The sequence below is a fragment of the Scleropages formosus genome, chromosome 2 (genome assembly GCF_900964775.1).
Source record: "Scleropages formosus chromosome 2, fSclFor1.1, whole genome shotgun sequence".
Taxonomy (NCBI): Eukaryota; Metazoa; Chordata; class Actinopteri; order Osteoglossiformes; family Osteoglossidae; genus Scleropages; species Scleropages formosus.
The window spans coordinates 19,958,240-20,102,418 of NC_041807.1; the positions used below are offsets into that span (position 1 = coordinate 19,958,240).

At 47.0% G+C, this 144,179-nt stretch overlaps 3 protein-coding genes across 4 annotated transcripts; 1 reads left to right on the forward strand and 2 right to left on the reverse strand.

Moving 5' to 3' along the window:
- The first annotated feature begins 27,126 nt into the window (after window positions 1–27,126).
- On the forward strand, window positions 27,127–89,803 carry LOC108931430 (cGMP-inhibited 3',5'-cyclic phosphodiesterase A-like). Of its 2 annotated transcripts, none has more exons than XM_029249713.1 (16): window positions 27,127–28,704; window positions 61,244–61,294; window positions 69,481–69,744; window positions 70,415–70,572; window positions 70,934–71,055; window positions 72,447–72,660; window positions 72,858–72,955; window positions 73,923–74,104; window positions 75,293–75,430; window positions 75,773–75,884; window positions 76,148–76,258; window positions 76,494–76,693; window positions 77,395–77,598; window positions 77,898–78,059; window positions 80,670–80,910; window positions 85,740–89,803. In XM_029249713.1, the coding sequence occupies exons 1-16, from the start codon at window positions 27,736–27,738 to the stop codon at window positions 86,045–86,047; spliced, it is 3,534 nt and encodes a 1,177-aa protein (XP_029105546.1). In that variant the 5' UTR covers window positions 27,127–27,735; the 3' UTR covers window positions 86,048–89,803. The 2 variants fall into 2 exon arrangements, with proteins under 2 accessions (XP_029105546.1, XP_029105547.1); XM_029249714.1 differs by having other exon boundaries at window positions 72,882–72,955.
- A 1,125-nt stretch (window positions 89,804–90,928) lies between these two features.
- LOC108931475 (B-cell receptor-associated protein 29-like) lies at window positions 90,929–95,825 on the reverse strand. The gene is made up of 7 exons (XM_018747236.2): window positions 95,719–95,825; window positions 95,480–95,580; window positions 95,127–95,274; window positions 94,525–94,660; window positions 93,248–93,350; window positions 92,457–92,548; window positions 90,929–92,100 (listed from the first exon to the last, which is right to left on the reverse strand). The coding sequence occupies exons 1-7, from the start codon at window positions 95,808–95,810 to the stop codon at window positions 92,059–92,061; spliced, it is 714 nt and encodes a 237-aa protein (XP_018602752.1). The 5' UTR covers window positions 95,811–95,825; the 3' UTR covers window positions 90,929–92,058.
- An 11,449-nt stretch (window positions 95,826–107,274) lies between these two features.
- On the reverse strand, window positions 107,275–110,234 carry LOC108931506 (G-protein coupled receptor 22-like). Its single transcript, XM_018747273.2, has 2 exons — window positions 110,160–110,234; window positions 107,275–108,628 (listed from the first exon to the last, which is right to left on the reverse strand). The coding sequence occupies exon 2, from the start codon at window positions 108,622–108,624 to the stop codon at window positions 107,332–107,334; it is 1,293 nt and encodes a 430-aa protein (XP_018602789.1). The 5' UTR covers window positions 108,625–108,628; window positions 110,160–110,234; the 3' UTR covers window positions 107,275–107,331.
- Between the last annotated feature and the right edge of the window lie 33,945 nt (window positions 110,235–144,179).

Genomic DNA, 144,179 nt, shown 5'->3' on the forward strand with positions numbered 1-144,179 from the left:
AGAATCGTAGTTTGAAAAAAGAGGAGACAAAGTATTTGTGTGCACTGATGCTGCTCGCCCAGCTCTGCACCACAGATACCCAACAACTGGGCACCCGGTCCGGCCACCATGACTACTCTGACATTGAATGACTCCCAACAATGCCGCCACTATGCCAACAGTTTGGGGTGCGTGTTGCCTAGGCAACACGACTATTCTGCTTGTTTTATCCCATGCAAGCTGTAACCATGTGATATGAGTAAATTTTTCCATTCTGAGTGATGTGGCATAAAATGGGCAGAATAATGTTTTCTGTACATGAAGTAGCACATTTGTGTTTTTTGATTCAAAGCACGTTTCCCAAAGCCAGGATATGATTATTTTTGATGGAAAATTTTTCTATTCTGAATGAAAAGTCATGCTAGTGTCACATCCAGAAGTGATGAACATGTACAGGAATGTCTGTTTTGTTCTTATGTTTCTGCCTAGTGGAAGCCAAGCAACCCATGCCAAGGCTTCAAAAGCAAAATTGTGCCCAAAGTTTTACTTGAATATGTGTGAAGTGAACTCGTCTGAGATCAGCAGCCCACTTCACTGGCTCAGAACGTGCAACCAGCACATAAACTTGTATTTCTGGTGTTAGGTGGCTTTGCGATTTCCTATGAGAGGAACCATGAGGGCCAAAGCTAAGTGTTTCTCATGAAGATGTGTACCATATTTTTGGCTTCCTGTTAATGCTTTTCTCACTCTGATTTGGTTGTTTGTTGCAGTGATATTGCTAAAAGGGAACAGCAAGTCATAAAAGAGGCTGACCAGTGCTATTGGTCCTCGGATTTAGGCCCATGGGACAGGCGTGGTTACCTGGAATGCATTACAGACCCCGGTTTCACAGGGGTTGGTTCTCTTACTTCAACGGTGCCAACGAGGTCATGGGTTTGTAATGAAGGCTGAATTCTGGAATGAACGATAAACTTCTGTATTTGACATTTATTGCCTGATGACATAATGCAGCTGTGACGTAATGAAGATCTGATGCCTTATCTGTCTACGGTGAATTATTTCTTTGATGGCAACAACAGCACCACAGCAGAAGGAGCCAACAGTTGTATATCACATACCATTTCCATTTATCAGCGGCCTGACACAACAGGAGTAGGATGGGACTGTGCTACAAATCACAAAAGGATTAGTTCAGGAAAAAGGGACACGTGTTATGTAAGCCACGCTAGATTCAAAAGCCATTCCTCATCTTCCTTTACTTTTTCTCCTATTTCATTGCCAGTGGGAAGGCAGAAAAATTTTAGCGTACTCCAAAGCTCTATGTATGGAAGCTCTGATAGGAATGTATACTTTGTAGACTGGTGTCACTGTTTTTTTAATGCAAGCTCACTTACAATTCTTACAATAGAATTCTGGTAGACCCTCATACTGGATCTGGAGTGTGAAGGCTTTTCAGTCGACCCCACTGGGTCAAAAGAGCCTGTCTTGGTCCAAAGAAGCAGGGGAGGCCTGCAATAGATGGAGTGTGAAGGCTTTTCAGTCCAGGATCAAAGGCTGCAGCAGACTGTGAGGAACTGATGTTCCTTCAGCAGGGCTAGAAACCTGGGTGCTCTCATCTGACAGAAACTGCGGACCATCCTCCCTTTCCTTTTTCACGCTCTCTGTCATGGAGAATTTGTGTTTAGTTTCCTCTGATTTTCACTTCTGCCGTCTGTCACAGAAATTTTCCTGACGCGTGCATTGCACTGGCGAAACATGCTGCCTTACATTACATCTAGCTGCTGAAGAACTGGAAAGTTGCTTGAGTGAGCTCTAGAAAGACTTTACGTCTTGTAGCATTATGAGGAGAAATGTGTGTTTTGGGGAAAAAGAAAACAACCAGGAATATTGATTAGTATTTGTACTAACAAATAGAATGAATATTATACTTTTGTGACAGAGCGATTAAAGCCAGACTAAAAACCCATTTCCATTTCTTTAATCTGGTGTTTCAGTACCTGATCCCAACATACTGTCACACCCCTGGGAACGAGCAAAGCAGAGACACCTGCGCCCACTCAAGAAGACCAGGGATAAAAGAGGTTCCGCGTCCACCATCCCGGGCACGGATTCTTGCAATTGCGCTGTGCCTTTGCAGTTTCAGCGTCTCTCCTCAGCATCTGTTCCTTGCCTGCCCTTGTGTCTTGACCCTGACTCGACCACCGAGTTTTGGATTGCCTGTATTGCCACGTTCGTCCCTGGATTGACCCACGCCTGTTCTTGACTCTGACCTTGCCTTGTCCCTTGAACCTGTCTTACGAGATTAAAGTCCAACCCGCAATTGGGTCCACAAACTTACGTGCATCCAGTCCTCGTCCCTGACACATACGTACTCATGAGCAGTTTTCTTTTTTTTTTTTTTTTTTAAATCCCTGAGGAGTCTTGGTGCACGGGGTGCAGTGGCGCAGCAGGCTTGGCTGGGTCCTGCTCTCTGGTAGATATGGGGTTTGAGTCCTGCTTGGGGTGCCTCACGACGGACTGGCATCCCCTCCTGGGCGTGTCCCTTCAACCTTGTGCCCTGTGTTGCCGGGTTAAGCTCCAGTTGGCCGCGACCCCGCCTGGGACAAGCGGTTGTAGACACGTGTGTGTGTGTGTGTGTGTGTGTGTGTGTGTGTGTGAGTCTTGGTGCTACCAGAACACCAGCCCCCACTCAGACCCTCAGTGACACTAGTGTAGTGCTGTCCTCCAGACTGGGGACCTGTTTCGAGCCATCAACAGCTGCCTGCAACAAGCATGTGGTCCTGCACAGAGAAACTGATAGCTGCTTACCTTCACTGCACAGACTCGATCATCTGCCTTCCCTTTTACTGACTATATACAGTAGTCTCTATGGGACTATATCTACAGTGACAGCTGCTAGCATTATAGTTTGAGCTGCTGCCTTTGGACCTGAAAGTTGTAATTTCAAATCCAGCTTACTACTGTAATACCCTTGAGCTAAAGTATTTGCCCTAAAACTGCTCCATAGTATTTCCCAGCTCTAGAAATGGGTACATAATTTTTGGAGCTAGTTTGGAAAAGAGTGTCAGATAGATTAGTAAATGCAAATCTCTCTCTGATAGACTGGTAGATCCTTTGCTCTAGACTTACACACACACACACACACACTTATCCTTGTCCCTGTCACCATAGTAGAATTCCCAAGAGGGGTGGGCTGCCACTGGTGCTTTAACCGCAGAGGTCTTGTTTTCTCCTATTCTTAGCAGTGGATGTTTTTTGTTTTCCTTTCCTCGGCTGCCAGCTGGTTTATCCTATAGTTAGCTCTAACTTCTGGTACTCTGCTCTTTGTTGCCTTGTATCTTTGTATTGTATTTTGTGTTGTATCCTGAACTTTGTTCAGCCTTGTTTCACCTTGGTGAGAAGAGTGATTTATAAAAATAAACATAATTGAATTGAACCGTTACATGGAGTTTCGTATTCCTCTTGGAATGCTTTCAGTAGACAGCAGCGTGAATCGCTGAAAATAGTGAGGGACTGGTGAGTTGCTGCCTAAAGGGAGCGCTGACCTAACGGGACACTGTGAAAACCATAGCGATGCAATCTTCTCATTTTGCGTGTCCTGTTGTCATCAGCTAGCCGTCATGGTATGGGTCAGCGTTCCTGCCCTTTTATTTCATAATGTGATTTGAAGAGAAGAGAAATATTTTGGGTCCAGCTGGTATGCCAGCTCATCTGGAAAATTCAGTGCCCTTTTATATGGTCTTCATTTAGAAATATTTTGCAGGAGCTGTAGGATGTTTACAACTTGAAATTCGTTTTTGAAAGAATGTTATTTGGTGTGGTGGGGGGTCCTATGGATGTTGCTGCGCCAGGGTGAAACATCAGCTCATTTATTTGTTTTTTTCCTTGAGCAGCTGGATGTTTTGAAGTAATTATGGCCACTTGGGTTTTTACTGATTTATGGTCCCATCTTTTGAAGAAGCGGATGAAAACATATGGCTCAGTGGTGTCCTGCGGGAAAGTGAAAGGTATTGGAGGGAACCAGCCATGCTGAAATAAAATAAAAGGTAAAACACTGACTGGGGTTAGCCCAGGACGAAAGCAGCTGGAAACTTGTGCACACTTGGCTTTTCTTAAGACACCACACTACAAGAAGGCTTTTGCTCATCTGGTAAAAAATTAAACTAAAGTTATTCTTTGTTAGGAATTTTTCTATGATTTTCCCAAATTGATACAGCATTTGCATAATGCTCTTCTGTAAAGTGACTTACAATTATTTACCCATTTACTCAGCTAGGTAATTTTACTTGAGCAGTATAGGGTAAATGCCTTCCTCAAAGGTACTAAAGCAGTATGTGAAATTCAAAACGATAACTTTGGACCCAACGGCAACAGCTGTGTTCTTCAACTACCAGTCTTCAACAGCTTTAGATGCTAGTGTCCCTTGATGCAGAATAAGACTTTTGAGACTGGTAGCATTTCACAGAAGGAAGTAATGGTGGCACAATGAAAAAATTCCCAGCTGTCTATGTTAGTAAAAAATTCTAAGTAGCTTACTATAGAAGTAGGGGCAGCCGCTAGCATAGCAGTAAGTGCTACTACCGTGGGGCCCAAAGCTTGCAGGTTCCATTCCCACCTCTGGCTGTAGTACCCTTGAGCAAGGTATTTACTCTAACTTGCTCCTGGGAAAAAGTACCCAGCTGTGTAAATGGGTAAATAACTCAAGTACCTTAACACTGTAAGTTGCTTTGGAGAGAAGTGTCAGCTAAATGCACAAACCTAGCATCAGCTGGTGTGGACAAAGACATGAGGCAAATAAATGTTAAGAATAAAATAATATTTGCATAGGGGGCACAGTGGTGCAGTGGGTTGGGCCGGGTCCTGCTCTCCAGTGGATCTGGGGTTCAAGTCCTGCTTGGGGTGCCTTCCGATGGACTGACGTCCCCTCCCCCTCCAGCCTTTCGCCCTGTGTTGCCGGGTTAGGCTCCGGCTCCCCGCAACCCCGTATGGGACAAGTGGTTTCAGATGATGTGTGTTTGGGTAATATTTGCATTTATATAGCAGACACTTTTCTCCAAAGCAACTTCTCTGTGTAGTGTTACTAACCCACACACCATATTCACCAAGGTGACTTACACTGCTAGATACACTACTTACACTGGGTCATTCATCCATGCATCAGTGGAACTCACTCCCTCTGTGTCACTCACACACTATGGGGAACCTGAACAGCATGTCATTGGACTCTGGGGGGAACATGCAAACTCCACAAAGGCTGAACAGGGATCGAACCCATGTCCGCTCACACAACCCAGGCGCTGTGAGATAGCAACGCTACTTGCTGTGCCACCGTGCCACCCAATAGCTGTATTATTGAGTATATGCCTTAGATAAAAGAAAAAAATCCGTGACATCTGGTGACAGTTACACTTCCTCTGAGTGTGACAAGTTTGTTATAACTTGCTCACCACCCTTTGGTCTTTTGCTGGAAGTCACTGTCGTGTTGAATGTTGCTGTGCTAACAAGTGGCCCAAATAACATTGCTGTTAAATCTCTCTGGAGTTCTGCATGGATTTCTGGAACAAATTATTAATGCACCGCAGCTAATTTCCCTGCCAATCAATTTTACAGCTGCCTTTCGGCTTGTGGTGCGATGAACGGATTAAAGGGCGCAAATTGGGCCCAATTAATTATGTCATTAATTATCTCATGAGCCACTTTGTCTGTCACCTTGGAATCACGGTAATTTATGTGGAATACTAGCATATTATGGTGTCTCCTGATAGTGAGAAAACACTAATCGTTCACTAGTGATGCCCTGAGGAGCTTCTTAGTCATCATGTTGTAAATATCAAGTGCCAGGTCTATAAACATACAGAGGGAGACATTAGTGTGATGAGCATAATGGAGTATTTTGGCTCTTCTCCTGCCATGTTGTTCTTGGGGCAGAGTCAACCCACGTGGAGATTCCAGTCAGAGGAGGAAAACAGCTTTTCTCTGATATACTGCAAGATCAGTGAACTGCTGTTTTATGTCTTTCATTCCGCACGCTGTTCTCCCATGGCACAAGTGGGGATGAGACGATTAAGGCTTGGTGGGCATTATAGTGCCGAGGCAACTTAATCCAGAAGCGCTCCATCCTCCAAGCTGTGCGCTTCAGGTCTGCTTTGCTGGGGTGAGCAGTTTAAAATTCAGCTTCTTCATTCCTTCAGTTGGGAAACGCCATATGGCAGTTTGACAGCAGATGTAAAAAAACAAGCCAGTTGTTAATACTTGTTCTGATCTGTTCGGTTTAACGGACCCCGATGAGACATCACATGTGTTAAGACAAATGAGTGTGACTGCTTCAGGTTACTTGATGTAGTCAGTGTTTCTCCAGCTTTGACATGTTTTTATCCACATGGCCTCAAAGTGACATTGCAATCCGGAATCTGTGGCGCTATGAAAAATTCCTTGACGGGATTTTGTCCTTTATTGAGGATCATGCCAAGTGGTGTCTGCAATTTGTTTTCTAATGGATTTGGCTGCATTTGGTGGAAAATGGCTATCGGCGGAGCAAGCTGATATTGAGTCGTTCTGCTTGAAGACGGGTTGGTGCTTTCAGAGGTCTTGATATACAACATTTCCATTTTTATGATTTTGTCAGCAATAACTTCTCTTAATGACTGATAGTCTTTTAAGGAGGGAAAAAAAAACACCTTTACATTCTTAGTTTTATGGCTTTATAGCAAGAACTTTGTCTTGTTTTGTCTTGGCAGTTTTAATCCTTACTAACCCACTACTTTAATTTTCGGGATATTTTAACTTGTACCCACACTACTATGTGAGCATTCCTGCTCTTGTAAACTAGTGATTTCTAGGGCTTTTCCAAACATGAAGGATCCACGAAGGGAAGATGCTCTGTGTGTATCAAATCAAGTGTTTATCATATGGGTTTGAGGCATTTTTAAACTGAGTGCATTTCAACATCATTGGGAAAAGCACTGTATTGTACAGGATTATTTCTCCCCAGCTGTCAGTATTAAGGTAGCGTAACGGATACTGCAGCAGAGCTGAAATCAGGTTCTGCTCTAAACTATATTTGTTTTTTTTTTTCAGTTTGATTTTTTTTTCTGCATCATGGCTGACATGCTCAACTCTTACAATAATGTTCCCCCATCGTATAATATATAATTCTTCAGTCTCAGTCTCCAGTCTCAACTTTTGTTTTGTAGTATGAACTAGGAATGGCATCAACTGGACACGGCGACACTTACCACTCAGAAGATTACCCCCTGGAGAGAGGTAATTCCAAAACAATGACCCTGTACCTTGATTTTCACTGCTCAAAAACTCATAGCAGCTCTGTGTTCTGAGCTCATAGTACATGATGCTACTGGAACAACTTGCCCCTTGCTTAACAGTAGAGTTAACCAGACAGGCCAGAAATAATGCTTTGGTGGGTGGTAGATAGATAATAAGATCGATAACAGAGTTAAATGCATATCATAGCGTGACCAGTAAAATGAGAAGAAAGAATACTGAGGTAGGGTCAGATGCGGTTGTTGCAACCTTAACAGTTACAGTAAATAGTCAAGAACCAGCCACACTCATGGACGTGTGAAATGCCTGTGTGCTGTTTCATTTGGCTTGCTTGACATCCTTTGAGCTACTGCCAGCGATCGAGAAACAGCTGGGAACTCTGTTGAGTATCACATTACCCATCATTTCTTCCTTACTGTAGTTCAACCCCCTAGTGCTTTCGTCCCCTGATGCTGTGTAACGTGCAGCCATTCATCACAATTATTAGCTCCTTGTAATGTTCTCCTACATCCTGCTCTGCTATGTGCTTCTCTATTTCTCGGGTGCCCCATTAGCAGTGCTCATCAAAGTCTGTTCAGAGGAAATGGCACTTACTGCAAGTCTGCTGTCTCTTATGCATTTTTCAGCGTATGATGTTTCTTATTTGTCGCATCGTTGCACAATGTTTCATCACGCTGTGACTGGGATCGTTTTGCAACTTTGTAGAAATGGAATTTACTGTGCAGTGCGACGTCCATCCATCAGCCTTGTGATTGCGTTCAAACCTGCACTTTTGGTGAAAACGGAGACTAGCCAACCTTTGGAAGTCCTTTTGGAAGTCCTTCATCACCTTTTTCATGTACTGGCTCCTTGAAAGGAACTCTGGTACTCTGGATAGATTTTGTTGTGTGTCATTTATTACCTAAAGCCACTTCGCAGTGGATTATCAAACTACTGCCACTTTGTCTATGAGCTGAAGCTGGAGCTCAGCTGGGTCATGGAGAAAGACAATAATGCCAAACATAACACCAAGTCAATATTAGAACAGCTAAAAAACACAGAAGTTATGGAATGGTCTGGTCAAAGATCTGACCTAAACTTGAATGGGATGTTGTGGCAACATCTGCAAAAAGAAAACCTTCAGATGGTGCAGAGCTAAAACAGTTCCACATGGAAAAGTGAGCCAGAATTCCCCCTCACTGATGTGAGACCCTGGTCAAATGGCTACTAGGAAGAGTTTAGGTGCAGTCATTGCAGGTAAATGTACTACAACCAGCTACTGACCTTGGGAACACCTGAGCTATCTGGAAATCTCTTAGATACACCAGCATTCTGGTGCCCTCAGAATGACCACTTGATGACCAACTGCTCACCACACCCATAACATCAGTCACCTGGACCTGGATCTCAATCACAGGTACAGTCTAGGCTGCATTTTGCTCCTGTATCTTACGTTCAATTTTAAACTTCATATCACGAATTGACATTTTTCTTAGAACTTTTTAAAAAAAACTTGTATGGAATAAATCATTTGTGTTATTCTCGTAAAGATGAGTAAAAATAGGCATGATGTTTTTCAGCTGAAGCCAGAGCCCAGTTAGCAACGCCTTTTGACGTGTTTTGTTTTGATGGCAGTGCAACGTAATTCCAGTTGGCTGTACTGTTTTTCTCCCCTCTGTATTAAGCTGTCTAATCTAAAGTCATCATTTACTAACAACTTCTTTCTTGTTGAGTACTGTTTTCCTATGATAAGACCTTACCGGCACCCGAAGCTGACTGAAGCTGATGACCGCCTGCCATGATGGACGAGACGTGCCTATGTGAACTGGGACATCAGCTTAACCCTCAGCTATTGTTTCTATTAGTTATATATCTCCTCTCTATTAATTGGATATCTCCATCTCTTTCCCTGCCCCAGTCAGTCTAACCCATAATGATGTCAGAATTAGATTTCCTTGCTGAGCTCAGCTTCACTTTGGATAGAAGAAGAGCGTTAACAGGCTTGGACATGCTCTCCCCGTGAGACCAGGGCAGAACTGGCGCTGGACTGATCTGACACTCCAGTAAATCCGTTCGCAAACCTGGGGGCTGCTGTCCCTCACCAGACACGTCCCCCGTGGACAGACCTGCTTGTCCTTGGGGTGAGACGGAGATCCTGCAGCTGTGGAATGCGGTACACTTTGCTGTGGGAGGCATTTCCCTTCTGATATCTCCAGTCTCAGCATGTTTAGTCCCACTGGGGTAGAAACTCTTCCCTTTTCTTTATTATTCCACATTTTGCTGCTCTCGTGCCCAGTGCAGCGTGTTCAGACTTCCTGAAAGCAAAAGCTAGAAGCAGAGGCTGATATTGTGCAAAAAACGTGACCCTGCGAGGGGGTTCTGCATAACTGGCCTGCACTGTTTTTTTTTTTGTCCTATACCTCTCTATGTGTGTAGAACACAGTGGTGGATTTTCCAAAGGGAGCACCTCAGCACTCAATACTGGATCGGTTTGATTTAATTCCTCACGATTCTCCAGTGAACACTGATGGAGCAGCAAGTCCTAAAATCATTTACAGGACCTTGTTCTTCTTCAAAAAAAAAACTTTTATCTGTGCTTTGTATCTTTCTATGCTTATTTTTTTGGGTTTTTTTTCCCCCCCAAAAGCAAAGCAACCTGGATATTTCACCCATTCATACTGTTGTGCATTGTTACCAGACCAATTCAGGTGAAGCACCTCGCTCAAGGATGGTGCCCCACGGCCTTTACTGGTCTTTGCAATGGCTACCAGCTACAAGTGGGTTATCATTAACTGCTGTACTCCCTGTGACTTTTGTCATAGAATTCCAGAAATACAGGTTGGGGTGTCATGTGGTTTACTGTGAAATTTGGAATTTAACCGTTGGATTTGGGGAAATTAAAAAAAAAAACACCTACACTGTCCTGCCCACCGCATGTTAAACAGGTAATTAAATCTGCATAATGTTCAGAGCCACTGTTTATGCAAACGCTGAGTGGAACTCTCCAAGACAAACACCAATGCCTGAGAGCTGAATTCCATTTGTCCCCTTTCCTTTTCATTTCCAGGGTCCACTTATGTCCCTCATTTCGAATTCGCTGCTTAGGGGACGTGAATTAGCGCAACTGCCACCCTCACCTTTCGAATTCGCTGCTTAGGGGACGTGAATTAGCGCAACTGCCAACCGCAGTACAACTTCCATCCTACAGGAGGCGCTACAGACAGTAAGGGTGAAGGTCCGATGTGCGGTACCACATTCAGTCCTGAGTGGAACCGTGTCTGTGTCCTTCTCCTGCAAAAAACGTACACAGCGTGTGTATAGAATTAGTGCAGTGCACTTTAATTTGAGTTTGGACCCAGCTGGTTTACTTTAAATGAGGTCATGTTGTGGTGTTTTTGAGCCCGATTGTGGTCAAGGGAACACATGCTCTCTGCAGAATGTTACTCCATCGCCAATCACAGCGTGTTCTGCTAGAATGCATGCAGCTTAAGTCAGTAGCACTGCAGTTTGTTGAACTGATCTCTAAATCAGTTGTTTATTAGTACAGAATAACCTATACACTATAGTAATGGGGTTTTTCCTTCTCATGCTTGCTGGTGGATGAAGACCAGCGTTTTTTTTGTACTGTACAAAATATAGGTCCTTTGCTTTTAATTTCTTTAAACAAAAAGACTTAAGTTAAATCAAAATACAGCTCATTTGTACAATCAATAAGCTAAACTGACAGGAAGAGAAATGGAATATGAGCAAAATAAAATGCAGTGTAGAACAATCAAACCCAGTACAGTAGGACAGTACAACAGACTAAAATAAAAAGGTACTGATCTGTCTTAAAACTCAAATACCTACCCACAATATGTAATTTATACATATATTATATTCCATACAATAATTTATAATTAATGGGGGGTGCGGTGGCGCAGTGGGCTGGACCGGGTGCTGCTCTCAGGTGGGTCTGGGGTTCGAGTCCCGCTTGGGGTGCCTTGCGATGGACTGGCGTCCCGTCCTGGATGTGTCCCCTCCAGCCCTACGCCCTGAGTTGCCAGGTTAGGCTCTGGTTCCCTGCGACCCCATATGGGACAAGCGGTTCAGAAAGTGAGTGTGTGTGAAATTTATAATTATTTACCATAAAAAACAAATATAACAGGCTTTGTTTATAAAACGAACGACTTACATAAATGACTTACATTAACAGAGCAAAGTACACACGGCATTTCATACCAACAAATGGAGTGTGCCCGTCTTCCAGAACACTGTCTGCATGTGACTGTTTCATAGAGTTGATGTGCGCACTCTTAAAGGGTCAGAGCCCTGAATCAGCCGTAGCAGCACCTCCTTTCAACCAGGAACATTCTTTCTTGCAACATGGACAATTCAGAGCCACCAGTTCACATGAAGCACACATCTTTGAAATGTGAGAGGAAACCAGAGCACCAAGTGGAAAGTCGTGTGAACTCCAACCAGACTGGACAGCGACTGAGGCCATGACCTTTGCACCACGCAGGCACTAAGACACAGCAACACTTCTCACTATACCACCCCAGCTCCTCATACATAGCCCCAAAAACCTGTGTGAGAGACGGGTGGCGTAGCGAATAGCGTTGCTCACTCAGTGGGGCAGTCTGAAAGTTGAACATCCTAGCTCATTTCCTGCATTGAAAGTTCAGTTATTTCTTTCAGGAAAACCCATGATTCAGATTTCTACTCGTGTGTGTTTTTTTCCAGCGTAGACGTCAGCCACCCCAGAGAGGTGCTGAGAGCAGCCTGGTGTCGGTGTACATTAGCTCTCCTGGGTGTCTGAATCAGCATTTAGCCCTTGAGGGGCAAGCCACGGCTACATGTGAACCGCTAAACACGACGTCTCGCACGTAAGTCAACATATTATGCCCTTGCCGTTTGCTGGACTTAATAAGACGCTGTCAGGCTTGATTTATAATCTTACTAAAAGCCACAAGTGCTCCAATTAATCTTGATTAGGCCTCTAATCTAAATGGTACTTAGACCCGACACATTTTGGGTAGCGAACGGCGCAAAGCCAGTTTACCGTGAGTTCCGTGTTCACTTCATCTCTACTTCCCTCCGTCAAATTTCCACAGTCGTATCATTTTATTTTTCCACTGCATGTTCAATAGGCGAGTAGAGTAATAGGTAGTGGAAAGAAAGGATTCCAGTTAAGAACTACTGGCCTGAAAGGCCAAAACGGCGTGTTGCTCATGTTGTGCACGTCGGGTAACGCGAGGTCTGTTTCCTCTTAAACTGTTATCTCTTGCATCACGTGCATACAAAATCTGCAGACGCTATCGATGCTGTAATCTTTCTGAGCTCTATTTCAGTAATATATGGTATATTTGCATTTTTTAAAAAACATTTCCTCTTTGAGACTAGACACCAACTGAACCGAGGCCTAAAAATGGAAATTTTTCAGACAAGTTGAGGCGGTGAACAATGCTCTTCTGCTTGGACTGTGGGCTTATGTTCCAGCTTCACACTCACACAGGCTGGCAGAAGCTGCTCGCCCCAAGCGGGGTCGCGGCGAGTCGGAGCCTAACCCGGCCACGCAGAGCAGAAGGCCGGAGGGGGAGGGGACACACCCAGGACAGGACGCCAGTCCATCGCAAGGCACCCCAAGCGGGACTCAAACCCAGACCCACCAGAGAACGGGATGCAGCCAAACCCACTGTGCTACCGTGCCCTCCTCGGTCCAGCTTCAGCTCATGCAAAATCTTTAGCATTCGCCATCGTTTCACGTGCACTATTCGTTACCATCATCATCACCATCTCCATCATTATCCTCATCATCATCACCACCATGAGCGCCACTTCGTACTAACAGGTCAATAATAAGTTCACAGTAAGCTATCTGCGCAGAGCAGAAATGCTGCTTCGCTCGCACACACACTCGTGTATTGCGACCGCGCCTTGGATCTGTAAAACAAGCGGTGTGTGACACTTAGACGCTTTGCAGATTGCCGAGGACCCGGCTCTGCTCCGATCGCCCTCTCCCACCCGACCGCGGTGCCCGGGACTCGGGAAGCGGCCATAATCGGCTCCTGATAAAAGAGCTTTCAAGCCCGGATTCCTGAAGGGTTAGACACGACCGCTTATCTGTGCGCTGACGCAAGAGAGCGAGTATTTTTCTACGTAGACGCGAGGAATAACACGGTTTTGTTGGATTTCCTGGAGTGCGGATTAGATCGGGGGCCGATGGGAATGCCTGGGACCCGACAAGTCTCTGGCCCGTCGTGGCAGAGCGCGACGAAGCCCGCGCCCTGGGGAGGCCTCCTGCCACCGGGCACGTCGGGAAACGTGTCCCCCGTGCCTAGACGAAGAGGAGCGGGAAGCGACGAGCCGGGCCCTCGGCTCATCTTGCACTTAGGCTGCGCTACTGCAGCAGACAACGCCCCCGGAGCATCTCCTAATTTCCCTGTTCATTTACATAAAGGATTGAAAGATACAACAGCCTTTTAACGTGAAAGTTTGTAATGCAGCGAGTGGGGACAAAGAGACTGCAGATATTTACTTGAAACTAACCGTTTCTCCTTGAACCGACTGGCGGATATACACGTAATTCAAAAAATGATCAAATTGGTAATCATCATAATCCCTATCATCATCAAGTTTTTGCTGCTAAGTACAGTAAAAATCAGAATTTAGAGAGAAAGCTACAACTCTTAATCACGACAAATAACTTACTGTAATAAATAAAACTAATAAATATTCATCAGTATAAGTTAATATAAATAATGAAAAATAAGCGTTGATGTAAATGTAACTTACACATTTTGTAAATAGTTCTGTTTACTTTAGCTTAACCTGCCTAATAATGTTCACCAACAGTATTACAGTCACCGCAGCGCTGGCAGAAGCTCTTATGCTGCTCAGTTCGCTCCTGAAGCTGCCCTGGATTTCAGGCGCCCCAGTGGAAATTTTTAAATTTTGAAGAGTCTGTATTCCAGCGGTTCAATTATTCATGACTCTCGTCAAAGCACGAATAACACTCGCATAATGAAAAGCGCTCGGAAAGGGTGCGGCGCCGCGTATTCCAAGCATTGCTCGGCGGCGATCTTCCGAAAAACTTGCCGCTCCCGCTGAAGAACACCGCAGAGGGTGCGAGACCACTTCTTGGGTCTTGGTCTCACGTGCGATGAAAAGTATGATTTATTGATGACACGTATGGTCTGAAGAAGGTTCATTGTGAAGTAAGGAAGGAAGGAATCTGGCAGGAATTTGAAGTTCTCGTGTGAAAGTGTGACTAGAAGAAGTCAGTAGGTACATCTACATGTACGGAGTGTAGTATAAATACTGCGTAACACGCGGTAAAATGGGAACGGCTTCGGGCGTTTACGCTTTAAATACGCATGGATGCGTTTGTGTGTGTTGCACCCTATAGTGGAGGGGAGAATACGACACACACACACACACAGAGCATCCGTCAACAGTTCATCAGTAATGCAGACCTGTTGTGTTACCAACCGTGCAATTCATGGAATGAAAGACATGGAATTTAGTCCACCAGGAGGTCCTTGCTGCACAACAATAGACGGCAGAAAGGTCCTTCACCATGCAGCCTGTTCTAAGCGCCAACGTCAGTGTTGCTCAACGCTGCGCTCGCACCCCGGAGGGAATATGGTGGCAGTCTGCGTGTGAATGCACGTGTTTTTCATAACGCCTATGTGTTTCGCACATCCCCCGTTAGTGAGCGCGTACATGACTCGATGCATTCGCGCGTAACTCATCCAGCTCCTTCGGTAAGACGTTTCTAAACGCGCGGTACGTGCTCAGTCCATCCGGGCTCATCGCCACGGTCCAAAGTCCCCTCCGAGACTGATATGACCCCGGCGACCCTGTAGCTTCAAGTCATTCGAGGTTGCAGCAAAAAAAAAAACCCAGGAAATAGCAATCTTGCGCTCCACTAAGGCATAAACAAGCCAGGAATCTTATGGAAACAATTAGGAAGAGGCTGACAGTGTGTTAAAGAGCGCTATGAGACAAAGGACTGAGAACAGAACACAGACCCCCCCCCCACCACCACCACCTCCTCCCGTGTGCCTCCCTACTCCCCGAATCAGGCATCTGATACAGCTCGCAGCCCCTCAGGGCAGCTGGCCTGCTGCTGTCGTCCTTGACACGCGTTCAAAGTCCTCGACGTTTCAAAAAAGCTCATATTGAGCTTTTGCACTTCAGGTACATCGTTCCCCCCCGCGAGACGCGTGACGTGCCTCGCACCGCACTGAAGCAGCAGCGTCTGATTTTATTTTATTCCATTTTGTGTTGGTAGAAGTGTCATTTCCTTTTTTCATCTTTTTTTGTAAGATATCTTCTACTTTGGAGGGGGAGGAGTAGTCCTTAGCACTAAGTAGTTTTACAGAAGGAATTTTCACATATTTTTTGGAAGGCAGAATCTGCAACATGTACCACATGCTTCTCAGAAGGGGGGGGGCGCAGTGGGTTAAACGGGGTCCTGCTCTCCGGTGGGTGTGGGGTTCGACTCCCGCTTGGGGTGCCTTGCGGACTGGCATCCCGTCCTGGGTGTCCCCTCCCCCTCCGACCCTACGCCCTGTGTTGCCGGGTGGGCTCCGGTTCCCCGTGACCCCGTATAGGAGAACCGGTTCAGGCAATGTACTACTCAGAAGGGAAACTTGGAAAGTGTTTTAGTTACCAGTTTTCAGAGTTAAATAACACACCGCCCTGTGCTGTTTTTTTTTTTTTTATCTTGTGTCCGTCACCGAAATGATGAACGTGTTTTGAAAGAGCCTAAAGGCCTAAACGCTTCGACTCGCAGGCACGATTTATAGCGGTTTTTCCCTTTACAAATCCATACGATTCCCAAGACGGCCCATGGATTTAATTTTATCCGACTGCAGTTTTATTCGGGGGGAATTTGTCAAAAACAAGGCTAGTATTTTACGATTTCTGGAAACTGAAGTATACAACGTAATTAGCTCGTTAATATGCTGTTATGTTTGCTGCAACAGCGGACACTGTGTTGCGCAACCAGTTACAACTAAAATGAAAGTCTGAATTCACACACTGTGGGCTGTTTGCTAAAAAAGAAAAAAAAAAAAGGAATCCACCCAAAACAGATAATAGATCACCTGAGCAACGTTTAGCAATCAGAAAAAAAGATGAAGCTATTTTGGGCACAAATTGAGCATGATGGAATTTTATTGCTCCATAGAATATTTCCTATCCCGACATTGAGAAATTAAACACACAACACACACACACTTGCACAAGAAGGCAAAAGGAAGCTGTTTGGAGCAAATAGTGGATTGTGCGAGGATTTCTGCAGAGGATGCCAAAGACACACAAATAGGAAAAGGTCATATTCTCGGTCGCTTCTTCAGGTTACCACGCTTACGCTCCCATTGTGAAGTTTGCAAGTGAAGCGCTTGATACGCACCAGTTTGCCATCGTTTTGTAGTCCAGAGCGCTGCTGTTTGCTACGGGAAATAGTGTTAAACTGCCATTCCAGATCGTGACTTGAGCCTCATTCGACAATTCCCCTCGGTTTTTTTCCTTCCGTGTAAACAAATGACTTACAAATTTTGCTGCAGGGGGCAAATATGTGGGCAGCAGGTAAAGTGGTTAAGAACCTGAACAGCTTCCAGTTCAAATCCAACGAGAGAGATAAAGAGCAAATAGTATAGCAACTATGCAGGACCTTTTTACTTATGTATATACGTATATGTATATATATATATATATATATATATTATATAAAAATCTTTGTCTTTTTTTGTTGGTTTCTATTTTTTTCATTACTTCCAGCTGGGTTGGGATGGGCGAAAGGAGTGTTTAAAGAATATAATTACAGCGTATGCTTGTTAATTGAAAACTGCTCATAATACAACTAAATAAAAAAAAAATGTAATGTCAAACCAAGAAGAGGCTTTACTGTGCCCTCTTGACGCACTATAGTTAATCCGGTAATGTCCAACTTCATGGACGGCTGCAGTTCGTGCTGCATTGGCTAAAACATAACAGAAAAATACTTCATAAGCAAGCGCTGATTTGTCATATACTTGCAGCAATCAAAGAAATGATCGCGAAACATGCTGTACGTGCATAACGAATGACTTGGAGCCATTTTGGTGCTTCGCTGCGTTTTCAGTCGGTTGCGTCCTTGAAATATGGAAGGTAAAATGTGTTTTAAACAGACTATTAAAACAAGCAGGACGTCATACATCTGTATGAAACAGCAAGTACGGCGCTGAGAAGCTCCACTTCTGGTTACTTTTATTGTCATGTGTACGCAGCACCGTGAAATTCTTACTGCATGTGTCCCGCAGACTGATAAGCAATAATAAGCGAGTTTACATACTATCAAGCAACATATATGAGAAACAGCCATCAGGTCTCTTCACACAAGCTCAGTTGTGAAATCAGGAATGGATGCTCTCAGTCGAATACAAAGACTTGCTCACAGTAGTAGATACTTTAGGGTTACAGCTGCTGCCTTGAATCTGAAAGTCAGTGGTCTGACCCCCACCTCCAGCTGTAGTACCCTTGAGCAAGGTACTTTACCCTAAATTGCTCCACTAAAATACCCAGCTGTATAAATGGCTAAATAACTGTAGTTTCCTTTGGAGAAAAGCAATAGCACTTGGTTTAACATTGTAAGTGACTTTGGAGAAAGTGTCAGATAAATATGAACTGCTGGACAGGTACAGGTGTAAGGGGAGGTGGGGTAGCTCTTGAGCTGTAGCTGGGAACAAAGTGGTGAAATAACCATGGCCACAGTACTTCCTAGATTTCGATGAGGCTTGATGGAGGATCAGGCTGCCGGGGGTCACCGTCGGGTCTCAAAACACCCTGTGGGGGAAACGAGTTCGGAGCAAGACGTCTTCAGATCACACTCTTCCTCGGACGATGGTTCTCAGCAGGTTAATCCTACATTTGAGACAGAATCCCGGAAAACAACGGCTTGAACGACAGGAGGAGGGGCGGAGAAGAATCCTCTGCGGTCGGTTTTTAAATGCGCAGGACGAGGAGAATGTGCGTGTCACTTCGTAGAAGCACTCCGCCGTCGAAGCTGTGCGCTTGGTGAAAGATGTAATGAATTCCTGGAACCAAATGGGGCGTCACGTTTTCTTTTTCTTAACAGAAGTTGGCACTTTGTGCGTCCATTGATGATCTGGATGTACACTACATCCCCATACTGTGAATGGCTCCGCAAGTGTTTAGTTTACAGCTTTGGGGCTTTTAACACGGACGGCGAGCGTCAGCTGTTTGAGGTTTTAACGGTACCGTTGGTTTACTTAAGCCTCATCTTTTTCCTGTGCGAAGTGACGTCAAGTGGCTTTCGGGAAGACTAAATTAGGCTTTTTGTGTACATCACAGCCTGTCCTGTTTTCACACTGTATTCCCTGGATATATTTAGGAAACTCTGTCTCCAAAGGGAACGTGGGCAGGAGAGTCGTCGTTCTTCTTTATGCAAGAGCGCTTTTTCTTCCCTTAAAAGTCATTGTTTAAAATGTCGCAGCGTAGGTGTTTTCCCATAAAACGTTATTGATAGAACTGCAGGACAAGGAGACAGGGTTCCAGAAGTGTACGCTATAAATGATCCCTTCAGGCTGCCCTTGTGGCCGGAGGCCCCATCATGAACGTCGCTGTCGCCCTGGCAACGGTCCCATGTGACAGCACCGCGTTTGTGGTGGCAACTCGAATAAACGGAGGAGGCGGGGAGGGATATGCCCATCTTAAAGCTTTTCTTCCAAACAAAAGTTACATGACAGAGCCATAGAACGGGATGCGAAAATGGGCCCGTCTCGATTTTAGACAGGCCGACCTGGACCCCGACATTTGGGGGCATGCCACATGAGGTACTTTCAGCCTTTAAGAGCATGACGTGCTAGTGAGGAGGTAACAGGTGAGGTGGAGAGATCCTTTGTTCTCTGCAGATTTAAATCCGAGGTCATATTTTGCAGGATTACTATATTCCTGATGTCCTGAGCAGGATACATCAATGCATTGTCCCAGTGGGGTTGCGGCGAGCCGGAGCCTAACCCAGCAAAACAGGGCATAAGGCTGGAGGGGGAGGGGACACACCCAGGACGGACGCCAGTCCATCACAAGGCACCCGAAGCAGGATTTAACCCCAACCCACCGAAAAGACAAGCACAGGCCAAACCCACTGCGCCCACTGCACCACTGGGTCCCCTCTTGCCCGTAACTGCTTTTCTCTTTTCGGCTCACCATGGTCTGCAGCTTATCCCCAAAACCATGGATGGGATGGTATGAGATGGCAAGTGCACTGTAGGACAGTCACACATACTCATTCAGTCAGACCACGTAACAGGCAATTTAGAGTCAACAGTTCATTCTGAAACAAATGTTCTTGAAGTGTGAGAGGAAACCAGAGCACGCAAAGGGAACACAGGTGAGAACATGGAAGATTGAGCTGGATTTAAAATCAAGGAGAGGAGTCCCCGCCGCCTCACTGTGCACGCGTGTTAAATGGCATAGCTCCAGCAGAACATCTGGCTCTATAATCTTGTATATTTACATTAATTCATTTATCGGACACTTTCTTAAGTAATTAAAAATGTTAAGCAGTTTACAGTTATTTACCCATTGGTAAATCTTACCAAGTTGGTAGATTTGAAAGATTTGGAACATTTCGAGAAAGGTCCACAGTGACCCATGGAGTGCAGGAGGAAGTGCGGACGTTTGCGAACAGGCTGCAAAACCAATGGAAACTAAACCATGTTTTTGAGCTGCAGCTTTCCTTTGGTTGAATTTGCATGTATGATTTAAAAAAAAAAAAAATCCTAACAGTGGCAAAACAAAGCGGGACCTTTATGTAAATTCCCCGGTGCTGTTGATGGTCCCTTGTTCCTGTCCGCCACTGAGCCCCGGGGAGATAAGAGGTCAGAAGAGGTCAAATGATCCAGACCCCGGGCTCATCTCCAGATGCAAAAAAGAGGTAAATCATCTTCTTGGTGAAAACAGCTGGAACAAAGTCATGACGTGTGACACCGTCCTGCTGGCGGATTCCTCCTCCTTGGGCAGAGCGCTCTCTCACAGTGTTCACATTCATTGCCCCCCAACGCCCCTGTGTCATTGGGCGGGACCTCCAGACGGCCGCAGGGTCTTCAGCGCCTCGCCGATCGCCGGCCCCCCTTCCAGAAGCCTCGGACGGGGATCGCAGCGAGACGGCATTTGTTTTCTTTGGCCCAACGAAGAGTCTGTCGCACACCTCCTTGCTCACCCCACAACCGCACGTTCCCTATTTCTACGGTTTTGGGAAAGACAAAGTTGGAGAGGGAGGGCAAGAGAGATAGATTAGACTCTTTGCCTGCCAACCCACTGAATGAGGGAATCTTTACCTGTCTGAGAGAATGAAATTCAGTTTAATTCTAAGTATTTTATAAGCCACTCACCAGACTGACCTAGAGCGCTGAGCAAAGTTAGTGGAGCTGATACAGTGTTACAGAGTGTGATAAACACCAGTTTCATGTATAATTTGGAGACATAACAGATGTAATTAACAACACAGTAAACTAGCTGGTAGCCGGAAGAGAGGAAACAAAAAAACTCCCAACTACAAGGATAAAAATAATCCTCCAATTACCAGTGGGCATTTTAACATGAAAAGCAGGTTGTCTCCAGTGTTTTCCGCATACCGGGCACCTGCACTGCGTGCTGGGATGCGGGTTTGATCTCTAGGTGGAGTTTGCATGTTCTCCCTGTGTTTGTTTCCTCCAAGCGCTCAGCTTTTCTTCCACAATCCAGTATTTATACTATCACCCTTCACACACACACACACCTTCTGAAACCGCTTGTCTCAAGCAGGGTCGCGGCCAAACCAGAGCCTAACCCGGCAACGGAGGGCGCAAGGCTAGAGGAGGAGGGGACACACCCAGGACGGGACACCAGTCCATCGCAGGGCACCCCAAGCGGGACTCGAACCCCAGGCCCACCAGAGAGCAGGACCCAGTCAAACCCACTGCATATTACCCTCATGTTTTAGCAATTACACTTATTTTGAAATAACAGGGCTTTGTTGGAAATCTTCAAGAAGTTAAATGATTTGTCAGGTAGAAAGAGGTTTAAAGGTCCTAAGATGATGTTGGCAACATTTTTTAGTCAATCATTTTGGCTGTGAGCACAAACACTTAGGATTCTCATCGCTGTAACACACGTTTTCTCACCCGGTTCGGATCGAAGCCCGTGGGACGGACCCTAGACGTGCGCCGAATGACTGAATTTGAGGTCCCGCAGAGCCGGTGCTGACCACTGCAGGTGTTTCCACAGTGACCCTAGGAGTTCTGACCCTACATAGATGCACGAATTTCACTAATCCATGTGGTGTTGCAGAGCCCCCCCCCTTCCTCACCCTCTTTCCTTGAGGCTTGGTGGGGGTGTGTTGATGTTAATCCCTTTTGCCCCCCAGGACCAAATGGGCACTGGTGCCGCAGCCGGTCCTTCTACAACACGCCCAGTGTTTCTGATGTCTGAGAGTGGTGGTGCGGTGGCACGGACGGCGAATGTGAGAGCCAGCAGTTGGGCCCCTGGCTCGGCCCTCCTCCGGCCCCCGGTGCCGTGAAAGCAGACTTTTGTGCAAGTCGGACGCCGCGCTGTTTCTCCTGGCCTTCCGTTAGCAAACACAGATGGGTCACTATGTGGTGCCCCCGTGCGCTGGCCTGTGGTACGCAGCTCAGGGCAACGGCCCAACGAGTACGAGTGTGCTCCCTTAAGGGGGGGAGCAAGAGCTTTGCTCCTAAAAGCTGATAATCACGTTAAGCGTTGAGTATCAGGTGGCTGTAAAACCAACAAGCCACGTCCCAGATGTAAAAACCAGGCCTGGTTTCATCTGCACTGCCCTCCAGGTAACTTGTGTTTCCCTAAGTTGTTGGTTTAAACACGAGAAAAAAAAAAAATCCAAATGTGTCTAGTTAAGACTTCATAAAACAAGACCTTGATTCAGGGCAAAAAAGTAATTATAAGGACAAAGAATAATAAATCTGGAAAAAGAAAAGCCTTTAAAAAATCAGACGGTGTTCACTTTTCAAAGAATGGATTTTCGGAAATGCGCTTAAAATCTGCATGAAGCAAAAAGCTACAGTGTGTGTAGTATCTCAAACAGACTCAGTTAAAATAATTCAATGTAACACACAGAAAGTCCTCACCACATACTATTATCACCACCATACCACATAAATGTTATCACAGACATAAATGGAATGGGTATTGATCTGTAAATGGCACCCAGTGACCCCAACGTGTCCGGATGTTCTTTCCAGGAAGTGATCAATAGGTAGTAACCTTCGTAACCTTCCCGAAATGTAACGGTACGGGGATGTTTATGGAACGGAGTGAAGCACGTGTGTATTTCAGGGGCAAAGTTGCATACCTGTCTGAAAGGGCAACAAGCTCAGGATCTGAACTTGCGCCCTTTCCATCACAAACCCAATTAGACCCCCACGCAACAAAGGGTGCTGTACTCATTTGAAAACACCCGCTTTTAAAGGTTGCCAATATTATAAGAGCGTTATTTGGCAGTGGGGGCATGTTGGTGGAGCGGGTTTGGCGGGTCCTGCTCTCCGGGGGGTCTGGGGTTCGAGTCCTGCTTGGGGTGCCTTGTGATGGACTGGCATCCCCTCCTGGGTGTGTCCCCTCCCCTCTAACCTTGTGCCCTGTGTTGCCGGGTGAGGCTCTGGTTTGCCGTGACCCCACTCAGGACAAGTGGTTTCAGCCTGTGTGTGTGTGTGTGTGTGTGTGTGTGTGTGTGTGTGTGTGTGTGTGTGTGTGTGTGTGTGTGTGTGTGTGTTATTTGCCAACACAATGCTCATGGAGGGGACTTACCAGAACAGTGTGGGGCCTCCAGCTGTCACATGTCTGTAGGTCTTGGAGGCCTTATGAATCATGGGAACTTGTGAGTTCATTCGTTAACTGTCATAGGATGAAGAGGCTTTCGAATGTGTGTGATGTTGTAAACAGTGTTACAGTCAGCATAGAAAAATACCCCCCAACTCATTCATTCCTTCAGCACATTCTTTTTCCTAAGTAACTTGTAAATACTTAAATACAGCTGAGTAATTTTTACTAGTGCATTTGAAGGAACGTACCATGCTCACAGTTAGTATAGCATTAGGTGGGATTCAAACCCCTGACCTACAGAACCAACTGCCCACCCCCCAACCTGCCAGCTGTGTAGTGGTTAGAGTTGCTGCCTTTGGACCCAAAAGGTTGCAGGTTTGAATCTCATCTCCAGCTGTAGTACCCTTGAGCAAGGTACTTACACTCAATGGCTTCAGTAAAATTACCCAGCTGTATAGACACAGGTAAATAACTGTAGGTAGATTAATGTTGTAAGTTGCTTTGGAGAAAAGTGTCCTTGCAAACTTCCATGATTCCCTGACATATCATAAAAGGCAGCTCACCTGGTAGCCAGCCATGCTATGTGCTTATTAATTTGTTTGCCATGCGGACACACGTATCCTGGGTAACTGAAGCTTTATTATACATATATACACATATTTGGATAAACTTTTATCCAGCTACTCATGTGATGTACATTGGATTATATGGTGGAAAGTACTAACTGTACTTTAGAATCACGCGTCTGCATCTAAGTCTCTCTTTTTGCTAATGTCTTGCACACATTGTATTTTCTATGAGGTGTAAGTCACATGGGGGCACAAGGGCGTGGTGGTGCAGCAGGCTTGACCGGGTCCTGGTCTCTGGCGGGTCTGGGGTTCGAGTCCCTTTTGGGGTGACTGGCGTCTTTCCCTGGGTGTGTCCCGTGCCCCTCTAGCCTTACACCCTATGTTGCCAAGTTAGGCTCCAGTTTGCTGGGACAAGCAGGTTCGGAGCGTGTGGGTGTGTATGTTGCTTTGAAAAAAAGCATCTGCTAAGTGAATATGTACATTTATTTATTGAGCAGACACTTTACTCCAAAGCAACTTACAACAGATACTATGTAGTGTTATGAGCCCACACACTTTATTCACCGCAGTGACTTACACTGCTAGATACACTACTTACACATCATACATCAGTGGAACACACTCTCTGTGTGTCAGTCACACACTATGGGGAAACCTGAACAGCATGTCTTTGGACTGTGGGAGGAAACCAGAGCACGCAGAGGAAACCCACACAGACACAGGCAGAACATGCAAACTCCACACAGACTGAGCAGGGACTGAACCTATGTCTTCTCGCACCAACCGAGTGCTGTGAGACAGCAGCGCTGCTCGCTGTGCCACCATGCCGCCCCAGCGCATATCCACCGTACTGAATTTATTCAGCTGGGTCTGATTAAAGCATGTTATTTAAAGTACCGCAGATGGGCGCAACAGCAACGCGACTCGTCTCATTTTGGGAATCCGTACGGCCCCTCGCAACCAACATGATGGCAACCGGCGATGGCAGCGGGACTTTGCTGTACATCCCTTGTGGTTTGCAGTCGCTGAAGCTGCGCTCACCATCAGCGCAGGATTGCTGGGTCAGTAGCGAGGGTCCGGTCCAAGCGCGATGGCAACCACTGACCTGTGGTTGAAGTGACTGGGAATCACTGCCGCATGGACAGGCCGAACATCGACCGGTTGTGTTCTGAGAATATGGCTGCGGCGCCACGCGTGACCGCGCGCCCTCGGCAGGGACCGCATCTGGGTGTGTCCCCTCCCCCTCCAGCCTTACGCCCTGAGTTGCCGGGTTAGGCTCCGGTTCCCCGTGACCCCGTATGGGACAAGCGGTTCTGAAAATGTGTGTGTGTGTGTGTGCACTGGGACAACTCAAGCCCTGATGTTCTTTCAACCATGATGCAGCCATGAAACTAAGTTTTATGTCTCTGTTCCATGAGAGATGGTCGGGAGGCGAGCTCACGCAGATGTCAAGTACACCTGGTCCTGGGTGTGATTTTTGGTCTCAAACTCGTATTATAATCATTTTTCTTATTATTCTGACACATTTTTCTTCCTTTCTAAACTGCTTAATGCTCAGTTTTACGAACCTGTGGTAAATGACATCTGTAGTAATTTCGGTTACTTAGCCGTAAACCAGCTGCCAGTTTTCAGCGCTATTTTGAAAAGTATTTACATTACGACCCTTCATGCAAATAAACGTTAATTTTAAAATATATATTTTCGCTACATTTATTTATTTAACAGACACATTTCCAAAGCGACTTTTAATGAACACTATGTAGTATTTAACTGACACCTTGTCACCCAAGATCACTCACGCCAGTAGATACATTAGAGTAAGTCACTCATCTACACACACACACAATGTATACAGAACATATAGAACACCACATAGACTGAATTGAGATCGAACCCACATTCCCTCGCACCACCAGACACTGTGACATCATGTTGCCCCCATTAATGTCACCAATGAAGGAAAACTGCCATGTTATGATAACTAATGTTAACAATTTCCATTAAAAATGTAATTACCGCAGTGCATTAGGTTTCAGCTTTCTACAGCCAGATGGTGACAGTCAATTTTTAAATAACTTTCTACAGCAACCCAAAATTACACTCTCGTTTTGTTAACATTTGTTAAAGTGGTTGTCATAGTTACAAATGAGGTTTAAAGTGTGATTCCTCCATGACGAAGGCTGAAGATGAAGACAAGATGAGTTGATCTTTTATGTTTAATACCTTAAAAATGTCATTGTTTTCTCTGTAACCCCTTTAGCACCATTGGCTCTCATCACTGTAACAGGACCTTACTGGAAATCTTCAGGAAGTTACAATAAAACAGAAAAGTTCTATTTTTATTCTCCCTTAAAGGGCCCAAGATGAACTTTGGCAACACGCTGAATCATCACAACTGGGAGCAGAAACGCTCAGGATTCTCATCGCCGTAACAGATTCTCATCGTCTCACCTGGATGGGTTTGAAGCCCGTGGGACGGACCTGTAATCGGCGATCCGGAGGTTCCTGAACCACAGCATCCTCCAGCCTCTCATTATTTTGAACGGTGATTACTCGAGATGTCCCTCAAAGACCGCTCGGCCCATGAGCACGTGCCTCGGCTCACACCTCTCAAACAGAACCTCTCCGAGGTCAAAGGGAGCATACGCCAGCATCCTTCAGGGGTCTGGCAAGGGACAGGGACACAATCTCTCTGTCTCCTCTGGATCATTTCCAGATGGTAAACATGAAGGTAAGGAATTAAAAAAAATCAAACTGCGTGAATCTGTAAGAGACGTACCGTTCACTCTGTTGTGCCTGTTCAAGGCACCTTACGCTCTTTGGTTTGTAGAAAACGCTACAACGTTGTTATTATTTATTGACGTTATTATTAAAAGCCACGCAGCAGAAAGCTGTCATGTGCAACACGACTGCGCTGCGTCCAAAAACCGCCCGTCTGCTCTGCTGCAGGTGAGGGGTGGGCGGCACATCCGCCTTTGAAACATACCAGATGTTTGATGGATTTGACTCCATAAAAAGGCTTTTAGACTCATGCCAAGCAGGGCCACGGAGGGAGAGCGGAGCGCCTCTGTGTTCCACCGCACTCAAAGTTCTCACGGGCCACTTGCGATGACCCCCAGACCCATCGGCAGAGACTTTCCGATCCAAATGCCACATGAATTAGTACGCATCATTAGGCCACGTTCTATTTCTGGTTTTTTAAAAAAGAAAAGATATTCTTAACTTCACTGAAAATATTTCAACTATTTGTACAAGTCTAAATTAAACCTTGTAAATTACCAGTCGATTTGTCATCTGGCGGCAGGTTCATTTCAGATTTTACCGAAAGGGATGAAGCAGAGGTTTTGTTCACAGTCAATGTGGGTGCCCCCCCCCCCCCCCCCCCCAACTGTTCTAGCACGTTCTTTCCCCATTATTTGCATATAACCTCACTGAAAAATACTGATTGAATTTTTTGCCCCTCCCCCCCACCCCAATACAGGTAGACCCTGACTTTAAGTATATGGGACTTATGAGAACCTGTATTTACCACAGTCCTCCCAAAAACCTCATGATTTCCGAGTGCAGTCCACCGCGCGGTTAAGGGCCCCCTTCAAGACAAGGGCCCCTGGCGTGACGGAGATAATCCCGGCATATCATCCGACACCCCCCGCAGCGCGCATTGGGTAGTTAGTGCGCAACGCCGCGCCGCTCCTGTTTGCATAGTCGGTGTGCGCCGGACGAAAGTAGGTTACCCGCGCGCGCACGGGCACTTCCACATCCAAAGCGCGCTCCCGTCTGCTTCGTCGTTTCATCCCCATAACCGGCGGGAGCTCGGGATCCGTCCTCCGCCGCAGGTTGATTCGGGATTGCCTCGTCCCGTTCGGGAAAGAGGGAAAGAAGATGCAGAGGCGCGCGAGGAGAGCGCGCGCGGGGACCGGAGGAGTCCCCGCATCACATGTCCTTCTGGAGGGATAAAGGGAACCGAGATCGGTCGTCGTGAAAATGGCCAAAAGGAGGCGAAGCGCGCGCTGCCCGTGAAACTTTCGTCCTTTCGTTGCTTTTATGGATTTTTTTTCTTTTTTTTTTTTTTTTTTTTTTTTTAATATGCCTATAGCGGCGGATGTTTCGTGCATCCGTGACCGATTATTCTCGCACCCAGGAGGTGCTGTGGAAGAATGAACAGACTTTTGTTAATGCGCGCGCCGCGGCAGCGTTAACCCTTTGCAGGATGGCGACGGCCGGAGCCACTGACGCAGCGACCGCCCCCCGTGAAAAAGGGCCCGGGCTCGCGGAGCGCAACGGGTACGTGAGGACGCCCGTGGATGTGATCGCTGTGTCCGCGCACTCGGGCGCCGGCGGGGGGGCGACGCTGCTGCAGTCGTGCGGAGCGCGGGGCTGCGACCGGCGGCTGTCCTGGGCTGGGTGCGCGCTGTCGCTCTCGGTGCTGCTCGCGCTGCTGGCGCGGTGCGCGGACGGGGACGGGGACGGGGAGGAGGCGCGGGGACGCGCTCCCGCTCCTCTGCTCTCCTCTCTACTCACCTTCCTGAGTGCCTTCTTCTGGGTGGGCCTCTACCTGCTCCGCCGGGGGGTCCACCTGGGCGCCGCGCTCCTCCTGCTCACCGCGAGCCACCTGGCCGAGGCGGCGGCGCTCGCGCTGCTCCGGGGCTCCGACGGCGCGCTCCAGACGCTCCCGGCCGCCCTCCTGCTGCTCGCGTGCCTCGCTGGCGGGACGCGCATGCTGCTGAGGCTGGAGCGCGGCGTGTGCGTGCTCGTCCTCGTCAGCGCGGTGCGCACGGGAGCGCTCCTCTCGCTCGGCCCCGCGGGCTCTTTCTGGGGACCCCACCTGGCGTACCTGGTGGCCGCGCTGGGCTTCGTGCTGGCGCGGCATGCGGAGCGCCTGCTGCCGGAGCCGCGCGCACACCTCCGGGAGGGCTGCAGCGCCGTGAGCGCGCACAGGGACCCGAGCCCCGCGTTTGGGGCGCGCAGGAGGAGGTCCGGCTCCGTGGTGTCCTCGGACATGGCCGAGCGAGCGTCCGGCGGCCGGACGCAGAGGAGGACCTCGCTGCCGTGCCTTCAGCGGGACCATCAGGTGCGTCATCCTCATCATCATCCTCCTCATCATTTTTTTTACATTTACATCATGTATTTATTTAGCTGACGCTTTTCTCCAGCCATTTGCAGTGTTAAACTAAAGTACTTACAACTGTTTACCCATAGGTGCTCCGTTCGAATCTCAAGGCATGATTTACCCTGAACTGATAGGGTCAACAAAGCCATGCTGTGTAAATGGGTAAATCATTATAAGTCTGCCTAATGAATCACTTTGCAAGGTGTAAGACGAATAAAGGTCAATAACAACAGCAATAAAAGGGAATTGAATCATGGTGCGATGTAACAAATTAACTGTGCCTGGATGGAATCACACGTCCGCATCTGATCCTCTTTTCTGCTGATGGATGCGATGCACTCATTGTAGTATTGTTCTGTGAGATCATGTACCTCGCTTTGGAGAAAAGCGTCTGGGAAATGAATAAATGAATAAATGTAATAGTAATAATAAGAAGAAATAGATGCATACTAGCAGTAGTGACGATAGATAGGGTGCATTTTGTTGCCCTGGATCATGTGTGTTCTGGACTCTACTGGCATTTATACAATAATTATGAACACTTCACTTTGCTGGCCCATTGGAGCGCTGTGAAAAAGCCCGGGTATCATTTCTGTTTACTTTTCAAGAGTCGTCTCGATGGAGCTCTTCTCCGCAGCTATTAGTGTGGCGGAAAATCTTTACCTTAAGTTTCTGAATGTGAGATCTGCAGCGATAACCGTGCCCAGGTCAGCGGACGGTAGTTTGATCCAAACCCAGATAATTATACTATGGCAATATTTCCGATGACATGCTTTTCTGGATTCACATATATGTATTCGTAATTGGTACTTGCTTGTTTTCCCAACTCATAAAGCACATAATAGTTACAAACACATATCTGTGAATTTGGAGTACTCTTTTGCATGAAACGAAATTTGTTCTAGTTGTTGGACTTATTGAATGTTGCCCTTATTCCCTTTCACAAGGAATGCTGCGTGTGTAAAGTGGTCATTTTCTACTTTCCTGTGGCTTCCCAAAAAGCCCTCTCTGAAGTCGTATCTGGATGTGGTTAGAGGGCAAACATTACTGCACGTACAAGTTGAACGTATTAGAAATAAATCTGTGCACCGCATGCTCGAAACAAATCCCCACTGCTGGCATCTCGGTGGCAAACAGACTGTGGATCATCAGTGATTTTTATGCAACTGTTTGGTTATTTTTTATTATTTTGTGGGGGATGTGGTGGCGCAGCAGGTTTAGCTGGGGCCTGCTCTGTGGTGGGGCTGGGGTTCGAGCCCTGCTTGGGGTGCCTTGTGGTGGACTGGCGTCTCATCCTGGGTGTGTCCCCTCCCCCTCCAGCCTCGCACCCTGTGTTACTGGGTTAGGCTCCGCTTTTGCCGCAACCCTGCTCGGGACAAGCGGTTGTAGATATTGTGTGTGTGTTTTGGTTTTGCCAGGTCGGCGGTCATGGACGGTCCTCCTGAAGCAACTTATGCAATATCAGATCTGTGCACAACTTTGTGTGCATATATTCTTTACTGGAATCTGTTGGTTGGACTTGTAAGCTGTTCTGCACAAAGACACGGAATGATGAACGTTGTTGTCACAAAGCATTTTAGAGCCGGAGGAGAGACTTACATGTGTGCCATCAGGTGAAGACTCTACTGTAAATTATTGCGTTGTCTTTATATATTAAGGCCTTTGGTGTCTTATATCCAGGCAGATGAGTACATAGCAGCCAACTTTGAATTGTCAGTGATTTCCTTTAAAAAATGCATGGTTCATCATTAAAAAAGGGGGGGGGGGGCCAAACTGTCTTTGCTCTGAACCCTTAATGGATGTTACAGAACAGCGGCCTCTAGTGGTCAAAGGCGCAGTACAGTCATTGACTGAATCTGGGATTCGACCTCATTGTGGATCTTTTCTAAAGCTTGTAGTCTGGCTGAGCTTTGTTGCTCTAAAGGTGGTTAACATGCATATGGGTTCTTTCTAATAATTAATTTCATTACCGTTGTGGGCGATGAGTCATGCTGAGAGGAGTATATAAGAAAATCGCAGTTGAATGTGTCGACAGTCCTCTGCTTCTTTCATGAAATGTGTTTTTGCCCTCCTACGTGGAGTCAAAGACAAAGTAAAAGCGACTGTTTAATTTATTTTTGTGTAAAGGATAGTTAGTATTTGTCGTACTGTAGTACCGTCACGTATTGGTGTGGTGCTTCCCTGTGGGTCGAGTCCATAAGTCACCCTCTCAGCTGTACGAGATGGAGATTTTTTTAACAGTGTGATACAGTACATGTTTGAGTAGATTTAAGAAAGAGAGGAAGCGTTAATTTCTGATCGGTTACTTAGTTAGTGTAATCGGTGGCAGCAGGTGGCATAGTGATTAGTGCTGTAGCCTTTCTCTTGAAAGGTTTGACCCCCCCCGCCCTTGATCAAGATACTTATCCTGAATTGATCCAGTAAAAATTACCCATCTCTATAAATGGGTAAAGCAGTGGAAGTTGCTATGGAGAAAAGTGTAAGGAGAATAAAAATTATTATTATTATTATTATTTCATATCTGTCTCTAGGGGGGTGCTGTGGCGCAGTGGGTTGGTCCACAGTCCTGCCTTCCGGTGGGTCTGGGGTTCGAGTCCTGCTTGGGGTGCCTTGCGACGGACTGGCGTCCCGTCCTGGGTGTGTACCCTCCCCCTCCGGTCTTACGCCCTGTGTTGCCGGGTAGGCTCCGGTTCCCCGTGACCCCGTATGGGATGAGCGGTTCTGAAAATGTGTGTGTGTGTGTGTGTGTATCTGTCTCTAAAGCTCAGGGAATTGTACTTTCTGTAGATGCACTAGAAGGAAGACATCCAACTGAAGTAAGATGTACTTTTTAAAATGGATTTAATGTTTTTATTAGATTTTGTTCAGACCTTTTGAGTTTTAAGATTGGCAGAGACATGATATGTAACCGGTCTGTAAAAATACGTCCTTTGCATGGTTCTCCTTTTAATATGTTTCCGTTGAGCTGGGATATAAAGTGGACCATTTATGGAGGCTTTTTTAGGGAAAACTCATGTAAAATGTGATGATGCTACGGGACGTCAGAGGCACGCTGCGCAGGGTTTTGTGGCTGCCCTGTACATGTGACGGTTTTAACTTCAGCCCAGCTCAGTGCTTCTGCTTCCAGAAAGTAGGTCACTCGGGGTTTTGCTCCAGGCAAAACAATAACAGCGTGCGGATCTGTGGCGACGACCGTCTGCGTTCGCCAGCTCGCCGCGGAGTGTCCGTCTCTCTCCTGGCTGTGCCAAGCGCTTTCTTGCGGTCCCGGGTCGGTGCCACGGCGCATGCTGCCATCAAGATGCGGCCCCGCAGGGCCTGGCCTTTCGAAAGCTCACGTCATGGAAGACTTTGCTGGTTCTCGGGCTCCGGGTCGGGATGAGTGCACGATCTGAGGAGGAGGTTGCCCCAGCTAGCTTTGTGCCCTCAACGCCTCGCTGCCAGGTCCCATCATCCCATAGGATGGCTCTCTGCCTAACCCTCCGGCTCGCTTTCTTTATTTACAAGCACAGCAGGCCTGCTGTGGCGCCCAGGGAGCGGCCCTGGAGTCCAGCCTGACTGTACTGCATCTTGCCGGCTTGGTCTTTGGCCTCTTCCTGCCTGCGAGCGTCACTGCAGGAGGTGTGATGGCCACTGAGGTCCAGGCAGGGCTCAGCATTCATTTCTTGCATTTCGTTGTCCACAGAACAGGTACATGTTACCTGTCCCATCAGTTTTGCACCTCTGCAATTTTGCAACATAATCAAAAGACAAAAATAAGTAAATGTCCGAGTTATCGCTTACCCTGGTTGTTCAGATGGACTCTACATCTGCACAGGATAGGTTGCATTGTGTCAGGAGTGACACGCGCGCACACACACACACACACACACACACACACACATTTTCAGAACCGTTTGTCCCCTACGGGGTTGCGGGGAGCCAGAGCCTAACCCAGCAACACAGGGCATAAGGCCAGAGGGGGAGGGGAGACACCCAGGACGGGACGGCAGTCCGTCGCAAGGCACCCCAAGCGGGACTCGAACCCCAGACCCACCGGAGAGCAGGACTGCGCCACCGTACCCCCGGGAGTGACGCATTCCTCTCCAAATGACAGGCGCCCAACACAGGATCAGTTAGTTGGAGGGTTTGACAAATATATTGACATGTATTCCCACTTTTCTTTTTAATTGACCAGTTCTCTGCAGGATGAGTAATAAATGAAGTAGGGGTCCACTGAGCATGTCGCCTTTATTGTGAACAACTGTCTAAAACTGCACACTGGTACTAAAATGTCTTGAAAAACCATCAGCTAAAGTTTTCCTCCTAATTTCTGTCCTGTCTCTGCAGTTATTCATTTAAATAACACACCCAATATGGCCAAAAGACTCTCCTTCATATACTTCCCATAATGAGAAGACAGTGAGATCTGGATGGAGAGTTCTCGATACAAACATGCCAACCACAGCACCTTACAGCACTTCTGCTTCACTGGTGCAACTGGGGACTTTCACATTTTTTTGGACACGATTAGGATAAATTTAAATATACTTTTAAATTTAGATTTTTCTTCTGTAAATTGAAAATTAAGTACCACAGCCAAGACCCATTACCCCAAAATGTAGGATGAAGAGAGTTTGTAAATCAAGGGAACATTGTATTTGAAATACGTGAATATGTCAGGGAAGCGCGTGGTCACAGAACAGGTCACCAGGCCTGGAGCTCTCAGGTTCGGGCTCTGACGGGGTCTTGATCTTGTGCCCTTGAGCGGACAACTTCACTCGATTCCTCCCCGCTCACAGCTCGAAGCCCCCGACTTCTTGTGCTTGAATCAGCAGGATGGGTATGGCGATGACTGAGTCAATTGTACGACATGCAGCTGGTAGCGTTTTCCCGCAGTTATTAGGCTCCTCGGTTGCGTAATTCTGCTTAAATGCACGTGGGCTAAGCACATAATTGGGCTAATTGTATGAAGGTGTTTGGACCTGGAGCCCCGAGCTCACTGGCCCTTTGTGTTTGGTCAATTGCGTGCGAAGCGGGGGGGCGGTGCGACCCGTCTGAGCGGAGCAGAGTCCGACCTGCTCTGTTCCATGGCTGTGTTCCGCGCCAAAATCACAGCTTTCCAGTTGCTGTGGTTGGAACCCTGTGTGTGTGTGTGTGTGTGTGTGTGTGTGTGTGTGCGCGCGCGCGCACGCGCCATGATGTTTGAGAACGTGGTTTGGAGAATTAGGGTCAGCCGCGAAATCGACCCTCCCCCATGACGTGACGGCTCAGCTTCCCGTCCTCATTTCTGGAGCTGCCTGGAAGGGACCGGTGCTCGCGAGACTCCACATCGACAGCTACGTGACTTTGTGGAACAAGTCATTCGCTTAAATGGTCACAGTTGGACAGGTAGAATCGCCCGATGGAGGCGCGCGGTGAATTGAGGTAAAATATTAGGATATAGGATGCAAAATGAGGATCGCTGACGTAACGAAGAAGCCATGTGACGTCACTCACTGCGTCATCTCCATTTTCGGTTGAAAATCATTTTTCCTGATAGAAAGTGCCCGGATTTGTCAGTGCAGCTGTTTCGCTTCATTTATCTTCTTATTCTGGGAAATATATAAAAATTTTATACTGTTTTTGTAACAGTATGTACACACGCAGCCAACAACTCCTTGTCCCAAGTGTGGTCGTGGTGAGCCAGAGCCTAACCCGGCAACACAGGGTGCAATGCCAGGGGGACACGAGCCAGGATGGGACACCAGTCTATCGCAAGCCAACCCAAACAGGGCTTGAACCCTAGACCCACCACACAGCAGGCACCAGCTGAGCCCACTGCACCACTGCACTCCTCTTAGCTTCATGTTACGTGGTTTATTTGTTCAATGTATGAATTTCTCACACTAATAGTTTGGATGCATACGCAGAGTGGTGAAAGTCAAGACCTGGCCGTGCTGTGTGGACTATTATTGTAAGTCGATATTCGACGTAAGTCGATTCGATATTATTAAACATAGTAATTCCCTTCCCAAGAGTGTACAAACACAGTGTTACATTACATTTACATTTACTTTTATTCATTTAGCGGACGCTTTTGTCCAAAGAGACGTACATCTCATAGAAAATACAATGTATGCATTACATTAGGAGAAAGAGACATAGTTGCAGACATGTGAGTCATAAGAAAGCTTAATTGTTTCTTTCCACTTGATGCACTGATGTCCATTGCATGAGAAGGTGCACAAAACTCAGAATAGACTAATCCTGATCACCTTCCTACAATTTTTTTTTTAAGAATTAAAAAAAGGTACACAAACATTTACGTACAATACAGGAGTAGCGGCTGTATAAAGGCTTATCTGGGGATCATCATGAAGTTGCTGCATGAACATTTACATCATACGTGAACTTAAGAGATCTTGGGCGAAGTGAGTCTGGAAAAGGTGTTTTCTCAGACCCTTCTAGAATGTAGACAGAGTTTCAGCAGTTCTGAGTGGAGGGGGAGGTCATTCCACCACAACGGAGCCGGAACCGAGAACCTTCGCGCTTTGCCTTTTGTGCGCGGGACCACCAAGCGAGCAGAAGTAGATGAGCAAAGGGGCCTGGGTGGGGTGTAGCCGTTGATCAAGTCTTGTAAATATCTAGGACTAGATCTATTGATGCATTTGTTGGCCATAACCAGGCTCTTGAATTTGATCCGGGCAGCTATAGGAAGCCACTGCAGAGAAACGAGTAGAGGATATACATGGGAACGCTTCGGCAAGTCAAACACCACTTGTGCAGCAGCATTCTGTATCAGCTGTAGCGGTTTGATGGCAGTAGCGGGAAGGCCACATGGGAGAGTTGCAGTAGTCCAGATGGGATGTCACCATGGCCTGGACAAGTAGTTGGGCAGAGTCAGTTGTGAGGTAAGGACGGATTCTGCGAATATTATGCAGGATGTATGTACAGGTTCAGATTTCGGCTTCGATGTGCTGAGAGAAAGATAGACTTGAGTCAATCGTCACTCCCAGGCTTTTAGCTGAGGAGACGGGCAAAAAGAGTGAGTTGTCCAGTTTGATCGATAGATCGTGACCGGAGGACAGGCCAGCTGGGAGGTAGAGAATCTCTGTTTTGGAGAGGTTGAGTTGGAGGTGGTGATCAGACATCCGTGCAGAGATGTCCGACAGGCCGGTACAAATGCGTGCGGAAATGTCTGATGCTCCAAGGTGAACCTTGATTTAGTTTGTGATAAGTTTCAGAGTGGGAAGGCTTGTGCTTGTTCTGTGTAAGGGTGTGTGTGAACTCTGTGTGTGTGTGTGTGTGTGTGTGTGTGTGTGTGTGTGTGTGTGTGTGTGTGAGAGAGAGAGAGCTGTGGTGTGTGTGTGGGTACCTGTGTACTGTATGTCAGCATCTCGAGGGCTTCTGCACACAGAACGCCGCAGCGGTTAAGGCACCCGGCTGTGCAGCCACTGCCAGCGGTGAGCTGCTCTCGGCCCCGTTGTCCCATTGACGGGCTGTCCAGGCCGAGTCATTAGGAGGTGAGTAAGCGGATGCCTGGTTTGAGGTGGGCCGCGGATAGCGGCGCCGGATCAATGACGGGGAGCAGACAGACCCGCGTTTCCGGAGGAACGGTGACCCTGCAACGCCTGGCGTCTATCGCAAGCCTCGCTGACGTGGTCGAGCATCGAGAGGCCAGAACACCTTTTAAAATATTTGTCCCAATAGCCTGTTGAGGATTTTCCCCCAAGTTCACTTCCGTCTGCCTGGTAATATGTGCACAGACTATTTAGGGCAGAGACACATTCAATAGCTGCATCGACTGACCTTTCAGCAAGACCACAGGACGATGTGGGAAAGGTTCTTTTATTTCTTCATTTTATTAGCTCTTGTTGTAGTTTTGATATGGTTTTATCACATTTGTACCTGGTATTGAAAGGGGTTAACGGCTCCTGATGATCTGTGATCCCCCCCCCCCCCGTATACTGTACTTGTAAGCAAAGGCCAGCTGTTACATTAATAAAACGTTATAATAATAGACAGATTCTGGAATTGTTTAATGTCACTGAAAGGGCCCGATTGGTGCAGAGAAATGGCAAGAACAGGTGATTTTGGGTTTTGATGCTGTTCTTCCATTTGATGCGTAGCAATGGTGGGTTAGTGAAACTGAATGATCTGCACTATAATGAAAGTACAGTAATAATAGTGTCACTGGCCACTTTATTAGGTACAGCCAGTACAACGTATGCGCATCTAATGATACAAATTTTAGCATGAATGAAACCACAGGTGTGAGAAGATCTTCAGCACCTCTTCCTGGGGTTTCACAATGCTGCTGTCCTCTTGGTCCTGAGAAAACGCCACAAGGCAGATGTCAGCATCCGGAGCAGCAACTAACACAGAGCCGTAAGCCTTGGGTCGGCGGGGAAATAGTCAAACCGTGGCCACGTCTCTTGGAGAGTTTTCTCGATGCGGAGGACTACTCTGAATATTCTCTTTCGGTCTGAAATTCATGAGCAGTTGCAGGTTGTGTTACAACGCTGTGGAGTGAGCCACTTCGTGAAGGTGTGCGAATGGAATATGCGGCACATGGTGCTCGCTTTAGTGTGCGTGTGAGCGTGCGCGTGCGCGCTCAGAGGCAGGCAGCCAGGGGACAAGTGTAAGAATCATTGCTGACGATCCCCTTAACCTTCCAAGCTTCTTCGAGCCCACGGTGCAAGTTGTAGCTTTATTTGGTTAACCGTGAGACTGGTAAACGGTAAAGTGGACGGTACGAGAACAGCAGACCGCAGATAACAGCTCAGCCTTGATAATGGAGCGCGTTGAAAGCGTTTTTTTCATACGCTGCATTATGTCTCTGGAATGGAATACCTTCTGCATTATGTGCCCTAGGTGCTGTGAACATGTGTTAATGTAGTATTTGGTGATCACAAAAAAGGGTGTTTATAAAATACAGACAAGGAAAAAACACTCAGTCCAGCCCTGTCGTCACCTGGCTCACTTTTCCAATGTGTTTTGGGTGTCCTATTATTATTATTATTATTATTGTTGTTGTTGTTGTTGTTGTTTAAATTGGTAGCATTTGGGTTACATAATATTTTTAAAAAATTTATCAAGTTCTGTGTTTTTAGATTTTCTTTGTGGGCACTTTGCATGTAACCAGGTCTCTAGATGAGGTGGGCTAATGAGCACCGATCCGATTCCCTACTGTCGGACGCCGCACCGGACTCCATCTGGAGGGTAGCAGAATTTGTGTCGAACGAGATGCCAACGCCATGGAGTGTCGCACGACTTTGCGGATCCGATAAATATTTAGCGCCCAGAGTGCTCGCTTCTAAACCGCTGCCAAGTGTTTGTCATCCCGCGCCAGCAAAGGCTGAAATACGGAGTGCGAGTCTCAGGAGCGAGCTGACGCGGGCCTGGGTTTTGTTTACACGGGGATCTTGCGGAGCGAGATTTTGGAAGTGTTTCATAAACAATTAGTCATGCACCAAGTTGACCTGGTAGTGGCAATATGTGTTTCTGGCTTCGATAATCGCGTCCCTTTCCAAATTTAGTCATTCAGAAACGGAATATTTGCAGAGGACTGGAAACATGGTTGATCCGTTTCAGGTCGCGTATTTAATTATACTTATGTCTGCAAAGTAGATCTTCCAAAATGTATCATATCGGAGAGCTCTATAATCTAATATCCTGCGTCATTAACCAGCGTATCCGGCGTAACCAGAGTATCCTGATAAGTTCGTTCATACGATGCCGAGATGGTGCTGTGGCCCGTTGTCGTGCAGAGGTGTCCGCACGGGCGGGGTTTATGCTCAGGTCAGCAGGTGTTGCCTCTAAAACAGTTAATTCTTCGACAAAAATCAATACCGCGGCTCCTTGTAGGGAGAAAAGACAGCGATAACTAAAGCAGACAGAAGACACAGCCCATCTCAGGGTCCTTTGCAGGGACCCCTTCTGCTCCTTTACTGCGCTCCTCTTCCCAGTCCTCGGACCAGCTGCTTTGCAGTCCTGGTGAAGACCCCCTACAGTGGCAGCAGCTGGTCCTCATCGTTATATTCAGGCATTAAGACAGGGGTGCGGCTTTGGGACCTGTCCATCCGTCAGTCAGATCCCACCTTCTGCCCTGAGCTGCACTATCCATCATCTCACCATATGAACAATTTAAAAAAAAAAAATCCCTAGCAATATATATATATATAGAATATTAATACACACTTTTAACATTTCGGTTTGGTTGCCAGTTCTCATTGGAAATTTTTATCTCCATTTCTCTGCGTTTGAAACTGTAACGTGAGAAGAAAAATTAGTATAAGTAAAAATTTTCTTGTAAACAGAGAGAGTGGAGAAGTGGCACAGGTGTCAACACCTGCAGTATGGACTATGGATTTCGAAGTATGGATTACGGAGGATGTTTGCTCTTGCAGCTCCTTGAAGTCGTGGTGGAACCCCTCTTGAAGTCACGCAGCACATCACAGGCCCATATTTGTGCAGTTTTAGAAAAGTGTTTATTTAATAAATCCTGACGTGTGCGTCGATTTATCGTGACGCGTAAGAGAGCGGTTCCCGGGAATCTGTGCCGCTGGGTGGTCCGTCGCTGGACCCGTTCTGTGGGTGGTTCTGTTGACACGTGCTGGACGGATGCAGTGCGGTGCCTCTTTCTGCCCATTGCCGTTCCTGACTTCGGTTCCTGCGCTTTGATTTCATAGTTAGTGCTTGTTGTTCATTAATAAAAAGGCTAAATCACAGGGGCTGCAGTGGGGCCTGCGGGTGGAATAGATGTTTGCGTCACAGACCCGAAGGCTGGAGGTTCGAGATCCGAGAAGGACCCAGAAGATCGATCACCAAACGATAGTACTTGAATTGTACCTGAATTTAGCCTGAATTGTTCCACTTGAATGCCCATTTTTCAAAATGGGTCACGTTTTAAGTTGCAAGGTTTGGAAATGGTCACATAATGATAATAATAATAATAATAATAATACACACACACATTGTCTGAACCACTTGTCTCATACAGGGTCACGGGGAGCCTGGGCCCAACCCAGCAACACAGGGGGCAAGGCTGGAGGGGGAGGGGACACACCCAGGACGGGACGCCAGTCCATCACAAGGCACCCCAAGCAGGACTTGAACCCCAGACCCACCAGAGAGCAGGACGAGGTCCAACCCACCGCGCCACTGTGCCCCCCCCCAATAAACAACAACAACAACAACAACAACAACAACAACAGATACATTACATGGACCTGTAACGTAAAGAGACCCAGTGTTTCAGAGGGATCCTTCGCTGCTCCTTGCTGTCGTTAATTGGGAGCAGATGTGCTGAGAATGTGCTGCTTCCAGGGGTTCTGTTTTACAGTTGTACCAGTATGTTTAACAGGAGCACACGAGGGCAGCGTACACGACCACAAGTCGCCCAGCGAAGCCAAATTAAGGCCGTTTTTAAAATATTGTTCGCCGGTGCCGTGGTGCGTCTCTAACCGCATTCGGTTGGCAGCAGTAAATCCGTTCCTTAAACAAGCTGTCAGAAGCTGTGCGGCGGGGAGGAGAAGGAGCTCCTTCAGCCTTTCTTTTCAGCTCCACGCTTGCTCTTTAATGCTGTGTGTGTGGAGTCTGGTGACACACGTGCGGGTGAGGTTATACACCCCCCATCCACGCTTTTTCAGCCTGTCGTTCGTGTCATCGCAGGGCTTTGCTCAGCATCCGTTCTGCAGGCTGGAGCGGCGCTGGGGTTCAGCTCTGCATCCCTCCCTCCGAGATCCAGCCCAAGGGGAAGGGGCCGTCTTCCCGGAACTCGTCCCGTTTTGTTTGTGACGCTCTGGTCCCAACGAGAAACTGTTTTACCCGTTAGGTTCTGACAGCCCACGTGTCCAGCTGGAAATCCCGAAAAACAAAATCCTTCCTCCTGCACTGTACTGACCAGCCAGCTAGGAAGGGTCGGTAGGTCTTATAGTGGTTATAGCTGTCGCCTTGCGCTCGGAGAACCTCAATTCAAACCCTACCTCCTTCTGGGGTGCCCTGGATCAAGCCACTTACCATGAATTGATGTGATGACAAATATCCAGCTGTACAAATGGGTAAATGAGTGTAAGTAGCTTAATGCAGTAAGTGAGTCGGATGAGTGAATGTGGATGTGCTGCGCAACCCCGGTACAGATTTGTCACGGGCCAAAAAAGGTGCGCGAGCGAGCAGCGTGGACGTTCTCGGCCGTCTTTCATTTCCGTTCGTAGTTCGTCGTCTTCCGCGTACCCTGGCGCTCATCTCGCTTGCTCGTCCTCCCTCTGCAGCCTTCGTTTAACGTGGACTCGCGGTGCTGAAAGCGCACGGGCAAATAAATGGCCTTGTTAGCGCTGATCTGGGAGACAGACGAGAGACGGTTCCAGGAACGTGACGTCTGTAGAGGCCATTAAGGAGCGTCTGCGGGGGCGCCGGGGTTGGCGGCCCTGCATGTGGCGCTCAGATGCGGGTGGGGGGGCGGCCCGCAGGCAGAACATGTGGTACCCAGACCCCCTGTGAACCCCTCCAGACCTCCTGGGCGCCGATATCTCTGAATCATGTCATTAGTGGGCGTTCCATGTCCCCGTGCCCATCGGTGCCCATCGGTGCCCAATGCTGCTGCGGTTAATGTTAGGGCACCACCATGTAGACCAAGTCATTCCTATCATCGGTCTGACGACCCCCCCTCCCACCACGCGATGGAAACCGCTGGTCCGGACCCCCCAGGGAAGGTCCTTGACCCCCGCCAATCCACCTGTCAGGCTCCTGCAGCATCGTTCACCCTTTTGCTCTTATTAGATTTTGTGGGATCTGGTAGGGAAGGAGCGTGTTGCCGTAATGGGCTGGAGAACGGGTTCGAAAAGCACTTCCAGGAACAGCCCCTTTAAGCTTATTTAGTCGTATTTACCGCAGAAAACACTGCATTTGCGCTCTTGTTGCGTTCACAGAAGCCCCAAAAATATGAAAAAACGCAAGAAGCACCGGAGAAACGGCACGTGAGCGGGTGGTACCTAAGGTATAAAAGACCGTATCCAGCCACATTGACCAAAGTGGACCCGGTCGGACTGGAGGGAAAGAGCTTCCGTGCTTCTCCTTATTTCTGTTCTTTTGAAGTTACATTAAAATTGTTTTTTTTAATCCCCTTTTATTTTGATTCCAGCATGACTGGAACCCCTGCATTTCAGATTCACCAAAGGTCACCATGTCCTTTAGGATGCACTTTTCTCCACAGTGACTGTGGTGCAATGAACGCTGTGTGGTTCTAAACTGGTAACCTTTCTCGCTCAAGGTGAATCACAATGCTAGATACTCACAGAGTGCAGAAAAGATTTTTCATCGATGTACATTATTTGGGATGCAGTAGCACAGCAATTCTAACTATTGTGCCACAGCTAGTAGGGGGTGTGATAGGATGTTGGTTCATTCCCCATACAGATTATATGGTTTTTGCATATTCTGCTTGTGTTTAGTGGGAGTGCAGTGGGTTGGGGATTCGAGTCCCGCGTGGGGTGGCTTGCGATGGACTGACATCCTGTCCTGTCCTGTCCTGGGTGTGTCTCCTCCCCCTCTAGCCTTTCGCCCTGTGTTGCTGGGTTAGGCTCCAGTTCCCCGTGACCCCATATGGGACAAGTGGTTTCAGATGATGTTTGTGTTTACATTTACCTGTTACTTTTCTCCAAGAAACTTACAATTATTTACCTATTTATACAGCTGGGTAATTTTACTGGGACTATTTAGGGTAAGTACCTTGCTCAAGGGTACTGCAGCTGCAAGTGGGACTTGAACCTGTGACCTTTGGTGCGACGGCAACAGCTCTAATCACTGCAGTACTAATTGTGTTATGATACCTAATGTTACCTATTGAAGTAACTGTGTCTACGTTCATGGTATTTGGTGATATTTTGGCATAAACATGGGGCCACTTTTGGGGGTCAGAAACACATAACAGCGTTTACCGTTAAATTAATAGTAATTCTGTCTTTGAACTGTGAGAGTTTGCGTTACGAAGGGTTTTACTGGAACACATTACCTTAGTAAGGTGGTGGAAGGTTGTAGTTGGAAAGACCTCTAACGTATCAGAATAATTTACCTTTTTTAACCTTTAGTGAAACTGGGGCTGTTCAAAAATACCGCATAAAGATTTAAAATGTGCAAATTGCTTTTCCATGTTCCTTAAGAGTGCTTTGCTGTTGAGAAACGTCTGTATTTAAGGGGAATTCTAGGTGTATCTATTTAGAGGTTTCAGGAAAACTTTGAAGTCAAGGCTTTATGTTGCAGAGGGAAAAAAGATGGAAAATTCTCTGAACCTGCAGCATATTTTTCCTGCCACATTCTGAGCGTTGGCCATGTGGTGTGTTTTGGTCATTTAGTTAATGACTGCAGTAGGGTCGAGGGCGAGGGCCCGTCTTCCTCCGCCGTCGTCTGTTCTTTCCATTGGCGGCACCATCCGAGTGTCCGTCAGAGTTCACCCTGGACATCTCCCCAAAGGTGGGTCTCCTGGGGAGACTTCCAGCATGAGACAGGGCCCTTCCAAGACCTGTGGGGTAGTCCAGCGAATGCCGGCAGTGCGTGTGTGTGTGTGCGCGTGTGTGCGCGTGTGTGCATGGTCACACCGGTGAAAAAAGGACTTTGGAAGGACACCATGCTTTGCGAGTGGGCTCATGTGGAGAATCGCAAACGTCAAGGAAATCCCGTGGCGGTGATTGTGCGAAGGGGAATGGTAAGCGGTGCGTCGCTCTCGATCAGCTGCTCTACCAGCTTCCTCATCAGCTGAGCCCGAACGTCAGAGGTCCTGAGTCATGATCTGCAGTTCCGTTTGGTTTCACCCAAGGGCCAGCTGGAGGGAGCGCGCAACGTTCTGTGAGTTTCACTCCGCACGCACGAGGTGGGCTGCAGCTCCACGGACCTGAAGATACGCGGAAGCGGATTCACCCCCAAACGCCATCTCCACGGGCTCATCGAACCCTCTTCCTGACGCAGCCGGACCACGAGGGGGGCGGCGGTGCGGAAAGCCTCCGCTTACATGGCAAAGGAGAGGCGATCATTAAGCCACGTTGCCGTTTCACCCTGCCCGTTCCGTGTTTGTCGGACGCTGTCGGTAGGGTTGCGTGTGTGGAAGTGGACGCGTGCCGCTGAGCGTGCTGTGCTGAGCACGTCGGGGCAGGAGATTGAGTTTTATAATAAAAAGCCAGGTGGGTTGTCCTTTATGGCAAAGTCCTGCAATAACAAAAAATTAAAAAACAACGATATGGGTAGCATCGAGTAACATTTTCAGACGTTCACGTTCGATTACAACTGTAACCTTCCCCACCTTACAGTGGTAGTTTGTTCCTGAAACCCCTCTGTAAGGTGTGTTCTTGTAAGGTTTACCGTTACTTTCAACGGAAGCATTCTTGGGTTTTTGAGTCTGTCAAAAGGAACATTTTTGGTAGAATATTACCAAATCTCATTAAAATGGACACAGTTACTTTAATAAGTAACATTAGTTATAAGACAATGTAACAGTGCAGTTTTACTTCATGAATTACTCTATAATATTTTTGACTGTGTACCTGGCCTCTTTCTGCATTTTCATACCTATTATGTACTGTACACTTAATAAACACTCACAGACAAAAGACACACATATGTGATATCGTGTTTATATTTTAAATCAACATTTAACGGTGAAAAACAAAAGAGTAAAGAAATCAGTGAAAACAGTGTAAATGAATACTCACACATAGGGGCCACAATTACTGTGATTTTAAGGGTGAGAACTGAACGCAGCACAAGACAGAGCATAACTGTGAAGAAGACCACATGGTGTCTCTGGTCCCGTGCCGCTCGGCTGTCAGGAGGCTCTCGAAATCCAAATTTGGTCCTTTTGAACATGAAGAAAGGCCTCGTAAGCCAAGTAGGGATATTAAATGAAAGACCTTGTAAAGCTCAATTCTCATCTTGGGTTATGACTAATTGGTCTGTTCTTTTTTGTAATCTTGGATGACAAGTGTTTTCCTTCAACTCCATCTGCATGATGGTATGACCCACATCGCTAATGGAGAGATCAGGCCGGGCCACAGATGGAGCGCCGAGGGTAACGTCCCTGTGGGTCGCTCAGGAGGAGCGGGCTTTGCGGATAGCTCTACGTATGCTCTGCATTTTTGCCAGGATGCTTATCTGTCTAATAAGACGTTAAGCTGCTGAAGGTATGTTGGGGGGGGGGGGGGTGTTGCCAACGCTGTGACGTTCATGGAACGAGTGCCTGGGGTCGCGGAATGTGATCTGCTGTGACTTTTCAGTAGCCGCAGATGGTGGGCGTTCGCAACGTGCTCCTCTTCGCTCGCTCCGGAGCTCCTTATGCACCAGCGAGACTAACGTGGTTTCCAGCAACGGCAGGAGAGGCGTTCTGAAACGACGGAGGGCCCTTGTTCTTTGCTTCCTCCCCGCTCTCGCTCTTGCAGACGATAAAGTCAGTTGAGTTCAGCTGCGTTGCCCTCTGAGGATCTGCCGCCAATTTAAAGCTCTCTTTCTTCCAGGGGGTCATTCTGATCATTCTCTTATTTCTCACCTGCATTTCTTGTCGCCTTCCCGTCCATTGGTAACGTCAGCATAGGTGTTGCGATAGAACAATAACAAAATGAAAAAATACTGCAAAAAAAGTGATTGCTGAAAAAGTAACATTCTTCCGCGGGACGGCTGAAGAAAGTTCACGTTAAGTTTGCTTCGATTCTGAGGTCTCTGATTTAATGCCTCTCGTCTCCAGCAAATTGCGAGGTCTTTTGGGAGGTCAACCGGAGTAGCCCAACAAAGTTTTATGCCTGTCTTTGAATATCTGTCTCCCTTTATCCTTGGCTCACAACCACTCACTTGTATTAATGCTCTGTTGATCTTTCATTTTTGAGTTGCGATTTATGTTTATTGCAAAGTCAAGATACATGGGAATTCAGATTACATTACGTCTAACGTCTGCTGTAAATAATAGGGAAGCTTTGCTCAGATAATCCCGTGTTATGAAAAAGAGAATAACTGATGATCACTGCGCGGTACGTAATTACAATTTATATTTCAACTCTGGGCACTGTAACAAGTATTTGGAATGTAATGAGAGAGAAAGTAATGTTTATTAATAGTTTTGAATGACTCCCTGGCTGGTTAGGCCTTGCTGTTATCGAGTATGTAAATTAGCTGTATAGCAATCTGTGCAGTATATTGCACAGACCTTAATAAATAACTTCAGCTTTTTTTTTTTTTGCTCTTCTGCTGTCGAACAAATAGCTCACATCTGAACAAAATGAAGCTCCCGACGCAGCAAAGTTTTACAAGTCGGAATGTGCTGAGCAGACAAGTCTCAAGTATACTCCCTAACGCACTCCGTGGGACGGGATGGTAGGAACTCGGGACGTGTCCGGGCGTGGGGGGCAACGACGTCCTATCTGCAGTTGACAAACTTCCGGGCTCCAAGGTTACAACGCGTTGCCGACAAGCAATGAGTTTCGGATGCATTAAACACATCCCTGCAGTACTGCATCCTCAAAGCACCTCGCATTCTAGCGTGAACGGTTCATAGTCGGTAAGAAGTGATTTAGATCTTCTCTGGCGCTTAGGTGATGTTTTGGAAGGAGCCACAAATATTCCAAATAACTGCCGAGATTTGCGCGTGCTTAAAGGACTTAAAAAACGCAAGATTTTTGTTTCTCTACACGAGGTATGGTTTCTCAGAATGGATCTTAAGCAGCGAAAGGAGTTGTGGCCAACTGTATGGCGGTTTACTTTATGCAGTTGACTGTAGCGTAGATATGAATTCATGTGTTCTTTTCTTTTCTTTGCATTTTACTATGCAGTGGTTGCGGTCGGCTCCCCTCTGGCCACGACCAGGACGGAAGACTGGAAGTTATACATCGGAGCAGATTGTTAATGGGGGTAGCGAGCCCCGTGTGTAGCTAATCACCCATTTGAAGGCCCCAATAAAAACTCAGAGCTGCTGGGAGAGTTTGCTGTTAGCTGTTTTGAACATTGACGGTGGTATATGTTTGATTTTAACGATGATAGAAATGGACTGATAAAATAACAAATGGTAACTGTTTAAATCAGTGGTGGACAAACTGATTGCCCTGTGGCTGGAGGTTCTGCTGTCTTTAGTCCTATCTCACCCACCTGTTGCAGTGATCAAATTCTGTAAGTAACCTCAACTGCAGAGTCAGCTGTCAGTCCTGCGATTGTTTTGACAGGGAAAGTCGACGGCCTAACGCTCCTCACAGAGACATTCCCATAGCCGTTTCCTCCGTCTGCTGCCGTTTTCCCATCACGGAACGAAGCATCTGAGCCGTCCTTCTCCATCAGGTGATTGTGTGTGAAGCAGCTGAGTTGGGTCATAACCCACCGATTTAACACCTTTTTTCAAGTTTTTTCCTTCTTGAAAATGGGGCGGTTTGATGGGTGTCCAAACTAGTAGTGCCCAGACTTGAAACCACCATGGTCCCCTGCTTTTCTCCACCCTCGCGTCCTTATTTTCCACCCAGGTAAATCCCATTTGTTGGAGACTGTGCTATCTGGTTTTTGTGTGTCTCAGTGTTGGTGTGTTTTGTGTGTACTAGAATAGGGCGAGATGGATGACTACCAAAGATATAAAGGTGATTATTGGCCGGTCAGGCTTCTGCTTAACCCATTACACTGATTCAGACCACCATTAGGACATGGGCTCTGGACCTGCTGCAGAGCCTCTTGGGGCCAGGCATTATAGCAGCCTAACAGAATCATGAAGGAGCCAGTGCCCTGTTAGGTGGTGAAGAATGCATCCTCTGTTCATAATGAGGCCCAGCATGAGTACCACCTGCCCAAAGAGGCAAATGCTGACTTTGGGCACATGGAAGGACATGGAACAAGGTGTCACGTGCAGTGAAGGAGGAGTTCCAGACCGTCCATGATCATTCAACAGGCTGGCAACAATGCATCTCTTCAGTCTTTCAAAGTGTTGTGCTCCTTGTACAACATGAACAGCAACAACAAGCAGCACATCACAGCCATGCAGTCCTGACTCATGACTTCAGGGAGTCTTCAAATTATAACCTGCACAACTTCAGATGACTGGCTCTTTGGATGGCTGTCCCGTCAACATTAAGATTATATTATTATATTCCAGCTCTGACATCTACATTATTTCAAAATTAGTATTAACCATTTCAGACTACATCAACATGGACACCAATGGGTTGGACGGGCAACCCGTGCAGGTTGCACCAATCAGAACAATGTATGTTTTGCTGCTGTTGATCATTGTTCATATTTGTCATTTATTCACCAAATCTCAGCCTTTCCCCACATCAGAGTTACTGTGCTCAGCAGGCAGTCCCCAGTGTACTGGACACGGGTTGGACATGAGGTTTGCTGCTGTACCGTCCTGCAGTGTCATGTAACATAGTAGAGGGGCATACGCCACTACAGTACCTGCGGGTGACAGAAAGCTGGAATGTGACGGGATACAAGCTCACTGGAGCAGAGTTCATTCAACCATTCAAAAAATCTTTGGAAAAATTTTAATTTGTCCCCTTCTGTTTTCTCGTTAAACCACAACCCACATTCTTTCTTGATGAAGTTATGGAATGTGGACTTATTTCTCTTCCACACTTGGCAAGGAAATGCATTTTCATGCCATGGTCTACACCTGAAGTTGCCTCTGCATGTCTGTGGATGACCAGAGTGCTGAATTGTTTGTTCTCCTGAAGCTGAAGGAGAACATCTCCGCCCATCTCTAGCAGAACCACTGGACAGGCTCACAGGGAGCGGACAACACAGAGGCTGTGTTCCACCTCCATGAACACAAACACGACATGGTAAACAGATGGACACGGTCTCTGGGCCCAGTGCCTCATTTCTGTGATGATAAAGGTGACTGTTAATTTGCGGCACGTCGGCCGTGCGCTGGGATGCAGCGCAGTGATTCCACCCGTAGATGATGTGTTGCGATTCCCCTCGCTGGCCAAGCTTCCCTGTCTTGATTTCCTCTGAATTCATATTCGATGACCTTGGTTCCTAGAAATGCTAATGAGAAAGTCTCAACCTGGATGGAATAGCGCTGGTGCTCTGTCATGACATCTGGCAAGTCCTACACACCACTTACTCAAAAAATTCCAGATGTGGAGAGTCATCCAGACGGAGCACTCGCTGGGCTGAAACGAAAGTTGAAGTTTGAGTAGGACACAAACAAAACGCCAATCCAGAAAGCTCATATCCCATTGCCTTCCCAGAATAAATGTACAGAAGTGCCCAGAAAGACCTTTCATTTAAAACACGGCTGAGGAGTATCCTCTGAAGACAAAGTGCAATGAGGTGGATTCTGCGAAAGAGCTTGAAGTTTTGTTCCTGGATGATGAGGGAAGCGCATGGAGGGAAGGTAGACTTGAGCACATAGAGATGACCGTTCATAATTACTAGAAGACAAGTCATATCCTGTTCCCAAGTCTCCCTCGGTGCATCTAAGAACCAGTAGTGACACTTGATCAAGCAGTACGGTAGCTGGTGCCATAGCTGTTAGAGCTGCTGCATTTGGACCCACACATTGCAGGTTTGAATCCCTCTTCCAGCTGTTGTACCCTTGAACAAGGTATTTACCCTGACTTATTCCAGTAAAATTGCCCAGCTGTATAAATGGGTAAACAACTCTAAGTGCTCTAAAGTGGCACTGGGAGCCCATTGCTAACAGTCCCAGCTGTGTGACTTGTGTTGTGCTCCCTTTGTCCATTCAGCTAAGCGACACCAGTTGGGTCACTGAGATGCTGTTGTCTCACTAGTAAATAATAGATGGATCTGCAGATTGCACCATTTGTGAGGATGGGTGCAACTGGCGTGTCTGTCTTTCACATGAGTTGGATGGGTGGCTCGGTGTGTTGGAGTGGTACAAAAATGTGTTTGAGTCCTCTTGTGTGCAGCGCTGTGATTGCTGCAGGTGAGAGCTGTCAGTGTGACCCGCAGGTACAGCAAGAACTTCTCATATGTCTTACATGTTGCAGTAAAAATTACTTTTTTTAAGAGTTTACCCTTGTTCTACTCTATTTGTATTTATTCATTAGGTGCTGCTTTTTTCTGAAGCAGCTTATAATGTTACTTTACCTACAATTACTGGCATAATTTAGGGTGTACCTTGCTCAAGGGTACTACAGCTAGATGTGGGATTCAAACATGCAACCTTTAGGTCTGAAGGTAGCAAATCTAGCGACTGCACCACCAACTGCCCAAGGGCTTTTTTTTCTTTAAACCTATGTCTTAGATACCTAATCTTAAATGTCTTAAAAGGAAAAGAACATTATTTTTCTGTATAAGGCAGCAGAATTGATCATATTAAATGCTTTAAAAACACATGATAGATTATCCTTATTAAAAGTCATTTGTCTGACTTATCGAATACTTTTCTTGTGAGACATAATTTTGGTAAAAGTCCAACAAAGAAATTTTTGAGTTCCTTCACTTCAGACACACCACCAATAGTTTTTGTTGTTATCATTATTTTCTCTTGCGCTGTGTGTCTTCACTGTAACTGTTGCTGTATGATTCAACAATTTATGTTCTCTTAATATAGTTATGTTTACTAATATATATTATGGCAACCAAAAGTACTATAAATGCAGTGTGGCCCATGAGAATATGTGTACGCGTTAATTTCCAAAGGTATTCGTGGAGCACATCATGCGAAGTTCCAGGTAACACCTGAGCTCTGTTCTGTTACCACATTGTACTGACACCTGGGGTTGCAAATAATGATTAAGAATTGCGACTTTATAATTCATGTTTCTTTTCTTAAGCAAAGCTAGTTAAGATTCGGAGGGTCACTTAGCGCTCAGTTCCGTTTACTTTCTCGGCCAAGTTTCTGGTGCGGCCCCAGACTTATCTCGCTTAAACATTAAGCTGAAATGCTTTTCGGAGCGTTGAGCTGTCACACTTAAGTCATGTTGACATTTTGTGGAGGACGTTTACGTGGCCGACGTTAGTCATGCAAAGGTCAGAAGGTCGTTCGAGAGTAATGAGCCTCGTCTTAGCAACACTCCGCTGGGTTGTGAGGAGCGAGTGAGCTGGGGGCCACATGCGTGGCTGTACTGGCTTCCCCCTTCCACCCCACCCCCGGTGCTCCCGGGACGGGCGAGCGGCCCCCCGCCTCCCCCAGCCCAAAGCGTCGGCACGTGTCCGCATGGGGCCCGTCTGCACTCATACTGCCAAACCAAATATTGAGTCAGCGCTCAGATGGGTGGCTAACGTGCCACCGGAGGAAATCGCGGTTTAGTGCAGTGGGGAAAGGCAGAAGAAACAAGGCCCTGGTTACATTTATATTCACATTTTTCATGTAGCAGTTTAGTTTTTTCCAAAGCGGCGTACAGCTCGGAGTAAACAAAAGAGCATTTGACCAAAGGATGGTGAGATACAGGTGGGGACTGGAGATTCTCTAAGTGCCGTCACATAACACCGTTTAACCAGCAGACATTTCATGGATAGCTGCATGCGGAATTGGTAGAGCACATTTTTTTTTTCTAAATAACATAATGCAAGTTTGTGGAGCACATAGGGGATCAGGAGGTAAGTGGATCTGGAAGAGATGTGTTTTGAGACCCTTCCTGAATGCGAAGGGGGATGGGCTCAGCAGCTCTGAGGGACAGAGGGAGATCGTTACCGCAGTTCTGCTCTTCGCTGAAAAGGGAATCCGGCGCAGGCCTGTTTTACTGATCTTCCGCCCGGAAATTGTGCACCGAGTCACCTTGGCCGCACATGTCTGCGAAGCAACGGAAATAGAGCGCACGTTTCGGCAGAACCCATTAGAGATTTATTTACGATATTAGATAAGACGTTTGGTCTTTTACGTGCTGGGCCGCGCCGAGGACGCGCGGCGATGCCGGGGAAGGTGGAGGAGGGCGGGGAAGCGGTGCCCTTCAGGTGCCCCACGCGTCCCCCGCATTTCCCAAGCCCCCACCGCTGTGTGGACCGAGGCACGCGAAGGAAAACAGGAGCCGCGCCGAAGGGAGTGTCCTTGCCCTGGGTTCTGTTTGCTCATTCGTGGTTTTCTGCTTCGCTTACGAGAACGAGAACAGCTCTGCGTTGGCACATTTTTATTGTGTCCTGTGGAACGTCTCGCCTCCGGTTCTCGTGTTATTTTCCGAGCAATGCTTAATCCGCTTGTTCTCCGTTATTGACGGTGCGCTCAACGCAACGGGGCACTTTTTTGACCGTCAGAGGGATTAAAAGGCTCGCAAGCCGTTAACGCTGGGTGAAAGCGAGGGTAACCTTCCTCTCTAGGCAGCGCAGCGAATGAGTACCGTGGTAACCCTTGCGGTGACAGGAAGGAGCCCCCAGGCTTGCGTAGGCCGAACGAAAATGGAAAGGCACATTGGGTCCGTTTTGTGAACGTTTGCCTGGGGGGCATCTGTTTGTTAATGTAAAGTGTTTATCTGCCACCTCGGGTGGGGGGGGACCAGCACTGAGCCAAAAAGACACGAGCAACAGGCTGAATGTCTCACGAAAACATATAAACACAAAAATAGAACGAATTTGCTTAGTTGTGTCTCTTCGGGTTATTTTGTACCACCGACGGTTCAATGCTCACCGTGTGGGACAACGTGACCGGAGACAATAAAGAGATTAAAGACACACCGGGTCACATACAGAAGGTGTTTGGAATTGAGGCTGCGGTAAATTAGAGGTGTAATAGTCAGAGCCAGGTGGAAACCCCAGGGCGTCGCTACTCCGCACTCTGTCCATGGCTTTCGAAGCCTGACAATGACTTCTAAAGGTCGAAACCTTTTGGTTTATATATCATAACGTATCCGGTTGTGGTTGTATATCATAAAACTCCAGTTGTGGTTCAGACATGTCATGAATCCTTTTGAGTGCTGCAGCAGGGGATGGGGATGGAGCTGGAGCTATGCCCGATAGAGCACTGACCGTGAGATGGGCGATGGTTAAAGTGCTGGGTTCTTAACCTCTAAAGTATGGGCACAGATTTAAGGGGGGGCGGTCAATGGGATTGTGACTTAGAGCTAAAAAACAAAAATCACACTGGTTGGATTGAAAAGCATTAACAGGACAGATTTGTTGGCAGTGGGATGTGGAGCAGTTGGGGGGGGGGGATTCATGAGCCATTTTGCCAGCTCTAATTTGCATTGTCTCCATATGCAAAGAACAGAAATTCATCCCCAGCTGGAGCGGATGGGTTATTTCCCTACGAACCCCTCCTTCCCCGCATCTCATTGAAACCGATCTTTTTCAGATCAGAATAAAAAAAGTCAATGCTCTTCCCCAGCCTGAGGTCCAATCTCAAGGCCAAGGCCAAAGATGGGGGGGGGGGGGGGGGGGGCGGGGATGGGTGTGACGGTGGCAGCGGTGGCGCTGCGGTGACACTAAATGGGGTTTTAATGAGCCGCAGTTGGTGCTGCACACACACACGGTTTGTCCTGTAAAAACGTTTTCACACAAGCAGCTCGATACTAAAATGTAATTTTTTTTTTATTCTAAGACGGAAATAGTTTTGCCAGGCAGCTCTGAAAGCTGATGTACTTAATACCGTTGCGTTAGAGTCGAGGACGTTCCAAGTCACCTTGGAAAAAAAATAATAATCCATGAATGGCAGACTAACAACCTGTAACTTTCTTGTGCATTGTATGATTGTTGAATGGATAGTTTTTCTTTCTTTTTTCAATAATTTTTTCAAAATTTTTAGCTGCACGTTCCAGCCTGAATTGTTACAGTCATGTTTTGTCGGAGATATAAACATTTTTGGAGTATTTCACCGGCTGCAGTTCAATTCTGTCACAAATAACTGCGAAAATGGCACATTTTGTACTTGCGGTACAGCAGATCCCCACGTTATAAAACTGGCCGCTTGATGTGTTCACCTGCAAAATAGTCTGCACATGGTTGTTTTTGGACCTGTGACGTGAAAACACAGAACAAGCGGTGTGTGTGTTTTCGTAAGGATTCCGTGGATGGTTTTAAGCAGCAGCCTAGCAAAGTGTCTTAACAGTGTTTTCTGGTCTGCACTGGAGGTCTAGACCCTGGTTTGATGAACCCCATACAGTGCGCGCACACACACACACACACACACACACACACACATACATACATACATATCGTGTTCTTCATATCAGGATCGTGCCAGTACATTCCAGCACATAAAAGATGATTTTCGTGGTGTGCTTCCATCCCTGTGATGAGGTGGATATGCGGCGCTGGGTGGTCCCGCTGTGGACGCCATCCAACAGATGGATCTTAGTAACGGACACAGTGGCACCTTGTGCAGATGTTCCTATTCTCGGAAGATCTTTTTTCGGTGAGAGGTAATGCTGAGAGACGAGGTCGGCATCGGTTGATATCCATATTTTAGGCATCTCTGAAACTACAGCATCTGTAACACAGTACAGGACACAAAGACTTCCATGGACAGTCTTCCATCACCTTACAGAGTAGTTTGTTCCTGAAAAATCCTTCATAAATCAGTCTTTCTGATGAATCAAATATGTAATTTCACTGGGTGGGGGGCATGGTGATGCAGCGGGTTTGGCCGGGTCCTGCTCTCTGGTGGGTCTGGGGTTCGAGTCCCGCTTACGGTGCCTTGTGATGGACTGGCCTCCCGCCCTGGGTGTGTCCCCTCCCCCTCCAGCCTCGCGCCCTGTGTTGCTGGATTAGGCTCTGGCTCACCGCGACCCCGCTTGGGACGAGCTGTTTCAGTGTGTGTGTGTGTGTGTGTAATTTCAATGGTAACATTTGTGTCCCTGACCCCCAAAATTGACACTCATTTATGGTAAAATATCACCACCTACCATTAAATTGGACACAGCTACATTAGTTATCATAACACAACGTAACAGTGCAGCTTTACTTCATTAAGTACTCTATAATACTGTATGACTGCCTACCTGCGGTCGTTCTGCTTTTATGCACCTATTATGTACTGTACCCTTAAACACTCACAGACAAAACATACACATATGATTCTCACTGTTTATGTATTAATACAACATATACTGTTAAAGAACAGAAGAGTGAAGAAAAAAGAAATCAATGGAAACAGAGTAAATGAAGTGACACTCAGTGGACAAGTGGACGTGGCTGGACGGTCCAAACAGTCCATGATCACAGATTATAACAGGTGAAACTATAAAACAAGGGCTGATGGGGGTGAGAACTGAACGCGGCGGGACACAAACTTCCACTGAGAAGAAGAGTTTGTGGTCGCTCTGGTTTCTGCTCAGCTGTCGGGAGGTGTTCAATGTATAAATTCAGCCCGTAAATACGATGAAATGATTCATGAACTGAAGTGAGGCTATTAAATGCCACCATTAATAACCTCAAGTTCTTGTAAACTGAATATTTTTAATCCTTAATCCTTTTAACAGTTAGAAACAACAAAGTGGAACAGCTCTGTATTGCTACCTTCTACATGTGTTAATTGTGTACTGCATTATAACCGTGCTATACCGTGTCTTTTGTGGAAACACTCTTTAGGCGTACATGCGGTTAAAGGCGTCTGTTTCATGAGGATTTCGGCTGAGGGTCCAGGTCTCAAAAAAGGGGCTCGTGGTTTTCAGTAATTGCATTCAGCTCCGTGAGTTATTACACACATCCATGTCCAGGGGCCCAGGCTGCCCTAAGTGGGCCAAAAAGTCCTCAACAAAGTTGTCCTTCATAAATTAGTGTTACCATATTACCACAACCACTGTTTATAAAAAATCCAAAATATTGCAGAGGAGCTGTGAAAACACCTTGTTTATCTCCAGTTCTTTCGGTACCGGTACCAGGCTGCCCGATGGGTCTTGACTGGTTTGGTTTTGTCTGAAGTCCCTGTGTGGACCTCCCTGCTTGGACCTTCTCCAGTGACACGTGATTCAGTCGTCACGCACGCCGAGCGATGGTTTACATCAGCACAGCGCTAATGGAAGGTTCTACGCAGTGGGGAGCTGAGATTTGTTTATTTCAGGCTCCAAGACGTGCTCCGCTGCGGAGTGCCTCGGATTTAGGGATTTACCTTTTTTTTGTGGTTCATTCGGCCTTCGCTTTGTAGGATGGCAAAGCAGCTTTTCTTGCATGGTTGGGAGGGGTTATGGTGTAATAAGAGTATTTATTAACACATAATTCATTGTAAGCATTGACAAGCACACACTCCAAAGCTTCTTTAAGGCTGCATGTTTTGTGGAGGTGTTTCTTCAATTGTGTCCTGGGAGATCTTCATCGATGAGCATCTTTAAGTGCAAATGTGAGTAGTTGTGATCACCCCATAAACAAGTGTAAGAAGAAAAACAAACAAACGTGACAGACTGGGTTACCAAGGCTACACCATTATTCTATGGTTTAAATTTAATTACGCCATGAACAGCAGGGGGATTTAAATACACGTCAATATTCTTAACTTTTGTCGCAAACCCATCTGCGCTTCTTGCTTTGCCCATTTTTTGTGAAAAATTTGAAGACGTTGTTTGAAGTGTAAAATACGCCGTGTGTAAATTACGTTGAGTATAAAAAATGTACCACGTCTGCTTCGTGTCCGATGCCAGACAGCCGACCAATCTGAGGCCGGCTTTAATACGAAATGCTGTTTGGAAACTTGAACCTTGGACCCGAGGCCTGCATTTTGGCTTAGAGAGTTGACGCTAGTTGCGACCCCCAGTGAAACCGAATTCGTCATTTGTTTTTCTGGAATTTTCCCCTACCTTACAGACCTAGAGAGAACGAAAATGCTCCTTATTTGTGTAAAACAGTCACTGGTGTTTATTTTTACGTTGTTCTGACACGGTGCCTGAGATGGACGTTTACAGTGAAGTCTTTTGAGTAGAGTGATGAATGTTCCCTAGAGAGGGACACTTGTTTAGATCGACAAATTAGTGTAAACAACGAGAGAAATCACTAGAATCCACTGGGAGCAGTCGAGATGTTTGGTGTTGAAGTGGCGGTTTGGTTGACACGTGATTTTCGCTCTTATTACAGTCTGTGCTGGAACTCTGTGATTCTCTTCTCATCGTCTTGTTCACGTTTATTTCTTTACGTGACGCTTTTCTCCAAAGCTACGCACAGTGATTTACTCCTTTATACAGATGGGTTAATTTTGCTGTATGAGTGCAGGGTTAGTACAGTTGTGGTAAAAGGTGAACCTGTAGAATTATCTGGATTTCTGAATGGCTCCTAAAATGTGATCTGGGCTTAACATGAATCATAATAAATAAAGACTTATTTAACAACAGACAATATTTACTTTGCTGTTATTAATTCAGTTATCTGACAATTTCCTGCGAAGCAACTTACTGTTATTTACCCATTTATACAGCTGGGTGATTTTTCCTGGAACAGTTGAGGGTAAGTACCTTGCTCAAGGTTACTACAGCAGCAGGTGGGATTGGAACCTAGCTCCTTCCTGTGGAAGGTAGTCGTGCGAATCTTCAGGCCACCTGTTGCTCCCATGTGGGGTTGTGATTCTTGGTTCGTCCTTCTGCCCTAGAGTGATGATGCTGGTCACCGTTATCATCACCATCCTGATTCTTTTAGTTTTAGACGATTACACTGTCTTCCAGGGCAACGTACCATGTTTCAAGCTCAGCTTTTTTTCTGTTGCTGTAGTAGCGGAGGCAATCTCCTGCTCTTGAGGAGACCTCCATCTGCAGATAACAGGGAGTATTGCACGCAGGTTCCGGGACGCTGCTGTCTCCACACGGTACAACCACCCGCTGCAGCACAGTTTGCGGGACCTGCTCATGTGCCTTAATCTGAATTAAAGCATTAGTATAAGATCAGTCAAGCACTGGTCGTTGTGGCAAAAAACACTTGGATTGGATTGACTGAAACGACCTGGTTTCGACCTTGGTTTTCCACAGCGTGGGATATTAAGATTATTTTCCCCCTCCTGTATTTTTTTAAATGATGCAAAACAAATCTCTCCCTTGGGGACAATAACACTTTTTTGTTGTACGATATTCCTGGACTCCATCTGAATCCAACTCATGCCGTCCCGAAACAGCTTCCAGAAGGTAACGATTACTGCAAATCCTTCTTCGTGAGGAGGGAGGGCAGGTTTCGGGGCAGCCTGAGCACTCTTTATGTTTGCGTTTCTGTTTTTCGAACATACGCACTCACGGTCTGGACAGAGGCTACGGTGCGAGGGGCCCGCGTGCGCAGAGATCCGGATGACAGATGAAGTCCCTGCGAGCAGAGATGTGGAACAGAACTACATTAGACACCAGCTGTTTCCTCCTCCCATGTAGCCTGGCTTCATTAAAAGTTGATTAAAGGCGTAATGGAGACTATCTGGGTGTGCTGCTGATGGACCCATCCTGCTACACGATGAGGAAAGGGACATCTGGTCTCGGACAAGAGACGTCAGGGAGGGTTCGAGGGCCCCTTCGGAACACCCCCTTCTCTGTACGGTAGACTGAATCATGTAATGCTTTAAAAAGCTTCTTACGGCTGAGAGGGTAGTGGTTAGAGCGGCTGCCTTTGGACCTGAAGGTTGCAGGTTCTAATCCCAGCTGCAGTACACTTGTGCTGGGTAAAGTTACCCAGCTATATAAATTGATAAATAACTTAGTGCTGTAAAGTGGCACTGGGAGCCCATTAATTACAGTAAAATTACCCATCTGTACCAATGGGTAAATAACTAAGTTGCTTTAGTGAAGGTGTCAGATAAATGTATATATTATGGGATTTCCCTTTGGGAGCAGTGAAAAGCCTAACGCGAGTCTGCTGTTTAATAAATACTGAAGTAGAACATAAAACAGATGGGTCTTTCTGTTTTTTCAACGTAAGGTTTGCGGTTCGGCTTCAAAACACCCAAGTGACGGAGGCTTCGGGACCCCAGGATGGTTTCTGTCATGAGCCGAAGCCACAGGTTGAAACGACATCAAGCCATCAAACATATGTCATAACTTTTATCATCGCAACGCTAGAATTGACCATTATGGACAGATCTGGCATCCTGGTGGATGTGTTTTGAAGGGAGCGGTCAGGAGATTTCAGTGCGTTCTTCCATTGAGAAATACTTAGATTGTGTAGTATTTCACACCAGGCTACTAGAGTCCAGGATGAAAAGAAAGAAAACACAGAAAAGGGCACGTTTACTTACCGCTTCACCATAAAGGCCCTCAGCTCGTGCAACGCCACCCTGGCCACACAATGCACTCCATCCTTGAAACAATGGATTAAATTCGGAAGGTAGTGTCCGTAGCTCCGAAAATTCATTGTTCCCAACATTTTGTCTGGTAACTGCACGACTGTTGGACATGCCCCACCATAACCAGGAACATTTATGATAAACAGATGCAAATTGCAATATATGGTTATTTTCAGTGTTAGTAAAAGCTGAATAAATACCACATCGCATGTTAAAAATCTGTGCTGGAGTTCCAAAATGCGGGAAAAAATATATGAAAGTATTGTGCAGGTTTCGACTTAGACTTGAGCATTAACGCATACATACCTATGATTGCGAAGTCCCTGAGGTCCCTAAAGTGAGCGCAAGCAAACGTGGTCAAAAAGTGGCTCGGTCTTTAAGGTGCACCGTTGTTGACAGTCCGTCATCAACCATGCGATGACTAAACTAGCAAACGGTCGTCGCGTTCTTGCCCTGTGCGTGGTGTTTGATCCACTATGCATTTGACATGAAGGAACACAGTACCTTGTTCGTGAAGAGAAAGACGTTTCGAAGTTCGACAGACGGACCCGCTACGACTGCTCGCCGTGACGCGACCGACTCGCAACTACCCATCACCGATGTCCTTCACAAATTAAGAGCGAGTCTCGTCGAGCACCCCGCGGCTGCATTTTCCTAGTGTTTGAACTGCACTTTGCGGCGTGAATACCGGAGTAACTCCTGACATGTGACCGCAGGGTGAGGGGTTGTCAGAACCTCTTTAGGAAATATGTTAACAAAGAGGGTATGCGAATTCCCAGTGTATTTCAGCCACTCCAGCCGAAGGTCCCGTGCGTTAGTGCGGTTAAGAGTTTCTTCGGAAACTTTATACCAAGAACATGCAGCCCTCAAGGGTTTGGGAAGAATTCAGGAATGGTGTCGGTCTTGTGCTACAGAGATGCAACATCGACTGCACATCTGTAACCGTTTGGGCTCCGCTCCCCTGAGCGCAGCAATTGCGGCGGATTTTTTTTTTTTTTTTTTTTTTTCCAGGTCGAGTCGATTTTAATCAGCGGCCGACTCAATCGCTCGACCGCTGGTTGCCTGCCAGCCCCCCGTATCGCTCACTTTGACGCGCACGGTTTTACCAGAAGCGCGGCTGCTACGGCACGCCGAACTCACGGATGGCGAGAGAGAACATTTCAAACGCGGTACTAAATTTGTCCTGCCGCCGCGCTTTTGCGTTCGGCGCCTTCTTTGTTCGCCCTTAGAAAAGGCGCTCAGTTTTCCTGCTGTTAAATGAGGGATCGGTTCAAATTTTGCACGCTCTTTAACACATTCCGCTAAAGTTGTATCCAAGCCAATATCCATGTGGACTTGCGAACTTTAGACATTGGCCACCAAAAGGTTTCGTTGTCTCTGGGCGAAGACGAGGTTCACGGAACCAAGCGTGCTGTTCAACCACAGTGACCTATTGTTTCTGGGAAACAAATTTTTGGACCCTTCGGTTTTTGTTAGGAAGTTCTGGACCAGATCCTGGCGGTCGGCGCCAAATCACAGAGTGCACCAGTTGGAAAGCTGGGCCCCCTCCCCCACCAGCCCATTCCCTCCACTGGAAGCCAGATAGCGGTGATTTATGGTCGTCTGAACCCCGTGTTGTTAAACATGGAGGATGTGCCACTGAAAATACATTTTGCTTTGTTTATTTCCTCCTCGCTGTGGGAAACTACTAAACTTTCCAGACCGGCCCTCCAACTCACCCACCACTGCCGTTTTGCTCCAACGAAATGCACAGATCTGTAAATGTAACGATTAGTGTCGCCACAGTCCACTGCACAGCCAGTCTTTGTCATAGTGACAATTATTATAATAATATTCGTTTGACCTTTGTTTTGTGATCTGGGTACAGTTACGTGAAGAGGCAGCCTGCAGGTCTCCTTAGCTATAGTTGGAAGACGCGGAGTCCGTTAAACTACGAAGGGAACGTGTCAAGCTATAGTCTCTTGTCCAAATTCAGATCTAAAAATGCACTATATTGTGGTTCCGTGCAACGAGAAACTCTTAGAGTGGCTCAAAAAATATATCCATTTTGTCTGTACACCAGGCTTATTATTCAGTGCAATGGCATTTGTTCTGTTCCATAAAATCGCTCGTTTAGGCTAAGCCCCATTGTCAGGGGGTTGACCTGCATTCATTTCTCATGTTAGGAAATATAATTACAGCCCGGACGCAAAATGACAACTACATGAAAAATTAACCGAAAAAAATTGTACTTTTTATTTGGGACAATAATAGGTGAAGGAGGGGGGACTACTTTATTAGCATGGCAAAAAATGTTCAATTTTTATTGCTAAATCAAAGTATCGTCCTGTTTCTCTCGGTATTGCCCTCACCGCATGACGCGGGGTCACTCCTGCACCTCTTCTGTGGGGTGTGCTGATCTGAACTGACGTTAATTCTTAACGTCCCTCTCTTTTCCGCGTGTCTCCGCAGACTGCATCCCAGGCCGATTGGGACCACAAGCGAAGCTTCCGGGGACCACAGGTCAGTTGGCGCGGAGATGCTGAGCCGCGGCGGTGGCGGCGGCCGTGAGGTGGCGGTCCCTCCCGTCACCGAGAGCCACCGTCCGGGTGATTTCGCGCATCCTTCCTGCTGCACCACGTCGCGGCAGAGACGCCCTGTAATTCTGCACGTCCAAATCAAGTGTGGACACCTCTGCTCTTCGGAGTTCTGCTCAAGTGAAATAATAGTGGGGCGGCCGGTAGCGTAGCAGTTAGCGCTCCTGCCTTTGGACACAAAGGTCACAAGTTTGCATCCCACCTTCAGCTGTAGAACCCTTGATCAAGGTACTTACTTAAATTGCTCTGGTAAAATTACCCAGATGTATAAATGGGCAATAACTGTAAGTACATTAACAGGAGTCACTTTGGAGAAAAGCGTCAGATAAATGTAATAGGCCTCCAGTAAACTACGTGAAGGCCGTAGACTCTATATTCCATTAAGAATAAGAGTTTTAATATAGATATTTATATGATTCTAGATAAGAAGTATGCCGCTCTTTCGGTTGATTGACATGGTTTAGGGTACAGCACCCTAACCCTTACACCCTTTAGACTGACTTTGTATCACCGCGCTTCTCTGTGTCACATTTCTTCTATAATGTTCCCTTATCTACAGTTTATTTACGTTGTATTGCGGCACACGTTTATTTGTCATTCTAGTTACACAAGTTACACAAACGCACACCGCGTAGTGTTGGCACCGCCACCCCGTGCGCCGTCGTCCTTTGGCCCGCCGCAGAAGGGCGGCGCGCAAGGTGGCGGCGTCAACACTACGCGGCGCGGCGTATTTGCAGCGATACAAAGTCTTTTCTCTCCAGGAGATTTATTCCCGAAAGCGTTCGAGCCCTGTTATCGTGGTGGGGAAGAAGTACGATATGAGCGAGAGCCGCTGTTCAGGCCATTGTGTCACGGACGGGCAAATGAACCATCTATAATGTGAACGGGGGGCTTTGCTGTACCGCGATACAAAGGACTGGAAATAAAAAACACACACCAGTCAGGAGTTGTGAGTTACGGGGCTGCTGTTTCCTCCTTCAGCGCTACAGTGGATAACATATCGAGCTGTTATAGAACGTGAGGTTCGGCCGGGGGCGCTGGGGACAATGCGACCACGGGCGGCTGGACAATGCGCAGAGAGCACAGTGTTATCAGGAGGAAATCCCTCACTGCCCACTCACTCACTAACTCACACTTTTTTCCCGCGTCTCTTTTTTCACGAGGCCGCAAGCGTCGGACCGTTCGTTCCCTCTACGTTATGGCCTGCGTGCGCTGTACGGGTGATCGGAGCAGTTTACACTCACCTCTGTTGGAGTGAGGCGGGTACGGGGTGGTTTTATGGAGCAGTTTTAGTTAAAATGGAAAGCAAACAGTGCAGAAACACTTAGGATTGAACACAAATGAGGAATACACCCAGGCCAGGCTCCTTTCTCGGTCCGTTGAAATGTTGTGGCTGCACCTGGTCCTCGTCTCCAGCTGCGGACGATAATTCCGGAGTTGTGCACGGGCACGCTTCTGCATTTTACTGCAGCGTACACGTTGGTTCCTTCATACATCTGGAGGGCATAAAGGAGAAACTGACTTTTGTCCCTTGCTCAGCAGTACCGTAGTAAGGCCCCACCGGGGTTTTAAACCAGATTCAAATTCACTATGCTGGCTGCTGCACGAACGCTAAGTAACACCCAGTGTGTGAACGTAGCCTCCGCAGTGTTAATGTCTATCTCTACCAACGCACTCATAGCTACACACTAAGTGTGACCATGTTTTTTGGCCAGTTTAGTCCAGTCTGCTATTTGAGGGGGTAGAACTTTGCTCTTTGTTTGTCCGTCTCCTAGCAACGGGCGCGCTTCACTGCTCCGTACTGTGGAGGCAGCAGGTATCCGAGAGGGAGCGTGATGCAGCGCTGGGCGGGCTGATGCCCTGCTGCAGGACCAGGCGTTTCACGGCCTCACAGCTCCAGCACTTCAGCTAAGGGTTCGAGAAGGACCGTTGATGTGAACATACTTTGCGGCAGGAGTCTGGTAGTTCCACACAGCCTGCGAATGGAGTCTCGGGACACAGACGCTCAAATACCGATCGCTAGTGAAGGGTGCAGCTTCGACGCAGTCCTGTACACGAGTGTTTTATTGTGATTGATAATCTGGCTTCCAGGAGTGGAGGCTCATAAATGTCCAAGCTGAGGAGACTTTTAAACATTTGGGTTTTTTTTTTTTCTTTTTTTTGTAAATTTGGCAGATCTAATGGATGTTTTCCTTCCTTTTATTTCTCCAAAACAGGCACTGTAACTCAGAAATGGCCAATGCCACTGCGTGCCATGGCGGTTTCTTAAATGTCCAAATCAGGCCAACGTAGCGTAGTCGCTGACTGCTGGGATTTATCGATTTCTGCAGCCCTTCCTTTGCCAGCAGGCGCACATTAGCGTGGTCCTTCTCCCGAGCCAAGACATTTCTCTTCCGCAAATATTGCGGCGAGTGCTTTAAGTTGCACATCTAAGGGAAAGTCATGTGTGGAGAAAAGCTGCTTAAATATTTGTACTCAGGTTAGAAATACATTGGTTTCGGAACAGTCCCTTCGGGAGGCTCTTTGAGAGCAGTCGGCACGAAACCTCAGCCCTCGGAGACGCGGCCTGGGGTTAATAGTGGACGTTTGGGACCCAAAGATCCCCGCAGAAGCGCTCCTGTTCGCTCCGCAGGCACGGGCTTTCCATCAAGTGTGTTTGAGTTGGATCGGAACCTGGATTATGCATGTAACTGCAGATCGCTGTGGATAAAAGGGGCAGGCTGAGCAACGACTTTGACGGCAATGCCCAGATCTGAAAAAACTACACTCTCTACTTATTGCTGCCATCTTCGCACGCATTCATAACGGGGAAAAGGTTTTTATCGCCTCGCTGTAATTCATCTTGAAACGCCTCCGCTTCTGGGGTGTTTACAGTCCAGCATCATGCAAAAAAGATTAAAATCAGCAGATGATTGATCACCGCTCACCAAAAAGACATCCGAAGAATCGCAAGGTGGTCGTGCCCCTCACCTTCCGTACTTCTGTGTCTCCCCTCGAGCATTTTTCTTTTTTCCTACTTTTTGGTCCTAGTTCGAAAGTGGAAAAACACATTTCGTTCGACAAATCTGCATACGTAGAGTCTGGATGTCAAACTCATAGTGACTTGGCCCAAAAACACAGCAGCCGCTGCTCTCTTGCTACACGTGACCTCTGACCCTGCATGGGGTTTGGCTCAGGTCCCTCTTTCTGTGTCGGTCACTTCCAGCCCTTCCTAACTCTACAACCCATAAGCTTGAAGAAAAGGCCCACACAATCCGAAGAGGGGGCTCATTTCATTACATCTCCGTCGTTGTACAATTTAAATATGAAATACTAGCCGGGGCTGGACTGTTGACAGGTGGTTCAATAAATACAGAGGGAAAATACATCAAGTTTAAAGCAATTTGTGTAGCTTTTTTTCCTAGCTCAAATAAACACGCTCTGGTGAAAGGTGATTTGTCAGAGATTTTAAAAAATGCGCTCTCTACGTCTGAAGTCTTGCTGGATTTGTTTTAGAGAAGCACGTGATGTATGGAATGTTAATGGGGGTCAGTCGTTCTGCGTTCCCATTCGCCGCTCTATTTTTTGCTGTTTGTTTCATTTCTCCTTTGTTTACTTGAGCGGAGCGGGGGGGGTGTGAGAAGGTCCGGCCTCCGAAGCGCAGCGCTCCCACGCGGCCGATCGAGGACGATAAATGCGCTCCGCTTACCCTTCAGCTCATCGTGTTCTACGCGTAAAGAGGGTATTAATACTTCCCGTTGTCCGCAGGCAGCGCGGAGACATCCTTTCTGAGCTCTCTCCGTCACCAGGTGACCCTCTGCCCACCGCAGCCATATGAAGAGCACATTAGGGCTGAGTACATGCAGCACACGGGCAGCAGGTGGCGTAGTCCTTAGGGCGCTCACCTTCTAATTCATGGACCTGAGCTGAGATCCCGCTTCCTGCTGTAGTGCATTTACATTTATCTGACACTTTTCTCCAAAGTGACTTACGATGTTAAGCTACTTACAATTATTTACCCATTCGTAGAGCTGGGTAATTTAACTGGAGTAATTCAGGGTAAGTATCTTGCTGAAAGGTAGTAAAGGAGGTGGGAGTCAAACGTACAACCTACAACCACTGGGTCCAAAGGTAGCAGCTCCAACCGCTAAAAGAAAGGTACTTATCCTGAACTGACACAGTACTTTGACACTGTAAGTAGCTTTGGATAAAGGTTTTAATGTTTACTAGTTATACAGTATTGCCCCCCCCCCCCCCCCCCCAATAAAAAAAAGCTCTTTGTCAGGTAAATTCTCATAAGGTATAATTATAGTTACTTTCAATGGGAAAAATTTCCTTCTATTCCTGAGAAGAAGAGCTTGCGGTCACTCTGGTTTCCGCTCAGCTGGTGGGAGGAGCCTGAACTCCAAATGTGGTCGTCATACTTACGGAAAAAAGTCTAACAAACTGAAGCGGGGCCGTTTAAAGAAACCGTTGGTAATCTTGAGCTCTCGTGCCCCAAACGCTCGTATCTCAGCTTTGACTGTAGCGAGAATTCAGGAAAGGCAGGCATCTCCACCGAGAGGAGACCCTGTGAAAGTGCCTGTGAATAATGCGAGCGGTGTAATTTACCGCGCTGCCTCCAGCCCGGCGCTCTCCAGCTTCTTTTAGTACTGGTCGGAGATGGACCGCAGCTGGAATGGATGCTCGCGAGGGACAGCGGTTACCTTGAGCGGCACTCCAGAAAGCGACAGGCGGCTCCGTCGGTTCCTTGTTGGGTCGTGCAGAACCTTTCCAGACATTTTCCGCACGACCGAACCGTCGGGAGAGGGATCCGCGCGCTGAAATACCGCCGTGGAAAAATACACAGGGACGTTCCGTGTTTCCGGCGCGGAGCACCTGTTTTGGGACAGGAAACGCTTTGCGGGGTCAGAACATCGTTGGTGCTGTTCCCTTACCACAGTACAGCCCTTATGATCTCTATTCATCTTCAGCAGAAATGCAGGTTTTACCCTGCTTGTTTTCATCATGAGTTTTCTGGAAAGGAACTAGTTTTGGCTCCGTGCAAAACGAAATTAGTCAAAGTGAGCGAGTGGGACGTCTCTCTGCAGATTTGAGCTCTGATACTGTGCTTTGACTCCCTTCTCGCTCAGCTTCCGCTGTTTGCCCTGTACTTCATCTGCAGGCTTTATGAAGGACGCTGTCCTAAGCAGACACTAGGAACAGGCGCGACATTGTAGTAAGCGGAACTTTCTGGCAACCTGGACTTTATATTACTTTAAACGGGGATGTCTTGTAATAAGCAAGACAAAATTTCCCTGTATTAATGTCCGACTTAAATGTGCACACACGCACAGAGTCTGAAACCGCTTATCCCAAGCGGGGTCGCGGTGAACCGGTGCTGACCCAGCAACACAGGGCACAAGGCTGGAGGGGACACACCCAGGATGGGATGCCAGTCCATTGCAAGGCACCCCAAGCAGGACTGGAACCCCAGACCCGCCAAAAAGGAGGTCCGGGCCAAACCCGCTGCGCCACCGCACCCTCCGCCCTGAGTTAAATATTTGATGATAACGCCATTGAACTAAGTGAACCGTCTTAGACAATGAAATTATTACCAATTACTCTCTGTTCATGTTTTTTCAAATTGTTATTTTTTGAAAATGCTGGTGAATACTTGTGTAATATGTTATGAGCAGTGATTTGGTGCATTGGGACTGTGCTATGCTGTGCTGTCGTAATTAAATGCAGCTTTGCCTTGCAAATTGTGTGTGTGTGTGTGTGTGTGTGTGTGTGTGTGTGTGTGTGTGTCAGGCAGCACTGTGTCAGCAGCAGCTGCTCCCCTCTGTAGCCTTGTGCTCTGGGACCTTTTGTGTCCCCAACGGCAACAGGAATGTTCCCCCACTTGTCCACATTAGCCCTTGGAGACTCTGCTTGGCCTGCTTTTCTACACTTTACATGAGCACACCTGGAGGGGGGGGGGGTCGCCATAATCCACCGACCACGGGGGTGGGATGGTCTGCTTGAGGACTCCCCAGAAAACGAGAGTTCTCATTGTGCTGAGAGGTTCCGAATTATGACTGCTGATCATGGAGACTGGACACATGGCCCATCTGCCCCCCCAAGTCCCCATGTGTCTCTGTCTGACCCCATCAGGCAGTATTTGAGGGACAGCAGATTCAGCGAGAGCAGCAGCACTAATAACAGTCATTCCTCACTCAAAGCAACAGACCAAAGGAAGGGTTTTCACCTGGAAATGTACCTTACTTTACCATTTAATGGTCTCAAACAGCCCACTATCTGCACAGCTCAGTGTGAGACATCAACCAGGACGTGGCATTGACTCTGCGTCTGCCTCTCGTACCTCTCATGTGCAGTGCATTCTGGGGGAACTGGCGAGAGAGCTCCGCTCCTCACCAAATGGGTGTTGGTTTCAGTCCCGCTGAAGATCCGTGATGTGGTTCTGTACCTTGCTCAGATCTTCGCCACAAGCTCTGAAGGTTTCAGCTGAGTGTGAACAGGGAAGATTGATTTTGGACCTCGAGCATTTCACCGACAGGTGTCCAAAGGTTCTGGTGGGTGTCCGGTGCCCATGAACATCCCTCGGCTGGAAGACCACACACAGTGCGCACTACAGTGTTTTAGGCCTAGTGAATTAAGTGGAAAGGGGGTGCGGTGGCGCAGTGGGTTGGCCCACAGTCCTGCTCTCCGGTGGGTCTGGGGTTCGCATCCTGCTTGAGGTGCCTTGCGACAGGCTGGCGTCCCGTCCTGGGTGTGTCCCCTCCCCCTCCGGCCTTACGCCCTGTGTTGCCGGTTAGGCTCCGGTTCCCCGCGACCCCGTATGGGACAAGCGGTTCTGAAAATGTGTGTGTGAATTAAGTGGAGCTGGAAAAACCAACCAGGGTGCGTTTGCAGCACGTGTGCTCTCGTGTGCACAGTCCCAAAAGGTCACACTTGGTCATACGGTGATGGGGAGGAGCAGCCTGGATGTCGATGTTCATCGCCATGGCGATGATGGGATTCATCACCCTGCTGCGTCTCGCGCGGGCCGCGATGGCCGCGAACCGAATCCGGACCGTGCTGCAGGACCCTCGGACGTGGGAGGAGAAGGAGAACGCAGCAGGAGAATCAGAGCAAACGTGTCCAGCGTGTACAGAACGCAAGAAAAACGTCCTGCCCCGAACCCGGCCAACGGAGCAGATTGACACGGAAAATTCGCTAAGGAAACGAAAGTGGATTTGCAGCATTTGGGAACAAATGGCATCGTTGTGCAATTTTTGTTAATCGCCGTCATCCGGCCAAGAGGACAGCCATTACGGGGGGGGATTATCCCCAGGGCCAGAATGCAAAATACTGATGTCGGGCCCCGGCGTGTGTGCGAGAGCGTTTGTGCGCCTTGCTGTACAGGGGACACTAGATCTTTCAGCTCAGTTTGACTTTGGGTCATTGCGTGGTGCGAACGGAGCCGCCTTCCCAAGGCGGTCGAACCATCGGCTCAGGCCCAGGACGGCGCGGATTATCCGGCAGGAGACTTAAAAATGGGCTTTTGAATTGATTTGACAGGGAATGTGAGTGTAGAGTCTCTGAAGAAGAGGATCTGCTGGAAGTCAGTATCTACTCCTAGTTGGTTTATTGTAGCCAGTATAAATAGAATTATTCTCTGCTAGTTGCAGGTTCTGTCAAAGTGGGACACACACACACACACACTCTGATAACATTCTCCACAATACAGTCAGAATATTTCCCTCTGTTACTCTTGGCTTTGAGGCAGTAAAACACTTTTCTTAAATTCATTGTACACTTTGGTTGTGAGCCGTTCAGCCACAGCAGGCAAAGTAGCGGAACTTTTAAATGTGACATTTACTCCTTTATCTGACAGGGTTATGGGTTGGGGTTAGGGGTCACGGTTACAGTTATGGGTTGGGTTAGGGTCACGGTTACAGTTATGGGTTGGGGTCACGGTTACAGTTATGGGTAGGGTTGGGGTTGGGGTTAGGGGTTAGGTATTAGGGTTAAGGTACCCACACACACACACACACACACACACACACACACACAGAGTGATCCAGTCCCTTGTTGCGTCAGTCCAGCCTTGCTCTTTGATTGCCCCTAACCAATCTCTCTCTCTCTCTCTCTCTCTCTCTCTCACTACAGTCGTCGGGCACCGGCGTAATGGTGGACATCGCGGTGATGGGCGAGGCCCACGGGCTCATCACCGACTTGCTGGCGGACCCTTCTCTCCCTCCGCACACGTGCAGCTCCCTCCGCGCTGTCAGCAACCTGCTGAGCACTCAGCTAACCCTGCTGCCCCTGCACCGGCCCCGCGCCGCTGCCTCCCCGGGCCCCGCGAGCGATGCCCGCGCTTGCTCCGACTCCGAGGAGGGGCCGGACAAAGGCGAGAGGCTGGCCGCTCAGAAGGTAAACCGCGGAGCATGATGGGAAAAATCCCGCGGTGCCCCTTCGAACGAGGAACGGGTGCAAATGTGTCAGGACGCAGCGGGGCTTTCTCGAACGACAAAAATTATGAGATTACCGGTGGACTAGAATTAAAACAATGTCAACTTCCTGTGAATAAAGTGCCAGCCCTCCTCTGCTTTTCCAACGATCACGTCATTAGTCGACCCCGTTGCTGCTCGGTCAGTCCCCTTATATCGTATCATATGAATCATAAGAATATATGGACAGTTAACGCACACAAGGGCTACATTGTAGAACCATGTTTTCTCAATAATTTCACACATTTTTCACGTTAAAATAATAATAATAATAATAATAATAATAATAATAATAATACATTACACACAAACACATTGGCTGAAGCCTAACCCAGCAGCACAGGGTGCAAGGCTGGAGGGGGAGGGGACACATCCAGGACGGGATGCCAGTCTGTCGCAAGGCACCCCAAGCGGGACTCGAACCCCAGACCCACCGGAGAGCAGGACCCGGTCAAACCCGCTGTGCCTCTGCCCCCCCCAATAACACATTACAGTAAATATAAAATTACCGCATGTCCCGTGCCTGCAAAGCATCTGCGTTTCCGAACCTTACTGGGAGATGCGGGGGCGGGGGGTTGTCTCTGTCACTGCAGCGCCTGCGACGCGCCCCGCCCCCCGGGATGCTGAGGAGGGCCTCTTCCACGTGGACCACCACCACGTCCGCCACGGGACTACCCACTATGGAGCCGGGCCCTGTGCGCCGCGACCGCAGCGCCAGCATCAAGTCTGCTCATGAGGCCCCCGGCTCCAGGTACCTCCCCCCAGGACTAAAAGAGAGTAAAATACAGACTCAAAGGACTATTTTTGAATAGAACATGAGTGGCATGGTGGTGCAGCAGGTAGTGCTGGTGTCTAAGAGCCTGGACGGTGTGATGGGACCTGAGTTTGATTCCTTGCTCAGTCTGTGTGCAGTTTGCATGTTCTCCATGTGGATTTTCTCCAGGTGCTCTGGTTTCCTCCCACAGTCCAAAGATGTGTTTCAGGTGAACTGGTGACACTTTAGCGGCATGTGTGTGTTTGCGCTCATCACTCTGCCCATCTTTTACATGCGTGTGAGTAATTTTGCGTGTGAGTGCGCACTCTGACCCCGTGTCGACCCCGATCTCTTCCAGTTCCGGGTGCGTCGACCTGTGGAACAGCTCTTCCACGCTGAGCAAAGTCAGGTCCGTGTCCAGCTCCTACGCGCTGTCTGGCATCACAAACCACCTGGGCTCCGTCCGGCAGAACAGACCAGGTGATGCCCTGCGTGTTTGTGTGTGTGCGTGTGTGTGTGTGGAACAGTCTCCCCACATTTGGACGTTTGACTTTTAGGTGACGTTTCTCATCCTGGGCGCTGTCATTTATTTACCACGGGAAATAACAGTAAATCAATCCCCTTACGGGAATGTGCATGACGAGCTGATTTCGGGAACCGATCAGGGATGGCTGTAAGGGTTAAGGGTTATTCCACACCTGGCCTTGCGTGTGAGAGCCCCCATGCCCCCCCACCCCTACGTGTGGGTTCCCTGCCGCTCCATGATTTCGAGCTCCAACCATTTCCTGGCCTGCGATCCCAGGTTTTACTACGTTTCTAGCGAGGTATTTCGGCTGGAGACGGGTCAGGGCGAGTCCCTCCAGGAAATGGCCAACGCTTGCTTTTTATTCCACAACAATTAACCTTCAGAGGTTCTCAAGGGGAGGGGCTCCAGAGGAGGGACCATGCAGGAAAACACGGTGTTGTACCAGTTCCAGAGTTCAGGTTTCCATGACCTCCAGCTCCACTTTCTGGAGTTTTTGTCCAAGGAAGGGGGGGGGGGGGGGGACAAAGATTACATTTATATGAAATGTTTCTCCAAAGCAGCTTATACTGTTAATGTACCTACAATCATTTACACATTTGTACAGCTGGATAATTATACTGGAGGGTACAGATCTTGCTCAAGGGTACTACAGCCAGAGGTGGGATTTGAACCTGTCACCTTTGGGTTCAAGGCAGCAGCTCAAACCACTACACTCCCATCTGCTCCAAACAGCACCCCTTGACCTAAAGGGCTGAACACTTTTGTACTCACTTATTTTGTAGTTTATATTTGTAATTCTCTCAGAATGGATTTGTAAAAACAAATCTCTGTTATACAATGTAGCATTCAGTGTGTGTGTGTGTGTGGAGGAAAGTTTTCCTATTCACAGATGAAAGTGGGGACCCTCTGAGACGTGTTTAGCACAGTGTCGGCTTGTAAGTGACGCTACTGGGAAACTGTGACACTCGAGTGTGTGGAAGTGTGTGTGCCAGTGGGTGGTGCAGCGGTTTACGACTCCTCTTTATAGCCTTCGATCAATGTGTCGAACCCGTGTGGCTCCTTTGAAATACTGGGGTGTTTACTGGGGTAAAAGATTGTTTTAGAGAGTCTGTCCCTCCTCCCATAGTCCAAGGACATAAAGTTAAGTTGATCCGTGGTGCCAGATTGTCCACGGTGTGTGTGGTAACCCTGCTCTGGAGCCAGGGTGTACTCGCTCCGCCCCAGCCTTGCGCACAGGCTTTCGGAATAGGCTCCGGACCACCGTGACCCTGGTCCACACGTGGTTTATGATGCCGCGTTTGTAATCCTCCCGAGACTAACGAGGACAAGGCCCTTCGCCCCACAGGTTACCCCCCGTCCGGCATGCTGTCTCTCGTTTCGCCGGGCCAGTCGCCAGTCGCCAGTCCCACCAGCAAAGCGCCATCCGTTGACCTCCCTGACACGGCAGACTGGGCGGAGAGGCGGGGGCCATCGGTGCAGATCCACAGAGCCTTAACCCATACTCAGAGTGCGCCGGCCTCTTCCGAGTCCTGGTCCGCTGCGGGACTGCTCTGCAGCAGGTAACAGCTGTCCCTGCGCCTGTTGCCTGCTGGCCACTAGGGGGCACTCTACTCCCTGCTTTCCATTGGTCCTCCATCCCTCCTACTGTTTTGTCTCCACGCTGTCTTTACGCTGTCTTTACGCTGTCTTCGTAGTGTTTTCACATTGCCTTCATATTGTCTTTACATTTTCTTTACAATGTCTTCCTCTGTCTAAGCTTTGACAACTGTCCTGTCTACAGCTGTGGAAGACCTTACAGCGCATTAAGCCATGGACAGGGTTCGACAGACGGAGGAGACAGGATGTGCAGGACAGGTAAGTGGGTCACGTGACCAGAGTCCCTCCCCTTTCCTCACAGCTCTAGTTTATTCTGTTCACCATGCTGGAAGAGTGAGTGGCGAGTCGAGTTTGACGGGGTATCAGATCCCCGTCCTCTGTCCTCCCCAGGCAAGTACAGTCGTTGCGTGGTTAACGTCACATGCGGACAAGGACGCTTGCCCATGCCCATTTTTGGACCATGTTCGCTCAACGTGCTTTAGGGACTCTGCTCATCAGTACATATTTATAAAAACTCACGTTTCCCTCACCAAACCTGAACACACACACACTTTCTGAACCGCTCGTCCCATACGGGGTCGCAGGGAACCGGAGCCTAACCCGGCAAAACTCAGGGCGTAAGGCCGGAGGGGGAGGGGACACACCCAGGATGGGACACCAGTCCATCGCAAGGCAACCCAAGCAGGACTCGAACCCCAGACCCACCGGAGAACAGGACCCAGTCCAACCCACTGCACCACCACACCCCCCCCCCCCACACCTGAACGTTTTTATATATTATTATTATGGTGTCATATTTTTTAATTTGATAGCTCTGGTGTTTATATTTAATGTGTACAGTGTCATTTCAGCACATTTATATGAACTTGTCTGACACTTTTCTCCAAAGCACCTTTCGATTATTTACCCCTTTATACAGCTGGGTACTTCTTCCGGAGCAGTTTAGAGTAAGTACCTTGTTAAGGGTACTATACCTAGAAATGGGATTTGAACCTGTGCCTTTGGGTCCAAAGACAGCAGCGCTACCTACTACACTACCAGCTGTGCGTTTCTTACCGTGGTAGTTATGTGTTACTGTTTCCTAACGAAAACCATACCGGTTATGTCCCCAACCGAGACATTAATGAGGCTGTGACTGTACCGCTGGGGCAGCCTACCCATTGGTGGTTTATGGGTGATGGGTGATCGGTGATCGATGACCCCCCCCATCCCCCTCGCGGCTCAGATGATCCGGCCATGACGTCGTCGGATTACGACAGCACCCACGAGACCAACAACAGCAACGGCAGCGACTTTGCACAGAGCGAAGAGGACCGAGGGGGCGGCCAAAAAGATGACGGGTCGAGAGAAGGCTGTTTGGAGTTCCGGTCCGAAGGCATCCTGCTGCACCCCCTGATGACCCCAGAGGTACGAACCATGCTCTATAGCACGTTCCACGGGGGCGCTGCACCTGCGACAGGGGTCTTCATCTGTGGCCCTGGGGTTTGCTAGATGTCCTCACACCACTAGGACGTCACGAAGGGAGTCAAAGAGGTTCGGCGAGGACGGCTGAGTCAGGGGGTTCGGTGCCCGGCTGGAGCTAAACGGCGCTGGACTTGGCTCTTTCGGGACCGTGGTTCGACCGCACCGACCTACGAAAGCACATCAGCCCAGGGCAGCGAACTCAACGCTTGTTCATTGTCCCCGAGCACCGGAAATTGAAATATTGAGTAACCTCTTTCCGGACTGCACAGCATATGTATTTTCCCAGAATGCCATAGTGGCGTAGTAGCGTGAAGCACTTTTATTGACGGTGTTAAACAAACATGTCGACGCTGTTGCCGGAAACTTGCATAGATCCTTTTTCAAATACATTCAGACTCCATTGCGCAAGAGTTTGACTTTTAAGGGAGTTTCATTTAATACCTCTACATGGCAGGCAGCTGAGAGGAAACCAGAGCTCTTCTTCTCAGTGACAGTTTGTGTCCCGCTGCATTCAGTTCTCATCCCCATCAGCCCTTGTTTTATAGTTTCACCTGTTATAATCTGTGATCATGGACTGTTTGGACCGTCCGGCCACGTCCACTTGTCCACTGAGTGTCACTTCATTTACTCTGTTTCCATTGATTTCTTTCGTCTTAACTCTTCTGTTTTGGTTCTTTCAAATAACATGCACACATTGATCATCGTGTGTGTGTGTGTGTGTGTGTGTGTGTGTGTGTGTGTGTGTGTGTGTGTGTTTATTAAGTGTACAGTACATAATAGGTACGAAAGAGGTGAACGAGTGTAGGCACACAGTCTTACAGTATTACAGAGTAATTAATGAAGTAAAACTGCACTGTTACTTATTGTCTAATGTTCACTATTGCGGTAACTCCATCCATTTTAATGGAATTTGGTGATATTTTAGCATAAATAAGTCTCAATTTTTGGGGCTCGGTAACACAAAAAATTGAGACTAACAATAATTACATCTTCGGTTTATGAGAATTCACCTGACGAAGGGTTTTCGGGAAAGAATTACCTTCATAGTGGGGAGACGACTTGCACCGTACAGTATGTAGGTCTGCTGCCCTGAGTGTGACCTTGACTGTTTTCCCTATCTGTGGCCCCCAGGACAAGGCCATCCTGGCCCCTGAGCCCCTGGTGATGGACACGCTGGACCCCCTCATGAGCCAGCTGAGCAATTGGAACTTCCCCATCTTCAGCCTGGTGGAGAAGACTCAGGGCAAGTGCGGCCGCATCCTCAGCCAGGTGAGCCGGGTCTCGGTGTCTCGTCTCCAAATGGAATTCCGTGAGCTCTGACCCAAGAGCCTGAGCCTAACCCTTTATTTGTCCGTCCGGCACTTTCGACACGTGAATTCTGATGACCTGGACTTACGAGGGTTCTCCCATCAACCTTTTCACATGACTTTTAAGTTCAGTCATAACCCCTAACAGCGAGCGCTCCATCTGCTCCATCTGCTCCATCTCCCATCCCTACGTCCACTTGCACCGTCCAGGAGCCGCGAGGCACCGGTGCTACTCGCTGTGTCAGTGCAGTCTCGTAATAGAACGTGTTCTTCTCTTGATTTCTGACCACATCATGTGTCTCAGGTCTCGTACAGGCTCTTTGAAGACGCAGGACTCTTTAAGATCTTCAGGATTCCCGTGCAGGAGTTCATGAACTATTTCCACGCCTTGGAGAGCGGCTACAGGGACATACCATGTGAGTGTGACAGTAGGGCGAACTCACGCTCCTGATCTCCACACAGGCTGTTTCTTGTTGCACTGCATTTAAATTTAAAAAGCTGTCTTTAAATGTAAAGAAATGAGCACTGTAGTCGAATACAGTGACTTCCAGCGTTGACACAGCGTGTTACCACAGTACGTTCTCGCTGTGCTGCATTACTAGTGATGACCACTAGAGGGAGCCAATGGCACCCAGGTGGCTCCATCAGGTATTACCGCCACGCGTGTCCCTTCCTCCAGATCACAACCGGATCCACGCCACAGACGTGCTGCACGCGGTCTGGTACCTGACTACCCAGCCTGTGCCCGGCCTGCCCGGCCTTGGCGATCACGGCTCCGCCAGCGACTTCGGTACACATTGCCTGACTTGTTTCAATGAACTGGTCCGAAGCGGCTCCTCCCCCCAGTCAGTTGTGCATTTTGCGCTAGATGATTAGGCCACTTTGGTGTGGAGTGGAATGGGCTATAAATCCCCCACCGCTGGGCAATGACCAGCACTTGTTTTAACCACCTTCTGTGGCTCACAAATGCTAGTGTGCTCTTTCAGAGTGTTGTGACCTGCTCCCACATCCCTGCACCCATGCAGACTCGGACAACGCTCTCACCCAAGGCCGCACGGGCTACCTGGTCTCGAAGGTGTGCGCAGCGTTCCAGGACGGCTACGGCTGCCTGTCGAACCTCATCCCGGCGCTGGAGCTCATGGCGCTCTATGTAGCAGCCGCGATGCACGACTACGACCACCCCGGGAGAACCAATGCCTTCCTGGTGGCCACCAACGCCCCCCAGGTGACCGAACCGCTCACCAAGCACAGCCAGGCATCTCTGGGGTGAATTCCGCGAAGTCACAACTCACACTGTTTTTGGGCCAAAATGCTGTGGTCGCACCCTAGACCGTCATGGTCGTCTAAAGGTAGTGTCGTTATGGAATAATGCAGACAAAAGGTTAAGGAAGGAAACACAGTGTCGTCGTGTTATTGTCCTCTTCATTTCTCTGTGTCTTTTGTCTAGTTTAAACATTTAGTTTTTAGTGTGAGACTTCTGCCAGGACTTCTTTGCAAAATAATTTTTTTAAATCCCTACAGGATCAGTCTTGGTAAAGCAAAGGTGAAATAAATTAAAAACACACCAGCAGCAGATGAAGTACGTGCAATAGATGAATACACATTCAACTGCGTGTTTGGTAGAGGTAGCATGGTGTATGTGTTAGGTTGGCATGGTTACCAGGATGGTTGGGGTGTGTGTGATTTTACATGTGTGTTGACGGTAGTGTGTCATGTTCCATTCTGTATGCAAAGGTGTTCTGTGCATGAGTGAGGGGTCCCCCTTGAGGCCATGTAAGGTATTGCCATGGAGGTTCGGTGTGACCAGTGGACTGGGGTTTGAACCTACAGAACAGGACACTGTTCACTTACCAGTCAGTCTGCTGTTTGACTTCCTGTGTCGGGAAGGGAACTTGTTTTTACTCTGAATGTCCACCATCCCTGTAGGCGGTGCTCTACAACGACCGTTCGGTCCTGGAGAACCATCACGCTGCCTCTGCATGGAGCCTCTTCATGTCGCGGCCTGAGTACAACTTCCTGGCCAACTTGAACCACGTGGAGTTTAAGCGCTTTCGCTTCCTGGTCATCGAGGCCATCCTCGCAACTGACCTGAAGAAGCACTTTGACTTCCTGGCCATGTTCAATGCAAAGGTAAAGGTTCTCCACAGAGACGAGCTCTCGGTGCTGGGCTGCAGATCGGATTTATGCGGACCACAATGTGAGGGTCGACCGCAGTGCTGTTGTACTGAATTTAAAGTCGTAGTTGTTTTTTTTCAGTACAGTTCAATCAATTTTTTCTTGACCAGGTTTCACCGGGCTGGTTATCATGTCGCGGTTACCTTGCTTCATAAAAATTTTCTGGTCTTTCGGAAGCGCTGCTCCACAGACTGAATGCACAAAGCTGAGGATCACTTCCAGGTGAGCACCCTGTGACAGTGTCCCTGTGCCAGGTGGGTGACGACGTGGGCTCGGGGATCGACTGGTCCAACGAGAATGACCGGCTGCTGGTGTGCCAGATGTGCATCAAACTGGCCGATGTCAACGGACCCCTCAAATGCAAGGAGCTCCACCTGCAGTGGACAGAGGGCATCGTCAACGAGTTCTATGAGCAGGTGCCACCCCTGGGACGCCGCATGACCTTCCGTTGACATATCGTAGACCCGCTTGCACAACACTGACTTACCGGGGTCGCTGCAGCACAAGACTTAATGAAGGCGGCAAAGCCATTTACACCCGTCAGACGTTGAAACAACCGTCCATCACAGTGACTGTTGCCAGGTCCAGCCCGCAAACAGATGACACTGCAGCTTTCATGGTCCTCAGTGAACCTATGAGAGCTGGTCCATCAGGTGACTAAAGAACAAACCACCACTGGTCAACATGTGAAGACCAGCTGTTTTAGGGATGTGTTCAACCCCGGTGAGAAACAGCTGTTTTAGGGAGGTGTTCTGTTGCCTAGCAACAGTGGTGGGAACAGAGTTACTCTGGCTGTTGAGTGGAACACAGTAAGAGTAGTCCGTAATTTACATTTTTTCCTTTTGTTGCACTTTGCGTGCACATCATGTCACAAATTACTCTGTAAAGGATTGATCTGAGCATGATCATGAACATGTATATCTTACGGGCATGAACATTTACACCTTACATGAAATTAAGAGATCATGGGTGAAGTGAGTCTGGTAAAAGTGAGTTTTAAGACCCTTGTTAAATGTGGACAAAGAATCAGCAGTTCTGTTTGGGAGGGTGAGGTCTTTCCACCACAACAGAGACAGAACTGAGAACCTTTGTGGCTTATCTTTCGGGCATGGGACCACCAAGTGGGCAGGTGCGGAAGAGAGAAGCAGTCTGGTTGGGGTGTAGCGGTTTATCAAGTCTTGTAAATAGTTGAGAGTTCTACTGATGCATTTGTAGGCAATAACCAGGGTCTTAAATTGGATCCGGGCAGCTATAGGAAGCCACTGCAGCGAAACGAGTAGAGGAGATATATGGGAATGCTTCGGCAAATCAAACACGATGTGGGCAGCAACATTCTGTATCAGCTGTAGAGGTTTAATGGCACTAGCAGGAAGGGATGTCACCATGGCCTTGACAAGTAGTTGCGCAGAATATGTTGTGAGGTAAGGACAGACCATGCGGATGTTATGCAAGATGTATCTGCAGGTCCAGGTTGTGGCTTTGATGTGCTGAGAGAAAAATGGACTTGAGTCAATCATCACTCCCAGACTCTTAACCGAGGAGGTAGGTAAAATGAGTGAGTTGTCCAGTTTGATCAAGAGATCCTGACAGGAAGACAGCCAGCTGGGAGGTGAAGGATCTCTGTTATGGAGACATTGAGCTGTAAGTGGTGATCAAACATCCAGGCAGAGATGTCCGACAAGCAGGCAGTGATGTGTGCAGAAATGTCTGATATTCCAGGTGGAACTGAGAGGAAGAGCTAGGTATCATCAGCGTAACAGTGATAGTTGAATCCATGGGAGGCGATGACAGGGCTGAGGGAGCAGGTATAGATTGAGAAGAGCAGAGGACCCAGTACCGAGCCCTGTGGGACACCAGTTGAGAGAGACAGGGGAAAAGAACCGGAGCCCCGCCAGACCACTTGAGAGCAGAGATTTCAGTTTCTGACAGTGGCTTAAATTCGGAGAGCCTGACTTTGCAGGGAGGTCCAGCATGATCGAGGCAGGCAGATGCCGAGAATTTGTCCATGATTGCATTGACTTTGTCTCTGAAAAACAAAGCTAAGTCATCAGCAGTGAGAGAAGAAGGAGGAGGGAGCGATGGAGGACACAGTAGGGATAAGAAGGTGGCAAAGAGAGTGTGTGGTTTTTTTAGTTGCAGACTGTATTTTGCTGTAGAAGATGGTGGTTTTAGCTGAGGAGACAGCAGAGTGAAAAGTAGCTAAGAGTTGTTTGTAGACATCCAGGTCCAGGCGAGTCTTGGATTTTCACCATCGTCTCTCTGCAGCCCGAAGTTTGTTCCTGTTACGGCATAATGTATCAGTCAGCCATGGGGTGGCACTGGTCTGGAAGATAGTGGGCAAAGAGAGTCAAGGGAGGAAGATAGGGCAGAGAGGAAAGTATTAGTGGCATCGTCTGTGGATAGATCTGAGAATTGTGCAGCAGAAGGGAAAGCGGACAGCATGGCAGAGGCAAGGCAGGAAGGCGAGAGAGATTTTAAGTTGCGGCGGAAGGTGACAATGGGTGCAGAAAAAAGAGAGGGATTAGTGGCGAGGCAGGGTTGGAAGGAAATGAAGAAGTGATCAGAGACATGCGGCGGAGTGACAGAGAGGACAGGACACAGGCCACAGTTGCGGGAAAATACAAAATACAGACTGGCAGTTCCAGAGTCCCATGGAGAAATTAAAGCAGGGTGGAGGGTTTGACAGACGAGGATAAACCAGGTTACTGTAGCACCGGGAGCGTATGAGTCTCTGATGGTGGTGGTGTCGTCACACAGCTCGGTTGCTGTAGATAACTTTGATGTTCGACGTGTTTGATGCATGATCCTTCGCGAAACATGATGGTGATTGCAGAACTCATGTAGTAGCGGAGGCCTCCCTCAGTGGACTCCTGCAGGTAGACTCCCTTGTCTTTGCACACGGAGTCTTGGCACCAAAAGGTTGCCGCTATGGGTCACCAGCTGGACAGGTGACTATGCCTTGTAGCTACTTTACCCTAGTGTTGTTTCCCTTTCAAAGCAAATGCTGTGATGTGATGCTTCTGCAGGGTGATGAGGAGGCCAGCCTGGGACTTCCCATCAGCCCCTTCATGGACCGCTCAGCACCCCAGCTGGCCAAGCTCCAGGAGTCCTTCATCACACACATTGTGGGGCCACTGTGCAGATCCTATGACTCGGCCGCCCTTATACCGGGCCGCTGGGTGGAAGAGGGTGACAACACGGACGACAATGACGAGGAGGACGTGAATACTTCCGAAGAGGACTCATCTACTGGCTCTGAAGCTTCCCGTAAGAGAAAGGTTTTTTGCAGTGATTTACAGTACCGTGCAAAAGTTTTAGGCACTCGGTTGGGGAAAAAAGCTGTAAAGTGAGAATGCTTCCAAAAATAATGTTCTTAATTAATAAGCTTCCAACAAAGCTTAGTAACCATCCATCGTCAAAAACCGCTTGTCCTGAGTGGGTTCTGGGGTTCGAGTCCTCCTTGCTGTGACTTGTGATGGACTGGCGTCCCGTCCTGGGTGTGTCTCCTCCCACTCCAGCCTTATGCCCTGTGTTGCTGGGTTAGGCTCCGGTTCTCCGCGACCCCGCTCGGGACAAGTGGTTTCAGACTGTGCGCGTGTGTGTGTGTGTGTGTGTGTGTGTGTGTGTGTGTGTGTGTGTGTGTGTACTTTCTTTAACAACATACAAAACCCTTACTGAAATACTGTAACTTTCTGCAAAAGGAATTCTTGGAAATCTAAAATATGCTCTTTCCCATCCATCCATCCATCTTCCTCCGCTTTTATCCGGGGCCGGGTCGCGGGGGCAGCAGTCCGAGCAGAGTACTCCAGACCTCCCTCTCCCCGCACACCTCCTCCAGTTCCTCTGAGGGAACCCCAAGGCGTTCCCAGGCCAGCCGGGAGACATAGTCTCTCCAACGTGTCCTGGGTCTGCCCCGAGGCCTCCTCCCAGTGGGACAAGCCCGGAGCACCTCCCCAGGGAGGCGTCCAGGAGGCATCCGGAACAGATGCCCGAGCCACCTCAACTGGCTCCTCTCGATGCGGAGGAGCAGCGGCTCTACTCCGAGCTCCTCCCGGGTGACTGAGCTCCTCACCCTACCCTAAGGGTGCGCCCAGCCACTCTGCGGAGGAAACTCATTTCTGCCGCTTGTATCCGCGGATCTCATTCTTTCGGTCATGATCCAGAGTTCATGACCATAGGTGAGGGTAGGAACGTAGATCGACCGGTAAATTGAGAGCTTCGCCTTACGACTCAGCTCCCTCTTCACCACAACAGACCGGTACAATGACCGCATTACTGCGGACGCCGCACCGATCCGTCTGTCGACCTGCCGCTCCATTTTTCCCTCACTCGTGAACAAGACCCCAAGATACTTAAACTCCTCCACTTGAGGGAGCAACTCCCCCCTAACCCGGAGGGAGCAATCCACCTTTTTCCGACTGAGAACCATGGCCTCGGATTTGGAGGTGCTGATTCTCATCCCCGCCGCTTCGCACTCGGCTGCAAACCTCCCCAGTGCACGCTGCAAGTCTTGACTTGATGAAGCCAACAGGACCACATCGTCCGCAAAAAGCAGAGACGAGATCTCGCGGCCACCAAAACAGACACCCTCCGTTCCCTGACTGCGCCTAGAAATTCTGTCCATAAAAATAATGAACAGAATCGGTGACAAAGGGCAGCCCTGGCGGAGTCCAACATGCACCGGGAACAGGTCTGCAATGCGAACCAAGCTCCTGCTCCGGTCATACAGGGAACGAACAGCCCGTAGCAACGAGCCCCAAACCCCATAATCCCGAAGCACCCCCCACAGGATGCCACGAGGGACACGGTCGAATGCCTTCTCCAGGTCCACAAAACACATATGGACTGGTTGGGCAAACTCCCACGAACCCTCCAACACCCTAGTGAGGGTATAGAGCTGGTCCAGTGTTCCACGGCCAGGGCAAAAACCGCATTGCTCCTCCTGAATCCGAGGTTCGACTATCGGTCGGATTCTCCTTTCCAGTACCCTGGCATAGACTTTCCCAGGGAGGCTAAGGAGTGTGATCCCCCTGTAGTTGGAACACAATCTCCGGTCCCCCTTCTTAAAAAGAGGGACCACCACCCCGGTCTGCCAGTCCAGAGGCACCGTTCCCGAACTCCACGCGATGCTGCAGAGGCGGGTCAGCCAACACAGCCCCACAACATCCAGAGACTTGAGAAACTCGGGGCGGATCTCATCCACCCCCGGAGCCTTGCCACCGAGGAGTTTTTTGACTACCTCAGCAACTTCAGCCAGGGTAATGGACGAGTCCCCCTCCGAGTCCCCAGCCTCAGCTTCCTCTACGGAAGGCGTGTCGGAGGGATTGAGGAGATCCTCAAAGTACTCCTTCCACCGCCCGAGAACATCCTCAGCTGAGGTCAGCAGCGCACCACTTCCACTGTAAACAGTGTTCGTGGAACACCGCTTCCCCCCTCTGAGTCGCCGGACGGTTTGCCAGAATCTCTTTGAGGCCGACCGAAAGTCTTCCTCCATGGCCTCACCGAACTCCTCCCAAGCCCGAGTTTTTGCCGCGGCGACTGCCAGAGCCGCGCTCCGTTTGGCCCGTCGGTACCTGTCAGCTGCTTCAGGAGTCCCATGAGCCAGCCAGGCCCGATAGAACTCCTTCTTCAGCTTGACGGCATCCCTTACTTCCGGTGTCCACCACCGTGTTCGGGGATTGCCGCCGCGACAGGCACCGGAGACCTTATGGCCGCAGCTCCGAACCGCCGCACCGACAATGGAGGAGCGGAACATAGTCCATTCAGACTCAATGTCCCCCACCTCCCTCGGGACCTGGTTGAAACTCTGTCGGAGGTGGGAGTTGAAGACCTCTCTGACAGGGGCCTCCGCCAAACGTTCCCAACAGACCCTCACTATGCGTTTGGGCCTGCCAGGTCTGTCCAGCTTTTTCCCCCGCCATCGAATCCAACTCACCACCAGGTGGTGATCAGTTGACAGCTCAGCCCCTCTCTTCACCCGAGTGTCCAAGACATATGGCCGAAGGTCAGAAGAAACGACTACAAAGTCGATCATCGACCTCCGACCTAGGGTGTCCTGGTGCCAAGTGCACTGGTGGACACCCTTATGCATGAACATGGTATTCGTTATGTGGATAAACCGCGACTAGCACAGAAATCCAATAACAACTCACCGCTCGGGTTCAGATCAGGGAGGCCGTTCCTCCCAATCACGCCCCTCCAGGTATCACTGTCGCTGCCCACGTGGGCGTTAAAGTCCCCCAGTAGAACGACAGAGTCCCCAGTGGGAGCGCTTTCCAGCACGCCCCCCAGGGACTCTAAAAAGGCCGGGTACTCTACACTGCCGCTAGGCGCATAAGCACAAACGACAGTGAGAGACCGTTCCCTGACCCGAAGGCGTAGGGAGATGACCCTCTCATTCACCGGGGTAGACTCCAACACATGGCGGCTGAACTGGGGGGCTATTAATAAGCCCACACCAGCCCGCCGCCTCTCACCTTGGGCAACGCCAGAATAGTGGAGAGTCCACCCTCGATCGAGTAGCGTGGTTCCAGAACCCAAGCTGTGAGTGGAAGTGAGCCCGACTATATCTAGACGGTATCTCTCAACTTCCCGCACCAGCTCAGGCTCCTTCCCCGCCAGTGAGGTGACATTCCAAGTCCCAAAAACCAGAGTTGGCGCCCGAGGTTTGGGTCGGCCGGGCACTCGGCCCCGACCACCGCCCAAATCACAATGCACCGGCCCCTTACGGTTTCTCCGGCAGGTGGTGAGCCCACCGAAGAGCGGCTCCACGTTGTGGCTTCGGGCTGAGCCCGGCCAGGCCCCGTGGGCATAGACCTGGCCACCAGGCGCTCGCATGCGAGCCCCCCCCCCAGGCCTGGCTCCAGGGTGGGGCCCCGGTGACCCCATACCGGGTGGGGTAAACGGACGCCTTGATTTTTTCGTCATAAGGGGTTTTTGAACCGCGCTTTGTCTCGTCTGTCATCCAGGACCTGTCTGCCATGGGAGACCCTACCAGGGGCATGTAGCCCCAGACAACATAGCTCCTGGACTCATTCAGGCACTCAAACCCCTCCACCACGATAAGGTGGCGGTTCACGGAGGAGATGTTCTTTCCCATTAATCCTAATACAGAAGACATTAAATAACTGTCTAAAAGTAGTATTTTTGTGAAACATCTAAGTGCCTAAGACTTTTGCACAGTGCTGTATATTTATAAAATTAAATGTCAATTAAAGGCTTAATTAGATTGTGATGCCACACAGCCACCACTTACTATTAATGATAAATGTTTCATCGGGAGTTACCACGGTGATCACTCTGTCACTTTTCAGTACATCAGTGTTAACCGCTTTTCATATACAGCAATCCCTCGGAGTATGAAATTAATTTGTTCCTGAAAACAGTACAGATGCTTACATTTTGGATGCCGAAAGCCAATTTCCCATTATTTTAAAAGACAGAAATAATGTGTTCCCAGTCCATCTGAAAACCCCAAACCAATTTTTCCAACTGAAAAACTTACACAACTGTCAACCCATGATTTCATCATGATACAAAGCACTTAATAATTATCAAACCCTTAATGAGGTCATTGATGGGTGTGTTTCTTGGCAGTACGTTTCTGAAACTGTTTTTTCATTATATTCAGCAGACAGACGTGAATATTCAATAACGAAATTTGCTTGAAAGGGTGCGGAACACAGTTTAAAATAAAAAGGCTATTTGGTGTAATGAACTGGTACTGTACTCAGTGAGTGAAGAGAAGGACAGCTGATTGTGAGTTATGGTCGGTGGAGGAGGCTTGGCAGTCATTCTTGCACTGAAACTGCACAAATGCGTTGAAACAAAGCGAACAGGAAACAGTGGTTACTGTACAACTACAGTACATTACTTCCGATTCACTCATGCGATGAGCGACGTTCAGTTTTGTTTTCGACATGCTCTAGAGAACTAAGAAACTGAGCATCAAAAGCCCATTGTTTTTGGTTGGTCATTTATATTTTCTGTAATCTGTCAAAGTGCTCTGAGTGTCTTCAGAATAAAGCTCCATGTATGTAAGAATGCATTTTATTTTATCGTATTTGATTGTTTTCTCTGCGTGCTCTCACCTTTAGAGAAACCAGGTTCGAAGAAGCAGCAGAAAGTGTTCTGCCAGATCACCCAGCACCTGCTAGAGAACCACGAGATGTGGAAGAAGGTGATTGCGGAGGAAGAAGGCAAGCAAGGGCCGGCAGAGCTGGACGGGAAGGAGTCGCCGCACCTTGGCGTCCCGAGCGAGCCGATCCTGTCCATCCGAGAGGAGGAGGAACTGGGGGCCAAGGAGGAACTGGGAGAGGATGGCCAGGAGCAGGCCAAGGGCACCAAGCAAGAGGCTCGGCAGCTACTGCCCCAGCCTGCAGCCCAGAGAGAGGGTGGTTTCTGAGGAAGAGGGCAGGTGCAAACAAGTCAGAACAATCGTGTTGCTTTTTTATAAAAAGAAGTGTGATATTTTTCTGCCAGCACATCATACAGACACAACACTGTAGAAATTAAGGGGAACGTGTGCCTACGAAAAGTGAAAGATGGAGTCAATGGGGAATCAATGGGTTACAGCGGAATGGGATGGGTTTGACACGGGTGGGCAGAGATTTACATTGGATGGGCGGGGTCAGGTAGTCTACTGGTCCAGATTTCATCAGAGCGATCAGGTCCAGGCTCAGAGAACTCCACCTTGCATCCAAGGGAGCTTCCACACTGCAATATGAGATCCCACTGCCTTGCCCTGGGATAGGGGGCAGATCGACCCAAACCCAGAACCCAGCCGGACACAGGAGAGTTTTACAAACTGGTAAATTTTCTAAGAGAAAGACTTTTTTTTTTTAATTATCAGAAGAAGAGCAGCAGGAAATAAAGCAGGACTTGTATTTTCCCTTGTCCAACACCTTCCCGAGTGTGGAGACGCAGGGGCGCGGCCTTGGTGGGCTGCTCCAGTGTGTCCTTATGTAGCTTCACCTGTGTTGTAGGAGCTGTGAGTCCAGCCACACACCGAAGGTCTCAGAAGCTTTACGAGAATTTAAGAAGAGCCAGAGTTTTGTTCTGGTTTCTTCGTACAGTGTTTCCACACCGTGTCACACTGCCAGTGTCTCCTGTTCAATCTTGCCGTTTTTACCTTCCTCTCATTGCTGTGAACCAAACTCTTTACACTCATTTTTTTTTTTTTTTTTTCACTCTGTCAGATGGTTTTAGTAACTGTGCAGGATTTTCCTTCCAGAGGAGTACTGGAATTCTGCAGGTCATCTCCCAGCTGCGCTCTTGCAGTTTAAACCCTTGGGTTGTGTTCTAGTCACATTTGAACTATTGACAACTATTACTCTGTCATAAATATGGTTTCTTTCCTCTGGTTGCCATAAGACTTTGGGACATCCTCCACGCCAGGTGTCTGAACAAATGAACGATGACCGGTTTCACTGAATTTTACGTCTTACTATTGTACATCTGTGGTGTGTATGTGGTCGACCGTAGGAAATTAATGGACAAGACTATAATAAGGAGCAAAGAGTTCTCTCTCTCAAAATGTTGGACTTGTGATAATGACTAGGAATGGAGATAAAGGGTGTGACACAGCACTAGGTGATCATTTCTGCTTTATAAACGATCGTAATGTACCACGCAATATTCTATGGGAACACCAGAAATAGAACCATGTCTCAAATGCAACCCAAGGGTTAAATAAGAGTTTCCAGGGAAGCAGGTTACTATGCACATGGTAACTCTGTCCTTGTCATTTCCTGCGGTCCCAAATGTAAATTTTGTTGTCCGAATCTGAAAAAAGTTGAGGGTTCATGTGGCTGTGGAGCCCAAGTATTTTTTAAAATGGTACACAAATATTTCCCAAACAGCAAATGATCAAAGACTGTCTCGGTGTTGTCCAATATTTGGCCAGAACCTGATTGGACACCCTAGATGTAAATAAGGTTCAAAGGCTTTTTTCCTTGAAAAGATGTCGGCGATGGTGGCTCTAGAGCTTTAAGTCAGAGGGACATTTTCCAAATCACCAAGTCCTGGTCAGAGATACCTGGAGAGCATGTTCTCAGCACAGTCAGTGTGGACCCAGCTTCGCACTACTTTGTGGTGTTTCCCAAAGAGGGTTGTGCTGAGACATGGATCGGAAGGGTCCCAGTGGCCCTCAAGGAGGCTCAGATGGTTTTGTGGGAGATGCTCGTCAACTTTGAAACCCTCGATCTGCTTTGACGAACAATGATTCTGTTGAATTTCACTGGTGTTCCCTTTAGTAGGCTGTACCTGAAGGAAGTAACAGTGGGCTTTGGGCAGTCTGCTTGCGCCTTGAGTGGTTTCTATGAAGGGTTTGGTTGGGCCTGCGGTTCTGTTCTGGAACTTCTCATCTTCCTTTAGAATGAACATGGAAATGAAACATTGACTCCAAAAGCAATATCATGACATCTGTACTCAACATGTTTGACGTTCTCTCAGGTTCTAAGCATGAAGGGAAAATCAAGATAATTCTCATGATGTATGATGCAGCTCATGTTCTGAGCAAAACTGCTCACGTACAAGTGCCAAAAATGACTTTGTACATGTAGCTCATGGTTACTTAAGAGTTCTCAGTTCTGGTGTTTACCGGCTGGTGTTGAAGTATACATTGCATTTCAGCGTTTTAGCTGACATCCTGAGAGCAGTGTTGACTCCCCTGAAGATGTGCGATCGGCTGGAGCTGCTTCAACGCATGGAGAGTGAAAGTAGTTGTAGCGAAATTGGTACGTCGTAGGTCAGCCTTTCTGGTGTTGCCAGCGGGTGGCCTTGTGGTTAGGGCTGCAACCTCTGCACTTAAGGGTTGTAAGTTTGAACACCGTCCCTTGCTGCACCACCCTTGAGCAACATACTCACCCAGAACCGGAACCGATGCAGTAAAAATTACCCATCAGTGTAATGAGTGAACCATTGTAAACTGCTGTGGAGAATAGCATCTGCATGTAACCAGGTGCTCTCCATCGACGCCCCTGGTAAGTGCGGCTGTGAACTTCTCATGGTTCCCAACTGCAGCGGGCCGTTAGTCTAGGTTACTCTCCGTATCCGTCCATCGTCCACTTCTAGGTGGCCAGATGGGACTCTGGCTTTGACGGGTAACTTCTCAAGCTCAACACACCCTTTAAAAAACATCTGCCACTGGAGTTTTACCAGCAGTGTAAGTAGGGAACGTGAACATGGACCTGTTTGTTGCCCCAGTGGTCATACCTTTGGTTTCCTCTTACAACAGTTTAATTTCAGATCACACAGCAGGAAGTTATTGCTCCTCTCGTATGGCAGTTTAAGGATGGATGGACAAGCTGTACCGGCATCCACCTTGACACCTCCTCCTCACACATGCTCCTCTGTCATAAGGACCAGATGGAACGTTGTGCTTCGAGATGCCTTCTCGCCCTATTATGGTGCGTTGATATGCAGTTTCTAGAAAAACTGATCAGGTATTCTGCACAACGTACCCCAAAGCCTGGCCAGGAAGAGTCTGGACTCGACACTCGATCCCAAGACACTCCTTCAAGTACTGTTATTATTCTGCACATCACGTGTAATGACTGAGATGTTAGATCCAGCCTCTCTCCAGCTGTAGTTTCAACTCAGGCCACAAGCCATTCAAGTTCATGCAAATAATTTTTGACTGAGAGATGACCTTGAAGGGAAAGAAGATGCTTGTTATTAATAATCGCTTTAATCTGTCTTAATGTCCATCCTTCCCAAGTAGCAGATTTCAAACAGCAAAGTTTCTTCTGTCATTTTGGTTCACCGTGTGCAGTTTCCCCCACCTTTTTAATAGTTTTCACACTTTCAGGACTGTATGTTCATAAGAAGTGTTATGTACATAACATTCTGTACAGGTTTTATACATTCTAAATTGTCAAGATTTTCCAGTTGCTTAGGTCTAGTGTTTCAGTGATTTCTGCGACGCCCCCAGTCCTGTCCATTTATAGCAGAGACCTAATAGCAACAGTATAAACTTGTACCTCAGATAATTTTGAAATGGCTTTAGCAGTCATTCTATAAGTTCATGTGTTTGTTACCATGAGAACTTTGCTCCTTTTGTTGTCTCCAGTGCCTAAAATAGGAATTTGTCCATCGGATAATTCCCCTTTTATACAGCACTGCTTGAAAGTATGTGAACCTCTTGTGTCCGTCAGTTTTACCACAAAATGCTTATATAATTAGAATGTCTTTCTCATCTGACATAATGGTGAGCAATCATAAAAATAATTAATAGGAGTTTCTGCTGTAGGGGGGCGTGGTGACGCAGCAGGTTTGGGCAGGTCTGGGGTTCGAGTCCCGCTTGGGGTGCCCTCCGACAGACTGGCGTCCTGTCTTGGGTGCGTCCCCTCCCCCTCCAGCCTTACACCCTGTGTTGCCGGGTTAGGCTCCAGCTTGCCGCGACCCACTTAGGACAAGCGGTTTCAGTCAATGTGTGTGTGTGAGTTTCTGATGTAGTAAGTAGGTAATGACCAATTCTGTATGTAGCTTTAGAGGAAATCGTGTGTAGTAGAAACACAGAAGTAGTGCAGGTACAAAAATAACTGAAATCCAAGTTGCATTGGTAAACTAAGTAGGTAAGTAGAATCAGTGGTGTAAATATAATTTATTCATTTTATAAGTTTAATAGTTTACACATGAATAATGACCATCCCTAGAGGTTCACATACTTTCAAGCAGGACTATTTGTGCTCACTCACAGTGCTCAGGTGCACAGTTTCTTCACAGATCACAACCTCCTTTCTTTTTTCTCTACATGGCATCCATTATATCTTCCTGAATACACATTCCAAGAAGTGGTTTTCTGACTTTTGAAATTCTCAGTTTTCTTAAAGTTACTTTTGCTCTGCTATGTATTATTCTTGTGTTCTGTGGAGTCTTTATTGCAACACATACTTTTGATGAATGGGACCAGGGTTTCTTTCTTTTAAAAAAAAAAATAAATAAAAACAGACTCCCCCACCAAGTTAATGTAAAGCTAAAGTAATTAATTGATCTCGTCTTTCAGCACCATAATTGTTGCACATGCCATTAACAAGGAGAACGGAGCAAACCCTAAAGCTGTGTAAATGAGAAAAACTGTCTTGTATTTTTCTATATAGCTGGCACTTCACAGATTAAATAACTATTTTCTTCTCACTAGTATCTTGCACTTAATACATGTAGCAATACTTACAGAAAAAAAAAATGTAATTCACAAATACTCGTTAAGTGAAATACTCATTTTATTGCTGTTTATGTTCCATTTTGTACAAAAATATATACTGTACAGTTAAAAAAAATTAAAATGACAACAAAAAGTCTTTTAAACTATTTATTTTTACCATTCTTTTGTAATTTAGACACTATACTGTAGCTCCTTTATTGCCAGAATTACTGGAAGTGCCTCTTGGTATATTGTATCATACAGTAAATATGTATTGAGGTTATTAGAACTTATTTGTCACAAACTGAAGAAGGTGGATGCTGTAATGTGAATACAGATGCGTAACATGAACTTAATTCTGTGGTAGTGTGGACGTCTCTGTATTTACTGCGTGACCTTTCTTTACTCTGCTTGCGACTTCACTGTGTGCTGGCGGTTCTCTGGCAGGGTTCGAAACATGGAAGATGCCTTTTCCAAATTCTGCAAGAGCATCAGCTCAACAGGGGGTCTGAACCTCTGCACAACAAACTCATTTGTCAGAGGATCAGAGCTGTGAGTCCAGACCCAACAGGTGGGGGGAACACTGGGATTTCACAGTGAGTTTGATGTCTGGGCTGCAGCTAAAGATTTGTGAAAATAATGACCAATAGATAAAACATGGATAACAGTAACCTACAGTGCAAATGCAAAAGGAATTTGAATAAAAACATTAAAATAACCAAATTAAAATAAACTAATTAACACTAAGAGAAAACAAAAGGCCCTAACCCTAAGGAAATTACCTGCATTTTACTACCAAGAAGTGAAGCAATAAATGGAGTTTCCTTTCATTATGTCAGCAATTTTAAGACGCCATTGATTGTAACGCACATCCTAACTTTAAATTCAATTTGAAGAAAAAAAAAAAAAAATGTGCGTCTTGAGATTGAGGAAATGCGGTACTTTCCATTTTAATGTCGTTCAAAGAATAAAATATTAAGTACTGAAGATGTATTTCTCTGTGACTAGATCCACACCAGGAAATAATCCCAAGACTTAAGTTAAAAATTAACCTTAATCTTATTTAGTAGTCTTTGGAAGCTACAAACAAAATAAATTATGAACGACTACAACCAGAACTGTGATTGTATGTTGATAAGCTGCTATATTTTGGTTATATCTGTATACACATGAAGAGTTCTTTAACGTAATGAAGACTTTTTAGGCTGAAGAGGTCATGCTGCCTCTTCTCTGTACAGTGTGTAACCGCAACAAACAGCACATTTCAACACCTACTGATCCTTCTTGTCCTCACCACTTCTTTCTTGGAGGTTCTGTAAGGGGAAAAAAAAAAAAAAAAAAAAAAAAAAAGTACATAACTAAGAAAACAACCTACACAATAATAGAAAACTTATTCAATAAAACCTTTTGCAAAGTACATTTCCTTTTCAAAAAGCCTCAACAGAAATTCAATTTTGCTGCAAACACCGAACACTAAACAATAATTCTTAATTCAAATAATTCAGTTGTTGAACAAAAATCAACAACAAAAATTCTAAAATAAAGAACATGTACAACTGGAGTCATTTATTTATTTATTTTGCATTTTTTGGTATCATTTTCAAGAAGAGCTCATGACTGAGGTGGAACAGCGCCACATGGGGCTGAACACCATGTATCTGCAAGGTACCTGGAACTCCTGCAGCAGACGGTCGTACTCCAGGGTGAGGTTCTCCTTCTGTCGCCGCATGGCCTCCAACTCTGCCTGAGACTTCTTCAGACCTGCAGCGTAACACACATTCCGCCCACTATTAACACATAGGGCGTGTATTCTCTTTAGTGAATACTGTGAGTTTTATCTGATTCAACTTCACAGATTATGAATGACACATAAAAATAAAAAAATTTTAATAAAGATCTCTTAAAAATACCATATTAGAATGGGGGGGGGAGGGGGGGGGAGTGCCAAGCCTTGATTATTACTGTGTTTTGCTAATAATTGGATCCATCCTGTCAGCAACCGTTTGTCATGCTGGTCTGACACTTAGACTGGAAACACGGGATGTAACGCAAACAATCTCAGGGCAAATATACACAGGCTCGCTCGCTCGCACACGCGCGCGCGCACACACACACACACACACACACACACACACACACACAAAATTTAGAGTCACCAATTCACCTGACACACACATCTCTGGACTGTGGAAGGAAATTGGGCCAGGTAACCCCTTAAAACACAGGGAGAACACGCAAACCACACACAGACAGAGCTAGATTCAAACATTAAGTATATTATACTGAATGTGAACCACAAATTCAGGTTGGTTCCGTTTATTTTTACAGAGCAAAGGCTACGGCGCACTGAACACAAGGCGAGGAAAAATAATTTTAAATTATTACCAAACATCCAGTGTAAGTCAACACCTCAAGTGCCAAGAGCGTGTGAGGAGAAGCAAAGACGCAAAGGTGACCCACCATCCTCTGAAAGCCTCAGCTGCTCTGTCAGCTCCTCAGCTTCCTTCCGCAGCCCCTCGTTGCCCCCTGCGGGGTCTTTCCCAGTACCGCCTTCATGCAGAGCCTGGGGAAGAGATGATGCTGGACATCACACTCGGAAACAAAAGCACACTTCAGCTATCCAGGCACCAAATATCCATCCATCCATTATCAATAACTGCTAGTCCCGAGCGGGGTCATGGCGAGCGAGAGTCTTCCCGGCAACATTAAGCGCAAGGCTGAAGGGATGGGGGGGGTACACCCTGGATCATATAACAACCAGAATTCCTCTTTAGTCCTGTACGCACAGCCTGAGGGGAGATGGTGTCGAATGTACAGAACAAGGCTTCAGGGTCAAAGGTTATTTACATTCAGACACAACATTAAGGGAACCTGAATGGAAACAGAATTGCAAGTGAGTTGCAGCAAGCTGAGCAGTTGTGGAGAAGTTCTCCACTAAAGCCAATACTTCATACATACATATTAATTAATTAGATTGTTTTTTTTGATGGATTGGCATCCTGTCCAGGGTGCACCCCTCCTAGCCTTGCGCCCAATGATTCCACGACAGGGTGAGGATATCCGCAACCCTAATAAACAGTTAACAAGTGTGAGTGAGTGAGTGAGTTTGAGCCGATATTATTTTCCAACTGGACACGAGGAGAAGAAAAAAAAAAAAAAAAAAAAAAAAAAAAAAAAAAAACTAAAAAAGTCTATTTCATATTTAATGCATTTGGGGTCCCGCTTTCTGGCAGGTCTGGGGTTCGAGTCCTGTTTGGGGTGCTTTATGACGGACTAGAGTCCCGTCCTGGGTGTCTCCCCTCCCCCTCCAGCCTTGCACCCTATGTTGCCGGGTTAGGGTCCAGTTCTCCGTGACCCCATTTGGGACAAGCGGTTTGAGACTGTCTGTGTGTGTACCAATGACACAAAGCCATGTACAAGTAGCCATCCATAAAACAGAGCAATGCACCTCTACACTTTCACACACTAAGGCCTATTTACACTCACCTGAAACACATGTATTTGGAATGTGTGAAGAAACCTGAGCACCCAAAGGAAACCCACACAAACCCTAAAAGAAAAAAAATTTGGCAAAGACCTGGATTCGAAAGTGCATTCAAAGACACGGCGCTGGACCTGTGAGGCACCAGCACTTTCTGCTGTGTCACATTTATAGGTTAACCATGTACATGAGATCTCCAGTAGCAGGATTCCTGCAGGGAAGAGACGGTCAGTACAGAAAACACTCACTGCCTCACCTTCTTCAGATGCTCATTGTCTTCCATGTACTTCATGGCTGCCTGGTTGGTGCTCTCAACTTGATTTTGTAACACCGCCACTGCTGCTGTGGCTGTTGCCAACTGGTTTATCAAAGTAATGATGCGCCGCATGACCCTGCAGTTAAAGATGAAACAGGACATCCGATGTACAAAAAAGGAAAAACACCAACCAATTTCAGTCATGTTTTTATATTATTCCATATATTAACATGAATATTGTGCAAAATTAGTAAAAAATTTTATAAAGCCCTATAACGCAACATAGAGCGCATGCATGTTTAGTGTTTATACATTGCTATCGTTTACATAATACAGTATAAGTGGATTTCCCACTGAGAAAGTTGACGAATGCTGTATACCACCTATATACCTAAATATGCTCATCTTTTTTACAATGTAAATCCCACCAAAAAAACCATAGTAATTACGGATATAAAAATGCGTAATCAACTTGCTTTTTCCAGAAGTGATGGAAATGCCTAATTTTATCCAGTGAGGCAGAAGTCCGACTGAACACAACACACATTGTCAAGAGACTGACAACTTGTCAGCGAAGCGTACGTACAACTCGACACACTCACAACCAGAGGAAGAGCGAGAAGCCCGATATGTAGAGGTTCCTCTGGGCTCGGAAGAGCTTCATGTGCATGTGGTCGAATATGTTAGGGTGCAGCTTGGGGTCTTTGCTCTGCTGTGCCCCGGTGTACTTCCTCACTTCTCTCACAGCATCTGCAGAGGAAGAGCGAGAGGCCGCAGGGAGCCGAGACCCGCGATAACATCATCCGAGCAAGCGCTGCGCGGCCGGCCATCGTAAAACACAAAAAACAGCAGAGCATACGCGATACAGGGAAACAGCAGAACTGCGTTCCTCCTCTCAGCACCAGGCAACACCATCTTGACAAGTTTTACATACACAACTTTTGACACGACTTACCAAGGAAGAGAACAATAAGGACTATAATCATCGTTAGGAATCCTTTGTTCCAGAACGGGGCCATTTTGTTCCAAATGCCCAGCTTGAAAATAGTCTGCCATCTGCACAAAGACACACAGGAAACGATACGAATGCATGCTCTTTTAAATAACTACGTCTCAAACTCAGACACAACCTTTGTGTACACCTCTAAAGTGATTATATTGTTACACTAGAAGGAAATGGGGCTGCCGTGGTACCTTCTGGCCGATATAAACGGTAAACAGAGGATGACAAGAACTCCAATTTCCACATAGAGGAAGACCGCAACTGCTGTCCATTGCAGAGTCATCCTGGCTGAAGAACAGGCCTGAAGAAGAAAAAAAAAAAAAAAAAAAAAAAAGTGAGGCTGTAAGTCTACTGATAATTTGCTTTGTCTGAAACTCCTTTTACTACTAACAAAATGAATAAAAGCTCAGTAATGCAGATGCAAACTGATCTATTATCAGCTTAGGTTCTTTAAATGTCTTCAATATAGTTATAATAACTATAAACCAATAAACTAATTTTGAATGACTGAAAAAAACACTGTGTCTCTCCAAAGTGATATTTGCGCTGTAAAAAAAAGTCCAGTGTACATTTATATAAAATTTACTAGTCAAGGAGTCAATTAAGATTCCATTCACTCTACCGACAAATTTTCATTGCCCACGACACCGAGAGGTCGAGAGTGTATACAAACACACGCCTTTCATTGCTCTCATAGTCATATAGGAGTAACTAAGTGGCTAAGCATTCTTTTGTATTCTATATTTAGTCATGTAACCCTGCCTCAACCCCCCTCCGCTAGCGTCTTGTAGCCACCGCCATCAAATTCATACAGACACTCATACACCTGACAGTCACCACTGTTTTAACTTGCAAATATGTCTGGGCTTCAACAAAGGGTCCATTTTAGAAACACGCTCTGCCTTCACACAAAGAAAACCCACTAGAGCAGCGTATGAAAACACACAATTTTTCATTCGGTATAAGGCGTTTTTCTCGTCACAAAGTCATCCGGCTTGCATTCGTGTCATTTTGCGTAACCTGTAACAAAGACACAACACACACACCACACAGCTCCCGTCCCGTATTTCTGAGAGACTTTATAAGCCCATAGGAACATTTATGAAAATAATAAATCACAGCAATATTATTTAGCGCTGTTAAATGAGCAATGTTACAAAATAGAGCAAAGTACACTAAGGTATACTACACAGAAAAGTATACTTAGAAGGAAACACAGCCTCAACCAATGAGAGCCATGGATTTATATAAACCTGGTGTCACTGTACAATGACACATTTAGCACTATTACTAGTAATACTAGTAATGCAGCTGACACCTCTCTCCAAAGCAACTTAGTTAGGTAGCCATTTATACAGCAGGGTAATTTTTACTGGAGTAGTTTAGAGTAGGTACCTTGAGCAAGGGTTCGACAACTGGGGATCAAACATTTGTTGGCGTTAAATATTTAGCTGATGCCGTTTTCCAAAGCCTCTTACAAGGTTAAGCTACTTAGAACAGTTTAACAGCTGGGCATCTTTTATTGTACCCTTCTGCTGTACCTTGTTCAATGGTACCATAGGAAGAGATGGGATTCGAACCCTTGGTCCTTCCAGTGCAGGGCAGCTACTCCAGCCACTGCACAATGCGCCACCTCAGCACAGAACTGCTGTAACAGCACCGTGTCTGCGTCCTTTGAAGAGTAAAAAAAACATCATCAGCGATCCTCCGTATGACAAAGATGCGCGTCCGGGGTGTACCCTGTCTCACATGGTAAATTCTGGACCTCTGTGACCCTGTATTGGACAAGCAGTTATTGCTAATTAATTAAAGGATGAAGAAAAATATGCCATTAAAAGACAGACTGGAACAATCATTTTGTTGCAAATATGATAAAACATGTTGAAGATGTCACCGTCAGGAGTAAAAACACCATTTACTAAATGAATTAATTTTAGATGAAATTTTTGTAACATTCCACGTACCAAGAGCCAGTTTCTGTCGCGAGGGGCCGCAACGCCATGCGCCGCCCCGTCCCCTCCCGCCGCCTGGTAGACATTGCACCCGACCCCCGTATTGACCCCCAGGTAAGGGGAGAGAATTTGCCCCAGGTAGAGGAGTTCAAGTATCTTGGGGTCTTGTTCGCGAGTGAGGGGACAAGGGAGCGCGAGATCGGCCGCGGACCGAGAGCAGCGGCAGCAGCAATGCGGTCGCTGTACCGAACTGTGGTGGTGAAGGGGGAGCTGAGCCATAAGGCAAAGCTCTCCATTTACCGGTCGATCTACGTCCCTACCCTCACCTATGGTCATGAACTTTGGGTAATGACCGAAAGAATAAGATCGTGGATACAAGCGGCCAAAATGAGTTTTCTCCGCAGGGTGTCGGGACTCGCTCTCCGCGATAGGGTGAGGAGTTCGGACATCCGGGAGGTACTCGGAGTAGAGCCGCTACTCCTCCACATTGAGAGGAGCCAGTTGAGGTGGTTAGGGCATCTTCACCCTGGGCGCCACCCTTTGTAGGTATATCGGGCACGGCCAACCGGGACGAGGCCCCGAGGTCGGCCCGGGACCCGCCGGAGGGATTATATCTCACAGTTGGCCTGGGAACGGCTGGGGATCCCCCGGACTGAGCTGGAGGAAGCTGTGAGGGAAAGGGGCAGCTGGGCCTCTCTGCTCTCCCTGTTGCCACCGTGACCTTAGAAGGACAAGCAGGCAAAAAAATGGATGGATGGATTAAATTTTTGCCTGGGAACTGCAGTGTGAGGAATGGATGTATTCACCTCCTTTTTGGTGTATTTCCTATTTATGTGGCCTTAACATTTCTATTACTGTCTGACTGTTCTACTGTACAGCCTCAAATGTCATTTCTGTCTTTCTATCACTTACGACTAAATACTTGTGTTCACTGCAACATTAACAGCCTAATTCATGCAATTTTTGACTACTTTTGAGTGGAAGTTTCTGTCAGAGGACATGTGCATAAAAAAACTAAACTTAACCGGTAAAGGGCGTGATGAGAACAACAGTCAACACGTAAGTCGTAACTGCACCCGTTTTGAAGGAGCTCTGTTTATAAATAAGCTGTCAAGATTAAGCCACAGAAATGGACTCTCCTCGGAATAGGATGAAGAATTTCATAAGAACAGCCCCCCTTCACACACACATCACGGCCGGACACGTTTCGCTTCGTTCGGTCCAACGACCGCGACGGCAGCAACGTTACAGGTCACGTCGGGTCACGAGCATCGCTTGTCGCGAGCTGCGGCCCTGCAACGTGCGTCGTCGCGTGCGTGCGTGCGTGGTTGCCGCGCGAGGCTGTCACTGCAATCCCCGCTCTGCCTCTTCTTCCTCAGTGATTTGAACGTGCGGATTAAAAACGCGGACGAGTTTTCGCGAGTCAGTCAGCAACCCGAAATGCAGAAACTAGTAGTAGTCGCGTGTCAGTTTCACAGAAACACTCTGCGAACGTCGCGGCCGAGGTGACTACTACTCACCTGCTCAGTTCTGTTTTGTTTTCGTTTCGTTCATCCAGCAGCGTCAACGAAGGTGGAGACAGAGGAGAGGGAACCGAAGCGGAGCAGTAGCAGTACTAGCAGCCTACCGGCTACGCCTTTTCCTCTTCGAGAAGCGAGGCGCGTTACGTCCTCGTGACGTCACGCGTTCGTTTTCCTTCACTTTTCGCGCGCGTCATACGTTTCGTGTCGCTGTCAAACACGTTATATATATATGCGCACGGAGCGATACCAATATGAAACCACACCGGAGTTCCTCTCCCGTTCACTTGTACTTACAACTGTAAGCCTATTTCCTGTTTTCAGTTTAAATGAATTACCCGAGCTATTTGAATCGCCGAAGATAAATTGATTTAATCAGATTACATGAAGACATTACACTTTTTACCATTGCACCAGCAGGGGGCGCGCTTGTACAAGGCGTGTTCTTTCCGAGCGGGGTTTCGGTCCGCTATGTATAGTATATAAAAAGTATTTAAATACTACAGGCTTTCCAGTTTGATGATTTTTTTTTTTCTCTCTCTAATTTCATAAGCTTTGGGCGATTAAAGTGAAAATAATAAAAGATAACCAAGAAAGAACTTGTCATTAATTACAATGTGGCTAAATTAAACTTTGAAACCAGTTTTAATTATTTAATATTATAGCAGGTTCTTGAGACTTTTTAGACACCCCCCCAGGCACTGGCATCATTAATTAATGTGCTCTTGTAGTTGACAGACACATTGTTTGACTTCCCTAGTAATAAGAATAGCAGTTAAATTAATCTGATATTGGGAAGTAAAAAAAGGGACCAACTGTCCTCTAAGACCATGATATAAGTGTAAATAACACCGTTCTGCCATGGAATATTATTTTGATCAGTCATGTTGAGTCACACACAATGTGCTTTGACACAGAGGTATGACCAGCAATGTTTATGGGTGAATTGTTCTCAAACAACGTGTATTTTTATGCTCGGCTCTGGCCTTGGCATTTTAGGGTTAAAAAGAGTGTCTGGAAAACTGGATGGGTCTCGATTTGATCTGTTAGCTCACTTTGTGGGTAACATGCTGGGAAAGTAATGTCACTTTAGCGCTGTTTCAGTTATACACATGGCCTGGTATCGCATTGTGGTATCAGGCAGTACATCTGGACTATTCCACAGGTCTATTAGTTCCTTAGTTGCGAAAGGAGAAAAAAAAAACACTAAACACAGCCATTTTAACTATTATTTATTTAGTCGGTGCCTTTCTCCAAGGTTTCTTACTATGATAAGTTTGTGCACTAAGCTACATGCAGGGTCACGGAGCCTACCCGGCAACATGGGGCGTAAGGCCGGAGGGGGAGGGGACACACCCGGGACGGGACGCCAGTCGGTCGCAAGGCACCCCAAGCGGGACTCGAACCCCAGACCCACCCGAGAGCAGGACCTGGTCCAACCCGCTGCGCCCCTGCGCCTCTATCTCTAAGCTACATACAGCTATTTGCCAATTTAGATAGCTTGGTATTTTTTACTGGGGCCGTTCAAGGTAAGTATCTCACTGAAAGGAACTACAGCAAGAGCTGGGATTCCGAATTCCAAACCTTTAGTTGTTCAAGAACAAGGCTCTAACCCTCTGTGTTACTGTGTGCCCCATTAATGTTACACCAAAAATGTTATTGCAGGTTGCCTACTGTACAGGCGTGTGTGCTCCGGCAGCTCAGGATCTGTCCCTGACCCATCAAGGTTCATTGTACATTCAGTGGCACGACAGGACAGCCAGGGTGAGGGAGGTCTCGGCCGCGCTCTCGGTAATATGCGGGCCATCTGGGGAAGGGAATGAGATCCAGAGCGGGGGCTTGGCTGCAATGACACACAACACACCTTCATCCTCATTGTTGACTGGGGTCTTTCCAGGAGATGCCCCGCTAACAATTGCAGGGCTCTGGAGATTATGATGTTATTCGATGATGTCCGCGTGAACCGTGGACCGGTCAGACATATGGTTCCACCTTTCTGTCCACCACTGAAAAAAGCCATTAGTTTGATACACATGCACTGTGGAGAAACCTCCGACCCCATGTGTACCCTCTTCACCAAAGTAAAATACCGCTGATCTTTCCGTGCCCTTCGGAAAACACAAAAATTGGTCTTTTCACACAGTTTCAGGTGTATTATTTACCTTGCAGTTATCATTTCTAGGCTACCTGCAGACTTTATTTGATAAATAATAATACTAAAATGTAGGGGGTGCGGTGGCGCAGTGGCGCAGTGGGTTGGACTGGGTCCTGCTTTCCAGTGGGTCTGGGGTTCGAGTCTCGCTTGGGATGCCTTGCGACGGACTGGCATCCCGTCCTGGGTGTGTCCCCTCCCCCTCCGGCCTTATGCCCTGAGTTGCCGGGTTAGGCTCCGGCTCCCCGTGACCCCGTCTGGGACAGGCGGTTCAGAAAATGTGCGTGTAATACTAAAATAAGCGCATGAGACATAAAAGCTGCTTCATACCTCTGCAAAGGTTTTGCCCTAGATTATGAAATTCTGTTTGGGTTCATTATATTCAGATGCTGTGCAAAGTGCCATGAGATCTTGTTTCTTTCTTGTTTTTCATCCTAATGTGAGTCCATCGTCCACTCTCACATGTCTCACCCGGGTCTGGAAATACTCTGTGCAATCAGGCACTGAATATCAATAAGTATGTAATACTGGGATTTTAAACAATCAGCAGCCACTCCCTGAACAGTAACCCAAGTTTCCATAACAAATATGACACCATCTCATCAAATTCTCTTTGGTCCTGATAAAAAGATCAGCTTCTACAAGAGACTGACTTAGAAAGACAGAATTTTCTTTGCATAGGATGTTTGTACTGAACAAAACCAGCAGGTTCTATTATTATTATTATTATTATTATTATTATTATTATTATTATTATTATTATTGCATGGAGAACCTGCTTCTTTTACATAAAACAACTTACAGTTTTATTCCTTAATAGCAATTTGTATAATTTCCAAGAGTAAAATTACTCATTTCTAACAGGTAGCTTAGAACATAGCAACATTTCCTTGCAATTAAAGGATCTGGCATTGGCTCCGTGCTCCTGCTGTAATACCCCTGGTCTAGGTACTGTCCCTGAACTGATACAGTAAAAATTACCTCGCTGTGTGAATGGAAACCTAGTGTCATTTGTTTAGTATGCATACCTAACACTGTAAGTGACTTTGGAGGGGTGCATCAGCTAAATAAATAAGTATCTTGCTGAGTGGTGCTACCGCAGCTCTCTGGGGACTTGAGCTGACAACCCTCCGGCAAAGCCAAGATGCATTGGTACCTTGCACACTTGTCTACGAAACAACTGAAAGAGGTGTCGCATCCCTGCCCCGGGTTTCCTTGCAGGGGAGGAATCCAGTCGCTGGTTAGGTGGGCTGTTGGACACGAAAGCAGCGAGACCCACTTTACGAGAACGTGGTGGTCTGGAACCAAACAGTACAGTGGCTGGAGAGCTCCTCAGTGGGATTGTTATCACCTCCACGCCGGTACTGGTGTTCTTTAGAAGGCCTTTGTTTTCACTCTATTTCCTTATGATTAATTACAATGTCAGTCACCTTCATATTCTTCTATATCGTTGTTGTCACGTACAGTAACTACGCACATCGCTGATGGCTGTGGAGGTAAAATCTAGGCCTATTGTAAAAATAGTCCCCCGGAGCTAAGAATAAACAGTTTTGCCCAGATTTTTAACTTTGTTTGGAACAACTAGTGATAATGGGCTCAATATGTCTTTGTCTCACAGGCTTCAAATTACTCCGCTATTTTCACATGCTGATCTGGCTCAGTTTTTAATGCCGTGAGACAGCACCCAGAATTCAAGCATGGCCTCTTTCTTCTGGGCACACGTGCAAACTATTGTCCGAATACCTTTTCATGTCTTTCGATCGTAGCAGATCATTTATTATACACGTGAAGGATTCTCTGTTAAATCCTAGGAAAATGCTTTTCAGCTTTTGACAAACAAGTGTGAGCCACTGCCTGTGTTTCAATATTGATCATTACCTTTATTCATTTAGCCGGTGCTTTACTCCAAACCAGCGTACAGGGTTTAGGTACCTACGGTGACTGCCCTGATAGACCCACGAGCATCCTACTGTGACAAGGTGACCTGCGTGACATATGGATCATTATCGCAGTTATCCAAATTGTTATTATTTGGTTGGAAACTGAGGTTCTGATATTTTTACCCTATAGCTAGAACTAAAACTCTGAGTGGATTTTAGACAACTAAAAATACATTTTGTGCCAACAAAATGTGATAAATACAGATTTAAATGAGGCCCATAAATCTTTATTGATTTGTGTTTGGTAGGATAATTTAGCATCCGCATTGGGGAGGGTTACTCTTAATGGGGGGAAAAGTGTCATAAAAGCAGAGGGTTAGCAAGAGGATGAATGGCTCCAACCTTTGATTTCTGATGTTAATCAAAACCTAAAAAAATTATTTACAGCCCATTTTCAGTTTTTTTTTTTTTGGCCAGATATGGGGAAAGGCTTTCGTTTTTCATGTTCGCAAAGGGCTATTTGTCCTCCGGGGTATGTTATTTTCTCTCCCCGCTGTTATCCGCAGTCACATCTCCGTGTTTTCATATCTAGACCGTTCTCAGGCCTGTTTTATTTTAAGGGCGATGTTTGGAAATTGACCGTGACCAACAATTTGTCAAACCGCACAGGTCGCCACATTCAATTCCCTTTTCCCCTCCTGTGCGATAGCAGAATTGCGCCGAATTACGGCGAACCGCACGCTACCCTAACACAATAGAAACACCACACAGGCACCGTAATGCAATTTTCTCTCCTTTTTCTTCTTCTTAGGGCCTGCCAGGTGGCATGGGCTGGGCTCGGGGGTGATGGAGACTGCGGCGAATGTCAGCGGACGGGTGGTGAAGCACAGGGCAGCGGGGAGAGGAGGAGGGCATGGATGAGGGCTTGAGAGGGGAGGCAGGGATGCGGCGGGGATGCGAGCAAAGACGTACCCGGTGAGATAACGGCAGAAGAGCTCGTGCGCGAACTGGACTCGGGATTATAGGTTCCCCCGATGCCCGGGGAGAGACCGAGTGTCTGCATGTGTGTGTTTGTGTCTGCCTGCTTTTATCGTTTCAGAGCGCACTCTCCTCGCTGAAAGCAGCAACTCCTAGAAAACCCTTCTTTCCGACTCCTCTACCAATAATGTATAGCGTAGTATCAGCTCATTCCCAAAGAGTCGTGGGAGATGCAGGGAGACGGGGCGCCCTCCACCCTCTGCCCTCTCCGCCCCAGGCTCCTGGGAATGCGCCACAGATCGTCTCGATGTGTTACCGCGGTCGGCCAGCCTGCTAATGCGTCAATTAGGAACGCCGCTTATCCTGGGGTCTCTCCAGTATCCTCGGGCGAGAAAGACAGCGCTCGGAGCTCTCAGAAGACGAAGCCCTTGACCATACATCTCAGCAGCAGCTTATGAATATTTACACGAGGACCGGGTTTGGACACCAACCTCCAGCGGCACAGCTTGCCAGGGAGAGCCTTCGGGGACGCCCGGTTTTTCCTCCTCTGCTCTTGCCTGACTGAACGTTGAACGCAAGACCGAAAGGCTGCCAGTGAATCGCAGGGATAGGTTATTGCCTGCGAGAACTTGCTTTAAACGACCGCTGCTGTCATACAGGCTGGCAAACAGAAATATGTAAAACAAAGTGGAAAGGTCTTAATTTATGCAGTTAAAAACGCATTTTCCGTCAGTTAGTTTGCGCCTGTACTCTGTATTTATTAGCTGCCATCCCAGATGTGCTTAGACGAATGATCATTCTGTGATGTAATGCAGTGCTTTATCGTTACTGCACTGCTTTTACTCTATTTCTCATACACTGCAAGTAAAGTTTGCTATACTTGTAAACCGATAGATAGATAGATAGATAGATAGATAGATAGATAGATATTGGTAAAAGGTAGAGGGAGAGTTTGATGCCAAAGAAAAGATTTTCCAGTATAAACATCAGACCTACTTCTTTCACCACGTGGACCTCGCTTCCAAAAATGTTCCACTTCTAACTTTGTTCCACAGCGCTAATTAGAGTTGCTCCACACATCTCCCCGGGGGGTCTCTGACATGATTCTCCTGCGTGGCGAGATATGCTGACCCAGTCCGCTGAGACACATCCATTATATACTGTAACTTCTTGTTGCGGTGCTGTAAAGAGGGAGGTAAGAGGCAGGGGGTCACAGGGGTAAGAGGGACAGTCGACGTGTCCTCGTGCAGCGCCATACTCTCCACGTTGGGTTACACTGACGTGGGACTTGTTAAAGCGACCGCCTTAAAGGTGGTCATTTTACTGTGTTTTGTGACAGAGACGAGTTAATCACGCCGATCATTCTCCTGAACTCGCTCGACATCTCCATCTGATCAATACATGTGACGTTCGATGTCGGTGAAGAACTGATTCTGAAGCCAGCGTGCTCTGAGAGGAGCAGCCTGCGGCATTTTGGACTCGGGCCCGAGATTCCAATCTTGCATCAGTTTCATCTCCAGCTCCTGCTCCCGAACCCCGACCCCACCCCCCCCCCAGGTCCCTGCCGGGGAACCTGACTTAGCGTTTAATCATCTTTATATCCCCGGGCTTCAGAAGCTCCCCTGCTGCCTTTTCCAAAAGGGCAGGTTCAAACAGGACGGCATCATCAAAATTCTCGTACCCGGCCCCTGCGGAACAGTAGCCGCGGTCGGCGAGGCAGCGTTGCATAATGTTACAGGCGTCCAAGTGCTGGGAGCGCACACAATCAAATGTTATCTTTCCATTCGGCACAGAGAGTACAAGAGCCAGAAAGCACCATCTGGGGCCCGAACGCATGGAGAGTGTGTGGGACTACGTGAGCACGCGGGACGAGCGCCGCTCTTCGTCCGAGCATTTCCAGCGGGCAGAGCTGCTTTCGTGCGGCCGCAACGTTTCCCGCGAAGTTCGTTCCGGAGTTAAAGGCCGGAGAACTTTGTCAGAGGCGCGCCTCTTCTTAAATTGCCCAGCTGCCTGTCACGACCCCTGGGTCACCCCCACATCTCACACGCCTTCCTGTAGCTCTGCTTTTCTGCTCCTTGACCCATCTATTATTTCCTGTGTATACACTACAGTAAACGCCGTAGACCTGAAAGCTGGAAAAAGCCCATTATTAGTCCTCCTTTGTCGTGAAGTTCAGAATTTTTTCCCTCCATGGTTGAAAGCTTCTCAAACTGTACGCATGTACTGTATATTTTTTTCCCATTGATTGATGGACACTGAGAACCGGGTGCCAAATTAAAGCACAGCTGTGCGCCAGGTGTATTTTGCTCGGACTTGGCTCAAATGAGGTCGAAGAAGGCGTTTGTGCTCACCCCCCCCCGACTACACCCTTACCGCTGTATCAACACAGCCAATGAGAAAATGCCAAAGGTACAACCGCACTGGCGAAGATTGGAGAGTACACATGAATTTTACATGAATTTGCTGAATAAAACATGGTAACGCTACAATGGCACAAAGCCGGACGGGGGGGTTCCTCTATCCCTGCATTTTCTTCACTCAGATTCATAGCGAGTTCTGCTTGGCCATGACCGACACAGTGAGCCCTCTCGTCCTCGCACCCCTACCCCCCATCTCGGATGACCATGCATTGGTATTCTGCGAGCGCTGCTATGACACTTCATTCCTTTCCACGCTGTCTTCACCTTCCAGTGCCGACACTATCGAGGCACGGGACACAGCGCTCCTGAGGGGTTACATAGCCCTTTATTGCGCAGCGAAGAAACCCACTGCGTCATCTGCCGTGAGTTCAGAAAGACACACGTCGAGCCCCCCCCCCCCGTGACCACTTGATGTTTTTTGCGAGAGCGACAGCCCCTTCCAGCAGAAAGCTGCAGCATAGCTGAGGGCCCTATTTAAAGAACCCGTGTTTCCTGCCAATGGGACTGGAGTGACGCTGAAATAAAACAGACCTTGTTTTCAGTGCATATCGCAGCTGTCGGCATGAGACCTCAGGTTCACGACAGAACGTGGATCATCTCTCTTTTTAGGCTATTTATTATAAAGGGACAGATCTGCAGTGCTTGGGTGTCTATGTTATGCACATATACATTATATACACGTCAGCTGTACGTACACCATGTATGTCAGCAGCGTTACAAAAGCCGTGCCGCATGTACAGCGTAGCGTGTATTGTCCAATGAAAACTGCAGTCTTTTATTTCCACAATAAATAGTAATAAATTAACCATTTGGGATAACATCTGATCGATCGACTGATTGCAGCCCTTGGAGTTCAGCTTTGGACGCCTGGTCCCCTGGCGCCCGATAAGCGTTCTGGGAGGTTATTCCACCTCTTGCGATGACAGACATTTCTGCCGGGCTTCGTTCTCCTCAAAGGTCACCTTTTTGTTCCTTTTGGGGTCGATCCACGAGTTGTGGATGACCACATTGTTGGGCAGTGGGTCCGCCTCTACGATGGACACCACCCTCTTCTTCATCTTGCTCTTTAGCACCTTCTGGAACTTCTGCCTCGTGAAGGCGTACAGCAGTGGGTGGAAGATGGTGGTCCCGTAGGCCATGACCAGGAAGCCCAGCCGGAGCTTAACCGTGAGGTCACTGGGGCCTGCGCTCAGGATGACCGTGTTGAGGACAGTGATGGGGGTCCAGCACAGCAGGAATGTGGAGATGATGAGCAGGGACATTCGAAAGACCCTCTTTTGCCTCTCGCGCCGCTCGCGGTGTCGCTTAACCGCTCGACGCAGGGCGATGATGACAGACACAGACGTGCGCATGCCCAGCATGGTGTTGCGGCCCGTGCTGCTCTGCGAAGCGTCTGTGCCGTCCGGCTGCGTTGTCATGGAGATGGTTTTCTTCTTACGGACCTTCTTCTTCGGCACCACGTGGAAGCGCGTACCGATGCGGATGTTGAGCGCCTGCAGGATCTTGGAGTAGGTGATGAGCATCACCACAGCAGTGAAGAAGAAGATGGGGATTTGGGCAAGAAGGTGGTAGTACAGTTCCAGCTCGGTGTAGTACTGGTTGGTCTGGGCCACTGCCGGCACCGTGAGGTTCTGCTCCAAGCCGGCCTGGCTGAAGAAGCCCACTTCCATGAAGGGCACCAGGAAGCTAACAAGGGAGAGAGCCCAGATGGCCGAGAGCAGCGCCATGGCCCGGCTCATAGTCAGCACCCGGTTGGCGGGCTTGACCGAGATGTCGTATCGGTCCAGCGTGATGGCCAGCACATTGGAGGCAGTGGCCACGCTGGCAAAGGAGACGCAGGCCTCGTGGAAGCAGCAGACGAGCGCCGTGTTGCCCTCCAGCGGGAGCAGGATGAGGACGATGGTGAGAGGGATGCAGCCCACGCAGATGAGCACGTCCAGCACGTGCAGGTTCACCGTGACCACGTTGCTCACCGAGTTGATGAGGTTGGACTTCATGCAGTAGAGCACCAGCACGGTCAGGTTGCTGCTGAGGCCCAGAGCGATCTCCAGCATGAGGAAGCCGGTCAGCGTCACCTGGAAGCTCACGGGGTAGGGAGCGGCTGCGTTCATGTTGCGGTGCGCAGACTCCGCACTGTCACGGACAGTAACGTTGCTCATGGTGGCGTGTTCCTCCGCAGTGGGGGGGATATGCATCGTTCTGGAGTGGGGGGGAAACACAAGGGGGGGATTTCACAAATGTGCAAATGCGATCACACACATCAAACGCGCGCTCCAGGCGTCTCGAGTGCTGCCTGTCTTTAACTGGGACACCGTTTCATTCTTTACCGCGCCAAGTAAAAAAAAATCCTTTCATGTGTGAAGTCTTTTCATAATAAGCCTGCCAGAATTTTACCGCGGTATGACTAAACCAGCTCCTATTGTAAAAACCCACCTTGGACTTTCAGAAGTGTTTCTGACAACACGTGATTTAGGCGCCTGAATTTTAGCATCTTATTCTTTCGTTTTGGTGATTCCCACGCCACCCCGGAGTTCTTCTATCAAGAGAGATGTTCTTTTGTCTTTATGATAATACCAGAGAGGAGATTTGGAGATACTCGTCTCTTTCTGTTTGCACGTTCCCGGAAGGGCAGTTCGCCTCCGTGCGTTAATCGAACTGAATCACGGAGCTCGGCCACACGTGGCGGGAATTTGGAGCGTAAAAAAAGTTCAGCTGCGCGGTGTGTCGTTACTGACACGTCTCACCTGTTGGATCTTTTACTGTTACTCTGTTACCCTTGGAGACACTCGTATTTGAACAGTTAAACCTCTATTTTGTCAGATTTTAAATGGACTCTACAGGATATAAAAATACCAGCGTAAAAACATGAGTTTCAAGAGATCTTGGTTTTAACAGGCTAAATAAAAACGGATATGTATGTCATATAACACACACACACACACACACACACACACACTTTCCAAAACTGCTCGTCCCGGGCGGGGTCGCAGCGAACCGGAGCCTAACCCGGTAGTACAGGGCGCAAGGCTGGAGGGGGAGGGGACACACCCAGGATGGGACGCCAGTCCACCATAAGGCATCGTAGGACCCAGCCAAGCCCACTGCACCACCGCGTCCCCGTGCCCCCCGTCATATAACAATGTAAAGCTATATGGATTAATATTATACATGTTTAATGCAGAGCGTATAATAATAAATTTAGTTACTGATTATTCTTATTTATAAGTAGTATAATAAACTTTTTATAATAAAAATGTGTTGTGTCACAGTGGCCTGGGATTTAAGTCTCGGTGTCCTCAGAGAGCAGTGCTTTGGGGGGGGGGGGGGGGGGCGCGCTGGAGGGCGGAGCTACAGCAGAAGGCATTAGGTCATGGATACAGAGGAGGAGTGTTGAGTGAAGGTCACACGGAAGGAGATGCTGGGAAAAGACAGCAGACCTGGCCAGTTCTGTGTGTGTGTGTGTGTGTGTGTGTGTACGTGTGTGTGTAACCTCCCATTGTTGTGTCATCTGGATGTATTTACTGCATTTTACCAGCCTGTGCAGATAATTTAATAATGAGAGGATCTATTTGCAGTTACCCTATTCGGACCCTTGTTACTGATATGTTCACTGACCCTGCAAGTGCGGAGTGATCAAGAGAAAGTAATAGGTGGTAATGGTTAATCAGGCAGTGACGCCAGGGTGCTGCTCCAAGCACGCGCACACACACACACACTCTCAGTAACTTACCCTATCTCCACCTGCAGTGCACAAGCATGCCAGAGCCAGTTTTCCGAATCCCACAAAGGGTTTCATGAGGTCCTACGAAGCGTCACGAAGCAGCGTCCTCCTCCTCCTCCTCCTCCTCCTCCTCCGCAGCGCCCAGGCCCCCGCTGCGCCCTGCCCTCCCACTGTCCGTCCCACCGTCCCGGGACAGTTACTTGGCTAAAGTGCACCTGTGAGCTGAGCCTCTGCCATGCTCATACCCAACACACGGCGCTCCAGGGGGCACGTAAGTGTCGCTTCAATGGTCCGGGCTGCACCTCCACCGACAGATGGGTGGTCCCTGGACGATTTGTCCAAGCAACTTCCAGCTCATGGGCAAACCAGCAGGTCCACAGCAGAAGCCTGAGAGGAGATGTTCGATGTAGGATCCACGCCGCAGCAGCAGGGATCCAGCCTCCCTTCGCAGCCTCTCTTCTCGGTCATGCGGTTTTTTGTTCAGCTGCGGTGGACTCATTTAATACCTTCCTGCGCTTCCTCCATCAGTCACAGCATGTTCACATGGACGAAATTGGGGTTCTCCTGCCTCCTCAACGGAGCCCTTGTACCTGTTCTCAGTGGCCCGGGAGCCCCTGCTCCAGCTCGGCTGGCTATCTGAAGCCGTCTTCACCTTCTCATTCCAGCACCTTCCATAATCGTGAAAAGGCCGTTGCTGAAAGGATGGGAGGCGGGTAGAGCTGGAGGTAGTGAGACTGTCAGCGGCGTGACCCACAGATCCTCCTCGCAAGGCCCAAGCTGGAGATGTGGACGTCCAGCTTCAGCACACCCCTTCAGCCACTTCCCCTGTGGTGACCTAGGAGGAAGGTGTGGAGATATAGCACTGCATCAGAGAAGAACACTGGCCAGGAACTGGGAACCCATACTTCTAAAGATGTCCTCCCCGTGTTGGCATGGGTTTCCTCCAGATGCTCTGGTTTCTTCCCACAGTCCGAAGCCATGTGTTTCAGATGAACTGGTGACACTGGAATCACCCAGAGTATCTCCACATGTGTGAGTTACATTACTCTGCTGTATAGATGGCTGCTCAGTGCAATGTATCTAGCACTGTAAGTCACCTTGGATAAAGGTGTAGTAAATACTAGTAACAATCACTGTATGCTGCCCTGGAGAAATGCATCTGTTAAATGAATAAATGCAAATATAATGAGGTGTCATCGTTCAGCCAGGCGCATCTCGAATTTGTGCTGCCGGTGTCTTTAGCTGTAGTCTCAATGGCTTCGTCTAGAGGTGCCGCTCACCCACCAAAAGAGGCAAAAGGCTAATTTATTATCAGCAAATGAGGTTGCGGTTCGGAATTTTGCATTTGGAACAAATATGTGCTTTTTTCTGGAAAAGAGGCCTGTGGTGTGTTCGCTTGGCGAGATCCTGGGAAGAGCCTTCACCTTTGCTGTTTTGCATTCACGCGGTTCTTGTTACCCTTGGAGATCACGCATGTCTGGCTGTGCCGCTGCCCCGAGCCCTGGAGGTGGCAGAACGAACTTCTCAGGGGGGCGACTGAGCAACGGGATTCACGGCCGAGCCAAGCGCGTGACGCCTGACGGCTCAACCGCAACCAGGGTCAATCATCACTGAGCAGCACTTTCTCTAACAGAGATTCCCCTCCACCCCCACACACACTTTCACAAGGTGCCCAGCAGAGAGTGCCGGCCTCACGCACTGGCAGGCTGGAGAAGATCTCACTGCTGCTTCATTCCTGCCAGCATACCCCGCGCATAAAGAGAACTTCTATGGATCAGCCTCACTCACACACCCCCGCTTTGGTTGAGGAAGGATGCTGGCGGGTCCAACAGCGGTACACTCACGCTGTACATTTGACCCCTTTAACACATCATACATTTATTCAATTAGCGAACCCTTACACCTGTAAGCGCTGTACCATTTACACAGCTGGGGAACTCAGGGTGAGACCCATGGTTAAGGGTTCCCTTACAGGGCGTGGAATTCAAACCTGCAACCTGAGAGTCCAGCAGCATCCCCTCCTTCCATTACTTGTATACCATAAACGTCGTTAATAAGTAGAGGGTCCAGCAGGAATTGAGGCGTGCAAAGAATCCAGATCTGGTTCTGGAAAGGAAAGTGGACCGAGACCAGAACTTTGGCCGAATTCCATCCAGTGGAATTCTAAATCCCTGCATCTGGAGGCTCGTGCAAGGTGAAAACTGAGCTGCTGACTGCGTGTCTCAAACACTCGTGTGTGTGTGTGTCTGTGTGTGTGTGTCTCTGAGGTCGCGTTTGTGAGTGTGAGCCTGAGGACCGGCAGCCCAAAGGACACACTTACCTTCACAGAGGGACCTGCCCTGCTTCTTGGGGTGACCCGCTCCTCGTGCTCTCACCATGCCGAAGACGGCTGAGGCTTCCTGAGGGACGGAGGGGATGCTTGAGGATCCAGAGGCTCCTCGGTCCTCCAGGAGACTCAAAGGTGTCAGCAGACACATAAGCTCAGTGCTCCAACACCTGACATTCTGGGTGCAAGGATGAGCAGGGAAGGAGCAGTCGTACGTCCCGCCTCTCTCTTTCTCTCTCTCTCTCTCTCTCTCTCTCTCTCTCTCTCTCTCTCGCTCCGTCTGCGTTTCTCACTCTCTTTCTCTCTTCAACGCGCTGTGACTGAACAGTCCCTGGATCTGTTAGTCAGCCTTGCTCGCACTTTCTCCCTCGCCTGGTGTGCACCAGCAGCTTCCTCCCTCCCTCTCTCGCTCTCGCTGTTTCTCTCTCTCTCTCACTCACTCTCTCTCTCTCTCTCTCTCTCTCTCTCTCTCTCTCTCTCTCCCTCTATCTCTCTGCCCCCCCACCCTACATCTCATTCACTGTGGTGGTTTGCGGTGGTCTCTCAGGCCCCCAGTGGTCCCTGATAATCAAGTTAACCCCTTTCTCTCCTTCCCCAGGTTGCTCGGCGACGCTCTTCCTCCCAGCTCTGCTTCCTCTCCATCAGTGGAGCTCAGAGCGACGTGGAAAGACAAAGCCAAGGGAGCAGACAGATGCAATTCCGAGGATGGAAGGTGCAAACAACAAGTACTGTTTGAGTATTAAATTTTCATAAGGGAAAGGCTTTAGGGGTAAAAGGTCCCAGTGGGGAGGAAGAGCATCACCAGGTAGAGAGAGGCTTTGCAGGGGACCGTGTTCTGTAGGAGTGTCAGGGAGGGAAAGGATGAGGACCCTCACTGTAAGCCTTGGATGTGCCCCCCCCCCCCCCCAGTAAAATAGCACGAAACACATGTGCCCCCCATTAATCTGCGGGTGTGTCGCACTGTGAGACGTACACCACCACCACCACCCCAGTCGCTGCGAACCCTGTTAAGCACCAAGTCCACCACAACTTCTCGCCTTCCACCATTGGCCCCTTGATCCTCCTTGGCCGTGAGCCACTTGCGTGCGTGTGTTCCCTCTGAGCCAGAATCCAGGGAGACACACACTCCCATCCAAAGATTTGTTAACATAAAGTGTGGAAACAACTGAAACTAAAGCATGAAAGTGAATTTTTACGAAATTTTTCAAAATTTTCCCCATAGGTTCCACGCGTTCATTTTGGCTGCAGGGAACATGAGACCGTAAAGATGATGCATTTGGCCAACGAGATACAGGTGTGTTTTGGCTGCACTATACAGGGCTGAGATTTTTCTGTGATATTTTGATACGGGGCTCGAAATGAGAAATCCCCTGAGGTTCTGAATTAGCCTGGGTTCTGCTCTTTGTCCGGTCAGTGCAGTGTCTGTTATACACAGTCCTGATCTGTGGGTAACTGTGTAAACCCACATGGTAAATGCAGTACAGCACCCAACCCAATGCCATGACTCCAATGGGGTCCACACCAAGTCCATTATTTACAATAATTTATTACTTCATACAGCTGAGTATTCTTTTACTACAGCCATTCAGGGCAGAAGAAACAGAAGGGAAGGACACTACCAGTTTCCCTTATTATTATTATTATTATTATTATTATTATTATTATTATCAGTAGTAGTAGTTTTTGTTGATGTCCCTGCGATGCACTTTACCACACTAACTGAGCACCAGTGGAGGTTTTGCAAGGAGACGTGTTGCTACACCTTACAGCCCGAAAACACAAAGAAGACGAGAGGCCCTGGGAGGAGAGACGAACAACCTCAGTTGCCGTGCGGTTCCGAACGTGATGTTTAGCAGCGCTTGTTAGCGTTGCTTTGACAGAACGTGGCTTTTTGAGTCACTCAACCTGACGGCAAGGACCCCGTAGAGAAGTCCCCGTGGGGGAGGGGGGGTGTAAACACAGACATACTCAGTCCCAGGTCATCGTGCGGTCAATCCCGTCTCCTTGCTCCTGCACATATTCTCATCTCTCACTTTCTGCACATTTTTTCACTACTCCATTTTAACCTTTACAATTATTTACCCATTTACAAAGTTACAGCTTACAGCTGGTAACTTTACTAGAGCAATTTAGGGTAAGTACCTTGCTCAAGGATACTACAGCTGGAGGTGGGATTTAAACCTGCCACCACTGGGTCCAGAGAACAGCTATAACAACTACCCCACCAGTTGCCCCGCTGCTGAGGTTCTGCACCACTATCTTGCCGAAATGCCCAGGGACACCATGGAGGATGGAACCGGATGCTGCTTGTTCATGTGTCCCTGTTCTTCAGTAAAACACAAGTGAACACGCAAACACAAACATATGTTTTACAGACCACTTTGATGTAACGTACCACGGCTGGACTGCATTTTACTCTCCATATCTGCTGTCTGCTGTCTGCTGGCACCTGGATCATGAGCTCGAGTTTTGTCACATGCAGTTGCGGTAATTTTGGGAATAAATCTATGTTTGCTAAGCAAATAAATGTAAAACCCAAAGTAAATCAGAATCAGAATCCGATTTTATTGGCAAAGTATGCACACACATAGAAGGAATTGGGCAATATAAACATACATACGTACAACATCTGCAAAGATGCATTGACAGTGCCGGAGAATAAGAGAAAGTAATGAGGGATGGAATGTATAACGAGGGATGGAATAAATAATGAAGGAGGGAATAAGTATTGCACAGACTAACAGACAATCAGCCCAATGATTCTGGGATAAGCTTCAGTTCACCATGATCCTGATCAAAAAAAGAGATTATTGAAATTGGAAGGATGGATTATATAACTGTCTGTGTGTATGTATATATTATATATATTACACATGGAGATGTTCCGTCGGACCAATTAAACCATTGACGGTTCCTCTGTGAGAGTCTCACATGGTATCACCATTGTTTCTTTGCAATATGTGTTTATTTTTACTTTTCCTTTCACTCTGTTCCGGTGAATCCGTTCTGCGCGATTACGTTTCACAATGATGTGAATGTATTGTGTCTGACCGCTGGCATGGCAGGGACATGGGGGGTTGCATCTGCCGGCCTCCCCACGGGGTTCTGTGGATGTTGTTTGACACTGGAGGAGCTGCTCTTGGTCACGTTCCCAGGGTCCCCCGGGGAGAGGGGTCGGCTTTGCGTGTGGATGGGGGACGGTCCAAACTCAGCCAAGCGGGACTTGGACTGGGACCACAGGGTGTGACACTGCAGCACAGCCTTAGCACAGCCTCAGCCCGGTGCTCTTAGGGTCTGGTGTTCCCACACATGCATGGGCACCACCATGTTTACTTGACATGATCTTCATCAATGGCTGAGCGACTCCGGAGCTGATTCTGCAAGATGTCATGCAGATGGATAATGTGACTGATACTGCAGATACTGATCGCGAGGTGCAGATGGAAATGACTGCATGGACCCTGTAAAGGAATCCGCTTGGTAGGAGGCTGCGTAAACACAGAGACGTTGCATCCCGGTTCATCCCCTGGTCGGTCCCGTCTCCCTGGTCCTGGACCGCAGCATCGCTCGACTGCACATCCTGTTATCCCTCCAGTTGTGGCTCCTCCACTTTCTGCACATGGTTGTGTTACTGCATTACTGTCCTTTCATCTGACTGCTTAATATCATCCTCATGATTAAAGGTGTACTGGAAGCTCCCTAAATGTTCGTCTACTGACACATTTGTTATAGCAAGCTGATTTTATTGGATAATTGGAAAACTGTCAGCTTCTTTAGGAAATATTGTATATGACGTACTGTAACAAAAATGCGCTGCATAATAGGTTGTATAGAGATTGCATCAGAGGCGTAAGGAACAGAGAGGTATTCAATATGTCAAATAAAAATCACAGGTTAAAGGTTAAACACAGAGTGGATGACCATTCCATTTTGGTTGTGGATGCCCATGCGGTCCTGACCATACACATGGTTATCACTACTATATTCTTCTAAGGAAAAGGGGGAGGGGGTGGCACAGGGGCATGACCATGTTCACAACAACATAACCAAAACTTCCTCCTGAAAGGGGGTCCACACCGTGGTGGCCTACCATGAACACATGGACGCTGAGCCGAGTCCTACGCTGACGTGCACTGCGGAGCCATTCCCGTGAACCCGTGGGGCATCCGGCGACTTCCTGTCCGGACAGAACATCTGTTTATATGAGTGGTGTCAAAGAGCGGGGCGGTGGACGTGGGAAAGAGGAGCCCCTCCCCCACCCCCACCTACAAGCTGTGTCGTTCTCTCAGATCCGGGGTCATGGCTTCCCAGCCGATGCAGAACCCATGTTGCGCCACAGAATGACCACAGCTAAACAATTCTTTACATGCTACTCTGATAAATACACGCGTGCAGCTCAGCGCTCCTGGGCTCTGGTATCTGTTCGCTTTTCCGTGTTGCTTACAGCACGGTGTCTGGAACGGCCTTCGTACCCATAGTCCCTCTACTTGTATTTCTAACAATCTGCTTTGAAAGAAATAAACAAGTGACTTTTATAAGGCGATCCCTCTTGACGCTGTACTTTCACACTATGGACCACCACCCCGTCTAGTCTCTTCTTCGGTGTCCACTGTCCTCCTGCATTCCGGCCCGCTGGCTTGTGAAATTAATGACCATCCGCTGATCCAGCAACAATGGCGAAGTCGCTCTCGCGAAGGACAGGAACTCGGCCAAAGCCTACACGGGCGGTTATGTCCGGACCAGCTGGGCCGAAACAAAAGGGCCTCGATGCAGATTCTTCGCCAGCTGCTACATGGTGGAAGTGAAAAGAAGCTGTTCTGCGTTCCCATACTTTTCCCAACATTGAATCTGGGGTCAAAAAAGGCCACCATTGAGTTGAGGTTGAGCTGACAGTAGGTATATGTTCATGCACATGGAAGGTACAGCTACATTTGGGGGAAAAGTGGTTGGACAGCTTTGCTTTCTAAGACTGTTTCTTGCACCAAGGCCTCTTGCTAAAGAATTCTTTGTGTCTGAATGGAGTAAAAAATTGTAAACATCTAAGCAGAACCCAACCTGAACAGTGCTCTTCAGAATCACAATGAGGTCATGCTCCTGAGGACTTAAAGCAGTGTCTCTGGGTCCTGCATCCTCAGCACCTCTTGTCTTTTCTTGCTGCTGATAAATTGTCATTCACTGCATTAATTGAGATTCTTCAGGCCTGAAGGTTTCTTTGACTCGGAAGCCAGAACAGACGGTCAGGAGACCTTCGCATCGAGTTGGATGGTTCCCTTACGTATCCATTTATATATTCAGCAGACAATACATCTCTAAGAACAATACAACGGTGCAACACACCAACAGAAGGACAGCTCTGGATGCAGATACGTGATTCTTGAGTACAGTCTATTTGTCTCACAGCACCACATAAATCAATGAACATTACACAAGTATCTGAGAGCACTGAGCGCAAAGCACACACAGATCCGGGGAGAAGGGAGTCTGAAAGAGGTGTGTTTTGAGACCCTTCTCAAATGTTGAGAGAGAATTAGCAGCTCTGAGTGAGGAGGGTTCTCTTTTCACAATATTGGAGCCAGAACCGAAAACCTTTGTGCTTTCTGTTTTGGGACCACCGAGCAGGCAGAGGTGGTTCATGTCAGCGACGGAGAGGTCAAGGGATGCACACCCTGAAGGAGCGCGATGTAGGGCTTCCAATCTGTACTCTGTGCCTGAGAAGTCCTTTGGCGGATGGACTCCACTGTGGACCCCACACGCACTGTCATGTGAAACATTTCTATCGTTTTCATGTTTTCCTTCTAATGGATCCTTCTCAGACACAAGTGGAAGTAGATACCAGGATCAAGGCACAGGATTTTGGTTGCTGAGGATGACATTCTCATACTTCTGAACAAGCTATTGGCAAAACCTTGGTTTACCCATTATATGTGTGTGTGTGTGTGTGTGTGTGTATATATAATCCTACCATTTCAGTATAAATTGACTCTTACACACATTAAAATTCAACACAAGTAGACACACTGAAAATAGCTTAATTATGTACAGACCGAGATAAATATTTTACTAAAAATTAACAAACTTAAAATGCACCATTTTGAACTCACCTCCTGAGGCACCCCCCCGGGGTTCATGTATCACTGGTACAATGGATCTTCATCGGAATGCATTTTTGTTACAGATGTAACAAATTTTATAGCATTGGTCATGGCTGTAACTTGCAAGAGTTAGTTTCCAGTTATTTATACTGTTGTTCTGCTGCTGCTTTCATTGAGTGAAAGAACTGAGTTTGCACATCACGTTTCAGTGCAAGAGGAACTGTTGGAGGTTGGAGTTGGAGGTCTTACCTTTCAACTCCCATTGCTAATGTAAAACCTTTGGTCAAGGCACTTACCCTAAATTGCTCAATTATAAATTACCCAGCTATATAAATTAATATAATTGTGAGAAGCTTAATATGAAACCCTAATTGATAATTGCTGTAAAAAATTCGTAAAAAATAATATTTTAGCAACCCTAAAACGCATCTCCTTTACTATTTATTGTTTCAAATGGAGCTTCATCCAAGAATAAACCGCCACTTCTGTTTACTTTACCCTTCTTTCTACCCAGAGGTGAGTAGTGTTCCATACACATCCTCTATGAAATAGTTTCAATACTAATTTTGTGCTGGAATTTATTATTATTTCAAGGATCGCTGGGGTGACAGAGTTACGCTGAAATAGATGAGCGGAAGGATTTTTACAGATGGGGTTTCACAGAAGTGCGGTATTCCCTCTTTCCCTATGACTGCTGCATTATTACCCCCATGCAACTGTATGCGTGTGTGCATAATTAGAGTCTCCGAATCAATAGGGTCAATAATGCTGGATGTCATTTCGATTTCATTGCACCTCAGCTCACACGGGTGTGATTGTTCGAATGAGCTGTGCCAAAGCAAACCAAGCTGTTACCGCAACACAAACACACCGCCCTTTGTTGTGTTTCAAATCGGAAACCCGGATAGCGATGACCGCTGGGAGCCAGGGGTCTCGCCTGAGAAATTTTTCATTGATAATGTGGGGGGGTTAGGTGCGTGCATTCATTTTGGCCTCTAATGGTCTGTTTTTAAACAGACTTTCAGAGATATGAAAACATGTGAGCGTGTTGTATAGACACGACGCTTGTGGTTTGACGTCAACTCGCGATGTTTGTACGGGCGACAGAGCGTAACAGCTATTTGGGCATCTCAAGCCACAATGAACGAGAGAGATCTAGTTTTTCTCACTCTTGTCAAGAAAACATGTGTACTGTTCCTGTAACAGCGGTGAGTAATTACTGCAAAGAATGTTTTGTCCCCTCGGTTGCTACTTCATTAAACACGGTCACACCGCATGACTTATTCAGCCACGTTTGCTGACCTTCCTTAGAAGACCGTGGAGTCAAAGACCGACAGGCTGCTGTCAACAACGGCCTTTCGCATTCAAAGGAGCAGGAGACCACCTTCTGGACAAAGACGTCACAGTTTTTTTCTCAGCCAGGACTATTTTCGTCTCCTGTTACGAGGGGGACATTTCTAAGTGTTGGTAAGCAGGGGTAGACTCATCCCTCAGCTAATCTAAAGTGGATAATTTTTTCCTGGCACATTCCCGTCATTATGTTGTCGCCTTATCATTGTTTCTTATGGAAAAAAAAAATGCAATCGGCTCACATTTGAAGAATATGTGAACTATAATAAAAAGCTACATTTACATATTTAGCAGACACTTTTCTCCAAAGCAGCTTCCAATGAACTCTATGTAGTGTTACCAGCCCACACACTTTATTCACCAAGGTGACTTTCACTGCTGGATACACTACTTACAAGGGGTCACTCTTCCATACATCAGTAGAACACACTCTCTCTGTCACTCACACACTATGGGGGAACCTGAACAGCATGTCTTTGGACTGTGGGAGGAAACCCACACAGACCCAGAGAGAACATGCAAACTCCACACAGACTGAGTAGAGATTGAACCCCCAGCCTCACGCACCCCCCAGCCACCGTTACACAGCAGCGCTACTCGCTGTGCCACTGTGCCGCCCAGGAAGGAAGTATAATTTTACTAAAGGAAATGTAGTTTTAGGTAGGAAAGGATCGGACAGGACAGAACAGGATGATGCTTATTAATCCCTACAGGGAAATTCTTAGCCAGCAGTGCAACATGGCACTTAGTAACAGTTATACCAACAAAATACAGTATATACATAATGAAACATCATAAATAAAGAGTACTAAAGAATATATAGCAAAATAAATTACAAACTGAACATTTTCAAGTGAATTTGTAGAACGTAAGTAGATGAATCCAGTGCAGGGTAGTCAATGTACTTCCTGCTTCACATGTTGAGGAGCTAACAGGCCCTTGACTGGTATTATGAAGCCAGATGGCTTTTGGTAAGAAGAACCCCAAAAATACCTCTTTGTGCACTCTAAATGAATGATACAGTGGCTAAAGCGGTTCATGGTTCTGGCCAGAATGAATAGTTAATGAAAGTGAGTGAGATAACACCAACGTATTTTGTAATATTTCTAACAAAAAAATTAAATTCTGTCTCCGTCATCTTTGGACTCTGAGTCTAAACCACAAAAATAACACTTCATAGAGGAGCAGCATGCCTAAATAGCCAAAAGGGTATTCATGATATAAAAGTTCTTTATATGATGTAAATAGTCAAGTTCGTACTTATATGTTTATACACTTCTGGACACTTCTCTATATTATAATAATTTCCAATAATTAGTATCATTAAATGTGTTATTAGTGTATTTAAATTTACAGTTTGATTCAACTTAAAGTCAGGGGTGCAGTGGCACAGCAGGTTTGGGCGGGGCCTGCTCTTTGGTGGGTATGGGGTTCGAGTCCTGCTTCGGGTGCCCTGCAACGAACTGGCATCCCCTCTGAGGTGTGTCCCCTCCAGCCTTGCGCCCTGTGTTGCCGGGTTAGGCCGCGGTTCGCCACGACCCTGCTTGGGCCAAGCAGTTTCAGTCAATGTGTGTGATTCAATTTAAATTTATTTCATTATTAGTATTATTATTGTATAATGTGAGGTTTTACTTCTGAAGCAGGATTAATGCTGTGATTGGACGAGACTGTCAAAGTGACAGGAAACAGGAAGCAGGAAGTAAGAAGTTTTTTTTTGCTAGTATAGTATAAGCTATGCAGTAGATGATTTTATCATCGAAGACAAATAGTGTCCTCGTGTTTTGCGCTGTAAAACACAAACTAGGCAGTGAAGAAAACACATGTTGTGGGGATAAAATGACCATGTTACTGGGGAAGAAAAACGACATGCTGAATAGTATGTCCATGTTACGAAGCGAAGGTAGAACGTCCTGGCTCAGGCTCGCAGCTGGGCCAAGGACAGAACTTCTTTGCGGTATAAGATCGGGTCACGGAAATAACGTACTCACGGAGCTGCACAGGAAAGATGTGGTGCGGTACTCCCCCTCTCCAGCTGGACACTGAATGACTCATCCCCAACCCCCTCCCCCGACACAGCACCCAAGGCTTTATTAATTTATTTTTTTATTCATGAAGCTGACTTCATTAAACAATTAATTAGTCACAGATCCTTTCAAAGAGGCGTGCTGCTCCTCTCACCGGCCGTGTGGCTTTGCGAAAGACGGTGCGCTGCTGCAGTGAGCCACACAGAAGCTAGCCTTCTTTCCTGAGTTAGCCTGCACTTTTACCCACTTTTACCCACTGCGCTTTGAAAACTGGACATTTCAATTGAGCATTTCAGGTTAAGTGCTGCGCTCAAGAGTGCCACAGCAGGGCGTCAGCATTGTGGGCCTTGCTAATGCAACTTACATCGTGGACTCCTCTTTGTTTCGACGTGTCCGGTTCCAGGGTCGTGTTCCTCGAGAGCCAAGGCTCTTGGGCATTGCATAATGCTAGAGGGGATTTCGCTTCTGTTTGTGATTCCAGATTTCTCCTGCTTATAACAAACAAGAACAACAACGCAACACCAAGTCTTAACTCTTTTAAAATGCAAGCAAGACACCACTTTAGTCATGAATCTCCGTAATTGTTTCCGTTTTGGCCATTCAGCACTTTCTCCAAACCCCATTTACTCTATCTTAAACTCCCTGGTCAGATTTTGTCATTTTTCCAAGTGTTCCACCGTTATCGGGAAGTTAACCTCCATTCTTGAACTCTCAGTTTAAGTTTTTTCCTTTGATTGTTCTGAATTCCCCTTTTCCATTTTCCACCTTCTGTTATACCCACTTATTTTCTCTCAGCATTTCACATTTCTTTTTTCCTTTTCTGCTGCAGTTGTTTCTTTTGTCCACATTTTCTGTTCAGAATGAATTGTTCCTCATGACTTCTTGGGTGGGGTAAAGGGTTGAGTTTTAAATCACAATGGCCAGAACCTTGCAGCAGCTTTAATTAAGGTTGAACAAGGCAAGGTAAATTAACCCTTGAGTTACCCTGTGAGTGTTGCATTAGTCTTAGGGAGCTACAGTGCACAAAATACGTGCAGAGAGACACTCCATCACATCCGTATTTGTTCTGTGCATCATTTGTATTCCACAGAGCAGCCTCAATAAATGTACACACTCAAGGGTTTGGAATGCAATGCTTTGTAAATTGGCTAATATTGCATTGGATGAGTGCGCTGCTGTGTGTGGCACAGGGAGTGGGGACAGTGTTAAAGGCTGAGAGTGTGCCAAGCTCTTGACCTTATCATCTGGGCTATTGGAGAAGATTGCAGAGCCTGCTGGCTTGTCCACTCTTCTGGGCCCCACTGCAGATGTCTGAATTAATGAGGCCGCTGCCTAGAAGGGACCGAATGGTATATCCCCAAGTTTTTCTCGCTTCCTCTCTTGTAAATTCTTCCATGTCTGCAGTTGTTCTTGAAAGATTCCCATTTTTGAGGTGGTTTTCTAAAGTCTCTTTTTTTTTACATTTATTTTAGCAGACGCTTTTTCCCAAAGCGACTTCCAATGAACTCTATGTAGTGTTATTAGCGCACACACCTTATTCACCGCGGTGACTTACACTGCTAGATACACTATTTACACTGGCTCACTCATCCATAAATCAGTGGAACACACTCTCTCTGTCACTCACACGCTGGGGGAACCTGAACAGCATGTCTTCGGACTGTGGGAGGAAACCGGAGCACCTGCGCAGACACGGGGAGAACATGCAAACTCCACACAGACTGAGCAGACATCAAACCCCCATCCTCGCGCAACCCCCAGGCAGTGTGAGACAGCAGCGCTGCTCACTGTGCCACTGTGCTACTGTGCTGCCCAGGAAGGAAGTATAATTTTACTAAAGGAAATGTAATTTTAGGTAGGATAGGATCGGACAGGATAACGCTTCTTACTCTTAATACTCTGTCACTCACACACTGTGGGTGAACCTGAACAGCATGTCTTTGGACAGTGGGAGGAAACCAGAGCACCCGCAGGAAACCCACGCAGACACAGGAAGAATATACAAACTCCACACAGACAGAGTGGGGATTAAAACCACATCCTCTCGCACCACCCATATGCTGTGAGACAGCAGCACTACTCGCTGTGCCACCCCCAACTTTGAACTGAACTGTTCTCAGGAATATATTTCAAAAAGACCCATCAGCTTTACCTAAAACTAACCTCTGGATTTGGTCCAAACAAGGAACAATCACAGATGTCACTCAGCATCACCAAGAGCACATGTAACAGAGTAAGGGGAATACGTGACTATATAGTGGATCATTGAGCCATTCACCACTATTTTATGGTCCTTCCACAGTTCCACTTCCACACACTTGGGTCACTAAGGGAGAACACTAAAAGTAACGTGTCCTGAGGACTTGAAGTTCTCCTCAAAATGTCTTTGATTTACACAAACAAAGGTCCGGCCAAACCCCAGCATGCCCCACAAGTTCTTTAAAGTAAATAAACACTTATGTGTGCATGTCTTATTTCGAGAGCTTTCACTCTGAAGTGGGAATAGTTCCATGATCGATGGGTCTATTTTCATCTCTCAAGCCAGGACACATCACCCAGCATTTCCAGGAAAGTTACAGTTAGCATGGGTATTTGTTGGGGAAAATCAATGCTTCTCGCTGAATAATTCAGTCGCTGATCTAAAATATTGGTCTTTTCCTCCACCAGCTAATGCAGCTGGACCATTTTCGTAGGCATTGTCCTTGCATCTTATTTGTAGCTTTTAGTTTATTATTTCTTTCACCTCACACATAAACGATTCTACTTCGCATTACTTTGATGCAAGTCCTTATGTTGAAAAGAGCTGCTATTTTCGTACTCTGAAAGCTCAAACTTTTTTGCTGCAGGTTGTTGTTTTGTTGTAATCATAATTTGTGAGACTGCATTCATGTAATATTCAAGACACTTCCACAGATCTCAGCAGTTAGCTATTAATTAATTTGCAATTATTAAAATGCAAATGCCTGGTACACACACACACACACACACACACACACACACACACACACACATACACACACACACACACACACACACACACACACAGAGTGTGTTCCACTGATGTATGGATGAGTGGCCCATTGGAAACAGTGTATCTAGCAGTGTAAGTCACCTTGGTGAATAAGGTTTGTGGGCTGATAACACTACATAAGGTTCATTGGAAGTCGCTTTGGAGAAAAGTGTCTGCTAAGTGAATAAATGTAAATGTAAATGTAAACCGCTTGTCCCGTGGCATACCGGATCATAACCTGGTAACACAGGGCCCAAGGCTGGAGGGGGAGGGGACACACTCAGGACAGGATGCCGGTCCATCTGAAAACACCCCAAGCACGACTCGAATCCCAGACCCGCCAGAAAGCGGGCACGGGTCAAACCCACCACAGCACCGTGCCCTCCCTTATACCTGCTATATGTATGTTTAAAGAGCCTTTGTACTGACTTGGTCCTCTTTTATAATGTTTTGCTGGGTGGACTCCTTTTGACTTATGTGCCTTCTAGGGCGTGGAGTTTCATCTGTACTGCATCACAGCAGAGGGTCATGTTTTCTGCACTGGGTCTAAAAACTCTGGGCTCACTGTCTTCTACATGGGGGTTTTCTGAACTGTGAGGATCCACATTCTCCTTGTGCATTAGCCATGGCCACAGCCAGCACACTGTGTGCATGTTTTGCCAGCCAAGCGACAATGATGTATCGACCCCCACGTCACAACATTGAGATGTACATTTCAGGGTTTCACCGAAAATTGCTAATGGAATTAAAAACTCTGCCTTTTCTTATTATACAAGTTATAGATTGAGCTGATAAACAAGTGTCTTTGAACTCTCCTGTGCTCTTCATCAGCGGAGTCTGTCCTCTGTGTTTATTGTATTAACCTCTGCAAAATCTGAGCTTATTTTTTAATTAATGCAACACGAGTCAGGAGTGGGCAGCTCCACACTGGACTTTGTAGGGCTAAATCAAGTGATAAATTATTAAAATATATTTTTGTCTTATTATTATATTTAGTTTGAAGCTTAGGTCATAGATTTATAGAAAATGGGGTGACTAGTGTAGGGTTTTTTTAACCCAAATGGGAGCATAAAGACTGTTTTTCAGTAGCGGTGATTGTCGCAAAGGCTGCCAGTTGAAAGGTGCCAGACGAGACTCTGGATGTCCACCCAATGGCAGTTATTGAATACAGGCACAGCGAAGGACTGAGGACCTTGTGAAGCCTGCAGCACTCTTAATCTTTCACAAAGTAGTGTTTGGTGCTGTAACTTGAGCAATGGGGACTTCAGTGTAAACGGGGAAAAGAACTCATGACCGTGACCCAGAAAAGCAAAGGACTCAGGAGGGATGTGCTCAGATTCAGTATAGAGACTGGGGGGCAGGGTCTTTTGGAGATACGAGTGGAAATTGTCACCTACCCAGTGCTCAGATCCTCTGAAACCTTTGATCAAGATGACCGTGTGCTGCAGGACTGCACATCTCAGGGAAGACGCAAAGACGCATCAGAGTTTGACATGATATGACAACTTGTGCAGTTCTGCAGACCTCAGAGGGGGAGAACCACAGGCCTTCTTCATTCTCTCCGACCTCTTTTTGATCAGAAAGAAAGTGTGTTCGTGGGCTGACTAAATGATCCCAAAAAATTTCAGCCTAACTTTGCCTGTAATTTTTGCTGTTTATACCCTACTCATATAGCATCTACTTCTTTCATTTTACAAAGGTGTATGTTTCCAGGAAGACCCTTTCTAATGTGAACTGCCATTCATGAAGGATGTAATTACCATTAGTTTTAACGGTAAAACATTTTGTGTTTCTGAGCACCAATAATAACACCCATTTATATTAAAATATCACCAGATTCTATTAAAATGGATGCAGTTACTTCAATAGTGAACATTAGTTATCGGAACACAACATAACGGTGCAGTTTTATTTCATTAATTTCTCAATAATACTGTATGACTGTCTACTTGCACTTGTTCAGGATTTTTGCACATGATGCCTTACCTGAAATCCAAAATCAGGCCTTGTAAATGTAAAGAAATGCCTCGTTGTCACGGTCAGGGACGGGAGACAGAAGGTAGGTGTTTTGGACCCAAGTGTGGGTGTGTTTATTCTGGAAGCAAAAACACAGAGTCAGACAAAATCGATAGTCAGGGACAGGCGTCGGTCGTTCGGGGTGCAAACGTCGTTTCTGGGGCAAGACAATACTCAGTATACGAGAAAGCAAGCAGAGATCGAAAGCCAGGTGAACACAAGAACTAGGAACAGGATGTAAGGGCCGAATCGCTGAATCAGCAAGCCTGGGCGTTGCAAGATTCCACAACCATGTGCCGGGACGGCGCTGCCTTTATCCACGGTCTTAATTATCATCAGGTGGGGTTGCTTGGCTTGTGAGCCTGACACTCGTAAGCCAAAGTAGAGGTGTCAAATGAAATTCTTTGTAAAGCTGAATTCTCATGACCTGAATGGGTATATCTCTGGATTTGACTGTATTCAGAATTGGTGAGTGTTCTTTCTCTGTATTTTCATTACAGAAGCATCTCAAAAAAAAATTTCTTCATCCCAGAGAGGCAGAACAGTGTTTTGAAACAGTTGAAAAAAAACCAATTCGGTTACCAAAGTCAAGGGCTACCTTTATGTAACAGATTCTTGCATAAACATCTGGGCCGAACTACTGCCTTAATGAATTAAGTTATTCATATTGAGTCTTGAATGTGAATTGAATATGAGGTCTGAGGTCAGACACAGTTCAGCGAGGATCTAGTGAAGACGATGGGAAGGTACAGTCAAGTCGGCTAAAACAAAAACAACCATAAGGTGAGTCATGGTTCATTTATAAGAATGGAAAAGACAAGGCTGAGGTACACCTGAGTGAGGGGAGGTAACGCTGACTGAAGATGAGGGCATGAGCGAAGACGGTTGAGTGAGCATGAAGCTGAAATATATCTCACTGCCACAGAATGAGCTTCACGGGCCTTCAACAGATCGAGTGTTCATAGCGTCTTCATGACAGAGCAAAGGAACAATTTCCATTTTGTCTCAAGGCTGAAGAAACCTGGGATGAGCGGGCAAGGCAGATGTTCTTGTAAAAAGCCTGATTTTGAAAATCTGCTCAATTATTGTACATGAATAATTTGTCCAGACTGTCTTAAAGCATGTTTATCAAATCGACATGATAAGAAGCACCAGAGAGAACTCTTCTATCCCTGTTTGCGCCGGGCAATGTGTTGACTATTGTGCTGTTTATTTACATCCTAGAAGTGCATAGCCTTTCTCCTTGGTGAATGAATGCCATTTACAGTCGACTCGACCGCGTTTTGAGGATGACAGCAGACGAGGGACAGCATGCTGTGTGTCCAGCTTTGAGCTCGAACCCACTTGGTGCTCTATCTCCCCAATGAACCTGCTCCCTTGGTCTATGCAGATTAAGAGTGAAGGCCCACAGTGTGATCAGGAAGCATCACAGGAGCAGATGGGCCCTCGGGTGGGGGGGAGCCGTATCATCATAAGAGCCCCATGACACAACCAGCAGTGCCCAAGAAGAAGATGGAGCTACATGAGCAGGTTGGGGCAAGAGTAGGGTGCAGAGAGGAAGAGAAGACAGACAAAGAGGCCCAGCTCTTGTTCCACTCCTCTACCAGCTTCACACACTGATTTTAAATATCATACATTTCTAACAGCCGAGGACAAATAAGTCACCCTTGCTAATAAAGGATGAAGACAGATTTAAGCATGCTGCCCACCAACCACAAGAAACAAATCACTCATTTAGACTGTAGGGGAGCAAAGGTGAAATTGGATTTTTCTAGCCCCAAAGAAGAAAGCTTTTAGCGCCCGTCTGTGGGATTACATTGGTACTAAGCACACTGGAGAGCACTGGAGCATAAGGTGCTTGTCGGTCAGAGTGTGCTGTCAGAACTGGGAAATGGAAGCATGTAATCACACTACTTGAGAGGGCAGTGGATTTTGTAGGAGCAGTTCTCTGATTCTCCTTGGATGCATAAAAACTCCCCAAATTTTCTTGTGCTGACATAAGAATGGAAGCTTACTCAACACAAAGTGACCTTTTGTGCATCATTTTACAAGTCTTTGACAGCTGTTTGTAGTACATCTGTATTAAATAAAATGCATCTGCTGTAATAAAAATGCACTTTTTCCCATGTTTTTTTCACGGGAATTAAATTCACAAGAACACATTGTGGTTGAATTTTTCTTTCGTGTCTGTGTTTTAGTTCCGAACTGTCCATTATCACTTGTGTGCAGAACAGATGAAGTACCAAATTTCAGATGCAATCTTTCGGATCTTGACTCAGCAATGAAGAGAGAAAAGGCTCCTTCCACAGTGGGAAACATTTTTCTCACCTGTCAGCACTTTCCTGCTTCCCTTTGTCCTTTAAGGCTCTTATTGTCGTACTTTAACAGTCATTTAAAAGGTCATTGTCTCTGATTTCTCTTCCGGTCTATCGGCTTTCAAGCCCTACAATAGAATAACCTTTACAGCACAGTACTAAGTGCAGGGGCACTAGGGGTCCAGGGCTGAGGGCTAGTGGAATGGGGTTGGTGGTCCAGAGCCGCTGCCCTTTGCATGGGAGATGATCGCACCGCGAGCAAGTGCCACAGTGCCTCTCGTCGGCTCCAAAGGATGGAGATTCCAGCGGGAGTTCCAATCCCCAGTCCCCTGTCCACATCCGCTAACGCCGCTGTGCCTCCTTTAATTGGATTAGGGTTGTAATTGGGTTGTGGAGCCACCACTGAATGTCTCTCTCCGTCATAAGACTTAATTTTGGCCTGGAAACAATTAGTGCTGTGGAGCCTCCTAAGTGTGCCTTGTCTCTGAAAAAAGTTCATTATGGAACGGTAATTTGGTCCCTCGACTTTCAGTGCTCCAGTGGGATATTAAATCAATGCAGCATGAGTTAGTATTGCACTTTCCAGTGCCGACAAGACCATGTTCTCAGCAATGTGTGGTGTACCGTAGTGTTATGTTCATTGATTTGCAGTTTGCCTGACAGTCTACTGTGTTGGTCTCCAAGCTTGGGTCTAGATGAGGAAATATGTACAAATAAACAAGTGAACTTAATTCTGAGACCCCTCAGTCTATGTCCCTCCATCCAGCACCCACCCACCTATATGATGCTGCCTTCTGAATTGCTGATCATTTGAAGCAACATGGCAAAACCTGGCAGCAAACTGACAAATAGCTGTTTCCATGGCTACCACACATGTGCGCAGAGATTCACGAAAAATTCACGAGACAACCCAAATGTCTAGTATGTGACACTTTCAGGCTCAGTGCTCAGAATCCATCGAATGAGAGGAGAATGGGTGTCCTATGACCCCTCGCCTGGTGTCCTTGGAGGACAAATCCACTGATACCTTAGTTCCAACCCAAAAAATTAACACCGTCATTGATCCTTCAAGGTGAGAGTCACACTGGATCACATTTAGAGACGGTCGTTGCCTTGTGAAAACATCTGCTTTACTCTGTAGTGACTTGACTGGGCTTTTGTGTTTTCAAAAGCTGTCTCGACCTACACTCGTAGCCAATCCTGGATTTTCAGACTGGACCTTTTCTGCGCTGTTTTTTTCTGCTGCTCATTGTGGTGTTTTGGTCAATTTGTCCACAGATGGAAATGATTCTGTTGTGCATCCTGTTGGTAATGGGAGAAAAATTTTGACCTTTGTAAATGAGATAATAAACATGTGTTCCATGCTCTGTGCCAGTAATTTTGGCATTTTGTGTGGTTCTACCAATGCAACAGTAAGGCTCAAATACTTAGCGCTATCACTAGAACCACAATAGCACACCTAGCAGTGACGAAACTAATGTTAGCGACGAAAGTAAAATTTAAATCCGTTTCTGCACTTTTTAAAATGTGAAATGCAGGCACGTTCTTTCTCTAGGTTATAAACATTTAAATTCTTTTATCTATTTATGATTTTTTTTTTAATTGTGGTAACATTGTGCTGTCTATTGTGGTAACATGAAGAGCCTTTAGATTTTTTTTGCACAGTGAATATATCAGAAAGGCAGAAGTGCCAAGAGCCAACCACTCATTTGTTACGTTGTCTGCTTTAAATCGTTTCTGCCGCATGTCAAATGGCACAGGCATGGAGCTCCTGGTTGTGTCACTCGGTGTCTATCGTCAACATTTATAGAGGCAACCCTGGAAGCCTAAAATACTTGTTAATTATGTCTGTTGTTGAGCGGTCATGGCTGTGTGTGGAAGGACTTAGTGCTCACATGGTTACCGTCTCCAGAAGCAAAATCACCTTTCCCGCATGCTTCACTTTCAGCATCACAGAACACCAACGTGAATTAAAGATCAGCGTAGACTCTGTCAGATTGTTAAAGGCCCCTGTTTTAGATGGTACGATGAAAAAAGACTATCATTTTTTTAAACATTTCCACAGCATTTATGTAACGTTTTGGAGCCCACAAGCGGCTCTGTCTTCTCTGGATTGATTGCTTTTGGATTGAATGGATATGAATAATGCATGGTCACTTTCGACAGGTCCCCCCTCGCACGAAGGGTGTGATATTCAGCACGACCTTGAATATGCACATCAAATCTGGGCCTGATAACAGAACTGATTCCATCAGCTCCCCATGTGGAACCGTTCATCACTGTGAAGCAGGGCAAATGTGGCAAGTGGCAAATGAGAAGAGCACCAAGGAATTATGGGCTTTTTCTGCTTCTTGTCTGATGGTACATTCAACAGTTTCTAGAGCAGCATTTTAGAATTATGACGTCCAGTTTTTCTCCTGGGGCATCAGCAATGCAAAACAATTTTGGAGAATACAGTAAATGTCAGCAGTCAACAACCTGGCCACCTTTCCCTTCACAGCTAAGTTAAAACCTTGGATCCTACCACAACAGATGTTGGTCTTGAACTCCCAGGTCCATGTTATAGTGATGAAAGTGTCTCCACATGGACAACGTCTGCTGTGATGCATTTCTGCTGGAGCCCATAGCTGGATTTTGGAATTCTGTGACCGAGGCCAGTGAGCCAGAGCAGGTGTTGCACTTGTGAAGAGATCCTTCATATGTGTTGACCAGCTCCGGTACCCCAAGTACTCCTGTTGTTCCATGTGTACCCTTAACACATATGCCATCAACACTGTTGAACATGGTTGCCCCAGTGAGTCCTGGCCATCAGTGGAGTTTTCATCTGTTCGAAACTCATCTGTTTGATTTACACTGCCTGACCAACTTTTTCTCCAATTCTGCAGCTTCATTAGATGGGTGACGTCATGAAGTCTTCTAGATAAGTCAGCGAGTAATTCTGAGAACAAATATGAAAATTGCTCTTTTATTAAATATGCTTGGCAGCTATTCAGGCAGATCATTACACACTTGGCTGTCAAATCCACGTGTACAATTCTGTAAACCCGCGTGGCTGAAGTTCGAAAGGTAAAAGAAACCATTTGGTTTTTGCTTTGCTTGTTTAGCATTGTCCAAGTCCCCCATTTATTCTCGCAACAGCGCAAAATGATCTTGGCTTCCAGAATACACATGCAGGCTATAGTAATCGGTGTAATTATGCACATAATCACAGGTCTGACGTGGAAAGTCTTTCTGGTGTATTCATAAAAATTGCACCTTTTAGAGTAATTGCCATGTCTGTGTACGAAAATGCTGCCACATCAGGATACTTTCAAAGTGTATTTACATTACAGCGTTATATGTCCATAAGCAAAGTTCTTATAAGAGCAGAACCAAGTGGTCAGAACAATTTTCTTACATTTGGTCATTTTTTTTTCTTACATTTGGCATTACCTGGGTCTTCAATGAAGGCCGAAAGAGTGAATCTGAAATGCCTAGCAGTTGAACGAGGTGTGTAAGGTCAACTGTGGCAACAGAGGCACAAAGTAACCACAAGAACTGAGAGATGCCTTTAGAGTTAGAGAGTGATACCTGGGCTACTAATACCTTCTTATGTAGACAGGCCCAGGGATACCTGTATGGAGCTTCACAGGAGAACCTTCCAGAAACACCTGAGTCAAAAAAAGCCATGAGGTTTTTTATAATTTTGAGGACAGAAACAAGAATACTGTTTGCCTGGGCTACCTAGAGTTCCTTTAAGATACATCTAAACTACTTACCTATCAGTCTGACGTACCCTAAGAGTTGTGCCAAAGAAACCCCGCCATCATCACACCTGTGAAGCCCGACAGACCTGAGATTACCAACAGCTGCATGGGTGTCTCCGATGACAATGACACCAATGACACAAGGGGCATCCTGCATTTGTACTGAATGCCATCACTAAACCCCACAGATTCACAGATGTAACTTAAATGCATTCACTGCTGGGTAATTTTAGTAACACTTTCCCCATTTTCCAAGAGCCCCGAGCGTCTTTCTCCAGAGCGCTCAGTCTACACAGTGCTCACCAACCCCCTTAAGCGAATTTTCATTTGCCAGTAAGGAAAGGGATCGTTCAACACCTGTGACGACAAGGCGCTAATTGCCCATACGAGTCGGTGTGTCGCCTTGGCCTCAGCGATGAGAGAGACAGAGAGTGATTTGGTGTGAATATAAGCCCATCCATCAAGACTGGCTGGGCACACAGCTCAGCTGTCAGCTACACACGAAGCTCACTGGATTCCCTTCCATGACCCCTTTTTCGGCAACCTGAAACCATTGTGAAATAAACAAGGTGTCACCATGGACTGTTGGATCTCTGGGCAGTGCAGCACCGTTCAGCAGCAGATCTGCTCCACATGCATGTGAATGTGCTCTCTTGGTTCAACAGGTGGTATCCAGGTCCCTTGCTCAAGAGTCCTACAGGAGGAGCAGCTATTTGAACCGGGGACCTTTAGATTGTAAGGCATTAGCTGCAACTAATGCACTACTCTCTTGTGTGATTCAAAATATGCCAAACATTATAACACACATTACAACCTTGAAAATCACTCCAAGAAATGTCTATATAAAATGCCCACATCAGAGAGGAGAAGGACTCTCAATCTTTTTTTTTTTTTTGTGGATTCAAAAGACCTGACAGAGTGCTGATGATATACGTTGTTGGTCATATTGTAATATTGTGATATCTGCCTCTTATTCAGTTTATGCCAATTTGCTTTTTAACTACGGGATTTTAAGGTCTTGAAACATTGTTAAATGAAAGAACGTTTCATTTGTACTCGTACTCCTGGAAATGGAGCTGTTCCATCCATGAGGCCCTAGATATTTCAAATAAGTAAATTCCTCAATGGTTATCAGTGTAAGAGAGAAGCCACCCTTTACTTCCCGTCCACCTCTAAGACACAACACTTTAGGTCTGACATTTAAATCCAGGTTTGACATTTATTTTTGACATTTAAATCCAGAGGTGGACAGGAACTGTATGCATGTGGTGCCATGAGAGCAATTTTTCTTTTTATACCTCCAAACACCAGCAACACTCAAAAGACACCCACTGAGAACATTTACATTTTCTCACTTAGCTGATGCTTCTCCAAAGCATCTTACAATGATTTCAGCCATTTCTGGCTTTTTTTCTGCTGTATAATTTCAGGTTAAGCATCTTGATCAAGCGTGGTGAAGTTGGAGATGGGATTCGAACATGGATCCTTCGAGTTCAAAGTGACAGCTTTAAACACTGCTCTTCCTGCTACCTCCACAATATTGGTTGGGTCTCAAGAAAAAGGGAGGTGGAGCAGGGAGGCAGGTGGAGATGTTGGAGAAGAACGGCTGCTCTGACCTCCATGCTTACATCCCAAGTGACTCACTGGAGAGCGAACGTCCCAGGAACCCTTTCGACAAGAACGACGTGCTGATTGTCTGCTAATGAGCGACTTAATCAGCCTGATTCCTCCTATTTGCGTCACATCACAGGATCATTAGTGTAGCAATAGTTTGTGATACTTAGCCATTTTAACTTTCTTTTTAAAGCAATGTCGAAAACCATTCTTCTGATGATATTTGTAAAAACTGGTTTGTAATGCCAGTGTATCTGCTTCTTTCGTTTTCTGCACATTCCTTGACCACATTTCCCACTGAACTTCATTTCTCACCTGGGCCGGTTTTTATTCCCGGGTGTGACTCCTAATGAGGCGTAACTTAGGTTGCACTCCGCTTTCAGAAATCCCTGAGCTCTGTGGTGGTAACCTTTGTTTGAGAGTCACCAAGGAAGGGGGTGAACCACAAGAGACCCATGTACACCCGTGTCATTAATGACATGGTCTCGATGACAGCAAAGTCTCATTTGGGGACAACTGAGGAGACTCCAGTTGCCTCTTCCCTTGTCAGACAAAGGAATTAGGAACTGCAGTGCAGTCCAGATGGACGAACCTGTGCATCTTGGGAAAAATCATGTGAAGAAGTACGTTGAGATGTTGACTGCGTCAGGGATGCAAACATTTGGTGAGGCTTTGGCTGCTGCTTTGACATCAAGCAGTTTTCACACACAAATGGCGACCGATCGCGAGCGACATACTCAGACAAATCACGGCAAGAGAAGACAACCGAGAGTGACTCCAACCGGATTAAGAATGTTGGGAATTCAGTGGAGCCAATGTGTCCCCTCGGGCATTTTGTGCTGGAGTAGGAGTTGTGGTGTATGTGCTCTGTGTCTCGTTTCGCCTGGAGTGGGTGTGCTTGTGTTGGAGTTATCGCAACAATGTTCTGTTGTGATGCTCACAGGTTCTCAGGGCGATGTTGTGGTCGCTGTTCTTCTTGCAGACATTTCTGAGATGGTTCTGAAGAGGAGGCTTGAGATCTTTTGAAAGTGTGCAAGGCTTTGCGGTGGTCCTTTAACCCTGGAATCCGAATGTTCAGCATGGGGGAAATAATGTGCCTCCTACACTTCCCTCTCAAAAAAAAGACGGTTGTCTTTTTCTCTCTGTCTTTTTCTTTTTCTTTTTCTTTTTCTGGGCAGGACTTTGGGTTAAGAGGTATGAGCCTCCAGGTCTTTTTCACCCTGTGCCCATGGCTGAATCTGTGCCTCAAGGAAGATGAAAGACTCTTCCTTAAAATCATATTTTGGATCTTAAGGGTTCAAGACGTTTCCCAGGATCTCAATACTTTGAATTAGCCCTGTGAGTCAAAGGTGAGGTCTATGGAAAGGAGGGCTTATGAAAGTTACACTCTTGGTCATTTTTTGCACAATATATACGATTAATTTCTTTTTTGAATCGACACTGAAGTTAAATATTTTATGTGGAATGCTGTCTTTTTCATAATGCTTGTATTTATTGTCTCCTTTGCAGCCCTCCTGGGCCACAGACATTACATCACCACTTTGTTATATTCAAATTGGCTAGGGTTTCAAATAACACTAAAATAATTATTCACATTAAATTTTATCATTTATTTCCATTTACATATGCATGATTTTTTTCTTTTGTCCAGATCTTTTGTCATCAGAAGGAGCAATTGTAACATCATTGTTGTTTGTGGAGCACTTAGAGGTGTGTGAGGCACTGATGTTCCCTTTGTGCGATTACATGAAGGTCAACCAGGCTACACTGGACCGCTGTACCCGAATATCTCTGATGTTATTGTCCCCATTACAGCACAGATCAATAGGCGAGAACGGTTTTGGGTGGGGGGGCAGCGCATCCAGTCCACAGGGTGGGGGGCTGTGGGATGACGGAGGGGGGTGGGCAGTTAATGCAGCATTGCCCTTGACTGCGTCTGCGGGAGATGTAGGTGAGATTATGCTGGCATTCCAGAGGTGGAATGCGATAACACACACCCCAAAGTCCTTCCGGCACAAAAAACAGGGTACATGTGATGCTTCCACTCATGATACCAGGATACAACCCAACCCTACCTAAGGTGATTCATCGGTCAGCTTCCCAGCAAATACAAGTTCACACTCTGCGTGTGGGACAATCGATGGGTTGTGATTCACACACTACTGCTGTACACTGGACATAGGCAGACAATGTGGAGCTCTATACACACAGACCCGCGTGTGTGCCTCAGTATTCATCCATAAATACATTCTTTTAAATGTACAATGGATACACACATTTTTTTATACACTGCCAGTTATGATTGTCAAGTGAGTCCAACACGGACGCGGGTCACTGTAATGCCTGAACATGGGGGAAAAGTATGATGACCGTGCGTGCAGAGTGCGTTTATGAGTGCACGGTGCAAAATGTAAAGTATAGTGTACATTTATATTTATTCATTTAGCAGATGCTTTTCTCCAAAGCGAGGTACATCTCATTGAAAATTCAATTTGTGCATTACATTAGGAGCATAACCGCAGATATGCGACTCTTAAGTACAGTTAGTTTAGTTCCTTCGCCATATGCACCGACGTTCATCACACAAGTGCCATGTAGAGGCGAAATGATGAATGCGGGACAAAGAGACACACGGTGTATTCTCACAAAGATGATAAGTGAACTACGAATCTGTGAGTAGGACTTGAACACGGCGGTGTGACAAGATACCGGACTGAAACACTGGACCTGAACAGGAGAGCAACAGGTAGGAGGAGACAGGACAGGCACTCAGGACTGGAACATAAACACCAGTGGAACAAGACTTAAGAAACAGGTACCTAAAGTTCACTAGCAAATCCTAGTACAATGCTGATGGAGAATCTACAATTTGGCCTCAGTTGTTTGTTTCTTTTGTATTTGACTGATTATCAAACTGTGAGCAGGTACACAGGGCTGGGCTATTGGCACTGTGTGGCACCTCCTCTGGTCACTACAGTGATGTCTTACAAAGAATCATTGATTTCATTTTTCCTTGTAAAGGTTTATTGTTCAATGAATTTCTTCCTTCTTCGTGGATTCACAAAACATATTTTTTTATTTTTTTATTTATTCGGTTTAAGCTGGGGGGGTTGGGACAGTGGTGTGGTGGCACGGTGGCGCAGTGGGTTTGACTTGGTCCTGCTCTCCAGTGGGTCTAGGGTTTGAGTCCTGCTTGGGGTACCTTGCGAGGGACTGGTGTGTGTCCCCTCCCTCTCCGGCCTTATGCCCTGAGTTGCCGGGTTAGGTTCTAGTTCCCCATGACCCTGTACGGGTTAAGTGGTTTTAGTCAATGTGTGTGTGGTTTAAGTTGATATAGTTTCTGCACAACAAACGTTCTCTACAGCGACTAGTAAAACACTGACGCTCTTTTATTCCTGTCTGTCCTTTACCTCGAATTCTGAATTGTTTACATTTACGTTTTACATTTATTCATTTAGCAGACGCTTTTCTCCAAAGCGACGTACATCTCATAGAAAATACAATGTGTGCATTACATTAGGAGAAAGAAAGACAAAGATGCAGCAGCATGATTCTTAAGCACAGCTCGTTTGTTTCCTTCACCATATGTACCAACATTCATGACACGAGTAGCTGCATAAAACTTAACCAGAATATTGCCGATTTCTAATCATTGTTTTGTTTGGACTGGATTGCTTTAACTAGCTTCAGCTAAAAACACTTGTCGCATTACAAAATTGAGAAGACAAGAACATGCAATAATGCATCCATAATACAGCACTTTGGATAAAAAGCCGTGTGCTGTTTTGAATGCGTTACCTTGTGAGTTTGAATGTTACAGCATGAATAATGTGTGTTCACATAATGCGTCTATGGACCGAAAATGTTAAACAAAGCTCAACACTGTCAGCAGTTTCCAGAAAGGTCTACATTTATGAAGGACATTTCTTCAGACATCCTGAATGAGCAGGTGTGCACAGTGGGAGCTTCATTTTAATAACAATCACTGAAACTCATTGGGAACCATTTATTCCCATTATTTATTTATTAAAAATGTGCCCTTTTGCCGGAAAGGGCTACGTACTTCCCAGGCTGAAAAACAATTGAACAATTCAAAGTATTCGTATCTGTGTGAAAACATGTATGTCACACAAAGCCCGCATATTTAGGCCCATCAAGCACATTTTTGCCTTCGACTGTAGACAAAACGATAATGAAATCAGCAGGAGTCCTTGTTACAGTATTAGATAAAATCTCTCTTTCTCTCCTCCACATGAAAAATTGCTCTTTGTTTCTGTGTGTGTGTGTGTGTGTGTGTGTGTGAGAGAGAGAGAGAGAGAGAGCGGGGCATTGAGAGAAGTGAATAACAGAAGTGGGAGGTGTTAAAATACTTTCTGTGCCACATGAACGCGAAGGAGGCCTTCAACATGGGATGCGTACAGCCTGAACGGCACCACAATGCACTTACTGCCCCTGGTCAATGACTCCAAAAAGCAGGTGAGAAGAGGGATGAAGGCTGAGGGTTGCAGGTTAACACAAGGCATCTCCTCACTGCTTCGCTGCAGACTCAGAGAGTTCTCTAAAGCTCACCTTTAGCGTCCACATGGAGCGTCGGCGCAGTGACTACTGTTCAGACATATAGCTGGGAAGTGAAGTATCTTTCCCATGGTTATTATGGGCGTCATAAAAATAGAAATCCTCCTTTGGAGGACTGCAGCCCGACTGAGAGGGACTGTTAATGTTTCTATGGAAACGACACCTTATTCCCCTCCAACTGTGACATCTGTGGGTTTCAACACAACAGCTATATTTGCAAATAAGTCAGCACGCCTCTCTAGCTGGAGACACTGACGGCTTTGTCAAGCTTTGTGAGTCCGTTTATAAGAGAAATATCACAACACACAGTGCAGGAGGAAGGATGAATTGTTCGGAAGATGAGCATACAATGGACCTACACGGTGACTGCTTTGTATGGATGGATCCTTCTGTTTTAAAAACAATACATGACATTAATTTTGAGTGTTGTGACATTTCTCCAACCTCGTTCACTGTACAAAAGCAGAGGCCTCTCCGTGACAAGCATTGCTTCCCACTTTACCGTTGTCTTTTCTTCTTGGTCAAAAACTCTTCAAGTTGAAATTAAGGAACATACAGGGGGGTGGGCAAAATAACAGAAACACTGGCACCTAACCACTGGGACCTAATAAGGAGTAGGGCCACCTTTTGCCTTTGGAACAGCTTCAGGCCTTCTTGGGATGCTCTCATACAAGTCCTGAACTGTGTGCTTCACCATATTCCACCTTTCTTCCAGAAAAAAAAAAAAAAAAACCTCCAGTTCTTTGAGGGAAGAAGGAGGCGGAAAAGTCGCTTCACATTCTGCACTTCAGAGCTGGACTGAAAGTGAGTCCCACCTTGGACCCAGTTCAGAACGTGCGTCACCGCAGCCTGGTCAAGAACGTTCCAGCACAACGTCGGAGGCAGCCCGGCCTAAGGTATGCCGTCACAGGGATGGCGAAAGGCCCCCGTACAAAGGGGTCAGCTCTCTGCGGGAAGCACTTGAGCACCTGCTACACGCAACCTGCTTCACAAGGTGATTGTAAACTGAAAGGGGTTTCATCCCGGCGACGCGCAGCATTCAGCGCAGCCCGCAGATGTAAAACCCAGCGTGAAAACAATCCTCCTTCCTGCGCCAGCATGCTGCTGAGGTAGAGCCCCATGGCTCTGGTGATGCACGTGTTTGCTGGAGAGGACACTAGGGTGTTCTGTCAAAATGCAGATTACACTCTGTAGATGTTTAAGGAGAGTCAACGACCCCCCATGTCCTCCTCCACCATAACTCACATTCCTGCTCTTGTTGTATTGTTCCCAGAGATGTACGCACATCGCTTTGGAGAAAAACGTCTGCTGAATAATTAAGCGTAAATGTAAATGTAAATGCAACGGGTGACGTTGTAGAGGAATAATAGAATACTGTCACCCCAAGTAAATGCGATATTTTGCCCACATTTTCAGAGAAGAGAATCTCGGGATAGGAGGGTCTGTGACTGATGGGTTCTTTGTGTTTCCTTGTCTATCTTCTTCTTCTTCTCTCCTACTGTCTCAGATGAGTTGCCGTCCAGAGAACCACTGACGCCCCCCACTGCACTTTTTTTCAATTCACTGTTTCATTACGGTTCACTCCTAGAGAAGCGGTTTTTTTATGGTCAGGTTAATACGATTCATACTTCTATGCAATTCGTCTCGAAATGTTTTGTGACTCCGTCCTCCCCGTTGCTTATAACGTTATAATACATGTTTTAAAAGGATATAAAATCAAACAGGGCTGTTTTAATTGTCAATGGCGCCATCACTTTTGTGATTTCTCACTTTTCTGGTGGAGCAAATCAAGAGGTCAATATCATTAACATCCCTCAACCTTAAACAGGAGTATAAGTGCAGTTTTTCAAAATATTGCTAAAAGAAGCAGACCCATGTCCTTCTATTCTTGGGCTGGAGATCAGGTGCAGAAGCTGGAGAAGGATACAGCTCGCAGAGCCTGGAGAACCTGGAATCCTTTCTTTTCACGTTGAGAATTCCAATTTTGAGACACGGATTATTTTGTGGTTTGCTTCGACTGTTTTTGTCCCTGTTTGATCACATCTCTTTGACTCCACGTGCAATAAAGCACAAGAGGTGATGATGAGTGTAATAAAGAGATTCTTGTCTCTGATGAAAGTCCTGCTCCGTGAAAATAACTATAAAAATCTCCCCAGGTATAACAAGCCAAATATGAGCTCTATCTCCTTGCTGTACGGCAGTGGCACTGTCCTGGACTATAGAGCGTCTTGCACAAATAACTGTGTGTCTGCTGTTTTTTCCATGCCGCTAATGATCTCCTCGCTCAAGCTGTCCCTGGTTCGACTGCTCTCTCACAGCAATAGACCTTTCCATTTCCTCGCTCAACGTCTCATAAAACTAAATGCTCACCCCCCACGGTGCAGTACACTGTGTGAGGCAATTATAAGTCACCAGCAGGTCCCCCTCAGCAGACTTGGACAGGACAGGTTAAAGAATGGCTCCTCAGAGGCAGGTCCAGAATCAATCATAAAGTATGTGTTCATATTTCCAGCTCCACTGCAAATAGTTGCTTATGGGGTACCTGGAAAGGACCAGGAGAAAAATAGGGCCTGTTCATCATTTTTTCTGAAATGTTTTTGCAAGAGCAGAATGACATGTCACATGTCATCTACAGAGCATTTTTTTGCATTGACCAGAAAAAAAGGTTATCATGTTTTGGTTTGCTTTTTACGTGTTCAGTCTCACTGGTACTGTGTAAAAATCCAGGTGTTTGTGCACAGCTGTTAAGACCACCTTATTCAGATTTGACAGTGGAAGTGACATGATGTACCATGCAATAAGAGGCAACAGCAAGGGATCTTTGGGTTGAAATTCTCCCGTTTTTCCAATCCGTTGTCTTTGGTGGGAAAGAGGGAGAACTAATGAGTAATACTAGTGCGTTCACTGCGCACGCTGCTGTTTAACCATGTAACTGCTAAAAAATACCTTACTCAGCCAGCATATTCAGACAAATGTGGATATTTTATTATGTTCTTATAAAAATTAAGTGGTTTCTGAAAAATTGGTCCAGAAAATGCCCAGACAAAAGATGTTTCTGCCTTAGACCTTGTGTGTGTCTTTTGTACCTCTTGCTGGTTAATGGTGTCATGTGGAGGTAGGGGGTCATAAGGTCTTCGATATGGAAAAGGAGCTCAGCAGCAGTCGGGTGTCAGCGATGCAAGAGTCTTACGAAAGTAATTTGTTCCTAAAAAACCGTTTTAATGTGAACTCTCATAATTCGAAGACAATTACCACTAGTTTCAATAGTACAAAATTTTAATGTGTTCCTGAACCCCTAAATTTACACCTGTTTATGCAAAAATATGACCAAAATCCCACTAAAATGGTCAAAATTACTTGACAGTTAACGTTACACAACATAACCAGGCAGTTTCCCCTCAGAAATTTGTGGACACAGTGTTAAAGAACATGGAGTGCAGAGATTCTTCACGTGTTCTAGGCTGTGGAGCACTTCAGGAATCCAGTGAAAACTAAGGACCCCCTCCCAGAAAAATGTCCCCAAATAAATTTAGAGAAAAGATTGCACTCCGTTTACTGCACTGAAGTGCAGTATTCTGCACTTAACTCATTGAGTTAGACACTATTGTTATCAAATTGATCCTGTGCTTCACAGACCCCTTGAAACTCATCAAGGGACCCCCAAGGGGTTCACAGACCCCAGGTTCAGAACCTTCCTCTACAATTTATTGTGTGAAACCCTTTTTTTAAGGAAACGTTCATAGCGACTGAGTTAGAAGAACTCCCGAGACCAACAGCCAGCCCAACTTCTCCGCTCTGGCACTTTGGAGAGATTTTGGCTGGAAATCTGTCTTCTGCAAGAAGGTGAGCAGAAAAGTATGAAGGATGTGTTTATGAACCATCTGCTCCTGCACAGCCTCGGTCCTGGACTTTTACTCCTGATATACCGCTGCTTTGTGTACCTGTCACCTCAGCTTTAAACACAATATTAAAGGCACTCTGTCCTTCGTCAGAAAGTGCATTAACAACATAGTAATGGTACTTCCTGAGAGAGCACAAAATAAGCCTGAGAGTTAAGATGTCGGCAGTTAAACATTGACGTTGCCTGGTGATCGCCAGTTGTTTGGTCCATTCACGGTTTGTGATTCCTGGGTTCGTACCGCTATTCATGCTGTGTTAGTGTGTGTCCACGTTTCTTCAAGGTGCTCTTCCTCCATGGTGCACAGAGCCTCGAGTTCCGGTCCTACAATGCAGACTGAGGCTCCTCTGAGCCTCTGGTCCCCTCAACTATGGAGCTCTGAGAGCTCCAGTTTCACTCGTTCTGCAGTTATAGCCTCGACCTACAAAGTGATGGCAAAGGAAGTCATTATAACTCTTAAATCTCCCAAACATCACAAAAATTAAAAGTCATTTTCTGCCCCCATTGACCTGTTCCAGCACGGTTCCCCAGAACTTCCAAGAGATTAATTAAAGTGGAAAACATATTTCAGAAACGCTCTCCACACGATTGTCATTTATGGCGCCATGACGACTGTTTGTTGCATTAGACGCAATTTGCTGTAAAGGTGCAGCCCGATGTCTTCTACTTGACAGCTTGTTCCCACATCTCATATCACTCATTGTGGTCACGTTACGGAGGAGTAATTGAGATCGGTCTTATTTGTGGGTATCACTCTTGGGATCTGAGACTACAGTTGTGATTTTCGGGCTCACTGAAGCACATTAATTCTCACACAAACATGCACGCACGCACACACTCACACACACACACAAACAGATACATAGATGGTAAAGATGCTGATCACGACAGGTATTTATCCTTTAATAAGTACCACAAAAACAGTTTATCATGATTGTACAAATATGTCAAGCAAGACTTTCATACAATATATTGACTTTATTACCGTCGAGCTGTTAAAAACTGGCAGCTGAATTGTAAACAGTTCTGGGAAACAAAGCATCTGCATTTAAACCCTGGACAT

Coding starts and splice junctions, on each gene's coding strand:
- LOC108931430 (XM_029249713.1), top strand. CDS start 27,736: ATGTTTCGTGCATCCGTGACCGATTATTCTCGCACCCAGGAGGTGCTG. Junction 75,885..76,147: donor CGGCTACAGGGACATACCAT/GTGAGTGTGACA, acceptor CCCTTCCTCCAG/ATCACAACCGGATCCACGCC. Junction 76,694..77,394: donor TGGCCACCAACGCCCCCCAG/GTGACCGAACCG, acceptor CCATCCCTGTAG/GCGGTGCTCTACAACGACCG.
- LOC108931506 (XM_018747273.2), bottom strand. CDS start 108,624: ATGCATATCCCCCCCACTGCGGAGGAACACGCCACCATGAGCAACGTT.
- LOC108931475 (XM_018747236.2), bottom strand. CDS start 95,810: ATGACTCTGCAATGGACAGCAGTTGCGGTCTTCCTCTATGTGGAAATT. Junction 94,661..95,126: donor TTCTCGCTCTTCCTCTGGTT/GTGAGTGTGTCG, acceptor CTTTAACTGCAG/GGTCATGCGGCGCATCATTA. Junction 93,351..94,524: donor ACAATGAGCATCTGAAGAAG/GTGAGGCAGTGA, acceptor TCTCTTCCCCAG/GCTCTGCATGAAGGCGGTAC.